The sequence below is a fragment of the Lynx rufus genome, unplaced genomic scaffold, assembly GCF_022079265.1.
Source record: "Lynx rufus isolate CCGP_SWC_20201006 ecotype Redwood Valley unplaced genomic scaffold, mLynRuf1.p SCAF_7, whole genome shotgun sequence".
NCBI lineage: Eukaryota > Metazoa > Chordata > Mammalia > Carnivora > Felidae > Lynx > Lynx rufus.
The window spans coordinates 90,806,990-90,951,168 of record NW_025814889.1 but is presented as its reverse complement, the minus strand read 5'-3'; positions in this window follow the sequence as shown (position 1 = coordinate 90,951,168).

Below are 144,179 nucleotides of genomic sequence, written 5' to 3'. Positions count from 1 at the left end.
CACTCCCACCACCGGAACGCAACTGGTGACGTACAGGTGACAAGGTCGCCTCATAAGTGGGTTCTCTTTTTTGTGAGCAGATTTTGTATAGCGCTTATATCCCAGCCACCCTAAATGTGGTTTAGCCTTTGTTTGGGACAACCACTTCTGCTTCAGCTCATGCTACCAATCTAATAGTAAGTCAACAAATATTTATTGAGAACTTGGTTTAGTCAGAACAGCGAACATGACTGAACATTCATTTACTGCGTTCCAGGCACTGTTTGAAGAGCCCTACACATATTTTTGCATCCAATGCTCACTACATCCCTGTGATACAGTTTTATTATCCATTGACAAGTGAAGAAATAGAAAACCCCCAAAGCGTAAGTAACTTGCCCCGGCAGCTGGCTAATAAGTGAGGAAGAAGGGATTTGAATCCAGACGGTCTGACTTCAGAGCCTCTCAACATTTAATCCCTATCCTCTGCTACCTGCAGCCCCATACAGGTAACCGAAAAAGGTAGGGACGAAAATAAGGCTTGATGACCCCCGGCCTTTGTGCTCCCTCCTCGCTACCCTCTTCTGTCCAAGTCGGATTTCTGAGGGTATCATGCCCACTCCTCCACCGCTACAGGTGCCCATCTCCTGATGGGCTGGATGCCTTTCTATCCCAATCTGACTATTCTCCAGGCATATTTACCTTCTCCCCAGCCTACTCCTCCTAGATTTCCTCAGCCACTCTAGCTTACCTGCATCTCTTCTTTCTTAGGTTTCTTTTCTACAGCGAATACAGTCGATTAGCCTCTTAAGGGGAAGACTTCCTTCTTGCCACTTCCTTTATATTCTCCAGACTAAGTAGAGCAATCAAACAGCTTCGATGGGGAATTCTCAAATCCACTGAGAGCATGCAGAAGTTTGCTGTCTGTCTGGCTGCCCCGCAGTTATGCGTTTCTTCCTTTTCCTCATCTGTTTCCTCCCACTTCAACATTATAAACGTTATATATACTCATTTATGTCTCTGCTGTTTCTGAGGAGCAATAAGCCATCCTTTGTTTGATCATTCCCTGTATAATCTTTGGTTTCTTTTTTCCTCTGACTGCTTGTAAGATTTTTCTTTGTCTTTGGTTTTCAGCAGTTTGACAATGATGTGCTGAAATGTGGTTTTCCTTGTATTTATCTCATTTGGTGTTTGCAGGGCGTCCTGGGTTTGTAGGTCAAGTTTTGTTTGTTTTTATGGCTTCTCAACCAAGTGTGGAAAATGTTGGCTATTATTTCTTCAAGTACTTTTTCTACTGCATTCTTTCTCTCTTTTCTTTCTGAAACTCCAACATATATATTAGGCTGCTTGATATTTTGCTACCACTCACTGAAGCTCTGTTCATTTTTTTATTTTATTTTTTTTTAATTTATTTTAATTTTTTAACATTTATTTATTTTGGAGAGATAGAGAGAGAGCATGAGCAGGGGAAGGGCAGAGAGAGAGGGAGACACAGAATCCAAAGCAGGCTCCAGGCTCTGAGCAGTCAGCACAGAGCCCACCGCGGGGCTCAAACCCACTGACCGTGAGATCGTGACCCAAGCCAAAATTGGATGCCCAACTGACTGAGCCACCCAGGTGCCTCTATTTTAATTTTTTAAATGTTTTATTTTATTTTTTGAGAGACAGAGAGAGACAGAGCACGAGCAGGGGAGGGACAGAGAGAGAAGGAGACACAGAATCCAAAGCAGGCTCCAGGCTCTGAACTGTCAGCACAGTGCCCGATGCAGGGCTTGAACCCATGGACGTAGGATCATGACCTGAGCCGAAATCAGACACTCAATCAACCGAGCCATCCAGGTGCTCCGCTCTGTTCATTTTTAAAAAATAGTTTCTCTTATAATGTCCACTATAATTCAATTTAAAATAAAGAATTAATAAATTTTTAGATTTTTAAAAATTTTGTGGGTTTTGTGTTGTTGTTCTGTGGATTAAAAAATTTCTACTGATCTGTACTCAGATTTACCGGCCCTTTGTTCTCTAGATGCCAATGTGCTGTTAAGCCCACTTAACGGTTTTTTCATTGCAGATATTACAGTTTCAGTTCTAAAGTTTCCGTTTTTTGTTACCAATTCTCTGCTGATACTTCCCATCTATTCACTCATGTTTGTCCTTTCCTAAATCCTCGAACGTATTTTCAATGGTGCTTTAAGGTTCTTTTTTTTTTAATTTTTTAAAAACTTTTTTTTTATTTATTTATTTTTGAGAGAGACAGAGACAGAGTGTGAGTGGGGGAGGGACAGAGAGAGAGGGAGTCACAGAATCCGAAGCAGGCTCCAGGCTCCCAGCTGTCAGCACAGAGCCAGATGCGGGGCTCGAACTCACGAACCGTGAGATCATGACCTGAGCCGAAGTTGGACGCTTAACTGACAGAGCCACCCGGGTGCCCCAAGGTTCTTGGCACCTAATTCCATCATCTGAGTAATCTCACTGTCTAGTTCTATTGACTGCTTTCTTTCCTTGACTATGAGTCAGTTTCCTACTCCTTTGCATCCTTTGAGTGCTTCGTAATGTTTAATTACAAGCTGGACAATTTTGATGATCAGTCGTAGGGAGACTGGAATAGGTTGTCTACACTTATTTTAAAGTACATTTGAAAGTAAAGGGAAAAAAGAAATGATCAATGTGTTCATAGGCCCATGTGCCCATTTTGAAAATCACTATTCACCTGGCAGTGTCCTCCATCATTCTCCAAATTCACTCTCAAGAGTTGGTTTCCTTGTGGTGCTGGAAACTTACTAAAAGAGGAACTTACTCCAAGTTACTTGTTAAAAAGATAAATGAACAAACAAGTTGTACTGGTAAGTTCTGGAGACAGAGACTTAAAGACAAGTTCGAATTTGGACAGTCAGGAAGGTGGGAAGTTCATGCTAGGCATATGGGGCCTTATATGTAACAACAGGTGGTCCATATCTTTTTGAAACCGTCCAGAAATGGTGTTCTTATTTCATCCCTTCCCATTATCCTGTTGACAACCTGCAGAAAGGCTATAGTATGGCAGAGTGCAGTGGAGTGCAGTATGGTCTAGTCTAGTCTAGTCTAGTCTAGTCATCTGGTATGTCCATACATTCCCTCTCATGGATTTCTTGCCACCTTGTTTAGTCCTAAATGCTGGGATCATAGGTTATGGAAGATGCTTAGTTGAGTATCCAGTAACCCTTTCTTCCTTGCTAACAGAATGCTACTTGCCAGGTATTGGCTGTGTGTCCAGTGCCATAATTGGAAAGGTCATCCTCACTTCCTTTGCAGCCCGGAATGGTCATCGACCCAATTTTGGCCAATGAAAATTAGAGGAGGTCTGCTGCGGTGGGGTGTTGCGGGAAAATGTTTGCGCTTCTCGTAAAAGGACAGTCAGGGTGGCATTGTCCCTTCCTTCTTATTTCCTGCATTGAATATGAATGTGCCAGGAGCAGCAGCCACTTTGTGACGCTGAGGAAAAGTCAGAGTTTAGCAGAGATGTCCCAGAATCTGCCCTAATGGCCATCTCTCTCATGATTCTTATAATTTGGGAGTGGGGGGTGGGGATTGTTTGAGATACTTGGTCACTAGGTTTTATTTGTTTTATTTTGGTTTCTTGCAGATAAGTGATTCCAAACTGATAGGTTTGGAGGCTTTTTTTTTTTTTCCTTTGTTACACTAATAGGAATCAAACTGATCTACAACGGAAATGAAAAGATCAGTGGAAGAGAATACACATCAACGTTAAGTAGTGCCTACTTCAAAATGTGTATAGCCTATGGTTGATAGAAGAGGGCTATGGTCTGAATGTGTTCCCCTAAAATTCAGATGTTTACAAGGTGTGATTCAGTGTGACGGTAGAAGGTGGACCTTCGGGAGGTGATTAGTTGATGAAGGTGGGGCCCTCAAGAATTAGATTAGTGACTTTATATAGAAAGGCTCTAGACAGTTCCTTGCCACTTCTACCTTGTGTGGACATGGAAAATACGCACACCTGTGAGGAAGTGAGTTCTCACCAGACACTGACACTTCTAGTTCCTTGATCTTGGACTCCCCAGGCTCCAAAACTGTGAGAGATAAACGTCAATAGCCTGTTTACTCTATGATATTTTGCTATAGCGTCCCCATGGAACTAAGACAAGAATACTGTTTTAAAGTTATGACTCTGGGGTGCCTGGGTGACTCAGCTGGTTAAGCATCTGACTCTTGATTTGAACCCCATGGTTAAAATCTCATGGTTGGTGAGACTGAGCCCCGCGTGGGGCTCTGCACTGATAGCACGGAGCCTGCTTGGGATTCTCTCTCTCTCCTCTCTCTCTGCCCCTCCCCTTGCTCCATGCTCTCTGTCTCTCTCTCAAAATAAATAAACTTTAAAAATAAATAAATAAAGCTATGACACTGTATTTTAGATTTTTCTGCTTTGGGCCAATTTTTTTCCTGGCACACTTTATTCATTCATTAGTTCATGCATGCATTCAACAAACATTCATTGACTCCTAGCTGTGTGGCTGGTACTAGGATAGTACTAAGGATACGAAAATGAAAAGGACAAAAAAACCTCTTTTGCTCTCCTGAAGCTCAGTCTGGTAGGAGAGATACACAGGTAAAGAAGCATGACTGGTGGGGAGGGAAGAAAAGGAGTAACAATTCAAAAGAGCCATGGGTACAAAGGCTCAGAGATGAGTTAGCATATGGTGTGTATAGAGATGAGTGAAATGTTCAGCATAGATCTGCTAGGACTGAGGGACTGTAAATACAAGTGAAATACAGAACAGGGAGAGGTGTAATACCCTTGATCGCCAAGCTGTATAATTTGGTGTGGTCTGCAGTTGTTAGTAATCTAAACTTTTGTCATATTTTAAAGCTGTGAGGTTGACCTGAACACATTTCCTTTGTGGGAAAACTGAGGATTGTTTAGAGGAGTAACTAAAATGGAGAGAAACCCATGAAAGGGAACACATTTCCAGCATTACAGAAAAAGTTCTTTTGGACAATGTGGCCAATGCTGGCTTGGATAATTTTGAAAGGCTTGAATGAGTATTTAGGGAACTGTAAATTAGAATGACATTCCATTTCCTATCCATGAGATTGGGGGCGGGGAAATGGAAAAGTCTGATGATAGCAAGTGTTGGATATGAGGAAAAAGTGGGTGTCTGACACACCAATAAGAGAGCAGACCATTATAACCACTTTGAAAAACAATCTGGTGCTATCGAGGAAAGATTAAGAGATGTAATCCTGCAGCCTAGCAATTTAATTTCTAGTGACAAAAGTAAGAGAAACAGTGTCATCGGCAAACAAGGAGACCATACGTACAAGGACATTTCTACAACATTATCTTTTAATAGAAAAGAAAGGTCCTGTAAATGTCCATATGGGAAGATGAATAAATAAATTCTGAACTATTCATTCAGTGGAATCCTCCAGAGCAGTTAAAATAAAGATTGACATATGTCAAAAGGGCTATCTCTCAAAAAATCATTGTTGAATGACAAATTATATCTATCTTGTGAATAATAACAGAAGAGTATACGGTGTTCATTAAAGCCCATCATAGGTTTCCTCTGCACTTAGGTGCATATTGGCTCCACACTGCCATCAATTTTTGTAAAAAGCTAATCTGGTTATGTTAACTGTTGCCTTTCCTTTAAATGGGATAAAAGATCTGTAACGGAAAAAAAAAACACATAAGTTGCCATTTTCTAGATTTGCACAATCTGTGTCTAGTTTAGCCTTGTGTTCACAGCTCAGCACTTCCATGTAAAGTTTGAAGGTGGGTCAGAAAGGTAATAAACACAATGCAAAGTCAGAGAATGTTACATATTAAGGACGGCTGGCATTGTTAGCTTGCAAAGCAAAATTAACGCGAGGTACTTGATGAGGGTTGTAGGGCTTCTGTGTTCTCAGATAGGCAGGATCTGTCTGGGTTAGCTTTGAGGATTTAAATCTAATTTGTTTCTTTCAAAGGACCTGAAATCATTCTGGGATTCCCTCTCCCATCCTTTTTTTTTTTCCCTCCCCTTCTTTTTTCTCTTCTTCTTGGAAAGCCTTACGTAACAGTTGAAGCGCATGTGATAAAGTGTTTGTAAAGCTTCGTGCAAAAAGCTGGTTCCGTTGAATGTAACAAAACTGAATGCACAGCTACTATTTCTTTGTCAGGCCCCGTGTTAGGATCTAGAGCCCTGGAAATGAGTGACACATCCCTGCTCTCAAAAATCTCATAAATAAATATAAACTAGTCATTATATCCTTGCACGATCAATGCCAAAATAAACTACTTAAGCTTCCTTAACTATTCTATGCAAAATGCCCTTTATAAAGTTGGGGAGAATAATAGCTGTAAAGAATCACGGTAGGCGACCACCCAGGTGGTGCCAGAAGTTGTTAGTAGCCCTCCTCCCCCAGCCCCCGCCATCAATGCAGCTCAGAACGAATTGGCTTTTCAGGAATGCTGAGAGAAAAGGAAAAGCCGGCCAAATCTTCCAGGCAGAAGTAGTTCCGATCCGAGGATTAGAGCCTGTCAATGAGGGGTGTCCGACCTGGAGGAAGGAAAGAAGGAAGGAAATATGGCTTAAGCTCCAGGGGAGACTCATTTGCTCAAGCAGAGAGGGTCAGGCATCAGGAACACGCGTTCATCGGAAAGGTTTCCCTGGCGGGGGTGAAGCGAGGCGCCTCCGCCGGCCTGCGCTCGCCGCGCTGCGGGGGCCCCGGCGCCCCGGGCTCCGGCCTGGTTGGGCCCGCGCTCCGCCCCGCAGTCCGCCACCCAGCCGGGCGCCTGGAGCCCGCCCGCCGCCCCGCTCCCGGCCCGCGCGGCCCGGGCCTCCTAGTCTGCAGCGCGGCCGGGCGGGGCCGGGGGCGGACCTCCGGCAGCCAGGCCGCCTTTGAAGTCCAGGCGGGCAGCCTGGGAGGGAGATGGATGACCAGAGGGGACAGCGACGAAGGGGCCCCGCCTGGTTCCCACGATCGCTGGCGCGAGGGGCCAACGCCGCACGCGGGCTGGTGCCTAATGCAGCAGGCGGAATGAGTGTGCACAAGTGTTCAGGAGGACGGGATGCGGTGCGAGGGAGAGGAGCGGGAGTGAGGGGGTGAGGAGGAACTGGGGTGTGCGTGCGACGGAGCAGGTAGTGTGAGTGGATACGTGTGCGGGAGGAGGCAGGGATGAGTGTGTGAGTGAGGAGGCGGGTGAGTGTATGAAGGAGCGGCAGGGGTGAGCGCGTAAGGAAGGGCAGTGGTGAGAGTGAGCGGGAGGAGGCTGGAGTGTGGCAGTGCTCCAGCTAGGTGCGTGGAGAAACGGTCGCTGGCTGTGGGTGGGCTGGGGAACCGACGGTGCCCGTCGACCCGTGAAGAGGCGCTCAGGACCCCGCGTCCCGGGTGTGGAGAGGTGGGGGGCTGTGGACACCAGCTCGGGGTGCTGGGGTCCGGAACCGAGCGTGGGCAGGGGCGAGCACCATGCCCCTAGGCCCCGTGGCCGGCGCAGTCTCTGCCGTGGAAGGGGCCTAGAGGTAGGGATGAAGTTCATTTTAACCTAGGAGCTCAGCGAGAAATATCAACTTGTCACTAGCATCCGCTCCTTCTTAAAAAAGGCTCCGCGAGCCGAGGGACCTGCACCAAGGGAGCTCCCGGGGAGCCGCCGCCGCCGCCACCCGGCTCTACAGACTAACGTGTGCCTAAGACTCAAGCCTGCGCCCCCGCCCGGCCGGGCCGGCCCCGCCCCGCCGGGCCGGCCCCGCCCCGCCGGGCCGGCCCCGCCCCGCCAGGCCGGCCCCGCCCCGCCAGGCCGGCCCCGCCCCGCCCCTGCGTTCGGCCCCGCCCCCCCAGACTGCGCGGCGTCGGCCCCCGAGCCAATGGGAAGCTCGCAACCTCCAGCCCGGACTGCAAATCACCGCAGGAAGTGTTAGGCGCGCCGCAACCCCAGACAGAATCGATTACCTTTCCCCCGCCGCAACCCAGCTTGGGAATCGGAGAAGAGCCCGGCTGGGTTCTGCTGGCTCTGCCCACGGGCGGGGAGAAAGCTTAGTCCTGGTGGCTCCGGGGGCCTAGGAGGTTTGCTCCTTACGTCTCTGGCTCCAGCCTTGCCGACACGGATGATAACGCGCTCAGTTTGAGGCTCAGAGAGAGGCTCATTAACTAGAGAGTACACAATAAAGGCTCTCCTGGAGAGGAAGGCAGTCTTCTCGCCCAACCCCAAATTATTTCTGATGGGGTCACCGCATAAATCTACAGGTCACGTCTGTTCAAAGGGACTTATTAAAACATTTGTTGACCTAGGAGTGGGAGTTACATCTGAGAGGGTGTGTGTGTGTGTGTGTGTGTGTGTGTGTGTGTGTGTGTGTGTATGTAATGTTGGAGCAGGCACCACACCCCACTCAGCATAATGCAATGAGAGGATATGAAAGGGTCTTAAAGGACACCCAGTTGAATGTTACGTTTGAAATTTCTTCGTGTTCAAGGTGGAACTTGGGCTGCAAGGTAGTTTGGAATTCCTAAGATTTAGTGGCTAAGAACAACTTCGAAATGGAGGAAAAACTGCACAGAAAAGATTTGAGCACCAAAAACAAAAAGATGGACACACTGAACGGAGGGAACAGGTAATAGAAGACACTTAGAAAACTAGCTTTAGGTTTGCTTCAAGCTTCTAGAAACCTCTGCTGTCTATTGCTAAATCAGAGCTCAAATTTTTGTCCTCAGCTGCATGTTAGCGGTGTTTGTTTTTTTGTATTACAGTGAGAAAGCCCAATAAGGTGCTATTGGTTACAAGGCTTGTGGTGGAGAGGCGCCTCCTTTTAGGTCTTTCTTTGAATTCTAAATTTGAGCGAAATTGACCCTTCCCTCTCGTCTGTCCGTCTATACCTTATTTCTGGGAGATGGGAACACTGACTGCCCAACAAAAATTGCTTTGCCCCTTTTGGTTGGGAGCAGTATGTATTCGTCACTATTTTATTTCACAGAGAACTTAAAGCTGATTCCCTTTGCTCCTGAAGGCAGTCGCTCATCCTGGTGTTTGTTGCAGAACGTCTTTTTTTTAAAGAAAAATGGTTGACTTGCAGCAGTAAGGATACCTTAACAAAGTTGTCAGATTCATTGTACTGTAGCAAATGGGCATTGAAATTAAAAAGGAAATATGTTAACCATTTATATGAAATGATAAGTATTTGAATATTTGAAATTAAACTGCATACTCATTTCTTTAATTGGTCGGATGCCTTCTACTTTTTTTTTTTTTTTTTACGTTTCTCTCTTACCATTTGGCAAGTTTAGGGACAGATCACTTGAAGGTAGGGAGAGCTGCTACTTTCTTTTATTCAGTGGACAATTGGATTATTAATGAATATCCCTATACCTTGTATGGGACATATGAGTTGAAATAAAAATATGCTAGTGCAAAGCAGAAAGGGTATACAGGAAAATACTCCCATGGTATCATAATATATTCTTTACCCTAACCAGCTATCTCAAGAATTCATATTATTAGTTAAATACAACCAACCTTGGTTGCCATTCCCTCCTCTTTCTCTCAGCCCTGAGGCTAAAATTTCCCAAGGTTTCTCTCTTCTGTCACAAGGTGATTTCGTGCATTCCTATGAATCTTAATTCCATCTATATGTTGGTGGTTCCAAACTTACTATCCCCAGAGCAGATATCTATCTCCCTGAGCTCAGTCCTACATTTCTCTCTGCTTGACAGTCTCTCAGAGATGCATTTCAAATTTAGCGGATCCCAAACTGAACTCCGAATCTCACATCGCCAAAGTGTTTCTCTCCAGTCTTTCCATCGAAAAGAAATAATTAATTCCATCGAAATAAATAATCCCACTAAGCACCGAACTGATAAGGCGGAAACCTGCCACTCATTTCAAAAATTCCGTCTTTACTCCCGGCACCTAATCCATCGGCAAATCCTGATCATTCCTTCCCTTTCCTCACTGCCCTACCCAACTGGTCATAAAACCCTGTACAAATGGCAAGCTCTATCCATCTCTTCTTCTCCTCCCCACTTCCTCTCCAGTGGGTTAGGGCCTCCCAGTCTCCCACCAGCTTTACCACGCTGGGCTCCTACAACTCTATTCTGGGCGAAAGGACCTCCTTGCTGCCCCTCAAACATGCCAAGCGCGCCCCTCTCTTAGGATGGTGTATTTGTCCCTTCCCTTCTTTCATTTCTTGACTCGAATGTCTCCTTTCAGAGATGCCTTTTTTCATCAGCCTACATAAAAGAGCAGTCAAACCCTTCACTTTCCACTCATGTTTTAGCACTTTTATTATATAGTTATGTGCTTTTTTATTGTCTGTTTTCCCAGTAAAATAAACTCCACAGAGGTAGGGATTTTGCTTTTGCTTATTGCTGACTCCTCAGTGTCTCGGTCTGTGGACATAGTAGGCACTCGGTAAATGTTTCTTGTATCCTAACTTGTCTCTCCGACCTCACTGGCGCCCTCCTTCACTCCTCCGAGCTGCCATCAGAGTGGGTTTTCAGAAACCCGCATCTGCTTTTCTCCTTTCGGGGGCAATCCTCAGTCTGTGTCATGAGGTCCAATTTCCTCAGCATATGTTGAATAGCTGCTGCCCGAGGCCACCCAGCTATGTCGCAGGGCTGGGATTCAAATCTGGCTTTGACCGACTTCAAGGATCCAAGCTCTTCAAAACTGTATTTTCCAGAAACGCCAGACGATTCAGGCTTACAACACACTGGCCTATTTCACACCTCCATGCTTTGGCATATGCTATTTCATCTGCCAGGAATGTTCTTCCACTTCTTTCTTACTCACCTTATAAACTCCTACTCGTCTTTCAAGACCCAGCCCACATGTCACTACCTCTGAAACTTCCCTATTCCATCAGCCTGAATGAATTGCTCCATGAGCCATCCAACCACAGCAATTGACACATATTTCTATTTTTGCATCATTGCGCGGTGTTGTAGTTATTTATTTGCTCGTCTTTCATCCACACCGTGGGTACTCAATCAGTAACCATTGGATGCTATTTTTAGATACTTAAGAGTCCATTTTGCTGCAAATTACCATTTCTTGACCATCCTAATCTTCAGCCTAGCTCCTCCCAAGTCTCTCTAGACTCATAACTAAAGTGGTCAGTTAGAGAATTTGAAAGGTGTAGCATTTAGGAATTGCTTTCAGCTGCTAGGAACAGAGACCAGAAATGACTGGCTAACGCAAGACAGAACTTTTTTTCTCTTGCAGAGGCCGTCCAGGTCTGGTACGGTGGCCCCGCAGCCATCAGTGACTCCTTTTAAGTTTTATTCCGCCATTCATAGTGGGTGGCTTCCATCCCCAAGGTGGTCTCATGGTACATTTTTTTTAAAGACAGGAGGAAGGAGAAAGAGCAGCTATATAAAATTTGGTAGATTCTTGATGCCTCTTGGGTTTGGTCCGACAAGTTCCTCCTGCCACAGCACGTTTGATTAACGCTGGTTATAACTGGGTTAAGTATTTTGCTACATGTAGTGGTTATTTTAAAAATTGCCACCCATCGTTTGCTACTCTTCCCATTGCAAGGTAGAGTGTGTATCTGCCCCAGGCAAATCTCGACAACCTGATTTTGTCCAATACAACAGTAGGGCAGAAGTGACGCTCTGTCACTTCCAAAGCTAAATCATAAAAAATCACGAAGATTCTCCCTGGCTTTCCCAGAACGGGTGCTCTAGGTTAAGCGTGTTGCTCTGCAAACATCTGAGACTTTGACGCTGGGAGAAGCCACGTGCAGTCATTCTACTGACAGTCCCGCTGAGCTCCCAACCAAAAGCCATTCATGTTGGACATCCCACCTGACGTCTCAGTGCAACCACATGAGAAGCCCTAGGAGAGAACTGTTCAGCTGACCCGTCCCCAAATTCCTGACCCGCAAAATTGTGAGCAAAGTAAAATGGTTGTTTCAACCAGTTGGGTTTAGGAGATGTTTGTTCACAACAATAGATAATTGAAACAATATCAGAACCGGCTTACGGTCTGTTCCGATTGATGCGTGCCAGTCTTTACCAAATTATTTCTGTTCAACACCGCCTCCGGTGGGATCCTGTCTGTTTATACTCCTAATGATCTATCAGCAAATCTCTGTATCCCACAAATGATAACAATATTTTTGCATAATTTCTCTAAAAGTTTTTCCAGTTTTCTGTATTTCTGAGGCTCTCTGTCTGACATTTTACCTAAGGAGCAAATAGGTTACAGATTAGCTACTTTCTCTTAATGTTCAATGATACATTGTCTATCATTCTTTGGGGAGAAACCTGCCTAGAACAATTAAGATGGTTTGCAGATTTCACCAACTCTCCATTATGTGGATAGGAACTGGTTATGAGTCACAATACGTGATGTCAACATAGATTATTAGTTAATGTTCTTTTAAAAAACATTCTCCTTGAAAACATTATGGTAGGTGAAAAAAGTCAGTCACGACAGGACCAAAGACCGTACGATTACACTTACACGAACTGCCTAGAATAGTCAAATTCATTGGACAGAAAGTAGCATGGCTAGAGTCTGGGGGAAGAAGAATGGGAAGTGAGCATTTCATGAAACAAAATTTCGGGTGAGGACGATGAAAAACTCTGGAGACGGATGTTGGAGATGGTTGCACAACAATGTGAATGTACTCGATGCCACTGAACTGTATGCTTAAAAATGGTTAACGGTAAATTTTACGTTCTATGTATTTTGCCACGATAAAAAAAAATTTCTCCATGCCAACACCCCCTGTAGGAATCAAGACAAGTAGAAACAGTCTCCTAAGAGATCAGATAACAATCCTTGGAGGGGTATAAAACAGGATGATCTCCCTTCTTATTTAAAAGCACCCCCTCCCCACCCCCACCCGCCATAGTGAATAGAATGACGAGTGTCCTCCTCTGGTCTGGTGACATTGTTTTATTGCCATGAACCAAAAGTGACCTCCAAAAAAGTAGTTGCGGTATCTAACAACAGTCAAAAAGAATAGCCTAACTTTAATAAAACCGAAGTCATTGCTTGCAGGAGGCTTTGTCAATTCGCTCAGTGTCATTTTGCAAGGATTTCGTCCTGGAGTTCCATCAGAAATCCCGTCCGCCGGTCAAAGGTGCTGGGGCGAGTCCCACCGATGTTTTCCTCCAGCCACTGCGGGTGATTAGGAAACACCAGCTTTGAAATATTTTCCATGCCAAAACAGTGTGGAGCTCTAGGGACTCAATTAAACATTTGTTCAAGTGCTGGAGCACATTCAAAGCAACTTCCTAAGGAAAATTTTGGCTCACCCTCGAGATGCCCCGCAGCCTACTCCGAGGAAAACTCGGGTGGTCTTCATTGGTGTGAATGCACTGATTTGCTTCTGCCTCTTTAGTAGAAGGATGACAAACTTAGCATTTGCGCAGTTGTTACCCAGACCCTGTAAATCTGTAGTCTATGATCCAAAGCGATACCAACACTCTGGGCTCCTGCCAAAGAGAATAATCTTAATTTTAAATTATTTGGCTGAGCTGAGAGGAGTGTTATACAGAGAAGACTTCCAGTGGATGCGTTAGTGTTCAAGGTGGACCACCAAATGCTGAATAGTATTAGCTTAGTCTGCAAAGACTCATCTGTACTCAAGCCTTCATTTTAATGGGAGGTTATTACGAAAAACAGGGCTGTGATATCCCCCTGTTCTTCTTCTCTCAAAGCTCTCTTAGGACACTACCTGTTACATCCCTCAGTGCCCTTTTGGATATTCCACAAGGTAAATTGCTTTCATAATTTCGTTCCATTTGAAAACAGGCATTCTTTGCATTTTTCAAGAGCGAATTGATGTCAGTTAGGGTTTTTCTGTCTTTCCCTGGGCTGCTAAGAAGCTCAGAGCTAAATCTGAAGCTCGAGCGCACTAATCACGTTAACTCTTAGGGTTGCCTTATTTCGAGTTTCCGCTTTTTTCTCTTCTGGTTTTCTAGTTTGATTTTACCAATTTATTTGAAATGGGGTGTTTTTAGTCATGGACCACCCAGATCCTTTTGGGAAAGAGTAAGTAAAACATACTTAGCTCATAACTTTTAACTCCCTTTGATTGTGTCACCTCAGCTCAGCCTCAATTTATAGGAACTGACCCCAAAAATGAGCACTTAAGCAACTTAGAAACAAAGAAAGTGATGAGTTAAAGGTTATGGAAGGAAACATACGGAAGGTTCTAGAAGAGCAGTATGCTAAATCCATATCAAGGACCCTGTCCTAGGGAAACACCTCTAGTGAATTCCTTCACTCAACTTGGAGTCAAAGACGGAGCTGAAGTTTGGCCAGACTCAGTTCGATAAAGGACGATATTTCAGCTGGGAAGGATCCCACCTCCCTGGACTTCGTAGGACTTTGTCTTGAGGCTTTTATACTCTCTACCTTTTGCATTGTTTCAACTTTCTTCCTGTCACTAGACAGATGATCTGCGAGGGAAGGAGCCCTGAATTTATTCGAGTCCATCCCCGATTCTTTGCTACCCTTCCTGCCAGAGGAAGTTTGTTCAAATATTCATTGAATGAAAAATAACTCAACTCATTCACTTACTCGCTGACTGAATGATGTTCTTTCAAAGGTTTCTTTGCATGTGTTATTTACTCTTGGGAATCTGCTGTCCCTTTCTCTGTAGTGTCAAACTCTGGATATTTGCCCAGACAGGATACCAAGATCTAAGGAGCCTGTGACATTCCTCGAATTGCTTTGTTCTCCAATTATGATCAGCCATAACGTTTCTGATAAGTGACCGGTTGTGTCTCAGTAGGTCCTTTCTGTTCCTTTCCACAATTCTCTTGATCCTTAAGTTCACTTTCCAAAATTTGCTAGGCGCATTTGTCTGGGATGATGGGAACTGACAGATTTTGGAACGCACGTTCCTGGAAGATTCGGTTTAAGTGCCAATTTGTATGAGTGCGCCATTTGTGATTTTTTCCTGCCAGGGATCATTAAAAAACAAAACAAAACAAAACAAACTGCTCTAAAGTTGTGGTGGTGGTGGTGGTCAATCTATTGGCTGAATCCTTGCCGTTGGGGGTGGGGTGGGGTGGGGTGGGAGGGAAGGAACGGGAGGGGGTGGGCGTGTGGGGGTTGGGGGGGGACGGAATTTATAAAGGAAAGTTGGCCAAACTAATCTGCCAGCACATGTACATAATGCTACGTTGGTGGGTGGGTGGGGGCTGCAGCTCGTTAATATTCCTTAGGTGTCTCGAACGACCCACTGCTCTGCCCCTCTGTTTAAAATGGCTTTCGTGTTTCTTTTTCGCCCCTCGGGCCGCGTGGCCGTGCGCAGCTTGCCGCCGCCCGCGCGCTGTCCCCGGGACCGGCGGGTCTGCGCGGCCGGCCCCCCGCGTGCCCGCAGCCGCCGGGAATCGGGGCGCGCCTCCGGAACGGCCCTGCGCCCCCCGCGGCCTCGGCCCGGGCGGGCCCCCTGCTGCCGGCGGCGGGCCCACCGCCCGGGACCCCCGCCGGCGGGGGCGCGAAAACTGCGCCGGGGGTGGAACCCACGTTTCCGTCCCCGGGGCGGCGCGGGGGGCCTGCGGACGCCTCCCCGGGCAGGAGGGGGGGCCCGGCGGCGAGGACAGGGGTGGCTGCTCCCTAGAGGCGACTTCCGCGAGCCCACCGAGGGTGGCCCCCAGATGGCGTCGGCTCCCGGCTCCGCGGCGCGCGAGCGCTCGCTCCTGGGGCGGAGCGAAGGCTGTTTAAATTTCTGCCTCCTGGCGAACGTCCCCTGTCCCCGCCGGGAAAGGGTGCAGCTCAGCCACTTGTCGGTGCCGGGCGATTTGACTTTCACCAATTAGAGGCAAGTTTGGAGCTGACATTCGCATTTAAAATTAATATTTAAAAAAAACAAAAAACAAAAACAAAAAAAGGCTTTGGACGAGGGAGGGGCTGGCGGACAACCGGAGGGCCGGAGAGGAGGGTTCAAGTGTCTCCCGAACCACGAGAAATCTAACCTGTTAGGAGTTTGTGACAGTTTATTGGCTTTCCTCAAAGGTCCTCAGATTAGCCTGACAGCTCCTTTCCTAAAAATGTAAAAGCCCCCGAGTCGGGAGCAGTTAAATGGTGTCACTGAATCCAATCTCAGAGCGATTACGGAGCTAATTCACATAATAAGCAAATCATAGAGTTGACAGATTATTATATGAACACAGACAAATTGCTACATAAAATATTTTGGTACTGATTGTTTTATTAGTAATGTTAAGCCTCTTCGTGGCTGTTTCTGTTTCTCGGGACTGACATGTTAAACAATGCTCACTGCTAAATAAATAAACTAAAATGGTGTGAACGAATTGTCTCCGTCATTTAACTGTTCGGTTTCATTAACATTATTAACACGATTATTGGTAATTCTACTGGATATATACACGGGCAGGATTTTTCAGTAGCAAATGTTACCCACAGAGAAAAATATGCTAACTTAAAGTGGACTTGACTAATACCTTTTGATGTTTAAAGGGTTGATGATAAGGGTTGCTTGTATCCTTAGACCATCAGAGAAGTTAAACTGCACGTGTCCCACCTATTAAAAGCAATTTCACCTATTATTAATGATTTAACCAAAAAACCACAAGGAATATAATCTCATAAGTCAAAACTTAGAAAAATGTTTCACCTAACAAAGAAAAGGAAATTTATGTTTCATTGCTTCGAAGAACGTTCTGTGCAGTTCGCTTAATGCTGTATAATTATGGTTTCTAGTTTTAATAGAGCCATGTGCATATAAGATCGAAATGATTAATAAGCATTTTGCTGATAAAAAGAAACGTAGCATTTGAATCCTTTATGTTTCAAGTAAAGCATCACTGACAAGGAAAGTTTTTAACTAATGAAAAGTCTTTAATAACTTGAGTGGTGTTGTATATCACAGAAGTAGGTGAAAAGTCAAATTTTAAATTTAGCTGGCATTATCACTTTCTCTCAGAAACTGGAATTTTACCTGTAAGTTGAGTTGGACTTGGGGAAGGGGGGAAGCACTGGAACAGAGGAAGAAAGGAACTGAAGTAATCTTAGTTTATGAAGAACAACATAAATATAATAATACATTGGAGACCTATTTTTCTTATAACGAATAAAGCGCCATAGTAAAACTTGTTAAAATTTCCTGCAACCAGAGGAAATGTTCAAGCAACATCATCCATACCCTCTTGGCATTCTTTTTCTGGGCACTCATTTACCTAAAAATATGTTTCCTAATAAGAGAAGTAAGAAAATTCGGGGACCTCACCAAAACAGTGTTGTTTTGGGAAGGATGGCTTTGTACCTGTGGTATGAATGGCCTTGAAGATACTGTGTCATGAAGATGTTAGCATTAGACCAGAAGTCAAATTTGCCTCCATGTTTTCAAGAACAATATGAGAATTTGAAGTATTTCAGAGGAGAGCACCACCACGATTAGAAATTCAAGTTACATTCATTGAAAAATATTAAAAAAACTAACTTTCTGACCCTGGTAAGGGAAGTTCAGGATTGCTAAATAGTCATATTCAGTTATTTAAGTGTTATCCTTAGAGCCGTGGAGTTGGGACATATTGAAAGATTTAGAAGGAAGAGATGAGACTTCAGGGGCAATGAGAAGGATGGATGTTACTATCTAAGACTTTCTTGAACATGATGTTGTTAAATAGTAACAAGTCACTAAGCAATGCATTATTCCTTCAAGACTATGTTTCAAATACCTACTTAATGTTTAGAATTTTCTAGACTAGCTGGGGAAGAAAGCAAGACTCGAGGGTCCTTCTAGTTGTTCGTTGTGAAGTTCTACATAGAAATAAAACATGTGCCAAGTGTATTCCATTAAGATATTGTTTTTTGAGGATCGATTCTTCCTTTGTCATGTTTTCCTGTATTCCTATACTTTATTTGAATTTTTGTAAGACTGGTCACCTACTGCTTTGGACTAACTCCATAAAGTCTCTGAATCTCATTTTCTTCAACTGTTATAATAGTTCCTATGTCATAAGTTGTCACGATCAACTGATACAATAAGGAAAGTAAAGCTTGTTTTAAAAGGGTAATTATTAAAAGAAACTCCCTACACATTTATATTCTGGGTGATGACTTTCTATATTTATTTATTGCCATATTTGATTGCCTTTTTCCAAAGTAGCTAAAACATCAAGAACATCCTTGCCTTTGCTTGCTAGGTGTTCAAATTGTAATTAATTTTTTTTTCTTTTGAGAAGTTAAATGAATACACTAGTAGAGACCTGCCTCTATTGAGCATGACTTAAAGAATGAATTCACTATTAAGAGGGGGACATCAGAATTCCAAGTGGTGGGTCCCAGTGATCCACCACTAACCCAAGGAGTAAGAATCCAAAGGGGAGATCCAGAGATCCCTGTTTTGAAAAGTTCCACAAATCAAGATGCATGCCCACAAATCTGAGAACCCTGCCCCCAGAGTGAAATGCATTGCCGTCCTTCTATAGCTGGATATGGTAATTGTGTTTGTAGTTTGAGACCACAGAATTAATCTAGCTTATGAACATCACCTTCACTTCCCCACCTTCAGGGAAATTGCAGACAGCTAATGCCTTCTGTTACTTGTGAGCTATTTTGGCTTGTACTCTTTCACACTCAGAAAGGCTGACAGATCATTGGGTCTCCTAGAGATCTCAGAGCCCAAACTTTAAGATGACTATGGGAAATTTCATCCATCTCTTTTGAGAGTCATAGATGTGCTCTTGCTAACGAAGCTGGGATAACAGGTAGAAATTGTATCAGCCCTAAGCGCACAATATATGATCAGCCTACCAAATTCAGACCAGGCTTTCTGGAAATCACCCTGGAAGCATCAGAAAGATCTCCGAAGAACCTCCATAACCAAGGGCCATTCAGTCTCCTTGGGACCCTCAGATCCTGACTCATGGCTGAAATGAAACTTAGGGTGCTTTGGGGGATCCAGAGTGGTGCTGGAATCCAGACTGTTAGTCCTAGGAAGAAGAGGAATATGTTCCCCGAGGACTCTCATTTCACCATTCCTTTAAGCTCTATATGTTTTTTTTTTTTTTTTATGTTTATTTATTTATGAGGGAGACAGCACAAGCAGAGAGAGAGAGGGAGACACAGAATCCAAAGCAGGCTCTAGGCTCTGAGCTCAGTGCAGAGCCCAACTCGGGGCTCGAACCCACCAACCATGAAATCATGACCTGAGCCGACTTCACACACTTAACCCACTGAGCCACCCAGGAGCCCCAAGCTCCAAGCTTTTAGACAACCAAAAAATGCCACGAGGTTAAGTGCGTCCTGGGGTGCCCAAGCGTCTCAAACCCATGGCTGGCTGGTCCTTAGGCAGAGCTCCCAAGTCCTAGCCCAGCTTACCCTGTCTCTGAGGGTGAACTGTAAATTCTCCCTCCATTTTCTGACTGGTTTCTCATTTCCCAGCCTTGTCTGGAAAGCTCAAATGTTTTACAAGCCTAATACAATTAACCTTCCCAGATTCTGCCTCTTTTTCTATGCCTTTGTAGTACGGAATTGCCTTAATCTTTCGTTTCCATTCCTTCCTATCTGTTGACATTTTCATCTCTTTACTTTCCTCCTTTCCATATTATTCTTTCTATCTGGATGCCATGACAGGAAGCCTGACTCGAGGAAGGCCAAAATTAACATATGAGGACCAGATTGAAAGGCTAAGAGACAAGAAAGAGATGGTTGAAAAACTTTACAGAGTTTAACAGATCTTTTGGGAATAAGCGTAATCCGCAGTTAGGGATAAAAAACAAAACAAAACAAAACAAAAACAGAGGAAGGACATTTGAATCTCAGTGGTACTTCGGAAAATATAAGGATTAGAGGCATGTGAGTGTGTTTGCCACCACAAATTTATCTTTCCTAAATTCTGAGAGCAGCCAAGAGATTATGAATAAGGAACACGAATCCAAGCGCTTAGTTTCGATCTCTCAGTGTCAGCAGCAGAGACAAGTACAAAATACAAAGTCTATGACAATGGTGTTCAGTAATTTTATTTAAGGACCAACCAACAAAAAGCGAATGTTCATTTAATCTTCATGAAGTTTGTTGTAGAAGCTGTCTTCTTACAACTGTCTTAACATTTTCATGTGTAGGTATTTTCAATTCCCTCTGCGCTCCACTATGTCTTATACGGTAAGCACCTTATTGCTTCTTTCCTTCCTAGACCATGAACTTCCTCTCCATTTCTACAGATGAGAAAAATGAACTGCTTCTATTTGTAATCCTTTTCTGAACTCCCACAAAAGTATTATCACAACACCAACCTCCTTGCCATTCACTTCTCTTCTGTTGCCTGAAAAAATAAATGAAAAGAGTCTTAGAAACATAAGGTCAACATTTCCAGAAGAGTGGCATGAACATTTCATATAATAGAACCTGAAGGCAAGAAAGGTCACGCCGCTCTGGACATCACTGCATACACAAAACATTCACCATTTTTATCAAGCTTTTCCATAAATTTAGCTTAGTTGGGGGCAAATTCTTGCCCTTTTCTAGGTGAAAGAGAGCGATCAAGTTAAAACCATAAAAAAAATTCCATAGTTTCAGCTTTCATTTTTAGGATTATTGGAGTTTGAAATAATGAGTTCCAAAATCAAGGGTGCAAATTCTTAGAAAACCAAAACCAAGCTAAGAATGGAAACAAAGAAGAGGTTCATGGCATATTACAGCAAGTCAATTCTCCACTTTTGCCATCTACCCGCCGCCCCCCCCCCCCCCGGAACTTTCAGAGTTTACACAATCACACACACAGTAAAAGTAAAATCATTCATCTGAGAAAGAATTGTATAACATTAAGGAATGTGTAACAGGACAGTTGACTATCTTACTAAACTCAAGTGTGAATGTTCAAAGTTTGTTCAGATCTGTCACTAAATTCGTTCATGATCTCTGAAAGCTTTTCTAGGAAAGAAGTTTATATAGTAAAAAAATTTTTTTTTAAAAAAAGACACAACTCTGATCTTGGGAATTACTATGAAAAATAAATCCAGATATTGACATAAGGTGAGAAACATACCTGAAAAAAAATTCTTTAATTGTAATTGATATACAATATTAGATTAGTTTCAGGTGTACAACAGAGTGATTCAGAATTTATGTACAATACCAAATGATCACCACAATAAATCCACCACAATATCGGTCACCATACAAAATTGTTACAATGTTATTAACCGTATTCCCTGTGCTTTACCTCACATCTATACCTGAGAATTCAATAATGTTTTACCTCTTTGCTTATCAGCTCCACAAATTAACAATGAATGTAACACACCCTTCCCTTTTCCTCAATTAACTTTCCATTCATTCACAAATACCGTGGGCCTTGCCGTGGAATTAGATCTTCCATTCTTTAAAAAGCCTGCTGGACCTATAAACGTTTTCAACTAATCAAGGAAACAAAACAAAATGTGAAATAAGCTCCAAAGAATTAAGGCTATCCCCTTAGGATAAACATGGTCTCTCATCACGTACAGTTCTACGAACCCTTGGGATTGTCCAAAAAGGAAAGATTTCCACATTTAATTTCCCTCTTAACTGACAGTTAACGAATCCCATAAAAAAGTTAACCGGTTACCATATGAGAAAGGGGCGGGGGGGAGAGAAACATCAGATTTGGAAGGAGTTACCCCTCCACTCTGCATTCCTATCTATTTCTTCTGTTTATAAAGAAGGAACAGTTGTTAATGAATATCAGACCAAGTTAGAACCCCAAATCCCTGTTTGTAGGGTCAAACAACTCATGGGCCTTTAAATATTTAAAAAAAACAAAACAAGTTGCACAATCATTCTTATGCTTTAAATAATCTACTTAAATAATCTCAGAGTTGTTTCAGATTTCATTCCTCGAAGTAAAATGAAATCCAGAAACCTAAGTTTTCGTCAAACAACTTGATATGTTTGTAACATATATATACACTAACAAACAATAAGCACATATACAGATGTCTGACTCCCAATGTTTTAATATTGTATGCACCTGAATCATTAAATTAGAGGAAGGGCTGCAGGTCTACTTTAAGAGAACATGAAATGAAATCTTTCCATACTTCAAGCGGTTGGGATTACCCGCATAGAAATTGATAAATAAAAGCTTAAATCTTCTCAAATCACACTATGTCATCATTTTAAAGGCTCTACATGTTTTCCTTGGAGAGTTAGTAGAGCGGAGGATAAGCCCCTCTAGGAACCATGGGCGTCCCGGTATAATAAAGACAGAGCAACCTGAGTGGGAACTGTGCTTGGCTATTTTAACCACGCTATTTATCACAATAATGAAACTCTGTCAAAAGCAGTGGTCAGGACGATGCATTACATAGCTGAGTCATAAAGCATGGTTACCACCAGTACCCAAAGACCTCAAGACTTTGGCCACCTCGCAGATGGGCTTGACATTTGTCCTTCGTTGTTATGAATGCCTCTGCACTCTATCAACTCTGTTTACAATATTGCAGTGCTCCCTTGGTGAGCCTGTGGGAAACAGCTGGGCTGGATCCGACTAGATGGTCCCAAGCGGAAAGAGAGTCAAACCAGGAGGGACCAGAATATGCCATTCAAAGTCCTAGGAAAGGAAAGACAACAAAGGAGGCCAGGAGACCATGTGTGGGGCATCGTTTGTGGCCACGTGGGGGGCAGGCAACACAGGGAAGGAGGTTGGACTCAGAGGTGGGTTTGATCACAAACGGGAAAGCATCTCCAGGATTAAGTTAAATGAAGACATGCAGCATGTGGGAGAGACTAAACGGTTCTTTTTAAACGCGGGCTAAATCAACGAGACAACACGGGGCTGTAGCATTAGCCCTTCGTTATATATGGTTTGCATTACCAAATTCTCTGGACACACAAAAGTCATACAAACTCATTGTAAAATATGTTTTACAGTATATACAAAACGGTACAGAATTATATAAACTCAGGATACAAACTGTAATATAAAAGTCTGACTGACTCTTTCCCAGGGCCATGACTTTTCCCAGAGGCAATCAGTGTTAATGGTTCTATGAGCACCGCACACACCCATACGCACGTGCGTGCTGGTATTTTTCATCTCTATATACGTGAGCGTTCTGTGATTTGCTGAACAGCGTATCACAGTCTTCTCACCGTCTAAAATCGAACGGATCTGCCTCACCCTACTAGTGGTTGCAGATTATTTCGAAGCGTCAAATACCGTAACTGATTTCACCACGTCTCCTCCCGCATCCTGTCTGTAACAGCCATCTCTCGGACGGCCTTTCACTCCTCTAGGTATTCATTCCCTGGGTTCCGACCATCCACAATCAGCGATGGCCCCGCGTCAAACACGGGGTTCGTACAAAGATGTACAATACGTACTTTGTGTGCTCCAGGCTCGAAATCGAGGAGAGGAGAGGAGACCTAGCGGTTGTACTAATCTTGTTGGAAAATGTAACACAGCGTGAAGCCACCTTAAATCCTTTCTGCTCTCAAGCGGAGTGTTCATCGGGGAGGGAGAAAATCAACAAACAAATAACCAGTTTGCAGCACTGGCTACATGCTGCATAGGGAGGGTAAACAAAGAGCCGCAGGGGTTCCGAAGAGCGAGAGATGGTTTCCAGCGGGGCCTTCCTGCTTGCGTCCCCTTCATGGGGCACCACTAGATCAATCTTCCTGCAGGAGTGCTTTGATCACACGCCACTGCTCTTCTCGAGGCCGCCCGTGACCCTCGGGGCCTTGCCTCTTTCCCCATATGCTACAGAAATCACCTCATCTGCGTCACTGTCCCATCAGAATGGAGGTCCCTGTGATAGGGCTGAGAATCCCCTGGAGTCGCTGTTACAAGGTCTGAGTGCGAAACCTGCTTCTGTCGCTTTCGGGGCGGGGTGACCTCGGGTTATCCGTGCAACTTCCCCTCACTTAGCTTCTCCCTTTGTCCACGGTTGATACAGCCCATCCCGTGAGTTTGGCGCAAGAATTAAATACTATGGATGAACGTGCTTTACTGTCAGGTGTTTTGTGAGGACGAGATACGGAGGCATACGGGGTGCACACATTTACAAGGGCACCCAATGATCACGTGCTCGTAAATACGGCGAGTGCTTCCCTGTACCACGTGCCTACCAGGAAACTTCAGTGTTTGTTTTTGATTCTGAAGGATTGATAGGCTTTTGAGAGGAAAATGGGGGAAGGGCGAGAGAAGATGTGGAGGGGCCGGAAGGCTGACAGTGTGGTCGGGAACAGCAAGTCATCTGATTGGCCGAAGTGTGAGGTTTACCGAGAAAGAGCAGGAGCTCACGTTGGGGAGGGCTGGAGTCAGCTCTCGTGGAGGCGGCCAAAGGCTGGGCCAGGGGGTGGCCTAGGGGCCACGGGCGGTTTGGGGGCAGAGGGCTGGTGTGATCAGAGATAGCTAACTCCCCCATGTTGGGAGGGACAGATTGATAGAGGAGAGTGGTTAGAGGTGAAGAGGGTCCCTGGGAGACCAGGGCTAGGCCAGGTGGCAAAAGCCAAGTTCCCGAGCCAGCATTCTGCGAGAGGAAACAGAGGGATGGAGGTAAGTTCGTGAGATTGTTGGGAGATCATTGGCTGGATTCTTCTTGGTCACTGCTTGAGCCCTGGGGAGGAGGGAAAGAAAGACAGATGAGAAGGTTTTAAGCTGGATGGTGATCTGGGGCTGGGAGAACGAGGCCACCGGGGACCAGAGAACACGGGGGTTGAGGGAAAGTGTGTTCCCTTGTCTGGGATATGAGGGCAACGGAAGAGAACACAGAAAACGTGACCAGCCGGGATAACTGAACTGGCGGGGAGGAGCAGCCTAAGGGGTACGTAGTGCCCCCAGTTTCTCACAAGGCTCACTGATTCAGAAGCTGGTTTGGAACATACGTTTGCATTCCCCGTGAGCATCAAGTGTACCCGGAAAATTAATAGTGAAAAGTGGACTCGAGGAGAATCTCAAGTCATGAAGGAACAATCAGTTTTCAGGAGCCCACTTATTAGAAACAATTGACTTGCTGATTATAATTTATTCTCAACTGTCTCTTCTGTTCATGAAAGAGGTTCCTTCAAAGGATTTGGCTTAGAAACTTTATTAGCTATGTTCCAATGACCGTATATCCTTAAAAGGAATCCAGATGCATTTCTTTACAAATAATCTTCAATTCAGACATTTTACCAGTTCAAACTCACTTTGATTTCTGATATGTTTGAATAAATAAAGCTAGGCTGCAAAGCTAATCTGTTTCCTGAGGATTTGAGAAATAACTTGGAAATCAATTGTAAAGCACTACTCTCTGGAAAAACTCAATATTTTGCAGCCAGATGTCTCCCAAAGCACTATCACTGAGAAAAATCCTTCATTTCCATCATTCACCAAAAGACACGGGAATTTCCCCCCATTGTCAAAACGAATAGAAATTTCTCTATTTTATGTGGGTTTGCTCCATTTCGTCTTATGATCTACTCTTACCTATACCGAAAGCAGCAAAATATAGTTTGCCATAAAAATAAAAGTCATTTAAGTATAAATGAGAACTCGCAAAGGAAATGGATTCTCACATTGGGGCAATAACTAGCACAGGGAAAATCAGTAGTGGAAGTCCCAGACTTTAGAATATACAACTTTATGTGGTTCTCATTTCTTTCAAATACCTACACTTTTCAACGAAGGTGTTTTCAAGAACTCCCTAGAATTTTTGTGACTTTTATCATGGGTGTGCCATAAAGAACCTTCCAGAAAAGTTACCAACATAATTAGAAATAATAGCTTCAGATCTTAATACATTATACAGTGGGGGGCGGTTATTGGAGTTAAAAGCAGCAAACATGTCTGTTGAGGGTAGTAAAAGCAAACACTTTGGAAATAATCCTTCAACGTATGTACTGGAGTGTCAAGAAATTGATAGTTTTCTCGACCAGTTCGTTTCTAGCAGCCACTAATATCTCGACTAATATCTAATGTCTTCTTTTCACTTTTCCTGTTTAAGAAAAAGAAGGAAAGTGTTCCCAGTAGAAATCTAGGGAGATCTGCTGAGGATATAGAAACATTGGGATGAATGGTGAGTGAGTGAGAGCCATGGAGGTCTCTGTCTTCACTCCATATGGTCTGAAGTGAGTCTGATGGGATTTCAGATTGCGGCCGAGATAGCCGAGGATCATGTAAAGCTCCTGAATGAAAACTCTCAACTGCTGAATCGAAAACCTCAAATTCAGGCTTAGTTCACCGAGAGGTGTGCGGGAGTCCACAAAACTCTGAGTGAACCTGCCTCAAGTCCTAAACTAGAAAGGGGCAAATTTCAAATGGACTTGAGACGAATTATGGTTTCCGATGGAAATCGAGTGAAACTCGGTTTCAGCTGTGTTTCGGTATAAACTAAGAGTGAGACTCAACATGAACCAGTGATGTATGTCCCCTCCCAACTTCTCTTGGGCCCCACACCAACAGAACACGTGAAAGCGCCAGTCGTGACGTTTTTGTAACAGACAAAGTATGCACGAGCAGCCACGCTCCTTCAATGGCACCAGGACTACAGGGTCCTTGACCCGAAGAATGAAGGCATTAATGTTCTGAACCTGTTTCACATGTATCTGGCAAAGCACCTCCTCCTAGCCTGAAATAACACACTCTGTGCTGGTAGCTTTGAACAAAATCTCAGCGTGCTGGGTAGATCTTAGACATGGTTCGTAATCCTTACCTACTTGCCCTGCCTGGGCTGTGTCTTTAGAAGATGAAGATAATATGATTTTACAACCTCTAACACTGTTGTGAGTGCCCCAGAGGAGGAGAAACAGAATTTGGGGAGGTCATTGGGGAACTGGATGTTGGAAACAGAATTGCCCCGGGGGGAGGCAAGAGGAATCTTGGCCCAGAGGGAAGGCAGGGCGCTGGGCAAGGGAAGTTTCTTAACTTGAAGTTCCAAAACTTCATCGACAGCATTCTGGACTTGGGCTCACGGTGGCTCACTGAACATCAGCCACTGCGTGTGTGGGTGTGCGTGTATCCATGTGCATGTATGCAGGTAAGTTGAAGAAAGGAAAGCAATCACGCCGCCGTGATAGACACAGGGAGAGACTAAACTGTCAACAGCTACAACAATTTCCCTAAGGATGATTCAGGAGTCCCCTGAGATCTTGTTGGGGCAGGAGAGTGGGTTGGAGGAAGCTGGGACTCCACCAGATACAAGCGCTGGTCCTTCCAATCAACAAGAGACCTTTAGTTTGTTGCCATTATGACTGCTATCCTTTGGTTTTTACCCCCGTGGCCTAAGCGGCCAGGCCCACACCAGCAGCGCGGTTACATCTACCCTTTTCCCCTACCCATCCCACCAATGTGGTTTTCATTAAGATAGGGTTTGTGAGAATTTGAACGAAGGCAGGGCTAAGGATTAGCTGTATCATTTTTAAAAAAAAATTTTTTTTTAACGTTTTATTCATTTTTGAGACAGGGAGAGACAGAGCATGAACGGGGGAGGGTCAGAGAGAGGGAGACACAGAATCTGAAACAGGCTCCAGGCTCTGAGCTGTCAGCACAGAGCCCAACGCGGGGCTCAGACTCACAGACCGCGAGATCATGACATGAGCCCAAGTCGGCCGGCCGCTTAACCGATTGAGCCACCCAGGTGCCCCCTAGCTGTATCATTTAAGAACTGTTGTATAATAAGACTGTAGAGACAATGCCTAAACATGAGGGAACTTTAAAATATTCCAGAGACGCAGATAAATAGCTGATAATTCCATTACATCCTTTTCTATTTGTAATTGTCCAAAGGGTCTTTTTTAAAAAAACACCAATTAAGCAGATGGGGCGCCTGGGTGGCTCCGTCGGTAAAGCGTCCGACTTTGGCTCAGATCATGATCTCATGGTTCGTGGGTTCAAGCCCCGTGTAGGGCTGTGTGCTGACAGGTCAGAGCTGCGTCGGTTTCTGTGTCACCCTCTCTCTCTGCCCCTCCCCCACTCACACTCTGTCTGTTTCTCTCCCTCAAAAATAAATAAGCCTTAAAAAAAATTTAAGATAAAAACGATTAAGCAGAAAAATGAAAGCTGGCCTGGAGACCACTACTACCAAGAACAAGATAGTATGAAATGGTTCATATTCTCTTAGGAAAAGATAATATGAAATATGAAAATATCATTTTGTGTTTATTTATTTATTTTAAATGTTCATTTAGTTTTGAGAGACAGAGACAGAGCGTGAGCAGGGGACGGGCAGAGAGAAAGGGAGACACAGAATCAGAAGCAGGTTCCAGGCTCGGAGCTGTCAGCAGAGAGCCCGACGCGGGGTCAAACCCACAGACTGTGAGATCATGACCTGAGTCAAAGTCGGACGCTTAACCGACTGAGCCACCCAGGTGCCCTCATTTGGTGTTTAAAGCAGACAGGTTCTTAGAACAAAAAAATGGAAAGAAGAAACAGCCTGTTTCCAGATGGAAGAAAGAAGAAACATCTCCAGAGGTTTTGGAATTGAAAAATTTTGTTAAATGCAGAACTGAAAATACTTCGGCTGCATTTAAAAAATGTCCAATTCTGGGGTGCCCGAGTAGCTCATTTGGGTGAAGCTTCTGACTTCAGCTCAGGTCATGAGCTCACCGTTCATGAGTTTGAGCCCCGCATCGGGCTCTGTGCTGCCAGCTCAGAGCCTGGAGCCTGCTTCGGATTCTGTGTCTCCCTCTCTCTGCCCCTTTCCCGCTCATGCTCTGTCTCTCTCTGTCTCTCAAAGATGAATAAACGTTAAAAAAACATAAAACAGACTTAAACCAATTCCAAATACAGTAAAACCTTGTTTTGTGAGCAACATTCATTCCAGAAACAGGCTTGTAATCCAAAGCACTCCTGTATCGGAGAGGATTTCAAGAACCATTGGCTCAGTTGTGATCATGTGACATTCAGCATCGTGTACGACTCACATTGCATGACACTGCTTGTTTATCAAGTTAAAATTGTTAGAAATGTGAGAACACCCGTAGAACAAGTTACTCGCAATCCAAAGTTTTACTGTATAATGTGTGCTTGAAAGTCACGAAAATACCCATTGTTCAAATATTTCCTCTCTTTGGAGATAAGTTTTTACTTTCTCATCTCCTTTCTGTCTCCTTCCTCTTCTTCTGTCCTTCCCTTACCTCCATCTCACACAAATCTACCCAATTTGGGGAGTGTTTTTTTTTTTTTTCTTTAAACTATAAAACACTTTGCCATACTGCCACTTATTGACTTTCAGCTTTCATTTCATGCTCCTGTACAAATAACCAACTAAATGACGCCTCCCGTGTAACTTCAGTGAAGTCAACGTACGAAATGGCCTCACATCAATTTCAAGGTGGAGACAGGTTCCCACCTACCTGTTTTCAGGTAACTGGCTCAGATTCCCCGTGAGGGTTCACACAAGCTTAATGTTGTCTGATGTGTTTAAATGTTAGAGGGGGAAAGAAAAACCAAGAAGCTTGATTCCTTTTAAGGGGAATCTATTTCTTTTTTTTTTTAATTTTTTTTTTAACGTTTATTTATTTTTGAGACAGAGAGAAACAGAGCATGAAGGGGGGAGGGGCAGAGAGAGAGGGAGACACAGAATCGGAAACAGGCTTCAGGCTCCGAGCCATCAGCCCAGAGCCCGACGCGGGGCTCGAACTCACGGACCGCGAGATTGTGACCTGAGCTGAAGTCGGACGCCCAACCGACTGCGCCACCCAGGTGCCCCGGAATCTATTTCTTTAAGAATGAATTGTAATAAATTGAAAATGTTAGAAATAAAATGAAACCTGGATGCTGATGCAAGGCTGGGCTCTTGTGACATGAGACAGCTCCAGGAGACTGTAAATTGTTTAGTAGTTCCCTTAAAGACATCGGCCTACAAACACTGTCTGAGTCCTTCGCAGGACACGGCGAGAGCACTATGAGAGGACACCAAAATTCAGAGTTGGGGTCAATAATGATCAGAAGACAACTCCCCAAGCCTAGCCCCTAGCTGATAACCGTGGACTCTGTGGGTATGCAGTGGAAGCTGCAAACTTTATATAAATTCTGGGGTATATTCCTCCCTGCCCCCGTTTACCCGCTTACATTTTACACCTTTGAAATCACACAACAACGGCGTCATATCATCATCGGAGGCCTGGTGGAAGTCCCAACATAATTGTTTTTGCTTTTGCTCCCATAGCCTGGAATTTGGTTGACATCCTGGAAGCATGACTGGATAATTGCAACTCTTCAATATTTTAGTCAACCAACTGTTACAAGAAAATCTGAAGACCAAATATGAATTCTGGCTTTTGTCTGAAAACCTTCTTTTGATCTCGTGAGATCAAGCAATTACCAGTATTTGCAGAAACGGGTATCTGTGACTTGAAAGAAACTCCAGAGATAAGAGTGGAGCACTCTCGTGTTGCCAAAGCAACATTTTTGATAGCACAGAGCACAATATTTCGTGTGGAGACAAATTCTGAACTGAAAAATGAGTAAAGAATCAACAGCGAATGAAGCAGCTTTAGGATTGCCTTCACCTTACCAGTCATTTCAGGTGTATTTTCCTTCTTATGTTCGCAAGAGAGAAATACATGATAAAGAAACATCTTTGTCTAAATAAGCTTAAACGAGCTCTTTCAATAAGAACAAAATGGAAATTCTATTTTAAAAAAGTTTTGTGTCACTTAATCGACAGTACGTTTTCCCCTTAATTATACCTGAAGTGTTGGTTGGTCTTATAATCGGCGTTAACTTGGATTTAATGAAACATAACACAGGTCTCTTCTTCGTGGAAAGAAAGGAAAAGAGGGGGAGTGGATAAAGAAGAAGGCGGGAAAAGAGGTATTTCTCTGTGACTTTCTGATGGGGTCTTTTCTATCGCTTCGTGCTATTTAGACGTCCAAAGCAGAAGCTAGCCGATAGTTGTATCTAAAGACAGCAGATTAGCATATCACTTGGTAATAATAATTAAAACAAGCATGCCGAATACTTTGCTGGCTATCCATTAGAGAGGTAGCCCTATAAATAACCGTAAACACTAAGTGCAAAGGGACCAGTCAATATTTACTATGGGTCCTATCTGGGAGGTCCTCAGTGTCTTAAGTGCTCATCTCTCCTGGATTTGCTCCAAGAGTAAGAGACAGAAGATTCTCAGGAGGAACATCGCATTCTTATGGCTCAGTATTTTTTTCTTGGGGAGTGAATGATCTCAATGGCAGATGAATGCATTGACTCTTCAGACTGTAGGCACTAGCCCTCCCCTCCCCCAACTCAGGACTCCAAAAGGCAGAACTCTCTGGTTTTATGGAAGTTTGGAAAAACAGAAAGAGATACGAAGCTACTTATGGATATATTTTAAGAAAGCCATACCTGTTTGTAAATCACAGTTGTGAGATGTAATGGAAAGAATATGACTTTGATGTCAGCCCTGGGCGAGCACCAAAATTATATGATCTTGGGCAGGTTATCAAATCTCTCGGAGCCCCAGTTTCCTAATGTGTAGCATGGGAAGGTTACAAGAGATAAATTAATCACTGGTTTGTAGTGGCAGCTCAGTAAATATTTACTTTTGGGGCAGAGAGTGACTATTGGTATCCCTGATATTATAAATGACCTCTCCTTAGAATGTGTGATGTTATAAATAATGCTGCAATGAACATTTTTGTACGTAAATCTTTGTCTAATTCTCCAGTTGTTTTCTTAAAATATATTCCTATCAGTGAAACCATAAGATCAAGGGTATAAATATTTTTGAAACAGATTTTAAAACATACAAACCTTTCCAGAATAGTTATATCTTTCACTGAGTAAGAGACTGTCTTTCTTACCTGTACCTCATGGGCATTACATTGACTCTTCATGTCTAATAGTATATTTTATTTTATTTTTGTTTTAATTAGCCTTTTTTGATTACTTGTGAGGTTGAGCTTTCTTTGTTATTCATGAATCATTTGTATTAACCACACTTTTTCATGAAAGATGTATGATGATTCATTTCTCAGCTACCAAGATTTTATGCATACTAGAGTCTGATTCTGGATCGACTGTGTTTCGCATTGATACATCTTTCCAATCCTGCGCCGATTCCATCTTGTTTTAATTATCCTGGGTTTCCTCTGGGTTTGAATATGTTTTGGAAAGCCTTGAGATCACTGAGCTCACATAGCAAGGCATCATAGGATGCTGAGGAAAAGCAGCAAGAGAACACAGAACTTGTGAGGCCTAAACACCTAGACAAAATCGAGTAGATTACTTGTAGATGGCATTCAATTTTCCAAAGTGATTTTTTTATTCACCTGCAGCACTGACTGCATCATTATTGTGTTTGGAGCTTTTCAATCACCTACCAGTATGCAACAAGTGGAATCTAAACTCCAAGGCACCGAATGACCTGGTCCTTGCGATTCTATGAGGCCCCATCTCCCTCCAAGCCCTCCTCCTTTCTGTGATGGCAAGAGAGGATGTGGATTTCCCTGGGTAACCATACCTGCTCCCGTTCAGCACCTCTGAAGATCTGACTGCAGCAGCAGCCAACCCCCACCCCCACCCCCAATCTCCCGATTTCCTCATCTGACAAATCCCCACAGTCCTTTAAGTTTCAGTTCAAATACAGTCTCTTTAATCAAGTCTCCCCAGCGTCTGCTACATCCTCTCCTGGGTGCTTTCTACCTCCTTCCATCATAGCAATGACTTTATTTCAAGTGCGTGCGCTGTTTGGGGGCAAGGGCCATGTGGTTTCATCTTTGAATCCCTGGTTTCCAGCACGGTTCCTGGCACAGAAGGAGTGATTCATAAAATGTTCTCGAGTAAATCATGAGATAAGAATTGGATCTTGGAGGCAATGAAACAGACACAGCCACTCATTTCCCTCCTGAGGAATGCACCAGGGTTAGAAAGCAAACACAACTCTGTGCAACACTTTCTAACAGAATCTTTTGAGTTTTTTAGGTTGTTTTTTGCTATTGCCAGAAGGGCGTACTTGAAGATTTTTCTACACATATCTTTTTTTCCCCTTACATACATCTTATTAAAGGATGTGCAATCATCATAAAGCTCTCTTAGTAGAAAGGAAGCATGTGGCTAGGATCACTGCGGCTAATCCAAAGAAGTCTAGAGATATCTCTGAAAAGGCACCGCAGTCACCCAAAGAAGGGAGCTCTACATATCCACCCACTCACTCATCAAAAACGCAAGCAGGACAAAAACTATCAGCACCTTCTAACCACAAAACTAAATTATAAACTTCCAGCTGCCAGGCATCACTTCAGATAATGCTCTTATTCCCGGCTTTTCTGAAGCTTTCACACACATCTCAATTTTGGTGCTAAAAAAATAAGGCACGTCTTGAGTCTATAGCCGTCCCCTCCCCCCCCCAGCCCTCCCCCCACCCTGAGGGCCTCAAAGCGCAGCACTTCTGGGGACAATCCCTGGGAAGTGGGCTAGACAGGAAGCAGAGCTACCTCTCGCTCGCACAAGTTGTAATAGCCTTCCAGATCGTGTCTGTGGTCAATGACTGGCCAGAACTGGCCAGCCTCCAGCAGGCTTGTTTAGACTACTTGATGAGTTGACACAAGCAACGACTCTTTCCAGTGCTATTAGTGTCTGAACATTAACAAGCAACAGTGTTCAGTGAGACTATTAAAGAGAAAAGGCATTTTAATCTTTGTTTTGGAAGTGAGCCCTCCAAACAAACCCGTGGCGAGGGAAACCTTGTGAGCCGGGCTGGATGGCAAGAGCGGTCAGCAGGGGATGGACTGAGCCATCCCAGGGATCCCCAGCTCAAGGTCAGAAGAACGGGCCCCCAGGACAGAAGGGAGGGGACCCCAGCCCACCACCCTTAGAGAAAGAAAATGCTAAATACACCATGGGATGAATTTTCAGCACTCTGTCAGCAATCCTATACGTTGAAATTCCAAGCAAATGATTCACAAAGGGGTCCCTTACCTTTGCTAACTGCAAAATAAACAAACCTCCAGGAGAGAGGGTTTCTCACCTTACAAGGGAACCCTTGCAATTTGGCGAGTGCTAGGATGGTATTTCGAAATACGGTTCTGGGAACTGGTGTGCTTCCCAGGTGTGTCACCCTATCAGTGACAATCTCAACTAAAAGCGTAGAGATGGTGGCAAGAATGTGCCACGCGCGGTTACGTCTGTCTCCAAGAGTGGGCATTCCAAGCCAAAACAAAGGCAAGGGGTTCACAGGTGAAGGAGAAAAGCGTGCTTTTTTTTTTCTTTTCCTTGTTCTTCTGTCAACAAACATAAAAGCAGAGAATCATAAAATTTAGAATTCGAAGCGTACATAGAAGTCTTCCACTCTAAGATGAATCTGTTTTGCATATTATTAACCCATAAAATTCAGATAATGAGAGCACCTATCCTGGCTTTCATCATATGGTAATAACCAGTGAATTGTTTCCCTTGGAGATTTATAAAATGAAAATGACAGCAGTTGAATCCATGAGTGTGAATCAAGAATGGTTGGTAGGATCTATGACATTTATCCCGAGTTGAGAGAGTGGGCATCAATGTTTATTTTTGATCATCCTTAGGCAGAGTTTGCAAACAGCAAGAAATTACTGGCTTTTCCACAAAATCTGTTTTCTTGCAATCATTCAGTTTCACTGAATCCATCCTCAATTTGATCAATTTGAAAGAATTTTGCATTTCAATTTAGATACAAGATGATTTTATATTTAAAATAACATAGACTATTATCCACATTTAATAAAAAGGTTTTAAAATGCGAGTGAGTGAGAAATAAATGAAACCATCATATGATATTCAAGTTGAAGAGGGGGAGAACTCAGACCTCCCATTTCTTTCACCCTTTCCCTCCATCACCAAGGAAGCTATAAACACTAGATTATGAAAGCCCACTCAGATGGCCATTTGTTGAAATTCCTGATCTTGGAGAACGGAAAGAGGAAGAAATGGTTGCATCCTCAATTTACATTCGTGAATACAGCCTGCAAGCCTGTCACAAATATTTCTTCTTCTGCATTAAGAAGAAGAGTCTCATCAAGATGAGGAAGTATATATGCGGATAGTGACCTAAGGTTATCGTAGAAAGTAATGACAGCTGCCTTTTGCTTCACTTACCTGTTTTTTTTTCCATGTATACATATTTTAGAAAGTTGGTGGTCTCAGTTATGAGTATAAGTAATTCTGTCTCATTCCAGTTTGGAAGTGCAACTTTAAACCACCAGCCTCCTATTCAGGTCACATGTTTGTCACCAGGGTAAGCTGAATGATGGCGTCCCCAAGTACCGAGGTCTTGATTCTTAGATACCGTGAGTTACCCTGTGTGCAAAAGGGGCTCTGCAGATCTGACCGAGTTAAGGTTCTTGAGATGGAGAGGCAATCTTGTAGTGTCCTGGAGGGCTCTAAATGCAATCACGGGTATACTTAGAGAGACTTGACGACAGAGACAGAAGAAAAAGGCAGTGTGACCACTGAAATAAGAGGCCATGCTGTTGGCTATGAAGATGGAGAAAGTGGTCATGAGCCAAGGAAAGCAAAGTGTGCAATGCTAGAAGCTGGAAAAAGCAAGGAAGCAGATTCTTCGTTAGAGCCTCCAAAGGGAACGTAGTCCTGCTGACACCTTGGTTTCTACCCAGTAAAACCATTTTGGACTTCTGGCCTCCAGAACCGTAGGAGAATAAATTTCTGTTTTTTTACGTCACCAAGTTGTTGGTAATTTGTTACAGCAGCCACAGAAAACTAATACAATCACCTTTCCTTTAAATGGCTTTGTAAATTACTGTAGAATTGACTTTCTCCCCCCCCCCCCCCTTGGAAGTATAACTGATATATATGGAGAGTCTGGGCTACATAAGAAGTTGTGTCATAAAGCAGCACATTAAATTGAGACACTCCTTTCCTTTTAAATCAGTCATATTTGGAAGGACACCTTTGCTTAACTCTCTCTCTCTCTTTTTTTGCTTCCAATTTGTAACTTATATAACACAAATCAAATAGTATGTATTTCTAAAATTAGTATATTTTTTACATGATTTTTGTTTAACCCTTTATTTTTTAGTACCTGATAGTTAAAATTTCAACAGTTTAAACTCATTATTCCTTTTACGACAAGTTTTTCTTTCCAAAATAGGGTTTTCTTTTCTTCTGAGAAATTAAAGTAATGGTAGCAGTCGATGCTGAAATGTTGGTCCTTTAAACTATTTTTTTACATGTCTGGGATGGTCACCTTCTAAACACATGAAATCACATAGAACCATTAAGGGAATGATTCTAGAGCATAGAAAGACAATACCAATGATCTATACACTATGACCGAGTCTGTTGTGGAATATAGACCCTCTCCTTTCTGGCACACTAAATTTAGCTATGACATCTTTATGAAAATATTTTCTCCCTTCCCCTATCCCTACTCACTTGCCACATTATGAAACACAGACGCAAAGATGTCAGAAGCAAAAGGGCACATCCTATCCACTCACTGACTTAAGGGAAAAGGAGTCTGATTTTCCAGACGGGCAATATGCTGGTTGTCTGACCTTAGTGGCAGAAGAGACACCAAAACCTATGCCTCCTGACCCCTGTCCTACCATCTTTCCCACCTGGAGATGGGTACTTTCTTCCTTCCTAACCTTTGGCAGAACTTAGTTACCTTCAGAGAGGCTCCTGGTTGTGAGTACCTTTTAGAACCATGGCCTTTAAAAAAAGAAACTTAGAGATAACCTACTGAAGTCTCCCAATTTCCAGATAAGAACAATGAGCCAGGTGAATCACTCAACTTCACATGAGTAATCCACGGTAGGAGTAAGCACGGGTCACGGGTCTTCCGTTTTCCTCCATCTGACAACCTCTCATATTCCTTTTTTGTCTCTCTCTTTTCTTTAATTTTTAAAAAAGATTTTGTTTTTAAGTAATCTCTACACCCAACGTGGAGCTCAAACTCACAACTCTGAGATCAAGAGTCACATGCCCCACTGGCTGAGCCAACCAGGAACCTCTCAGTTTCCTTTCTTTTTTAAATTTTTTTATTAAATAAATAAATAAATTTTTTATTAAAAAATTTTTTTAATGTTTATTTATTTTTGAGAGAGAGAGAGAGAGAGAGAGCAGTGGAGGGGCAGAGAGGGAAGGAGATACAGAATTGGAAACAGGCTCCAGGCTCCGAGCTGTCAGCACAGAGCCTGATGCAGGGCTTGAACTCATGAATCAGGTTCCTTTCTTTTACTCATTGCATTTCCTACCTATCATCTAAGGCAGCCTTCAATGCCTGTAATTAAGTCTCTTATCCTACAATCTTCTGCTTGGCTCTCTCTGCTTCCTGGTAGGAGATCCTGATCTTCCTGACCTGCATCCTGTCCAGAGTGAATCAGTGGAGTGGATGGTTTATTTTCCTAGAAGTGTCTTCCCTCTGAGTAGAAATAATGTCTTGAGTACATTGATGGGTTCTCTACCAGGGATTCAAGAGTGGAGATAAAGTCTTGCCGCCCTTCGTGAGAACTGTTACATGAATGAGTTGTTTAGAACTCTTAAAATCAAGTTCCCAAGAGCTCTCCAACTGTCTATGGGCCCTCTGTGCTCTGTGACGGAAAAGACCATCACAGTAACCTCATTCTCTCGTGACTACTCCCTCTGAGCTACGGTTGACCCTTGAACGACTTGGGTTTGAACTACATGGGTCCACTTATACACAAATTAAAAAAAACCACAAAACTCTCTAATGCTATAGATGTATTCTCTCGCTCTTATGATTTTCTTGATAACATTTTCTTTCCTCTGCCTTACTTTATTGCAAAAATACAATGCATAATACATATATGAAATGTGTGTTAATCCAGTGTTTATGTTATTGGCAAGTCTTCGGTCAACAGTAAACTATCAGTAGTTAAGTTCCGGGGGAGTTGAAAGTTAAATGCAGATTTTTAACTGTGTCGGGGGTTGGTGCTCCTAACGTCTGTGTTGTTCAAGAGTCAACCGTACTTCTCTGTGGCGTCCACTCTTCAAGAGTGAATATCATTAAAGGCCCTGAAGTATACCATCACTACTTATCAGCCTTTCATCTTATATGATCTCATTAATTCATCTAATACATACTAACTAGTGCCAGACAATGTACTAGACAACGGAGATGGTGTTAAAAATGAAGTCAACGTGGTCCCTGCCCTCATGGAGCTTATATTCTTACCTCATTATCTTGAATCAAACTTAAATTCCTCATCCTCAATCTTTAGCAACTCTCCAATGTTATGGGTGTATTTTTTCTTTCTATCCAAGGACATACCAACTTCTAAAAAAATCGGTAGAGTACGTCATGTTCTTTCCAGATGAAGAGTTACAGAATTTGTAGAGCTTGGAATCTCACATAGAGAGAATACTATTTTTTTTTCTTTCCTACTGGACTTGCAGTTATTCTCTTGGCCTCTTTACCCCACAACTGTCTTGCTACTAAATCATCCTTATACTATATTAAATAATCCTTCAGCTGAGTGCACTTCGTGCCCAAGCAGTCAATTCTTGGGAATGTGAGTGAGTGCATGGGTACTTTCTTGGTCCTTCCGACCTGGTCAGGAGTTTATGAAGATAAGCCCGTGCAATTTTAAGGCAAGGATTTCAAAGACAGGAAATGAGAGAGTTGCCTCCCCTTTCTCAGATGGTTTGCTGCAGAACGCTTTTTCAACAGTTGATGATAGCGATAGACATTGATTGAACACCTACTTTGTAGGAGGCACTGTGCTCAGCATTGGAGTTGAGAAGACAAGACTTCCTGTCTTCAAGAGGCTCACAGACCATGAATTTAAGGATAGTATTCTTTCCCCTTAATTACCATTACTAGAGTGGATGATAAATTAGGAGATTACGTGAATGTGTGAAATTATAAGCAATTGTCTTTTTATGCTTGGTAGATTGCAATAAGGTCCACACTGACGAGGTCTAAATGTTTTCAGACGGTTATTAATCCTGTTATTATGTCCTTTGTTGTTTCTTGGTGAAAAGTGCTGCTCAGAATCAAACACTATCTGTGCTTTTCTGCTGTTCATTGCACAGTAGTTGTACTAAAGAACTTGAAATGCTATGTGCGAGTTGGGCTAGCGGGGAGAGTATGGGTTTTAGGAATCAGAGTCTAGGTGTTACAATCCCACCTCTGCTACTTGCTGGCTGTGTGGCTTTACACAAATTGCTTAATTTCTCATTCTCCTCATTGATAAAACTGGAGATAATATATATTCATAAAGCCTTTTGTATAGGAATCGAATGAGATAACACATAAAGAATATCTCACACAAAATCCACGCACCATTGCACTAGGTAGAGAGAGAAATGGTGCCAGGTTGGCTTTGGGTCACAACCCTGAACGAAGATTCTTTAGAGAAAGCTGATATTTAGCTGCTGGGCACTAGTTCTGTGACACTTGTTTATGACCGGGTCCGTTTTGATTTGCTGATGCTTGCGATATTCTGAATTTCACTCTTGAATAGGATACTATTCCTAGAATAAAACCACTCTCTGTGTTTTGTTTGAAAAGTAGTTGGAACAACACTATTGAATCCAATGTTCCCTTTTTGTAACAATCCCCTTGCTTACTCTAAACTAAAATTCATGAATAACACAACCTACCTCCCTACAATACAACGTCAAGCTCTTATATAAAGGAGAATTAAAGGAAAGTGCTTTATAATAAAAATCACATGTGTCTCAGTATATAAATGTATGGGCATCAATACACTAAGAGACATAATAAAGTGGTTATATGTTTGCACTTATTTGTAATGAGTAAGCCTCATATTAAGAAGACCAGAAGCCATGCTGTATGAGAAGTATGGAAAAATTAAGGAGGAAAAGTACAAATAGATACACGAATAAACAGTGTTAGGATAGGCAACAATAGGCTCTCTATATTTTTATATCATAATAAAAAGAGAAAAGGAATCCTAATTGATGTATGGGAAAATGTCCAAAAGAAATACAGAGTCAAAGTGTAGAAAACGAGGTCCACTATTCTTACAAATGAGCTGAGCTCTGTTTATAAATGGAATATCAAGGGGCCCCTGGGTAGCTTGGTCGGTTGAGCGTCCGACTTCGGCTCAGGTCACGATCTCAAGGTCTGTGAGTTCGAGCCCCGCGTCGGGCTCTGTGCTGACAGCTCACAGCCTGCAGCCTGTTTCGGATTCTGTGTCTCCCTTTCTCTCTCTGCTCCTCCCCCGCTTGTGCTCCCTCTCTCTCTCAAAAATAAATAAACATTACAAAAAAAATTACAAGTGGAATTATCAAAAGAATTCCCAGGGTGCTGACACGGGTTAGGATAATGACAAGATGTCAAAGAATATTTTATCTCTTATCTTGAAAGACTAGTACTCAGTCTCTAGGAGGTTAAAAGTCCTTGGAGTCTGGGGGCGCCTGGGTGGGTAAGGTTGGCGGCCTACTTCCTCTCAGGCCATGATCTCATGGTCTGTGAGTTCCAGCCCTGCCTTAGGCACTGCACTGACAGGGCAGAGCCTGTCTGGGATTCTGTCTCTCTCCCTCTCTCTGTCCCTCCCCTGCTTGTACTCTGTCCTGCCCACCTCCACAACCCCCACCCCCAAATAAATAAATAAACTTACAAAAAAAAAAAGTCCTTGGAGTCTGGATTTTTTCATAGAGAATAAGGAATATAATGTGGGTTAGGAAAAAGAACGGTAGTTCAACAGGTTGTAGAGAAGTTGTGTGGCGTATCTCTGCGGAGATAGCAGAGCTGGACCGAAAAGCAGCAAACCACCTCCCAAATCAGCGGCCGCTTCCCAAACGTAATTTTCACAACATGGGCTTCTTATTATTCGGCCTCAAAATTTTTGAGTGTGAAATCTTGTAAGCCAGCCACGTTGTCATAAGCCTCAGTCCGACCTCTGTGTGTTTTATGCAACTCTGCTAATATAAGACGTGCTGTTGAATTCACTGAGAGACATCTCAGATCTGTTGCATGAGGACTTTCGGCGACAGCTATTGATGCAAATGCAGCCGGGTTCGTTGTACGGGTTGCTGAAGACCATGAAGAACATGGCAGTTGTGTGCAATTTCTCCCAATGGCGAACAACCCTTGCTAACGTGCTCCACCAAAGTACGTTCTTTCTTGGATTTATGTGGTCAATCGCTTCCCTGGAAATTTAGTGTCTATTAAAACTGTTCAAAAATGCTTTGGGTCTATCTCTAAAATAGGACTGGGGGGGCGCCTTGGGTGGCTCAGTCGGTTGAGCGTCGACTTCAGCTCAGGTCACGATCTCGCGGTCTGTGAGTTCGAGCCCCGCGTCGGGCTCTGGGCTGACAGCTCAGAGCCTGGAGCCTGTTTAGTATTCTGTGTCTCCCTCTCTCTGCCCCTCCCCCGTTCATGCTCTGTGTCTCTCTGTCGCAAAAATTAAAAAATGTTAAAAAAATTAAAAAAAAATAGGACTGGATTTCAAGCTCAGGTAATGAGGAACACATTTCTCATGGACGTGACCATTTGGCGGGAAATTGAAAAGCAGTGTGAGACTCAGCTCCTTCCTTGGGCAGACTATCCCTGCGCTGCAGGACGTCTAGCATGCCTGCTCCATCGAGCGCTAGGAGTATCCCCCATCATGGTGAAAACAAAACAAAACAAAAATACCCCCAGAAATTTCCATAGTGTCCTCTAGGGGGAGGTGCCACCTCTGCTGAGAATCAACGATCCAGATTTATAGACTTGTAGGTTATTAGGATGGCGATTCTCACCTAGCCTCCGAACCCGTACTTTCTCCTTTGTCCGTGTGCTGCGTTGCACAGGTGATCCTCTGTGACACTTCCCGTTTTCGTGACAAACTGCTTCTTAAGGTGACGCTCTGTTAGAATTCCAGTTCGGTAAGACCTTGCTGTTACTCTCTCTGCCTAACACATCGGCTGTAACCTCATGAAAGTGATGTTTCACAAGCTGGTCTCTCTGAACGCTGGCGTCGCTAAAGAGAGGTGAGGGCTGTGGACTTGCCTTTACTTGCCTCTTTGTCAACTAGGACAATGCCTAGCACGTAACTGCTGCCGCCGCTCACTTCCGTTGGAGAAATGTTGCACGAGGCACGCTGGCACACAATTGCTAGGCAGGGTAGGGGAGAGGAGAAGAAGGGGAAAGGAAGTAGAGGGAGAGGAAAGCCAGAGCTTGGCTGCACACTCAGGCACTAAGAAGAAGAGTCATTTGTGGAGACTCGTGTCTGGGGGGGCGGGGGGGACACCAGGCTCCATCATCATCCTGGAAGCTGTTAGCTTAAGATGTGTGTGAGGCGAGTAGGAAGGGAGAAAAACTAGGTAGCACAGTTCAAGGTGAGGTTCTAAAGGCTGGGGGGAGCAGAGGGACCGGGAGCCTTGGGGGAATACACAGGCAAGCAGGAAAACTTTCGGAACCAGAGGCGAGACTGCGGGTCCCCCCAAGAGAGGGCCTGGAAAAATGGCACAGTGCGAGGGCTCTGGAACCAGGGTGGAGTTGGGATCATGCCCCGGGGGGGGAGGGGGGCGGGAGGAGATCTGAGGAAGTCAGCAGAGCAACAGGCTGGAAATTTTGGAATAGAGTCAAAGGAGGGGGTCTCCGTGCAACGGCCTAAATTAGAGCTAGGGATGGAATGGGTCGTTCTGGGGAACATTCTGGACAACCAGGGCCACAGTCCCAAGTCCCAGATACACTTGAAAGCAAACAGTAGTTTTAGAGGAATATAGTGGGGCAGAGTCTGCCACTGAGCCCCTTGAGGGGGAGGAGAACCTGTGAAGGAGAGTCCCAGCGAAGGAGAACCTGTTTAATCGGAGGCTGCAAATGTAACTCTTGGGTTGATCTGGAACCGAAGGTCAGGCGGGCCTCAGCTTTGAAGGACTGGATAAGGCAGAAGGAAAGGAAACCAGCTGGGTAGGCGATAGGAGTGAGATAGGCCGGGCAGCATCATTTTTAGGTAGAAAGTCGAACCGGGTGATATATTTTGACCTATAACATACTATGAGGGGCTTGAATTATGGTTAGTTTTTGCTACGAAAGTAAATCACAGGAACATACTAAGAAAGGCCTAATTCTAAGGGCCTCAGCCAGAGGGCAAGCAGACCAAAATTTCCAGGTTTATTTTCAGTAACTAAAATTTTAGGGAAGGGTCTAAAGTATTCCAGATGGAATGTAACTTGAAGTGGGAAGCAGGAAGGAGGGAGAAGTGTGCACCATTTCTCACCTTGACTTTACATCTGTTATTACTTTCTTATTTCCCTGAAATACTAGGCTTGTCTCCACAAAAAACAATCCCTTCTTCATACACACTAGCTCCTCCAGCCTTCCCTCCCATAACAAAAAGAAGGCAGTAATGTCAATGTGAGGCTCTTTGTTTCTAAACCTATCAATAGGATTGATTCTATTTGGGCATTAGTTACCTTAAATTTCAATAGTGTCTTATCCTCAACAAAGTAATGACTGCCTGTGTAGAAACAAATATCACATTGCCGCTGAATGAAAAGGGTGTGATGACAGGACGTTTCACTATAAACAAAAGCCTCAGAGTAACGTTTTTAGTGCTGGTGAAGTCTTGCAATGTTCTAGCTACACCGCCTTGCATAGGGACTCTTTGCCCACATCACTCCCGCGCAGGGTGTAGTGGGACGAGCAAATTGTCTGTAAAATCAGGCAGAGGTCGTTATTCCAATCTGACATTTTGTGTAGATTAAAACAAAGAAAGAGAGTTGTTTAAAAAAATAGGGAGTCAGGGCACCTGGGTGGCTCAGTGGGTTACGCGTCTGACTCTTGATTTCGGCTCAGGTCATGATCTCAGGGTTGTGAAATGGAGCCCCGCTTAGCCCATGCCTATTGTGGAGCTGCTTAAGATTCGTTCTCTCCCCTTCTCTCTCCCCCTCTGTCCCTCTCCCATGCTCTCTCTTTCTAAATCAATCAATCAATCAATCAATAAAAGGGGCCAAATGGCGTAGATGAGATTTAAGCCAAAATACCTGTCCCAAGGTCTAGTAAGCCATGCTGCGAGAAGAATATTCTAACACCTTTGTCAGTCCGTTTGTGGACTGGATTTAGAAGCAGGGAAATTTAGGGGTGCCTGGCTGGCTCAGTTGGTAGACCCTGATCTCAGGGTCTTGAGTTCAAGTCCCACACTGGGCATGGAGACTACTTAAAATAAACTAAAATGTAATAATAATAATAATAATAATAATAAACAAAAGACGCAGGAAATTTAAATGCTGGGATGTTTCCAAAGCAAAAAGGAGTCTTACTTCACAGTCTTACTTCATGGCAGTTACATAGTTGCCGACAAGGACAAGCTGCTATGAGACTAATACGATAGCTGCTAAGGGCAAGATCCATGCACCTGGCTGGTAACCAGCGAGACCCCGTTGCCTTAGGGTAAGTACCAGTAAGCTACAGGAGCAAGAAAGCCTTCCACCCTTAATAAGAACCTGTGGTGGGAAAGATGGTAAAAAGATCCTAACCAGGTTGGATAATATAGGTCTATCATCGCTGTTTTGCAAACGGACTGCATTCTCCTCGCCTCACTGGGAGCACCTTCTGCCCACCCTCTCCAGATCTAAATGCCCGGCCTCAAGGCTCGTCTACTGTCATTCATCATCCCAGATCCTGGCCCTCCCTGAACCCCCCTACAGTCCTGACAGTCTCAAACGCATCATTCAACTTGCATTTCTTTGGGTTTGGGTGTTTTTGTGTGTGTCTGTTTGCTTGTTTTTGTGTTTAGCCGCTTGCTATTGTTTTCATCTTTGATCTCACCTTCTCCACCAAAGCAAATATTCCGTATGTGTTCATCTTTGTGTGAGAGTTTTCACATTTTTTTGTATTTCCTTGAAACTTGCTTTTTTTCCTATGGATGTTAAGTGTTTCAGATTCATCCGTGTTGATACATGTAGCTCTGCTTTATTAATTTTCACTGGTGCGGAATATTCCTTTGGATGACTCATCCAAAGTTTTCGGATCTGCCCTACTAAATTTCTGTGAGTGACCATTTAGGCTGTTTCTAATCTTCTACAATGATAAACAGTGTTTCTCTGGGCAGTCTTATGTACATCTACTGGGTTCCTGGGATAAGACTTCTTTCTGTAGGGTCTGTATCCAGAAATAGAATTACTGGGTCACTAGACATTATTATTCAACCAGGATAAGAGTTTCCATGGTTTCACATCCTCACTGACACTTGGTATGGTCAAACTTTGAGTTTTTTCCAAAATAGTGGGTATGGCACAGTGTTTCCATGTGGTTTAAATTTATAATTTTCTAATTACTAATGAAGTTGAGCATCTTACAGATGTTTGTTGCCTGTTCTGATTTCATCTTCTCTGAATAATATGTTTATATCTTTAGCTCATTTTTTTTGGTTAGTTTGTTCGAGTTTTCCTTACTGATTTGGGGCATTTACCATGTATTCTGTGTATTAGTTCTTTGTCAGCTTTATACATTGCTAATATCCTCTCTCACTCTGTACTATCCGTTTACTTTTGCGATTGTTTTTGATCACATAAGTTTTAATTTTAACACATTCTTATTAATCTTTATTTTTTATGATTTGAGTTTATACCTTAAGATATTCTTCAAAAGTTAGGTCATAAGGATATTCTACATTTTTCTCCTAAATGTTTACTGTATTTTTTTCACGTTCTGTTCTTACTCCACCTCAAATTTCTTTTATAGGTATGATGTGAGGCAGGGATTCATTTAATCTTTCCGTTGGTAAAACAAATTGTCCCAGCGCTTAACTGAATAATCCATCACTTTCCATTGATCTTTAGTGTCATTTCTACCTTCATCAAGTTTTCACGTCAGCCTGTTTTTGTTTCTAGACTTCATATTCTGTCCCATTAGTTTACTTGTCCATCCCTGTGCTATTAACTTGGTAACTCCTTAATATCTTAGACAAAGTTCCTTACTCTTCAAAATCACCATGACTCCCCTTGGCTCTTTGTTCTTCTAAGTTAAATTTGGGGTCAGTTTGTTCAGTTTCACAAAAAAATCCTTTTGGATGCTGATTATAATCACACTGCATTTATAAATGTCCTATCACCATATTAGAGAAAATTCAAAAACAGGGAGAAGAAAACTCTCACAATATGAACATCCTAACACAATCTCTCGTACGTACATATGTGTGCACGTTGGAAGAGGTCATGGAGAAGACACAACTGCCTTTTGACGTGTAAGCTGGACCCCAGCAATGGAGGGGCTCCTCGTCCCCATCCTTGGAATGTGGATTCCACTTGTCTCCCGCATTCCCAGAGTCTGCCTGGGGGACATAGCCTTGAGAGAGCGATAGGGTGCTGAGATCATCTGGGCGGTATATGTGACTGAACGGTCGAGGCCTCTATATAAACTTTTAAGATTTGGCGGGTGGGAGTGGAGATCTACTCGTCTTTTAGCTCCTCAAGACACGTCTGGTATGTAAGCTCCCTGCTTGTTAAACCTGCCACCTACCAATTTGGAGTGACCTGCCTCTTTCTTCCGTCTGTCTGTGCCCTCTGTGTGAGGGCTGGTTTCAGATTACGTCTGTGAAGCTCCTGACGAGCTGTGCATGTGTGTGCTTATTGTTTAGTTCCCTGAGAATAGGGACTTTGTATGTTTTGTTCACTGCTCTAATGCCAATGTCCAGGAAGAGTGCCTGGCACGCAGTAGATCCTAAAACGATAGTTGTAGGATAAAGGAACAAATAAATGTAAGTGCATTTTCTTATCATCTTTTTCTCCATAAGTTTCAATCGTTTTAAAACCATTAGCAGAGAGGCTTGATATTTTTTCCATGTAGGTTTGTGAAGACCAAGACACTATTCTTTTTTTTTTTTTCAACGTTTATTTTTTTATTTTTGGGACAGAGAGAGACAGAGCATGAACGGGGGAGGGGCAGAGAGAGAGGGAGACACAGAATCGGAAACAGGCTCCAGGCTCTGAGCCATCAGCCCAGAGCCTGACGCGGGGCTCGAACTCACGGACCGCGAGATCGTGACCTGGCTGAAGTCGGACGCTTAACCGACTGCGCCACCCAGGCGCCCCCCAAGACACTATTCTAAGGAGACATTCCCTACGGTGCGTTAAACAGACATTAGACCAGCAGGATGCTGTTTGAAAGGAGAGCTCAGTGAGCAAACGTGTTTGAAAAATGCCTCATGCAATAGTTGTCTCTTGCAGTCCCTGTGTGAGTTAGAATAGTAAAGGTTCCAGGAGCCCGGGTGGCGCAGTCAGTTGAGCGCCTGACTTCGGCTGGGGTCATGATCTCATGGTTCGTGGGTTCGAGCCCCACATTGGGCTCTGCATTGCCGTTGTAGAGCCTGCTTCTGATTCTCTCTCCCTCCCCTACTTGCACTCTCTTTCTCAAAGTAAATAAATAAACTTAAAAAAGAAGTAGCAAAGGTCCCCAGAAGTTCTGCTGTAAGGAAACTAGTTCAATTTTCTCCAAAAATGTCGTGGCCCCCCTACTTTGAAAAGATGCTAACCCCCTTTTTTATACCAAACACAAATGCTAATCTGAAGAACAAGTCTACATTTCTGGAGAAGTATAGAACTGGAAAATGTTAGGAAATGTAAAATTATTGAAATATATTCTCCCATACAATTGAAGATTTCCTGAGGTAATGCTTGTGTGCCATAGAGAAGACTAATTCATGGGACCGACACATCCCTGGAGACGTTCCTCTTTAAAAACCTTCTTTTCCTGCTAGCAATGCGTATGGTAGAAATGATTAGTTGTTGCAAATTTTCAAATTTCTACTAGTTCAAAAATGTAAAACTTAGCGAGAGAAATACATTGACAAGTATCAAATGTGCCCGGGTGGCTTCGTTGGTTAAGCGACTGATGCTATTTTATTTTATTTTATTTTATTTTATTTTATTTTATTTTTATTTTTTATTATATGAAATTTATTGTCAAATTAGTTTCCGTACAAGCGACTGACTCTTGATGTCAGCTCAGGTCATGACCCCTGGGTCGTGGGATCGAGCCCTGTGCCAGGCTCCTCACTCAGAATAGAGCCTGCTTGGGATTCTTTCTCTCTCTCTCTCTCTCTCTCTCTCTCTCTCTCCCTGCCCCTCCCCCCTGCACGTGTGCGTGCACACTTGCTCTCTCTAAAAAAAAAAAAAAAAAAAGGTTACAAAAATCAATGTAATTTACTTTATTCCTAAAAGAGAGTAAACTTGTAAAAACTGTCTTGCATCTGTGTGTCTGTGCGATTATGTCGGTGCTGGCATGGCCGTTAAGCTACCTCTGTGCTCCAGCTCTTTTCTCTTACTCTGGTTCTTTGGTTCCCAAAGGAAGAAAGTTATTTAAATAATCGAATATTATATACTGTGACAAGCATATTTTCCAGATTTTAGTGACAGGTGGTATTTCCTGTTCCAGACTGAACACTAAGTTTATAAAAATTTCCTCACTGTAACCATTCTGCAATTGATTTTACGTAGAATAACGATAGTTCCCCAAGACTTTCTTGAGAGTCCGTGCAGGCGCTATTATCCCAGAACAATAAGACATAAACCAGAAGTGTCCCAGGCAAATCAGGCCTGAGGTCATCCTAATTATATAAGACTCATTGCAAATGACTCCTTTAATGTAGGATGATGGATTGTAACTATCTTGCTTTTGAAGGCTTTAAAGTATATACTTTATTACAATTGATGCAATCGCTTTAAAAATTACCCATCATTTTATGATTCCAATATAGAATCCAGAGTGTGAGGGAGTTAAGTGATAAATATCAGGGTTACCAGACATGGCTAAGTATCATAACACTGTACTTTTAAAAAACTGTGGGACGCTGAATATACACAAAGCTAAGTGTGTTTCTTTTTGCTTGCAACTCTTTTAAAGTAGAATTTGCATATCATAGCTTTTTGAGAAGGCTGTGGATATGCCAGTGACCCTGGAGGTGACTCCATTGACATCAGTACCCTGTCTTCGACTTCTGCTTGGGGAGAGAGGGGGAGTGGCCCTTTTTAAGAGGAAACCTTCAAGACAAAGCCGTGGTAACCTTTTTCCAAATAATAAAGTAAGATGTTGTGTGCTATTGAGAATTAATAATTCATGTTTGGGGAGCGCTTTTGGACATTTCTTTACAAGATGGCGACAAAAGTAGTCTCCCACTTGTGTTTTATGAGTAGAATCATTTTCTTGCTGAAGATGTTTGGTCCAGTTGGTTTGTAAAGGTGTAACCTGGGGGTGCCTTCCCTAAAATCTATGTAGACATAATACAGTCATAAGCATAGCCAGATACAGATATAGGTACACATGTTATATATACAGAGTGATCTATTCTACTTTCAAGGAATTTCCCAGGAGGACAGTTGGCCTCTTTTAGAAATAGGTTAATCGGGTTCAGGCCCTTAGCAGCAAAATTGTGTGTCACACGTCCAGATCTACATTGACAGGTAGGTAGATAGACTGCTGTAGGTATGGAAATATCCAGAGTATGTGTCATATCCAGATGTAAATATGGATATAGATGATGCCAATAAAAATATATGCAAATATAGACATAGACACAAATATAAATTATATAGCGGCTTCTTCACGGTTTTAATGAATGTATTTAGGACATCTTAATAACAGCAAATTGTTACTTTCATCTTGGCTTACTTTTCCAAAATGTACATTTGGCTGAATCCTAACCAGGGAATGGTTAGGATTCACATTAAGATTATAGATTTCTTCCCTCCCATGCTAATTTGAGTTATGAGTTTAGAGGAAAACTGATTTGGAGGACTACTCAAAGCCTTGTATCCTGCTGGCTCTCCAGCCCGTTGTGTTCTTTTCCCAGATCCGCGAGGCACATTCGGAAGGTCATGGAGATCTCTGTGTTAACTTCACCCACTCGGAGAGGCCTTCCTGAAGCTCCAACCTCATACTCTGCTTTGTTTTATTCCCTTACATTTGTTATTCCTGATTCCTTTCTTCTTCTGCTCCCCTCCCCCATCCCTCTCCCTCCCCTTCCTTCCCCCATCTCTCTCCCCTCTCTTCCCTTCCCTTCCCTCCCTTCCTCTTTCCCTTCCCTTCCCTCCCCTCCTCTCCCCTCTCTGCTCCTCTTTTCTCCTCCCTTTCTTTCTTTCTTTCTTTCTTTCTTTCTTTCTTTCTCAGCTGTCTCTCTGTCTAAAAGAGAGAGTTAGTTACTTGTTATTGCATTTTCCGTGCCTAGAATATTGCCTGGCACAGACTAATTGTTCCAAATATCTATGCTACATGAGTAGATGAATGCAGAAATTAAAATTCATCTAATTTAACTCACCAGAGTAAGCTACATGAGAGGTTGGTGATCATTAATAGTGAACAGGAAACCATTGTTTTCTGAACTCCAACCATTTTCCAGGCACTGTGCTAGAAATGCCTGGGAATATCATTCAACAGAGTCACATGTGTGAAATGGAATTGTCATGTTTCTTAAATTGAATTTAATTTCTATTTAGAGCCCCTATTCTACCGGGCAGTGGAAACTTTATCTTAATCTATTAGGGATTCCATGCTCTGTTCTTGGGTGGTGGGGGGTGAGGGGTGGGGGGGTCTGCCTTTCCAGGGTTGATGTGCAAGCAGAGAGGCAGGCCCGTGTTGCCAGCTCTCCATGCTGGCCTCTGAGGAAGCATTCTTTTTCCTGCCTGACCCTTGTCATTGGTCCACACAGGTCTCTTGAGGTTGTGTCTCTCAGCGAATTCTTGACAATGTAGGCACACGGCCAGCTGCCTCGCAGGCCAGGTGGAGACATGGGAAATTGCTTCCTTGTCTTCTTCAGATGCACAAGACCATTTTGTTGCATCTGAGAGGAGAAGGGAGCTGCAGGTGGCCCTTAGGGAACAACTTAGGAAACAAGCAGAGGAAAAGGTGCTTTATTTAGATGTGTAGAAGTGAGGCGAGAAGACAGAGAGGCATCATGGGAACCAACGAAAGAGGTGGTTTTATAGAAGAGAGAGTGGTTAACAGTGTCAAACACCAAGAGAAATCCGTGAAACAGTGAAATCAGTGGAACCATCAAAAAGAGGTCTGAGGATCATGTCTATGGGATGCCCCAAACAACGATGATTTGGAGGGGGGGGGGGAGTAAAAAGAAAGGTTAGCTAACATACGGTAAGACATAGACAAAGAATCTATCTGGGCTTTTTTTCTTATTGGAAAGTTTTGCAATTTTTCTGTAGAAACCCAATGCACGAATGCTGGTCAAATGTGATTTTTTTTTCACTTTTCGATTGTGAGATTGGTCACTGTAGCGACGGTCAATTAGGGGCTCTGTCTCCTCAGCCCCTAATTGAACTAATTTGGCACCCTTCACAAAATTTCGTATTCCATCCTCAGATTTGTGCTCTTTCTTAAATGGCAATAACCTTTTGTGATGGTCACTTGCTCGTTTTCTTTCTGCTCAACCCCCCCCAAGAGAAAGATTTGTAGAGGCGTTACACAGAACAGCTGCTTGGAACATGCATAGGCCAGTTTACATTAGGCTGTTTTTTCTTGAGAAAGTCATAGTTTAAACAAATGGTTGTGTCTATTTTAATCATTTTTGCCCTCTTTTGAAGTGTTTTTTCAAACATAAGTTTTGTGTGTGTGTGTGTGGAGTAGAGTTTTGCATTATAAATTAGTCTCCTCTGTCATGTCCCTTTTAAACACAGCTGTTACTACAATGTAAACAGAGTTTTAAAAATGTAGATAAACAGTTACAAGAGGAAGAGTTTCAAGTGTTTTTAACACATGGTCAGTTTTTGCTTACTCGAATTCTGTGGTTTGAAAGCTAAATTCGAAATACACTCTTGATTTCACAGATGTCAGGCTATTCAATACAGCTGTTCGTGGATGCCCTAGAAGGCATTGCGATTTGACAGTCAGCATGATTTTGACAATGGCATCTTTTTTAAGTCATATCTGTAGCAAACAGAAGATGAGTATGGAAAGTCTATCATGGCCCACTATGCAGTACCCTTTCGGGGCATAAATATGGGACAGAAAGAGTATCTAGTTGGCCAAAGTGCACATGTGAAAAGATTTTGCGGGTCCAACCCAACACCATGGAAGACATGGTGAATTCTAGTATCTTGAAAGAAGCTGTGGTCTCAATCTCAGAAGGAGAAATAACACAGTCCTAATTCTTCACTGGAATAATCTTGTGCCTATATTCTAAGAACTTGTGCCTAATCCTACACTCTAAAAAGTGAAAACCTAGGCATTGTTTGAACATAAAGCTGTTGACTGCTCTAAGTTGATTGTTTTAACACAATTCAACAAACCAACCTAGATACAGCACGAGTCTACTATTTCCTGAACATCCCAAACTAGATCTTTTCAGGTAAACAAGAAATACAGGTATTTGGAATTGAGGGAGTATTGGAACTAGAATATTTCAATGATTTTTTGGAGGGTAATATGACCGTACATGTGAAATCAATACTTCCATAAACTATCTGGAAATACACTATCAAAATATTGCAGTGGATGTTTAAGGGTATCATTGTTCAAATTATTATCCAGAACTCCCCACCTCATGGTTTATCTAAAATAACACGACTTCTTTACCCGAGTGATACATTTGGAGACCACATAATTTTCCATGATTATTTGGAAAATGTTCTCCCAGGCAATGTCACGTAAAGTAAAAGCGAAAGTAACATTAAATTCTACCCATAATACAGTCTCGTTAGAAAATGCCACTCGTAGCAGTGTCCAAGAAAAACATACACAATTTCTACCCATATTGTTCCCAAACCACCATGTCTGAGTTATGGATCTTAGGGAGGAAGCCATGTTACTAAACCTAATTACTCTGTGTTTGGCTTGGAAAAATAGTTAACTGATTATTTAGCTATATCACGCAACCCAACATGACCTCATTTTCAATAAAAACATATGATTTGATCCAAAGCCTTCTGCAGTGCTCCATAATTAGACACCTTATCCATCAAGCTGCAAGGAAACCTTGGTAAAGAGTAAAACAAGAATTTTCATGTGTTAAGTTATACAGCAGAGGGAGTCCCTTGAATATAATACAAACATACTGATATTGCCAAAGAAAAGTCAATTAAAAATTATATGCACTCTAAGAGTTTCAAAGCTCAAAACGTGTTGTGCAATTCAGGTCAAACAGCCCTTGAGTAAAGGTATTCATGAAAATTAGGCTGTATTTATTAGAGTTTTCTTCCCTAAGATCTTCTAAGATTTTTCCTAAGTGAATTTTGGAACTGATCTAAAAAGTATAAACAACATATTTTCTTCATCAGCATGTTCACGATATGTTTGTATGTATGAAGACACATATTGTATATTTACAAGTAATGCCATGTTTGGAATCTTAAAATTTCTCCTGATATTCGATCACATACCTGCTGATCCTTTAATATTGCTACCTCTAATGTACATAAATCTTGTTTCAAGGTAAATTGAATTGACTCCCTTAAATGAAAGAGAACCTGGATTTCTTCCAAAAAGTCACCTCTTATTTTCATTCACTCATTTGGCTGTCCCTCATACCTCCCTCCCTAAGTCATGTAAGTAAAGGCTGAGACGAAGATGATTTGCTCCCGCTGTGGCCAATTTCCACCACCGCCCTTTCCTTCTCTTTCGTGTTCAGCCTCACACACTGTGCAATTGACGTGCAGAATCTTTAAAAAAATTTTTTTTAACATTTATTTTTATTTTTGATACAGAGACAGAGCATGAACGGGGGAGGGTCAGAGAGAGAGGGAGACACAGAATCTGAAACAGGCTCCAGGCTCCGAGCTGTCAGCACAGAGCCCCATGCGGGGCCCGAACTCATGGACCTCGAGATCACGACCTGAGCAGAAGTCGGATGCTTAACTGACTGAGCCACCCAGGTGCCCCGACATGGAGAATCTTGCCAGATGCAAGTAACAGTAACTCTACAGAATTCTGTGATTATGGTCCCCAAAGAGCTTTGAATAATACTCAAAAATTCAAGATCAAGGACAACTGTTAATAGACTCTTCATTTACTTATTTATATTTTAAAAAACAAGTTCCACTGGGTTTTATTTGGCCTACTAGTTCAGCTCATTGATATAAATAATATAAATGTTATCTTATTAACATAATAAAAAAAACCCCACCTAACATATAAACTACTTCTTTACTAGTTAAGAAGAAAGAACAAGTGAGATGCATGAAAAATTTAGGCAAGATGTTAAATTGCTGCTGAAAATGTAGAATGTCCTGGGCAGGGGGCTGCTATTCCTGTGAAGCTATCTTGCTGGTGGACTTTCCTGTGTGTGTGTGTGTGTGTGTGTGTGTGCATGTGTGTGTGTTTAAGTTTATTTATTTATTTTGAGAGAGAAAGAGCATGAGCAGAAGAGGGGCAGAGAGAGAGAGAGAGGGAGAGAGAGAATCTCAAGCAGGCTCCACACTGTCCGCGTAGAGCCTGACACAGGGCTCGAGTTCAGAACTCATGAACCTTGAGATCACGATCTGAGCTGAAATTGAGACGGACGCTTAACTGACTGAGCCACCCAGGTGCCACGTGTTTTTGTTTTTTGAAATCATTTTTAAATGCGACACTGGAAAAGGCTCTTTTGGGGCCAGACATCAAAATGTCAAGTTGTGAGGAGTTGATAAAGGTAGGAATATTATGAAATCTTCATTCTTTCTTATTTTAGCATACCACAGCCTTACACTGATGTAATTATCTCTGCTAGATCCTAAGGGTACTTATGGGAATGATGAAGAGGAAGTGATTTGTTTACTATCTTAATTACATTTGCTTTTTTTGACTTCTTTATTCTTAATTTCCTTTATTCCAACCACAAATATGTATAATACAAAGTAGACAGAGCAGGGGCGCCCGGGTGGCTTAATCAGTTAAGCGTCTGACTTTGGCTCAGGTCATAATCTCGTGGTTCATGAGTTCGAGTCCCGTGTCAGGCTCTGTGCTGACAGCTCGGAGCCTGGAGCCTGCTTCAGAGTCTCCTTCTCTCTCTCTCTCTCTCTCTCTCCCTCCCCTGCTCGTTCTCTTTATCTCTCAAAAAAATAATAATAAATATTAAAAAAAACCCACAAATAGACAGAGTAAATGATAAGCACTGTGGTAGTCATTGTTATTTGCATAAAGAAATCCCCTAATGACTCAAGGAAGGAGCGATTGTAGAGAATGCAATCTGTTTTTGTTTTTTTGGGTTTTTTTTTTTACCTTATCACTTTCCTGCATTCTTGACCAGTTTCGCTTGCCCTTGTCCTTGTCCTGAATGCCCCATGGCTTTTGCTTACTCAAGTTAGCTACCTCCAGCAGCTTTGTTCAAGATCACATAGTGACTTTTCTATTCCTTTCCTCGAATTCCCTGTTGCCCTCAATGAATGCATTTCCTGAAGATCAGTCAGGTTGTCCTATCTCCTCAAGGGGAAACACTGAGTTCCCATTGCAGGGCTTTGTGGCACTGAACAAATTCCATGACAGTGGTGACATTCCTGGTCAAAGCATGAAATGATTTACACTCTCATCAAATAAACCACAATTGTCCCTTGAATTCAACCTCAGTTCAAAATGTTTTCTTGTTCCATGTACCACACCATTTCCGTTGGGCAGCCAAATATTTAAAATGAAAAATGTTTTTTAATGTTTATTTATTTTTGAGAGAGACAGAGCACGAGTGGGGGAGGAGCAGAGAGAGAGAGAGAGACACAGCATCCGAAGCAGGCTCCAGGCTCCGAGCTGTCAGCACAGAGCCCGACGTGGGGCTCGAACTCACAAACCGTGAGATCATGACCTGAGTCGAAGCCGGACGCTCAACCAACTGAGCCACGCAGGCGCCCCCAAATATTTAAAATTATACACACACACACATACACATACAACTATCAGTTATGGTTTTAAGTAACAGAAAAAAATTTTAATTCAATCTTTCTTAAGCAACAAGAGAAATTTATTGGCTCAGGTAATTGAAAAGCCTAGGGGTAGGTCTGGCTTCAAAGTGTGACTTGATTTAGGGACTTAAATGACGTCTTTGGGATCTTTGAGTTTGGGTTTTGCCTTCCCTCTGTTAGTTTCAGGCCCCAGGGACCCGTATTCCCTGATACGAGTTGAGAGGGAAACTGAGTGCTCTGTCTTGGTGGTTCCCACCAAAATTCCAGAATTCATTTTTATTGCATCAGTTTGAGGCAGGTGCACATTTGTGAAATGTGCGGTCACTAAACAGAAGCAGCTCCATTGACGGACCAGGCCTAGGTCATAGGTTCCAATCCTAGAGTTGGAAATTGAGACCAGTCTCATCATGTGGTCTGAGAGTAGATGAAAGGTGGTTCTCCAAAGCAATTCTGGTACTGTTTCCAAGAAGGGAAGATGACTGTTGGGGCAGTATTATCTTCTCACCTCTGGGTGAAGATACAAACTATCCCATCCTGTTGTCAAAGTGGGCTTTCATTTGGCTCCAGGAAAAGGAGGACATGTTCAAGGAATTTAAAAATCAGATCTTATACTCCAATCGCACACTAGAATATCTAATGCAGTAGTTAGGTGCGTTTAAAATATTTAAGCAATATTTGCGTTCCTAATCAGTTCCTTCTCTTGTAATTCTCATTTCTGTAAGTAGAATCAGCTTTCTTTCAATGGTCTAGGCCCAGATGATTCAGGGCCAGGACCAAGGTGAGGACAATAAGGGGAGTCACTTGCCTTAGATGCAAAATCTAAATAGATGTGAAAACGAGAAAAAAGAAACTGGCGTGGTAGGCTAACAGTTAGCCTCCTCCCTCCGGCCCACATTCTGATCCCTGGAGCCTATGAATGTTACCTTATATGGCAGAGACTTCCTCCACGTGCTGAGGTTAAAGATCATGAGATGTGAATATTATCTAGGATTACGAGAGAGTCCTAAACGCGACCGCCAATCCCCTTACAAGAGAGAGACAGAATGAGATGTTACACAGGCAGAGGAAGAGAGGATGGTGTGACCACGAGGCAGCGGTGGAAAGGATGCAGAAAGAACGGAGAGCCCCCAGAAGCTGAAGGGGCAAAGGAGGGATTCACCCCTCAGCCTCTGGAAGGGGTGTTGGCCCTACAGACGCTCCGGTTTCGGACCTCTGTCATCCAGAACTATGGAAGAATAAATCTCCGCTGTTTTAAGCAGCTACACTTGTAATAATTGGTCATAGTATCAACAGGAAACTAAGACACTCCGTGATCAAGACGGATGTTTAAATGCAATATTCACAGGGCGCCTGGGTGGCTCCGTGGGTTAAGCATCTGACTCTTGATATCGGTTCAGGTCATGATCTCAGGGTTCGTGAAACCAAAACCCTGAGTTGGGTTCTCGGCTGGCAGAACGGATCCTGCTTGGGATTCTCTCTCTCCCTCTTTCTCTGGCCCTGCCCTGCTCGCATCCTCTCTCTCAACGTAAATAAATAAACTTCAAAAAAAATGCAATGTTTACTTTTAAAAATCAAAATTAAGGCAAAAAATTTTTAAATCAAAATTAATGCAAAAAATCGACGATAAAACAGCGAAACTTTAAATAAAGACAGGCTCTCTCAGAGTAATTCTTACCTTCTCTTGTTCCCTTAGTCCCCAGAGCCCATCATTTGATTTGCTCCTGCGGTCTGTGCTACTATAATTTCTTTTGACTCTCTCTTTCGCTCTGTTTTCCAATGGGGCCACTTCTCCAGTTCAAATGCTCAAGACTTCTTCCTGTCTGGATTTCAACAAACAGTAATCCCTTTTGCCTGGTTCTACTCTCTCCTCCCATCACGGATGGGTTTTTCCTAAACATGTATTGGGTCCTGTTCTTCTATTGTTCAAAATCTTTAATGGGTTCTCAGGGTCATTGGAAATCGGATTACCAGCTTTCCAGTCCCATCTAAAACTTTTCCTTTTCACATACCCTTAGTCATCCAGATACACACTACTATTTTCTAGCCAGAAATCATTGTTCATGAGCTTTCCTTACATGTCTCATCTGTTTGTGTTTTATGGACAGACTATGGTATAATCCTCAAAACTAAGGCCCAATATTATGTGCTGTCTTGACATTGGTAAAATTAGAAGGGCCTCGGGGCGCCTGGGTTGCTTCATTTGTTGAGCGGCCCACTCTTGATTTCAGCTCAGGTCATGATCCCAGGGTCGTGGGACTGAGCCCCGAGTCAGGCTCCATGCTGAGTGTGGAGACTGTTTGAGATTCTTTCTCTCTCTCCCTCTGCCCCCCTCCCCACTCACGTTGTCTCTCTCTCTCTCAAAAAAAAAAAAAAAAAAAAATTAGAAGGTCCTTTTCTGATCCCATCTGTAAGGTCCCCTAGTCCAACAAGGCTCCTTATCAGGAGGTCACAGTAGTTCCTCTTCGCCCCTGAGTAGCAGGTGTTAGACCCCTGCCAACCTGTGGAATTATTCGATTTAGTTTATGTAGTTTCAAGCCAATCATATTCTCCTGTCAGAAGGAGTATCAAAAGGGTGAAACTACAAAGCCTGCCTCTCACAACCCCTGTTTGTTTACTCTGTTCCCAAATGCAAGCCCTGTATGCCTCTGAGTGTCCTGCAGTGAGTGTGTGTGACTAATATACCGCTGTTGGTTTCATCTGTCCAGTATTGGACTTCAGCCATACCCAGAACCCTAGGGCAGGGATCCCTCCCTTAATGAATGGGGTGAACAGAAGGCAATTAAAACAGATTCATGTACAGGTCCCAATATGTCACATCCTATCATTGTGACTTCAGGCAACTCAAAAGGACAGAAGACTCATCCTAAAATTTAACAAATTCCGAGCACTACTCCTGCATTTTTCGTTAAAAAAAAAAAAAAAAAAAAGAAGTCTGCCAAGGACCTGCTTCAAAGTTCAGAACACTGGGACTCTATGCAGGTGACATTATCATGTAATGGCCAAAAGTTCAGGCTCTGGCTTTGAACTGTAGCTCTACCACCTACTAGCTGTGTGACCTTGGTCCGTTTTCTTAATCATCTTAAGTTTTGGTTTCCTCAAGAATTGGTACAATGATAATATCTACTCATAGTGTCGTTGTACCAACATTTAATGCAAACGAGATAACCCATACACTTATACAGTTCCTAGCATGGTTACTCAGTAAATATTAACTTTTATTATTATTCACATAACGGCGTGAGCCAGGGAGATAGATGTATCTGGCTCAGCTACTGAGATCATATTTTGTTTCAAACAACAAAGCCTCTAAAGGCTCCTGGAGTCCTTGATCCCACAGTTTCATGCCCACCATTTCACATGTGTTGTCTTAATGGCAATAAAAGTCACTTTTCTAAGAATCCTACCACATAGCTTTCAGAGTTCAGGTGGCCCAGTGTAAAGCAACACCTTGTCTATTGAGAACTTTCCTTTCATACTTTTTTGGTGAGGAAGGAAGAGGTTATTTTCAGGTTAACCCAAATAAGCACTAGATGACCATTCCAGTCCTTTAATGAGGGCTCCTTCTCGACACCTTGCAATGCATCTGGGCCAGGATGTTGGGGGGGGTGCTGTTGGTAAGAAGAAGAACAGTTTACACCCACACAGCATGTCTTTCTCCCACACGATATTCTCCCATATGGGGAGCAGAATGGAGATTTATTGTGCTTTGGATTTTTTCAAGTGCCGGATAATTCAGGTAAATGAGATTATACTCTGTTATATCATTTCCATTTCTGACTTTTCAGATTGAATCCCAGAATGCTGTCTGGTTATGCACGCTTTTGCTTCCTTTTGGTCTCTGGGTATAGTTGCATAAATCTTGATTTTTAATTGATCTTTCTACAGGATTCCATTACTGCCCCCAGAAGCACTGGGGTTAAGACAGCCTGGGAGTTAACCTCACTTCATAGCCCAGGGTAAATAAAACTCCAAAGACAAGTAGCAAAATGGCTGTCATCTTCCTTTCATAATGGGGGAGGTTAGATTGAGATTCAATTTCAGATCCTAGTGTGGCTAGTGATTTGTTCAGTGAAAGAAGAAGACATTTGGGGTTTTTTTTTTTGAACTTTTTATTTCTACTTTATAAAGCCCCCCATGGCATTTCTGTCTTCCTCACTTTCCCTTTCCTTCGTAAAAAGTCCCAAGGAAGCAGACTTGGATGGTGAGTGACCCAGGTTATTTCATTGGTGGTTGTTATTATGGTGGGGGTAGGATGGGGCAGAAAGGGAAGAATGTTGGTGTCAGGAATAAGGAAGATATAACGGGGGCAAGGGTTCCAGTCCTATCTCTCTTCAGTGTAATCTAGATCCCTGGCTGGGCTTTAGTATGTATTTGGTGAGTTGATGTTTGTACGTATCGAGGTCTCTTTAACTTAGTTGCAGAACATCTTTAACAAGCAGAAAATGTGCATAATGTACATACCTTTTCCTCAACAGCTGACATTAGAGTTCTCAGGCCCACCTCATCTGAAGAGAAAGAGAGAGAGAGAGAGGGAACAAAATTCCACCCTCATAGCAACCTGACCCCTGGGCAAACGGGAACACACACAACGAAATATGCAGCGAATGAGAGCTACGGTGCCGACTGGCAGTGTTCACACCACAGAAGGCCCTACTGTCTGCCTCCCGGGCCCTTGTGAGAGAATTCTCACACGGGAATATTTGCACGACCCACCGGAAGGAGAGCCATCCCCGAATAACTTCAAGAGACGTAGAATACCAACCTGGGGGGGCTAGGCTTGTCATGAAGCCAACGTTTTGGCATCAAGCACAGCTTCTACCAGCTGTGCGTGGTGACGTCCCATGGACATCTGTTGTTTTTGTCTGCCCAGCATCCAGCAACTCTTCTGTTAAAAGCACCTCCATTTCCATTTGGGAAACCACCCAGCCATCATCACCTACGGCATTGGCAGGACCAATACTCGATTAGCTAAGGAGTGGGAGCAAGACCCAAACGGGGGCTCTCTTGTTGTTCCTCTTGGGAACGTGACCGTCAAGTGGATTGACACAATGAAACGAAAGGCCCAGAGTTCATTCGTCCTGACTTCAGCATCCTGACAGATGGTCTATCAATGTCTGATACCTAAGTATTGACAACCCTAATGCCTGTCCTTCCTAAAGCCTGCGGTAGCCGATGTCCTCTTAATTCCAGGAACAATCTCAAATGCTTCTAATAATTGCCTTTTCCCTTAAATTAGCCAGAGTCCGTTTTCCTTAGCTTGGAACTGGAGAATCCTAACTTGCAACTGGTGTCATCACCAGGGCAAAAGGAGGAGGAATTGACTTGGGGGGGGGGTCTAAAACCTGGATTCTAGACTCAGCTCTGTCCTAGGATAGTCTATGACTCAAAGGGGTCCCTTATCCTTTCCGAGACTCAATTTCTTCATCAGTAGATTAAATAATTGGGTTACATAATTCTAAGGTCCATTTATCTATAACGTTCTGGAATTTTAGGTTCTTTTTAAAATACTTGTCGTTGTCGGGTTGCATTCATTTCTAAACATAATCCCTTGAGCTCCCATTGTGGCAGTCACTGGGAACACAGAAGTGAACCTGGGATACAGAGGTTACATTCTGATGTGGGAGATAAACTGTAAATAAGTAAGCAAATAAAAGAATTATGGACAGTGAGAAGTCACTGTCCTTTGCAAACGACAACAAAGTTGATAAGATTAGGAATCTGTGGGGAAGGCCAGTTATACAGCATAGCCAGGGAGCCTCTCTGAGGTGGTGAGCTGGAATGGCAACTAAATGATAAGAATTGGCCAGCTGTGTAAAGAGATGGGGAAAGCACATTCTAGGAAGAGAGAACAACAACATGTGCAGGCCTGGGCTTGGGAAGGGAACCCGGTTTCTAAAGGACAGGGAGGAGTGAGCACAATGGGAAGAAAGAGACTGCAGAGGGAGGGAGACCAAGGGAGACCAAGACCTGCCAGGATCTTGTGGGTCCCAGCCAAAAGATCCAATGTTTAGATTAAGAGAATGACACTGTATGCTCTGTGGGTTTAGAGTGGGGTGGGAGAGGGAGGAAGAGGCGTCGGAATGTTATGGCAGTTGTCAAGAGGTGGGAGGATCCCGGCTTAGACTGAAAAGGCGTCACTGAAGATGGAGAGACATGGTGGCTTTGACATAATTTTGGAAGTGGCACCTGGAGAACTTGGTGGTTTGGGGGTCGAGGAAAAGGGAGAGCTCTAAAGTGACCCCTAACTAGTTGGTTTGACCATGTGAGTGGAGATGGAACCCTTTATCGGAGAGGAGGCAGGGGAGTGGAAGGTATGGTATAGGGAGTGGTGGGAGGGGGTAATCAGAGATTCATTTGCACGTATTAAGAGTCTGATATCCTTATTAGCTATTCAAGTGGAGTGGAGCTGTCACAGAGGAAATTGACTATAAATATCAGGAGCTCAAGGGAGGGGTCATGGTTGGAGATAAATATTTGAGAATTGGCAACGTACAGATGGCATTCAAAGCCACAAGCATAGATGTGAGTCCTTAGGGGAGGAGTCTAAGTCGAAACAAGGGCTGAAGACCAAAACCTGAAGCTCTCCAACATTAGAAGTCAGGTAACCAGTGAGATTCCAGTTGTGGAGACTGAGAAGTGACCAGTGAGGGGGTAAAAAACCCAGGAGAGTGTGGTGTGATCAAAGTCAGGAATGGAGAGTGTTTCATGAAGGAGGCAATGATCAACTGTGTTTAGTGCTCTCAACATCCCTGGAGCATGCATTTAGCAACGCGCAAGCTTGTGGTGGCCGTGATCAGAGTATTTGCATACAGAGTGGTAGAGATACATTAAGGACGGGTGAACAGAGGTGACTAAAGACCTGACGGATGGCATGTGTAGAGGTCCTCTGAGAAATTCTGTCTGAAAGGACGCAGAGAAATGGGGCAATGGTTGACTAATTGAATGGAAGCTGATGTTAACATGGAAATGATTCAGTAGAGAGAAAGAGATTGGTGACTCATAGAAGCTGAAATGGCAAAGAAATGGCCATGTGAAGGAGAGAAGACGTGGTATCTGAGCAGAAATGAGGGGACTTCTTGCCTTCTTTAGGTGTAGAGATGATTCTTCTACTGTAAAAGCAGGGAATATGCTTACAGGGGCAGATAATGTAACGATATAGATAAGCCACTGTAATGCTAGGGTGTTCGTTTCCTCCATAAGGTGAGACATCAACACCTGAGGCAGGATGGTAGGAACAAGGAGGAGGTTTGAGGCTAAAGGAGAAAGTTTTAAGTGATAACTTAAAGAGCAAGAAAGCAAGTTCAGAGGGAATAAGTTAAAACCATTGGACAGTGATTTGGGGATCTGGGATCATGATCTCAAAGTCGGTCTTATTGATGGGATCTTCTGCAGCAATATGGAGCACGGGTTCCTGCACAGAGACGGAGGGGAGCTGGGTTTGTCAGGTTGTTTTGTTTTGTTTTGTTTTGCTTTTGCTTTGTTTTGCTTGAACCGGAAGAGTATGCTGAGGGAGAGAGAACAAAGGGAGTTGAGGGCATTCACAATGACACAGAGTGGAATCTAAACTGAATGAAAGTGGGAAGTGAAGATATGAAGGTTCATGAATAGAGCAACAACTGTAGGATAAACGAGCAGAGAAAAGGAGGTGGGATCCCCGGAGTGGAGAAAGGCTGCCACGGGAGGTATTGGAGTGAGTGAGCTGGAAGGGTAGGAGGTGGGCTTCAGGAAACAGGCTATTTAAAATCAAGAGTTTAGGGACTCCTGGGTGGCTCAGTCAGTTAGGGTTAGGCATCCAACTTCGGCTCACGTCATGATCTCCTGGTTCCGTTCGTGAGTTAGGGCTCATGTTGGGCTCTGTGCTGACAGCTCAGAGCCTGGAGCCTGCTTTGGATTCTGTGTCTTCCTCTCTCTCTGCCCCTCACCCCTCTCACTCTGTCTCTCTCTCAAAAATAAATAAACATTAAAAATAAATCAAGAAGGCATGTTGGATCACTGGATTTGTGTTGGGGGTTGGAGGAACACATGAGCAATAGGAAAAGGGCTGCAGAGAGACAGGAAGGCCGACCATTCCCTCTTTTATTCCTTCTAGGTCTAGTGCTGCTTGAGTGCTTGAGTTTCAGTTACATCTATCTGATGGGATTTAGGCCTACTTTCTAAAACTAAAGAGGTCAGTCCAAATCTAAGGTGGTTTGAGAGTGCCAGATTAAGGTGAGGCTGGGTGAGCTCAGATAGGAAGGTGTTTTGCCGACAAGAGTTGAAAACTCAACAGCCAGTGGCTGAAAGAATGGGACGGTCATTTTTCTAATACAATTCGAAGTTTGGAGAGAGGTGACCCTTGGCCTTGACTTAGTGCCTCGACAATGCAAAGGTCAGGGTCTGTGATTCTCATGGCCCTTTTCTCCTGGCTGCAAAGTGGCTGCTTCGTCTTCCCATATCATAGCTCCTGTGTCAGTTCTCTGCTAAGACCGGGTGGAACCATTTCAGACTCTAGAAAGAGGATGGGAGAGAAGAGTCACGTTGGGCCACCACCAGGGTCTACAACTATTATTACTATCTGGACCTAGGTAAAAATGAGTATAAAACTAAAACTCTTTTCAATCTGTCATCAACACCCCTCTCTCTCACCAAAAGAGTTGTACATAAATGTATTCACTGGATTCATCAGAAACCTGTAATTTTGGCTATGTTTGAGCAAAGAAACTGCTATACGCTGATTGTTGAGATTCTAGATATAAATGTAGAACTACAGGCAGTCAAAGAAATATGGGTTTCACCTACAGGGATTTTCCGGCCGTTTCTAAAACCTCACTTTAGGCAACCCCCTCCCACCACCCATAAATCCTAAAGAATATCAAGTTTCTTATTGAAAGCAGATGGGATGTGTTCAGGAGTTGCCACCTCTATGTCAATGACTTAAAGTTTAAGTGCCTGGGCATCTGTGGAATTCTAAAATGGATGAATGGGCTGATGAGTGGAAAGTCAGTAAAATGCCATATATATAAAATAGTAACCATCCACTTCAGAAAGATTATTTAGCCATTTTCAATTCTTCTAATCTTGCTTATCTAAGTAAAATCATACCTAGATATCCTTTCTCTATTTTAAGATATTTAATCTACCAGATTTATTATTTTAGAAATATTTGACTTCATTAAATTGTTTAGAAATATTTTGTCATATTTCTTTTTTTTTTTTTTTAATTTTTTTTCAACGTTTTTATTTATTTTTGGGACAGAGAGAGACAGAGCATGAACGGGCGAGGGGCAGAGAGAGAGGGAGACACAGAATCGGAAACAGGCTCCAGGCTCCGAGCCATCAGCCCAGAGCCCGACGCGGGGCTCGAACTCACAGACCGCGAGATCGTGACCTGGCTGAAGTCGGACGCTTAACTGACTGCGCCACCCAGGCGCCCCTATTTTGTCATATTTCTTAATTCTTTTCTGCTTTATGACTTTATTAAAGCCCATTATAAATATTTTTTATTGCTGAATTTAACACTCCCATTCATAAACTGTGTGCCTTCAGCTGAAAGGGTGGCATCCATATACCTACATGTTATACATTGCTATGTATAAAATCTATTCTGCACAGAATTTTTTTTTTTTTTAAAGCACAGATGACCCAGGAAATCAAATCCTTGGGAAGGGTCAGGATAGCAAGAGTTTATTTCAGTACTGAGGTTTAAACAACTGTTAATTTTCAATTTCACTAAAGTGAATTTCAGTGGCTCTACACTTTTGTGGTTGATGCTGTTCTGAACTGGCCATCTTATCGTTACTCTAGAATGTGCTGTTAATGTCAGTTGCCTTCCTAACTTAACTATGTCTCCAGTTTCTATTTCAGAAAAAGAAAAGAAAGAAAAGAAAAGAAAAGAAAAGAAGGCAAGAGAGCCATAAAAACAATGGACAAGTTAAATATACATTCACTTTTGACCTTAATGTTGACCAATGAAGATCCTAATTATTTTCTTATATCTGAAGGGGAAGGGAGACTCCTCTGATTTATAGTGTCCTTAACTTAGTAACACTGCTATCTCAAAGTACTATAGATCAGGGCACAATCAGTATTGTCATCGTCGTAAATAATGACAAAATCTTCTGAAACTGCTGAAATATATGCCCGTAATTTCACTTTGATCTCATTTTCTTTAAGACTTGAATGACAGCATCTACCTTTTGCACTATCATTCAAAAGGAAAACAAGACTTCTAGGAGCTTATAATGGAACGACCCACCATGTGGGCAGGGTTTATAAGCTAACATGGAAATTCTCCATGAGCATCCAGAAAGATTCCCATTCCCATTCATTGGTCTGTGTCCAGTTTTATGACATTGGAATAAGTTTCAATTTCCCTTACATCCAAAGTTGCAAGGGACAAATGTTCACACTGGTTGGGAGGCTGAATTCTTCCTGTCTTATCGTTAGCTTTTCTTTTAACTACGAGGATGGATTGAGAGGCTCAGGACTTTGGTTGAGAGACGGGGGATTGAGCTTTTGGGGTAGAACAAAGATGTGAATGCTGGTTCAGAAATCAGGAAAGTGGATATGAATGTACAGCTGAATAAGGTTTCCTGAGCGTCTATTTTAGGGTACACACTGTCTAAACACCGGTCATTCCACCCAAGACAAACGCTTCTTGCATTCTTATAGTGCGTCATCTCTTGGAGACTCTCTCAAGGCTTCGAAAAATGAAGAAGGGGCAGCAAGGAAGAGAGAAGATTAGTACCTACCGGAGGAAAGGGTTGCGGTGTTGCTTTTCTTAACCTTTTACTAAAGGAATCGTAAAGGTTACCGTACCAGTAGATCATCAGCAAAACCACACTCTTTAAGTACTAATTGCTCTATGTCGGACGCAGGTGTCTTGAACCAAGTCTTGAGACTCCTAGAAACAGTTATCACCCTAGAAGACTAACAGGTCCAGCTTTGTTGACAAACCATAAGAACCATTACCAGGTGTTTAGTGCTGTCTTTGAGTCAAGCAGTTCAAAGCCTAGCAGACTCAGGAAAGTGTTAATAGCTCTCTTCCCACGCTTGGTTAGCATGCCAGATGGGGAGGTGAAAGACTCTTAGCTTTTCCATTCATATTAATTCAATTCAGTAATGTTCAATTCACTTAAAATGAACTTAGACATGACTTTGCTTTAGGTGTTTGGAAACTACTTCAGAGCCAGCCTATCCGCTAAAGCTAGGTCTAGCTGACTTCCTTCTGGGTTTTTCCACGCGGCAATCTCAAGGGCACCTCAAACTCTGTAAGTTCAGCGTTTGTTGCCAAAAACGCCCCTCTGTGTTCACTATTCTGTGTTCCCCTGTGTTCCAGGGAGTAGATCGCTGTGATCTCGGACAGCCACACCCGAGAAACAGGCATCTCCCTCTGCTTCATCCAAGCCATGCATCCACTCAGTCAGTAAAGATTTACTGAGGAGCTACATTCCCGCCACTGGGATGCAGCAGCACAGAAGACAAAGAAAATTCCCACCCTCAAGGAGCTTATATTCCAGTTGGGGGCAGACCATAAACACAGTACATAACATAAAAAAAGTGGTAAGATGGGTGGAGAAAATTAAGTACAGTAGGGTGGATTTGACTTTAAAAATGATTTAACTATCTGGTCAGGTGGCTTTGAGAAAAGATTTGAAGACGGTGAGGAATAAAACCAAGCCTGTATCTAGGGGAGGAACCTCCCACAAAGAGGTACTGGCGTGCCCAAAGACCTGAGCATGCTTGGAGCTTTTGAAAAATAGTCAAGGGACCGGATGGTTGGAGCTGTAGGCTCAATGAGAGGAGGCCAGAGAGGAACTGGGGACAGATCGTGCAGCACCTCCTAGGCCACCACAGAAACTTTGACTTTTATAGTGAGCGAGGGGGAAGTCATGGCTGAGGTTTGAGTCGAGGAATAGAACATGCTGATACACGATTTACATATACCATTTTGTGGTAATTGATTATAACACACCGAATTAAAAGGAATAGGAATCTATTGTGAAAGTCAGAAGCAAAAAGAAGAAGAAGAAGAAGAGGAGAGGGGGAGGACAAGAAAGAGAAAGAGGAGGAATAGAGGAAGGGAGAAGGGAGGGAGAAGAGCCAAGAGCTGGTGGGTGGGAGGAAGGAGGATAAAACGAAAAATAAGGAAGGCTTTTTTTTTTTTTTTTTTTACAAAAAAATAGAAGAAGTGGGAGTATTTTTTAAATCACCCTTTTACAGGGGCGCCTGGGTGGCTCAGTCGGTTGAACGTCCACTTCAGCTCAGGTCATGATCTCGCGGTTCGTGGGTTCGAGCCCCGTGTCGAGCTCTGTGCTGACAGCTGGGAGCCTGGAGCCTGCTTCAGATTCTGTGTCTCCCTCTCTCTCTGCTCTTCCCCTGCTCGCCCTCTGTCTCTTTCTCTCTCTCTCAAAAGTAAATAAACATTAAAAAAATATTTAAAGGAAAAAAAGCTGCAACTCTTCTGTATGCTGGAAAAGTTTCAGATGAAACGTCGACAGAACGGAGTTCAATCATGCTGGCTGCTCTGTAGAGAATAGACTACAGGGAGCATGGGAGGAAGCAAGGAGACCAGTTAGGACTTTTATAATTCTTGTTTTAATAATCCAGGAATAAAATTATGGTAGCTTCGATCAGGGTGGTGGCAGTGGGGGTGCCGGGTGGTAGTCAGCCTCTTTGTAAATTTTGAAGTTAAAGCCAGAGGGATGCACTCACGGGCTGAATGTGAAGTAGCTAAAAAAACATGGAGTCAACAATTTCATCAAAGGTATGGATCTGAGCACCTGGAAGTGGAATTGCTATTAACAAAAGTGGAGAAGATTGCAAGTAGGAGAGGTTTCTGGGCGAGGTCTCCCATTGGGACTGGAGCATGGGAAGTTCGATATCTCTGTTAGACATCCAAATAGATGTATCACATAGGCCATTGAATATTCAAGTCTAGAGTTCAGGGTAGCGTGAGCTGGAGATGTACATTTGGGTATCATCAGGGATTGGTTGAGATGGCCAAGGGAGTGAGTCTATCTAGAAAAAAAGCAGAGGACCGAGAATTGTGCCCTGGGGTTAGAACAGGGGGTTGGGTTCCAGTGTCAAGAGTATGATCACTAGGAGTCTAACCCAGAGCGCAGAGTCAATAACCTAGTTGTTTCAACTCACTCCCTTCCCCTGCTCTCCATTCCCACTGATCTTGCTTTCATTCAGGCTCTATACCACCTTCCCCTTGGATTATCGTGATAGGCTCCTACCCGGTCTGCCCACCTGTAAATTGCTCTGTGTTCACCTAATCTTTCCTTAACACTTTGCAAATTGTCTCAGTGAACCTCTCTGCCAACACCTTTTAGGGCTCCTGCTGGATCTCTGCAGAAAGATCTAGCTCCAGGCTTCCCTTTCCAGTCTGGTCCCTCGTTTTCCCGAGTAATGCCCATACTCTGTGCTTCAGCTCTACTGAACCGATCTTTTAACAAGGGTCTTCTCTCCTGACTTTCCGCCTTTGTACATGCCTTCTTTCAGGTCTACCTCTTACTCATTTTGTGCACTTTGTGAGCACCTCCGTCATGGCACTTGCAACACTTAATTGCATGTTTTCCCTACCGCACTCTAAGATGCTTGGGTCCCGGGGCCTCCCCTTAATTCATCTCTGCCCATCTCAATAAGTGGGGCGCACTTATTCATCCAATGAATACTTGTTGAATAAATGAATAAAAAAATATTTCCGTCAGGAAGGCTGAAGTCGAGGTGGCTATGCCTCAATCTGGACAAACCACAAACGTTTGTGGTATACCTACTGTTACAGTCTGAATGTTTTGTCTCCCCAAATTCATATGTTGCAACCCGATTGTGAATGTGATGATATTCGGAGGTAGGACCTTCAGGAGACGATTAGGTCATGAGGGTGGAGCCCTTATGAATGATATTAGTGCCTTTATAAGAGAGGCCAAGAGAACTCGCTCACCCCTTCCACCACATGAGGATACAGCGGGAGATTGGCCGTCTATGAATAGGAAAGTCAGCTCTCACTGGACACCCAATCGGCTGGTGCCTTGAGCTTGGGCCTGCCAGCCTCCAGAACTGTTAGAAAGAAATCGTTGTTGGTAAGCCACCCAGTCTGTGATATTTTGTTCTAGTAGCTCGAACAGACTAGGACACCTACTTTACTTAGACCAAAAGGGGGGGCATTGTAGGTCTTTCAAAATAAGAATTACAAACCAGCCTAGACCAGTTTGATTGCAATCCTGCCAAAGGCTACGAAGAGGTGACCTCGGAAAAGTCCACTTCAAAGCAAGGACTTTTCAAAAAAGTCCATGTTCCAAGCAACATGATTACATGTTTCTGGTGTTTCTCCCTCCGTATGAAAACTGAGAGCAGCAGGGTGCCACATTACTGAATTTTAAACGCTACACTTTGGTGATCCATAGCAAGAGTCTATGAGTCAGGTGATGATCCATTCATCAGTCATAGGAAACATGAGGCACTGAAAATTTAGTACAAAACCCCAAACCCACAAAAACTGGCCACAGTTTCCTATCACAGGGGATGTGACTCATATCTCAGCAGGGGTACACATACCTTATTACAGTCACAAAAGAAAATGTTTCTCAAACAAACTTTTTCCCCCCAACATCATTTGCACAGAGCAGTAATTTGGTGAAAATCTTTTGAAACTTACAAAGTAATTTATTTCTTTGTGGTTTGCCCATATTGCTACGCTTGGTTCTTACCACAATGACTCTTAATTTAGGGAACAAAATGATGGGCAATTAATCCTTTAACTATATTCAGCTGAATCCAGAGTCAAATTGAGGATGGATGGAAACAAAAAGCCCTTGGCTGACCTAACCTCTGGACCTCCCAGAAATTGCTCCCACACTCTAGGGATGCCCCCACCAACACCCACGAGGCGCTCCTAAACTGGCCATTTCAGTCCTGAGTGGATTCCTATAAACGCACTACTTTTCTGGCTTGTGGATAAGGAAGAGGTGCAAAGGTGTTGTTGAGAAAGAGAGAAATACCACAAAATGCATGTTTAGTACTGATTTGAATGTAGTTCTTACAGCAAAGCACTTTTTCTTAAATACATCTTTAACGTTGCAGTGCAGATTTGATTATTTTGTTCATAAATAAAGAGTAAGCGGGATGAATGAGTGGGTAACATGGAGACCTCACTTAAACATCCACTCAGTCATTCAACATGAATTCATTACATGTCTATTCTGTGCCAGGGATTTCATGGCAAAGGGACTAAAATATGAACCATACCTTACAGAGATCCAGGATATTGTGCTTAAGATAGCCACGTAAACAAGAAATTATAACCACATGATAGAATATTCATAAAAGGTCCCTTAGGGAACGTAAAGGGTAAACGTAATCTAATTCTGTCTGGAGGTCCGGAAAGACCAATCTGGAAGTGATGTTTGTAAGGTGAGGCTGGCAGAAGAGGTCTTGAGTTCTAGAATATGAAAACAGAGTAGAGATTTCCAGACAGAGGGAACAATACATACAAAAGCTGGAAGGTGAATAGCATCACCTGACTTCCACAAAACAAATTGAGGTGTCACAGAATGTGTTTGATTCTCACTGCTTAGACCCTGAGGAAGTATTGAGGCTGAGATTGTGAAAATCAGCCTTTAAATGGGAATGGTAGCAGCATGAATGTGTTTTTGTCAAAAAAGGAGTTTTCTGCAGTTTTCCTTCAATCTTGATTAATTCCTTGCTCAGTTAAAGCGCTTAGTGGGGTTTTTTTTCCATTTTAAATTTTATTTAAATTTTCATAGGGATCAATTCTTTCTTCTCTTGGCAAATATTTACAAAATTTGATTCCTTCAGTCTTTTGATCCTAATGATGCTATGCTCTCCAGTTTTCACTAGTGTGAGAGAAGGAGAGAGAGAGAGAGACCAAGAGAGACGGAGAGAGGCAATTACTTTAATTACTTCACTATCTCTGGGACAAACTTAGCAAATCTAAATTTTACTGAGTATCATCTTACTTGTCGATTTTTATTTGCGTCGACTATGTCTTTTAACAGTATTCGTTAGAAATTGAATCAAAGACTGATATCCATTGCTCAGCTAATCAACCAGGAAAACAGAGACAAGTTCCTTTAAATAGTCTGGAATTGTTCTGTGATACTGGTCTTCTAAGTTTTTGACAAACCTATGCTCGCTAACAATCTGCGCTACTTGAGATCCAACAACAAATGACAAATGCTGAATGACAAATGACAACAAATGACAAAATGCCTGCTTCCGACCGAACCCATCCAGGGCATGTCATATACCTGCTTCTTCACACCCGATTTGCACACAGACAGGCTCTGGAATGCCAGATTCCCTTTTGGAAATGTTGTAATCCTCCAGACCATAATCACTCAGTTAAACAGATTCTGTGTAATTAAAGGGCTTCTTTCGGGGGCGCCTGGGTGGCGCAGTCGGTTAAGCGTCCGACTTCAGCCAGGTCACGATCTCGCGGTCCGTGAGTTCGAGCCCCGCGTCGGGCTCTGTGCTGACTGCTCAGAGCCTGGAGCCTGTTTCCGATTCTGTGTCTCCCTCTCTCTCTGCCCCTCCCCCGTTCATGCTCTGTCTCTCTCTGTCCCAAAAATAAATAAAAACGTTGAAAAAAAATTTAAAAAAAAGGCTTCTTTCGGACCATACCCGTCACAGTTCAGTCTGAAATGAGATATTCCATTCCTCCTTGGTTCTCTGGATTCCACCCGGAAGCTCCAGGTACCATTGAAATCAGTACCTCCTTGCGTTAAACCTACCTGTGTCAAGTTCAACCCTTTATCATCAGCTCTATTCAGCCTCTTTTAGTTCATTCATTTCTTGGGCCTCTACAGTGGTTACTCTCTATGGTGGTTACTATCTTTTTTTATAGAACTGACGTTCTTCAGAAGTTATGTCGAATTTATGATTCTTAACCACTGAGACAGATCTTTTTTTTACTTTTATCTTTTCAAAAAGTATCGCCTTCATATACGATTTAGTCTTCATAGCTAGGATCTCCTAACATTTACTTTTATTAATATTTCAGTCACTAAGAAACGCATTCGGTATCCTCCCCTGAAATGAATTAGAAGTTCTTAAAAGGGCAGCTCCATATGTCAGGAGTTTACAGATATATTTGTATTTGTTTTTCTTAGAGAATCAAGTCTAGTGTCGAGAGCCAAATTAATTATATTTTCACTTAGAATTCTTGACCCAAAGATATTCTAAGGCCGGCATGTTGGTGCCAGATGAGGAGGGAAACACCATCAGAATTCATGAGAATTTTTTGCCTCATTGCATTTAAATTTCAGGCATCTCTTTTTCTCTGATATGCTGCTTTCCTACCCACCCCATACAATGTCTTGCCAAATGTCTTACGATTGGTGGCCCCTGATGCAGAAAGGGCTCTGGGCTTACGGTTAATTAGTCTGACAAAAATACCTCAAACAACTTCTTTTCCCTAATAGTCTCCATTTAAACAACAACAACAACAATAACAAATCAAACTTTCACCTTCAAAGCGTTGTTAAATTTGATCTAAATGGTCCCCAAATCCTTAGAAAGAAACAAGGAGAAAAGAAATGAGTTGATAATTCTCCAAACAACACAGCACAGCTATCTCTACATTCTTTGTAAGGCATTTCCTAATTAAAAAGCCAGAAGATATCTTGTCTCTGTATATTAATTATAAATTTAAACATTGGGATCATTCAAAATATCTTATCTTACAGTTTGAACTGACACCAGAATTTTCAATGTTGTGCATTTCCTTTTGGCTGCAGGGGCGATTCTCACCAATCGTTCTCCTGCGAGCACAGCTAGGAGAGTTTCTGCAATGGTGAACTTGGCATCATATAGACATTCACACACACACACGGGGGGGAGCCTCTCCTTTTGTCTTATGACCGGTCCAGCCAGGAACGCAGCTGTCTACAACTCATCTTTTATCTGCAAGGCCCTGTAGGGCAGTATGAGCTACTATTCTGATGATAACTCAATTTCACTGATTGCTGCAAAGATGCAGTGAGTACGTGGCTCGAGAGAAACGGGGAACGCTTCAGTCAAAACTCAGTTTGGTCAAGCTGCCTGCGTGGGCACAGGTTCCCCCACATTTAACAGCAAAACTTCCGAACAAGGATATTTTTCAAAGGGGAAACAGAACAAGCTTGGCTTACTTCAGGCTCAGGCAAAGATCAATTTGAAAGATGGTTTAACTTGAAAATAATTTTAGATTTATGGAAACATTGCAAAGAGGGCACAGAGTTCACGTGCACCTCATGCCCAATTCCCTCTCTTACTTTTGTCTGTATTACTGAACTAATGTGCATGCACTAGAATTGATGATGGCCTACATTTTATTCAGGATTCCTTAGCTTTTGCCTGATGTCCTTTTTTCTGTTTCAGGATCTCATCCAGTATACTACATTATATGTAGTGATCATGTCTCCTTACGCTTCTCCTGTGACAGTCTCCCAGACTTCCCTTATTTTTGATGACCCTAACAACTTCGAGGGATACTTGTCGTGTATTATACAGAACATCCTCGGTTGCATTTAGATGGCTAATGTTTTTCTTATGATTAGCCTGGAGGTCTGGGGTCTGGGGAGGAAAACCATAGAGACAGAGTGTCGCTCTCATATTCTACCAAAGGTACGTACTATCGACATGCATCTTATCCTTATTGATGTTGACCTTGGTCACCTGGGTAAGGTAGTGTTTGTCTGTGTCCCCGCTGCAAAGTTTCCCTTGCTCCTCCCTTTTCCAACTCTACTCTTTGGAAGGAGTTTACTGTGGGCCCGCATTTTGGGAGAGAGGAGTTACGCTTCAGAAAGGCCAGTTTTTACATGGGCAGATTATAGAAGTTGATCCTTATCTCCTCAGCTTGTTCTACACAAGTGTATACCTTGTATCCTGTAGTTCAGTTATCTTATAGGTATTGACACCCCTTGTCTTGTTCACAGAACCCTGATTTGGTTCAGGTATTCGACGGCCAAGGACAGAGACGGCCATGTGTTACCTTTTCCTCTTAGGCACTTGGCAAAACTACATGTCCCAGACTCCCCTATTTCTGACCAGTAGAATGTGGACAAAAGAGATGTGTGCAAGCAGAAACCTCCCATGCAGGCCAGCTTCTTTTCTGGGTCTCCTAAGGTGAGAAAATCATGATACCATATGGCAGTAACTGTAACCTGTATGCGTTTTGAAGAATCGCAACTTCTCTGACATCAATAGCATCTTATATTTGTCAAAATGCAGCTGCTCAAGTCAAAGTGGCAATTCCATTTTCCCCTCCAGTGATTGGTTCTGGCCAATCGGATGGGAGGGAAAGCTTTCCGGGGCCCTTCCTGAATGTTTTCTCAGTCTTAAAAAGGAGCACAAGAAAGAGATTTTTCCCCCTTATGACTTGAAAACTTTTGTGAATTGCTATTACTATCTTGGGACATGATGGGGACCAAAGTTGAATGCTGAAAATGGCGAAGTGGAAATATGGAAAGAATCTGAGGGTTTTTTTTTTTCTTAAGTTTATTTCTTTATTTTGAGAGACAGAGAGAGAATGAGTCGGGGAGGGCCAGAGAAAGGGAGAAAGAGACAATCCCAAGCAGTCTCCGTAGTCTCCGTGCCATCAGCACAGAGCCCATCACAGCGCTTGGTCTGCAAAATTGTGAGATCATGACCTGAGCTGAAATCAAGAGTCGGATGCTTAACTGACTGAGCTGCCCAGGCGCCCCAAGAATCTGAGTTTTTATGGATGCTGTTGATCTCTGACTCACCAGCGGTGGAATCAGCCTTTGTTTGGACTTCTTGATATAGGAACAATAAATCTCTTAAGGAAACTCTTCATTTGAATTACCTGCAACCAAAACCATCCTGATAGATACAGTGTATGAAGATAATGATGAGACAAATGCATCTCCAGGAAGTCTATCAAATGGTGTTATGGAAAGGGCGCTGAAATAGGAGTCAGGAGGGTCAAGTGTGAGCCTGAACAGCTGCCAACAGGCTGTATGATATTGATCAAGTGAACACCCCGCTCCCTGGGCCAGCGGTCTTCTCATTTCTAAAATAAAGGATCTCCAAGGTCTCTACTAGTTCTTTTTCCTTTAGGGGATCTCCATCAAGCCCTTCTGTTACATTTCAGTAAGGGGAAGCTCAGAACTTAAATACCCAGCCTAAGTTTTCTTTAACAGATAGGGCCAACATTCTATCTCTGATGTCTTCACCAACAATCCACTGTGCTCTCTTACTTATGGCTCCCGGTGGAGGCATTTATTAGGACATATGTGATTGACACAAGGTGTGAATTATTTAGAGACTGTACCCGTCAGGGTCCTTTGGTCATAATAGGCAGAAACTCAACGCAAACGAACAAGGAAACTTATTAGTTTATTTTTTTTTTTTTCAACGTTTATTTATTTTTTTGGGACAGAGAGAGACAGAGCATGAACGGGGGAGGGGCAGAGAGAGAGGGAGACACAGAATCGGAAACAGGCTCCAGGCTCCGAGCCATCAGCCCAGAGCCTGACGCGGGGCTCGAACTCACGGACCGCGAGATCGTGACCTGGCTGAAGTCGGACGCTTAACCGACTGCGCCACCCAGGCGCCCCATGGAAACTTATTAGTTTATATGACTGAGAAGTCCTGGGATTAATTTGGCTTCGCAGCTAGCTGGTTCTGGGAGCTCAGACAACGCTTTCGGGGGTCTTTCTCTCTCTCGCTCTCTTTTTCCTTGGGGCCAGTTTCACTCTTAGTCAAGATCTCTCCACATAGTGGAAAGATGGACATTCATGTCTATAGGCTTACATTGTCTTCACAGGTCACAATGTTAGGAGAATCACCTCCTTGTAGGGCATAAATGTTTGCTCAACAAATTTTGGAAGAAGAATCACACGTCTCTTAATTTGTATTATGAAAATGGGGAGTGACTCCCCCTTCTACCTGGGAAGGGTGGGGTGCATTAACAAGTTGGCCAATCATACTGTTCCATCCCCCTAGCCATAATAATTGGGTTGAGGGGCCCATCTCAGGGGCCTTCACAAAAAAAGGTAGTGATCAGAAATGAAATGACCTATCGATTTCTTTGAAAAAGGGCCAGTAGTAATAAAAGCACCAATTTACCTCCCTCTAGATCAACAATGTAAGTCAATCCGTTAGAAGGTACCATGAGAGGGCCGCCTGGGTGGCTCAGTCGGTTAAAGCGTCCGACTTTGGCTCAGGTCATGATCTTGCAGTCCGTGGGTTCGAGCCCTGCATCGGGCTCTGTGCTGACAGCTCAGGGCCTGGAGCCTGTTTCAGATTCTGTGTCTCCCTCTCTCTCTGACCCTCCTCCATTCATGCTCTGTCTCTCTCTGTCTCAAAAATAAATAAACGTTAAAAAAAAAAAAAAAAAAGAAGGTACCACGAGATAGGCTTTGGCATCTCTGTGTTGATAATTTTCAAAGCTACCAGAATAATTTTCAATTTGATTGAAATTTTTTCTGTACTTCAGACCTCACATCACAACCAATGATCACAATGCTTTTGAAGTCCTCCTAAGGTGCTTTAAAAGCAAAAACTCCCAAACTTGGGCCTGCATCAGAATTACCTGGAGGGCTTTTTATTTTTTTTAAGCTTATTTATTTATTTAGAGAGAGAGAAAGAGAGAGAGAGCGCACGGGCACACGCCTGTGAGCACGAGTCAGGGAAGGGCAGAGGGAGAGGGAGAGGGAGAATCCCGAGCAGGCTCCATGCTGTCAGCACCAAGCCCAACTCAAGGCTCGAACTCACGAACCGTGAGATCGTGACCTGAGCTGAAACCAAGAGTTGGCCACTTAACCAAGTGAGCTGCCAGACACCCTAGAAGACTTGTTAAAACACAGGGGCGCCTGGGTGGCGCAGTCGGTTAAGCGTCCGACTTCAGCCAGGTCACGATCTCACAGTCCGTGAGTTCGAGCCCCGCGTCGGGCTCTGGGCTGATGGCTCAGAGCCTGGAGCCTGTTTCCGATTCTGTGTCTCCCTCTCTCTCTGCCCCTCCCCCGTTCATGCTCTGTTTCTCTCTGTCCCAAAAATAAATAAACGTTGAAAAAAAAAATTAAAAAAAAAAAAAAAAATAAATAAAAAAAAACACAGACTGCTTGGGGCGCCTGGGTGGCGCAGTCGGTTAAGCATCCGACTTCAGCCAGGTCACGATCTCGCGGTCCGTGAGTTCGAGCCCCGCGTCGAGCCCCGCGTCGGGCTCTGGGCTGATGGCTCGGAGCCTGGAGCCTGTTTCCGATTCTGTGTCTCCCTCTCTCTCTGCCCCTCGCCCGTTCATGCTCTGTCTCTCTCTGTCCCAAAAATAAATAAACGTTGAAAAAAAAATTTTTAATAAAAAAAAAATAAATAAATAAATAAAAAAACACAGACTGCTGGACCCCTTCTCCAAGGGTTCTGAGTCAGGAGGTCTGGGGTGGAGCTTGATACTCCGCATTCTAGCAAGTTCCCAAGAAACTTGATGTGGTCCTGGGACCACACTTTGAGGCCTGCGCTCGAGCATTCATGGAGGCTGTTGACATCTGTATCACTTAGACATAAACATCATCATGACAGGAGAAGAGTCTTCTAAATATAAGATATTATATTTATTGTTACAAAAAAAAATTCTCTTATTTCTTATTCGAGGCAAAGAATAAAAGAGTAAATCAGGTATCATCCTGGAATTGGGGTTTTGAGAGAGGTTTTCCATTTGAACATATCAAGACACATACTGAAAATCTTTCAGTGTGCCAGGAATCACCTGGGAATCTTATTAAAATAGAGATTTTTGGGGCGCCTGGGTGGCGCAGTCGGTTAAGCGTCCGACTTCAGCCAGGTCACGATCTCGCAGTCCGGGAGTTCGAGCCCCGCGTCAGGCTCTGGGCTGATGGCTCAGAGCCTGGAGCCTGCTTCCGATTCTGTGTCTCCCTCTGTCTCTGCCCCTCCCCCGTTCATGCTCTGTCTCTCTCTGTCCCAAAAATAAATAAACGTTGGAAAAAAAATTTTTTTTAAAAATAGAGATTTTTATTAGGGTTTCTGGGATGGGGCCTGGGATTTTATATTTCTGGCGAGCTGCTGATAGCAAAGCGAGCCCACATAAACAAAACTGGCCCATATGAATTCTTGGGAAACAAAAGGTTTTCTGCACCTCCGGTCCCAGCCTTTAAACATCCGATGTCCGGGGGTAGAGAGGTGGCTTTCGCAGAGAGGGTTAATGGGTAGTTTGGAAACGACCCTCCACTTTTTTGCACTGTGCTCCCTTTAATGGCTGGCCTCAAGATTCACATTTCAGCCTTTCTTCTTGGCAATTTACTTCGGATTCTCCAACTTTAAGTTTAGGGTAGACCTTGCTGTGACACTTTCATAATACAGGTGGAAATTCTCATCATCCAAACACTTTGTGATTAGAGAACCAAACACCTTGTTGTGGAGAATAAATTCAGGTTGTCTGGTGACTGTTTGTTTTTTACACATATCCAAATGACCTTATTTTTTCACTGGCTTAGTTCAAGCTTGTACATCAAGCCCTCTTTGCCCTGTAGTGGCCATGCCCACAATAGCTCCTGAAACCCCTGCTTCCCTCCCCATCCTCATTCCTATTCATATCATTTGATCCCCGTGGTCCAAGAACGTCTGCTTTTGTTACTGTCTCCAAAGGATTAAGTAGCCAGATTTCTCAAGCAGTCGTGTTTATACAATTTAGGAGTGCACTTGGTTTTCAATCAAATTCTTACTTCCTCACTCAATGACCCACTGTGGCTCCCTACTGCCACCACATCAAATCTTTACTCTTCTGTCTGCATTGAAAAGCCATACTTTCTGATGGCCTGACATCTAGCATATGATGGATTTTTATACGTGTCTGTTCTAATAGAGACCAGGATCTACGTTATCAAACTAGTGATAATGTAGCCAGTGGCCAGCAGAGCTCAATGTTCCTCTTGAGCTAAAAGCTACATAATTTAAGAGAAGGGATCCGTGGGGGTTCTCTATCATAGAATCGCAGCTAGCTACTTTTTCCTGAAAAATCCTTGACTATTTTGGATTAATAAGAAACAGGCCAAATTCTTTCGTAAGTTTTCTTGAGTGAAAATGTTCCGCATCAGCCCAACAAGGATGCATCTCTGAACTTGTAACAAATGCGTGGGAGTTGCACAAAGGCAAATAAAACTCTAGTACATCCGATCTTGTGATTGGTAACATCTATGGGTATTCATTTCAGTGTTGAATTCAATTTAATGCTGAATCACTTCAGGAAATCCAAAGCATTCCCATTACACATGGGTGAGTGTGTTTCCTCCCGGAAGTACACTGTCGGCATCTCCTAGATGAGTGTGAATCACCACTTTGTCTGGCTGCTATACAAGTACGTATTGTTTTATTGAAGAAGAGGGTAAAAAGTCACAGAAAACATTGCCTGCTACAAATGGCTGGGGAGTAATTTGACTTGCTTTGGTGCAGCTTCATTTACACATTGAACTTCTAGAAGAAAACAAAAAAAGCAACTCTTCCAAAATTACAGCTTGGTCTGAGCACATGAACCGTGAATGGCTTTGATTATTATTTTTTTAGTTGCAATCCTGTTGCCACTTGTTTTTTTTTTTTTTGGATTATATTATTTTAAAGATAAAACTACTTGAAGGCAAGGAAAAAAATTAAATAGAATGAAAATAAGATCAGAGGGGCTGGCAGTGGGACAAAATAGAAGAGAAAGACAAAGAGCATAGATTTTTCTCAGATTTCCACAACACTGCCATTTATTCCCAACCCTAGTGAATGAAATATACTTCCTACGTTTCAGGGCTGTCATTTCCCACCTCCACCCTCAAACTTCTGATGTGTACCCATTTTTAATGTTTGACATATTGTCTTCAGAAAGAAACTATAGTGAACTTGTTTTCCAAGCTCAGACCACATCTAGGGAATATTGCTTTAAATAGAAGGGTCATACCGATTTTGCAAATCATGCTTGTTCTATACAATGTCCACATCTCTGGGGATTCGCATACATGAGGTCGTTTAGGTAAATACCGTACCCAGAGATACGGATTTAAGCATTTGTAATAGTGGGGGGGGGGGGGAAACTAGACCAAAACTAGACTATTCTCTAGATATTTCCAGACATGAACATGGTGTGCATTTGTCATGAAATATTCCGTTAAGTAATGCTAGAATGTTTTCTGAGGGGGGGGGGTGGAGTCAGAGTCACTTGAAACATTTATAACAATGGATATGGATAGACATAGACCTGGTCTGAGTTTGGTTTTAGACTAGGTGAGAATTAAGGAAAATGACAGTCACAAAACATGTCCTGTTGCTGTTCTTGACCGCCACCCCCTGAAGCTATGGAGCCTTGATACACAGAGTTCCATTGTCGAGCAGAGTTGTTGATATGGATTTTTTTAAATTTTTAAAAAAAATTTTTTAAGTTTTTTAAATTTCTCATACATTTTAAACTTGGTTTCCAGTATTTCAATGCACTTTTTAATTTCTACACATCAATTAATTGTAACCTCTAGGTTATAATTGCTGTCCTTTCTGGAAGGCCATTTAACAGCAAACTGGGATTTTGTTGTGGTTTCATATAGTGCTAAGTTTTCTGAGATATTCTCTGGGTTGTAGATTATTCCAGCTCATATTCAACCATCAGGTTGGTCTTCCTGCGCCATGCTGAAGGTAGAGCAATCTTTGGTGAGCACCAGGCCTTGGGTCCACAACACCCCCCCTTCCTCCGCCCCTCCTCCCCAGTCACATCACGGTCATTTCCCCTCATCTCTAACCATGTCCTCAGGTGCTGCCAGGAGAGAATGCAGACCCATTTTCCTTCCCCAAGTCTAAAAATGTCTTCTTAGTCTGCCTGAAGTCTCTCCTTCAAACTCTCTCCTCTTGCATGTGCTATGACAGTCAGAAATAAAATCTGAGAAGTTCTATCTCAGACCTCCCACGGAAGCCTGGCCCAGAGGCTTCTACCTGCTTGAATTCAGGGACGGAAAATGAAAAGTATCTCAAAATATTATCCTGCAACAAATACTTCCTTGCTTTTGGATTCTTCCGTTCCTGGACTTGGACCACAGTATCTGACTTTTACAATACACCTTGGTTATGAAGGGTTTGTGGGAGTTTGAAGGCCAGCTTGCCATAATGTTGGTTAAGAAAGATGCGTCTCATGTGCATGGGCTTAGAGTTACAGGTTGGGGCCTGAATCCTGCCCCTTCCTACTCAATAGTGTGCTACATAACTGTCTCCACCCTTTTCCTTCCTCTTCCCCCTTTTCCCCCACCCCTACTACTTAGTTCAGCCCTCCATTATTTTTACCTGGACAATCATAATCATCTAACTGGTCCCTCTATGTCCACTCTCACTCTCTCCAGTCTATCATCTATCTTAACGATATATACAAATATGGGCATTTGAAGTTCCTATCAAAAGCTTTTAGTGACTCCCCATTGACCAGAGGGCAAAGTTCAAATGTTATAGTAATGGTTCCAGACATTTCATGATTGTTTTCCTCATGCCACTCAGGGACAGATACTCCCAGTTGTCTTCCAAATTCCATTTCCTCTCTTTTCCTATATTATTTATATTATATCACCCCGTATTTTAACTGAGTACATTGGCCACCATAACAGAATCTATTAGAAGTCCTCAGCAGTAGATGTGGCCATGCGGCTCAGTCCTGAACAATAAGTAGCAAGAAGTATCCCATGGCAACTTGTATGAATCTACCTTAAAAGACAAATGGCTATTGTTCTGTGCCTTTTTGCTTTTCCTTTACTCTTTTCTGTTGCTTTGAATGTGGATGCAATGACTGAATCTGGAGTAGCCATTTTGGACCACAAAGAGATATTGCAAATGGAGGCCATGTGTGGTGAAAAAGGTTCACATGAACCTGAGTTCCTGAAGACTTCATTTCACTGGCCCAACACACAGACCCAGGACCTCCTTATTCCTTATTGGTAACACATTCCTAAATAAGTCATTCTCCAATCTCATTTTCCTTTCTTCTGTACTCACAATCATGTTGAACTATTTGCTATTCTTAAACTGGTCACACAGTTTCTTGCTTCTGTGCTCACAAACTTCTTATTAAGATCCCCCTTTAAGAAGACTACTCATTCACAATGAGGCAAAGTTGATAACTTTTTCCTTTTGTAATCATTGAAGGTCTGCCTAACATGCTACTCCTCACGTATCATGATCAATGTCCTATTTACCCATTTGTTCCACATAATAGAGAGTGAACTCCTTCAGGTCATGACTTTTTCTAAAATTTTTTTTTTAACGTTTATTTATTTTTGAGACAGAGAGAGAGCATGAACAGGGGAGGGTCAGAGAGAGGGAGACACAGAATCTGAAACAGGCTCCAGGCTCTGAGCTGTCAGCACAGAGCCCGACATGGGGCTCAAACTCACGGACCGCGAGATCATGACCTGAGCCGAAGTCGGCCGCTTAACCGACTGAGCCACCCAGGCGCCCCTAGGTCATGACTTTTTCATCTTTGTATCTCCAGTACCTACATATAATTGGTTCCAAAGCGTAATTATTGAATGAATGAAAAATGGAGTCAAATTCTCTGAGCTTCCATTTCCTCATCTGTAAAATGATAACAATTGCCATTCTGTAGGGTTTTTTTTTTTTTTGAGAATTACATGAAATGAGAAATGAGAAGGTTCTTTGTAACCTATAACACATCATCAAGAAAATGAAGATATTGTGGATTTATCAAAATTTCTATTACCTGGTCAGTCATCTTGCACAAATATAATTTCTATAGAATCCAGGGCTATCGATCTACTTTAAATCTACAGGAAATCTACAAAAGATGACTTGGAAAGAGGGCACACTTCTGATCTTAGCAATGTAAAATTGGGAATATAATCAAGGTTAAGGTCCATTTAATACGCTTAACTATATTAAGTGTATCTGAGTACAGCTATCTTACAAACTCTTAGCTCCAAGTAACCTCTTCACCACTGGACAAACACAGCTCAATGCAAAATAGTTGTACATAAGTTAAAACAAAAATAATACATGTCAGACAACTTTCTCTTGCTGAATTCCCTTCTAGATCATAGAGTAAGTACAAGAGCCGGGAGCTCTGGACATTCATCATTCCCCCATGTTAGCTGATTTAAGAGAACATGGGATGGTCAGAGCTTGAGCCAGAGCAGATGCAGGATACATTCTCGCTTCTTCCATGTGAACCTAAGCATCCAGGGGACTCTGGAGAGCCTCTGGAGAAAATGGAGCCTACGGGGTGATGGGTCTGTTCAGCTCATACTCCCTTCTCTCTTGAGACTTGTATTCTAAGCTTTGCATTATCACGAGGTCATTCCCCAGAGCCGCTGTGTGATTCTGATTCTGCTATTGTTCTTTAACCATCTGCTGACCTGAGAACCTTGCTTCGGTTCTCCATGACTTCCCAGCACCAACATCTCCTGCCCAGGAGTCTAAGAGCCCCCTTTTATAGCAATCAGTGTGCTCCCACCAATCCCATGGAATCCAGTCCTGCTTTTGCCTTTATTTTCTTGTCTGGGAGGGTGAGAAGAGTAAGGAGGGGTGAGTTTAATGTCACCTCTTATATTATGAATCAATGACATAGGCTTTTAAAGCCAAAAGTATTTGTAAAGATCTCCTTTTAAAAATACAGAAGATTTAACTACCTTCACTCTTCTGTTTAAACTGATTTCAGAAGGAAATGTATAGTTCAAAGTGAACTTGGGGCTCTTCCTCTCTGTATATTTGCAAATGCACAAAGCTGGGTCTGTTATGTCCTGTCTGAAAGGCTATCTATTTGTACAGCTTTATGCATCTCTTCACAGAACACCCATGAAGTCACAGCTCATATTTCTGCTTTAAATATTCGATCTTTTGGCTTTAAACACCCATAAGGGTTATTTGTCAAAACGGATCTTAAACCTCTCCCCACGGCTCTGCAGCAGATCCTTAAAGTTATGCTGTAGGGGTGGGAAGGAAAGGGTGGGGGAGACGGGAAAAGTCAGCCATTCAGCAAGCATTTATTGAGTGCCAAGTACGTGCAGAGCATATGGTATCTAGTAATAGGTACTGTGAGGGGAATAAAAAAGAAATGGGATACATGTTGTTACCTTCGAGACGAAGGAGACAGAAACAAAGCACTGTCCGTTTGTTCAATCCTCGCTCCTGACATTTTAACTTGTTTTCCAAAGATGTTTGTATGAACAGCAGAAGCCAACAACCTGGGCCTTGTGTACACATTCTAGCAGCATCAGTGTGTGTATGCATGTGCGAATGTGCATGGGAGAGAGACAGAGAGAGAGAGAGAGGGGGGAAAGGGTATGTGGGTATTGGGGTGGAACTGGGGTGAACAAAGAGTCATGTCTTTTCTGGAAGGTCTTTTCTGGATGGGTCTTCCTCAATCATTTTCTTTTTTTTTTAAAATTTTTTAATGTTTATTTATTTTTGAAAGAGAGAGAGACAGAGAGCGAGTGGGAGAGGAACAGAGAGAGAGGGAGACACAGAATCTGAAGCAGGCTCCAGGCTTCGAGCTGTCAGCACAGAGCCCGATGTGGGGCTCGAACTCACCAACTGAGAGATCATGACCTGAGCCAAAGTCAGACCCTTAACCAACTAAGCCACCCAGGCGCCCCTCCTCAATCATCTTCTGACCCAACACATTTTTATTTAGTTTTCTGAGATCCCAACAGCAAACTCCCAAGCTCTCTTTTTTTTTTTATTATTTTTTTTATTTATTTATTTTTTTTCAACGTTTATTTATTTTTGGGACAGAGAGAGACAGAGCATGAACGGGGGAGGGGCAGAGAGAGAGGGAGACACAGAATCGGAAACAGGCTCCAGGCTCTGAGCCATCAGCCCAGAGCCCGACGCGGGGCTCGAACTCACAGACCGCGAGATCGTGACCTGGCTGAAGTCGGACGCTTAACCGACTGCGCCACCCAGGCGCCCCCACATCCTTGGGGTCCAGGCTCTTTGGTTTTCTAGATTTGTGTTTGTTTTGGTCTTTTATGAGGACCAAGTTTCCTTGCTTCTCTTGATCATTCATTTCTAACCCAAGTCTCTCTGGTTCTACTGTTGTGCCCTTGGAAGAACACCTGTCGTGTGTGGGCTACGTGAACCTGAGAGGCTGTCTCCATGCATTCAAGCAGTTGTGGCCTCTCTTAGCCTGCCCACAGGAGACCTGGCCACCCTGGCCCTCATGCTATGGGTGGAGACTTAGGTACGACTGCAAGGTACTCCATAGGCCTTAGGGAGATGCACAGAGTTATGAAGGGGCAGGCAGGCTTGGATTTGAATCCGATTTCCACTATTAACTACCTTATATATTAATGAAACCACACAGAGCCTCACTTCTCCATCTGTCAAATGGAAATTCTTCCATAGCATTATTACAATAGTTAAACGAATTAATGCATGCAGAGTGGTTAGCACATAGTAGGCACTCAATAAAGCTTTATCTAGAATAATAATAATAATAATAAATAATAATACAGTTTTCATTAATAATCATGCATTTGCCTTGAGACTTTTCTTGGAGGACTAAGATAAATTTGTTCTGTCCTATAAAGTATGACTAAGAAAAACAGGAAATGTGACTTACTCCATTCATTAAACAAGCTTTTTTAAAGTGCTGACTGCATTGCCAAGTACTGTCGCAGATCCCTCCCTCCTGCTTCCCTTCCTTCATCCTTCCACAAACATTTATTGTGTTTCTATGAGGTGCCAGGCATTGCATTAGATTTTAGGAAAATAGCGATGAGATAGACATATGTGTCCTTCCATCACAGATTTATGATCCAGAGGGAAAGACATATATTGCACAAGTACACCCAGGTGGAGAACCAGAGATAAGTTCTAGGTGTTACAATAGCACTCATGGAATAAGGGAGGGGTCTTACCAGATCTGCCATGTCAGCAATACCATCGTGTTATGCATTTCCATTTATGAGGAAAGAGTAAGTGACTTGATTGCCATTAGGTCAGTGGTGTTTTCATTATGTTTCCCTAGACAAGGCTGGCATTTTCTAATGGGATATCGATCAAATTCATGAATTTCCAGCTCCATATTTTAAGTGACATAACGGCTCTTCATCGGAAGATTTCAGTGTAATGCTTATTGGAAAAGGGACATATAAAGCATCAAGATTTAAAATAATAAATTCATAGGTACAGCCTGCAGTGTGCCTTACTAATACTGAACGTAATGCGTTTTTATTAACACTTCTATTCTGAACTTGCTCATCTGGTCCGAACTTTACAGGAATTTTTTTTCATTGATTAAGACAAAAGCCAAATGGTGGATATGGCTTTAAACTTTCTTCTGTAGCCAATGGCTTCAATGCCATTATAAGGAGGGCAAAGGGATTGGAAACTCATGTTTATTGATTACTTATTATGTATGAATGCTAAATGCCATCTCATTTTATTCTCACAGGAACTCTGTAAAATAGATCTTATTTCTACCTCTTTTTAGATATTAGGAAATTGAGGCTCAGAGAAGTTAAGAAATGTATCCAAATCTGCACCACAGGGCTGGTATTCAAACCCGACACCACTTGGTTCCGAATGGTACTCTCAGTTCACACATGAATGGTCTAACCATTCATGGAAAGCCCCACAAAATAGTTTATTTCCACCCATGTACACTACATTTTAGTTTATATAACCATTGCAAGGCCAAATACACAATAATCACAGTTTAACTTACAAAAATTCGGTTTATGGTCTTTGTATAACAAATTGCATACAATTTATTCTTGGCTTTGGGACACCCTTCACTTTTTTGCTCTAAATCTCTATTTCTTTGACATTCTTTCCATACGTTATAGTTTAAATTAAGAGGACAATAAAGGCCATTCAAGATGACACAAACAGGAAAATGATAATGTATGTATCACTCTCTCTATGATTATGAGTTCACTTTCCTATACTCGTTAAAAGCTCTCCTTGCAGCATAGCAAACTTGCAGGATTTGCCCTCACTCAATGTGCCTAAAGGGCAACCAATCATCTTCCTGGGGGGCCAGATTAATCTTCCCTCTTTCCTATTGCTTCCTACTGAGCCATGCGTTTTCCCCAGCATCGGGGGTCAAAGCCTCATAAACATCTTTGGCTCCCCAACCGTCTCACTCCCCCACACCCAAACAAGCATCATTCATGATGAGAACAGTTTCTGCACCAAGTGGTACAAACATGCACTCCCTCAGTTGACCCGTCTTCATAGCAACCCCTACCGGAATTGTTATTGATTCCATCTTACCAACGAGGAGACGAGCTTCAGAGAAGTTGGAAGCTAATAACTAGTGAAGCGAAGATTTGAACCCGGGTCTTTTTGGACTGCAAAAGACCATTCATTCTTCAGCACTGATCTGCTCATCGATTCCGTTTCATTTTCCATGAACTCACCTTGCACAAGTCCTGTATTTCTTTATGCTCCAATTAGTGCTACAATTCCCTAGCCACTCTCTTGCCTCAACTTCAGTCTGAATTTTGTGCCCCACACCAAGTACATCTTCCCTGAGACTCATCTTTTTTCATTGTCTAATGCAGGAATTCTGAATCTATTAGAGCTACTAAAAATCAAATGATAGTGATGTTTCACTCACCTACAGGAAAAGGAAATGTTTGTTTCTTAACATCAACGTTCACAATTTAACATTTAAAATGTCTCTCCTTTAAGTTTTCTTCTTAAACTTTCATCCTGATCATCAGTTAACAGAGTATATATAGTTATCTTATATGCCTACAAATGGTTTCTAGGGACTCTGTCATATGTCCATTTGAGAATCGTAGCCCTAGATAGTAAGTGCTAAGATGATGGTCAAGAGCTTCGAAACTCTGTCCTCAGGTCATATTTCTACCACTCTTCAACTTGCTCTCCTTCCCTATATGTGGTGGGTTGAAGTTCATAGCCCAATGCCAGATACACAGGAGTATACAATGAATGTCATCCGTCCACTCAGAACCCATAGAATGCACTCTGCTATGGTTCATTCCTGTGCTTTGCTCATGCAGGGACTCTTGGTCCCAACCTCTTCCTCTCCTGTTCTTTTCATTATGTTTTAAAAGATAATAGTATTTCTTGAATGCTTCTGATGCTCCAGACACTTCCCAAGGGGACTACATGTGTTAACTCATCTAGACTTCCCCCAACCTTATGTGGTAGCTATTAGTAAGACCTCCTTCTGGGCCTCAGTTTCTGAATCTGTAACATGAACATTAAAATAATACCTACCTAATAGTATTGTTGTGAGGGTTGAGTTAATACATGAAGTGCATAAGACATGGTAAGCATTTAATAAATATTAGCCATTATTATTATTATTATGCCACCTTCTAATTGTGGAAATTAAAATTCATAATGATTAATAACTTGCCGGTAGCCGGTACAGCCAAGATTTGGACTTGGCCACGTCTCCAAGGTTTGAACTCTCAAACACTGGGCTCCCCTCCCTTCCTTACTCTTTTTCCCTATTTAAACATCCCACTCCCTCCGGAAAGCCTTGGTCACTCGTTTGTCTCCCTAATATCTTCTTGGACCACATCATGATAGGTAACACCGTGCTGCACTCGTACAAACCTTAAATATATGAAATGGTTTCCACCTTTGTGTCAATTGTATTGACAATTCGGGACAGATCTTAAACCATTTCTTACTTGTGCTGGGGGATCCTCCAAACCTCCCTCGGGTTCCGTGATTTGCTAGAAGGACTCACAGAACTCGGCACATAATCCCAGACATCGCTAAGATTTATTACCGTAAAAGGATACAAAGGAAAAGCAGCAAAGGGAAAAGGTGCGTGGGGCAAAATCTGGAAGAAACCAGGCACAAGCATCCAGGAGCCCTCGTGCACCGGACTCACCCAGGAGGTGCTAAATTCCTCCAGTGAGGAGTTCTGGCAGCACATGTGTCTACGAGGGAAGCTCATTAGAGACTTGGTGCCCAGGGTTTTACTGGAGACCAATCACACGGGCACTCTCTGCCTAGCGCGTAGTAAAATTCCAGACTGGGAAATTCCTTTCTTTACTCTTTCTGTTGAGAATAACGGAAGTAGCTGTTTAGCAGGAACCACGTGGCTTGGACCAACAGTGTAGGCACAGTGGGTTCCTCTTATCAGTTCCGGGAAGGGTGGGAGCTTTCCTATGATGGTTAATTTCATGTGTCACCCCTGGAGGGTGTTTTCAGATGAGAATAACGTTGAAATCAGCGAACTCTGAATGAGCAAATCGCCTTCTATTTTATGGGTGGGCCTCATCCAAGCAGTTGAAGAACTGAACAGAACAAAAAGACTGGCCTCCCCAGAAGGGAGGAATTCTCAAGCAGACCGTCTTTGGACTTCACATCATTTCTCCCAGGTCTCTATCCTTCTGGCCTTCCAGCTGGAACTGCACCATTGGCTCTCCTGGCTCTCAAGCCTAACAGCCCATGTTACAGAGCTTTAGGCTTGCCGGCCTCCACGATCATGAGAAACCTGACTAGCACACCTCCCCATATCCAACCCTCAAACCGGATGCCAGTCAAAGTCAACCTTGCAAGCAGGTGTTCCTCAAGGTAGCAGTCTCAGACCTGCCGCGCTAACCTTTTCTGTGCATTACTGGCTTTGATAGCTGCAGAAGTTACAAGGCAGTCGTACCATGGAGCAGCAGAGCCCATGAATAACGAAACACTAGGAGTGGGGAGAAAGTGAGCAAAGAGAAGCTGGTTGGCAGTAAGAGAGGAGTGGAAGCAGCAGACAGAGTCCCAGAGTAGGGGCTTCCCTATTTTCCGAATAAGAAGCGAGAGGTGTCTGTCACAGGGAGAGCAAAACGGAAAGGTGTTCTTTTACTCGGCAAGACCTGACTACCTCGCTGTGCTTGTGGTGGAGTAGAGATGGCCAAAAATGCTTCGCCACGCCTTCCCTGAAGATGTGGAATGTTTCACCTCTCGTTGAATCGGGGTTGGCCTGCAACATGCTCTACCCAAGAGAACACCACAGAATGACCTTGAGGCTGTTCCAGGCACAAGCCTTGAGAAGGCCTGGCTGCTTCTGCTTTCGTGCTCTTGGGATCCATGAGTCACCCTGTCATGAAGTTTGGCTTTTCTGCTGGGGAAACCGCTTAAAGAGAAAACGAGAGAGAGAGAGAGAGAGAGAGAGAGAGAGAGAGAGATGGCCGGCCAGGCCCCAGCGATTCCAGCTATCCTAGCTGAGGCCCATGCATGTGAAGGAAGTTATTCCAGATGTTCTAGCCCATTTGAGACTCCTGCGTGAGTGCCCCCAGGCAAGACCAGCAAAAGAATCACCCTGGTGAGCCCCACTCAAATGACAGAATTATGAGCGAATAGCAAAATGTTACAACCTTGAACCGTTCACTTATTTAGAAGGGATCATTTCAGAGCCACACAGATACTTGACTGGGGGCAGCAGCTGAAAGGGTCTGCGAGCAGTGACTTCCCCGAAGCAGTGGGACACCAGAGAAGAAAGTGGGAGCCGTCCGTGGTGGGGGCAGCAGGATGACTCCATGAGACTTGACACAAGGTACTCTTTTCCAGTTTCCGCTGTTTCACAACACTGACATGTGTCACCTCGCAGAGGAAACAATCTGTACCCTTCCGAATTAAGCTTTACCCCAGAATCTTTTCCAGACCTTCCCAACCCTCAAACCGAAGTTTGTGAACAGTTGATTGAGATCCCATGCACCATGAGTCATGTTTGTCTTCTGGATGCCTGTTGCCTTAGTGGAAACCTTAGCTCATCAGAAGTCCCATGACCCGAAGCTCATTTCTTCACTCGGGGAGCCAAAATCCAACGCGTAACCTCATCCCCGGCAAAGATTCTCCACACGTGTGTGAGGATGTGGGTGCAGGAGGCCGAGGCCGTGAGTCCAAAAATGTGATAGTGACCCTCCCCCTCGCCTCCAGCCAGTCTGACCGGTTTTATTGACAGGGCTGATGGGTCGTTCGGTTGTAGCAGACACTGGACCCAGGACCGGTTGTTGCGAATATTTTCAACTCTCTTTTATGGATGAAGAAACCAAGAGGGAGAGACAGAGAGGGAAGAGATCCCTGAATTGCCAGAGCCACTCAACAAGTGGGAATTGAAGGCAGGGACATAATCCAAGGCCCCCAAGTCTTTCTTTGGGGCTTTCTCCACCATTCCCAGCACAGCCTTAGTTTTCGTTCATATGTTCATATACTCCTCTGCTGGAGAGGGCACGGGTACAGCTCAGCATTTTTTTTTTATTATTATTATTACCTCAAACAAAACGTGCTCCCTCTTTGTGATATCGCTGTTTTACCCTGCACGCTTTCTTAGTTTTTTAGTGGGCGGTCTCAACCATCTCTTGGCGGGGGGGGGGGGGGGGGGGAGTTCTGATAAGAAATAAATTCCCGAAGGACCACGTGTTGAGAAAGAATGTATAAGCCCAGCCAGTGGGGGGAGTATGGAGAGGCTCTCCCTGCTGATAATTTGGGGAGGAATAATTGCCTGACTTAGAAATATGACATTTTTCTAGGCCACCTCATTTCATCTGATAAAAAAGGACCCCTTTCCCATATGTTTGTATTAAGGAAAATGAATGAAAATATAGCCAGGAGGTGATGCAGACCGGTAAATCAGAGTGAGCAAAATCTACTTGTGCATATGCAGTCAGGAGGCAGTCTGTGTTATTTACAGCACACGGAGATTTCCTCCATGCATCCATCCATCCCTTCCAGAAACCTTGACTGAACACCTACCACGTGCAAAGCCACATTAGCTGGAGGCCATCCTTCCCGCTCTCCAGAGACTGCTTTTACAGTCTCATAAAGGAGATAAGACAAGATGCTAACACAAAGAACTACGATCAAGGTAATAAGTGAGGAAGTACCACAGGAGAGAAAAATAAGGTGGGATGAGGGTTCAGAAAAGGGAGACATCACTTCTGGCCAAAGGAAATAGCGAGTAGAACGATTTCTTAAAAGTATAATCTATCACCTTCCAACTCCTGGTTTAAAGTCTCACAGTTATTAGCTGGGTGACCCTGGGCAAATCATAAATTTCCTGCGTCTTACTTCTCTTATCTTTTAAAAGGAAGGGTTGGACTAAATGATCTTGAAGGTCCTTTCCGTTCTAAAGTACTGGGATACATAATTTTTCATGAGAAGCCCCGGCTAAGTATGTGACAATCTATTCTTTATACAACCAGAGTAACTCTTTAAACCTAAATAAGATCATGTTACCCATGGCTTAAAACCCTTTTATGGCTGCATTTCAAAGAAAACCTACACTCCTTCTGATGGGCGCACCAGGTCCTGCAGCATCTGGCCAGCCCTCCTCTGCCCCATCTCCCAGGCTCCTCCTCTCCCTCCTTCTCTCCTCCAGTCACTGGAACCTCTTTTCCATCCCAAGTGCACAAGTCAGCACCGTCACCGGCGCTGTTCCTTCTATCCGGAATGCCTTTCCTCTTAGAAAAAAAAAAAAAAAGAAAGAAAAAGAAAAAGAATATGTGTATGTGCGCATATTGTTTTTATGAAAGAAATCAAAGCACACAATTTAAAAGAGTCAGATGATACCACGGGATTATAGCGCAAACCCAGGGGGCTGGGAGGCTGGGAGGACTAGAAAGCAGGTTCCAGTATATAGACTTGGGCTTAAACCCTTGTTTCCACGAACCTCCCACACTTCCTCCTGGCCTGGCATCCTGGGTATGGAGACACTCAACTTTTCCATGCAGTCTAAATCCCCTGGGGTCCTGGCAGGAGGAGGGAAGGGCTTGCCTGGATGCGCGGGATGGAGGACAGAATCAGGGGGTCTAAGTGAGCTTTAAATTTTTTTTTTCAACGTTTATTTATTTTTGGGACAGAGAGAGACAGAGCATGAACGGGGGAGGGGCAGAGAGAGAGGGAGACACAGAATCGGAAACAGGCTCCAGGCTCTGAGCCATCAGCCCAGAGCCTGACGCGGGGCTCGAACTCACGGACCGCGAGATCGTGACCTGGCTGAAGTCGGACGCTTAACCGACTGCGCCACCCAGGCGCCCCTAAGTGAGCTTTATACTCACTTTGAAATCGTTTTCCGGATTTCCTTCCCATACCTCCACCCATGCCTGCCACAAGTCAGGTGCCCTCAATTCCTGAGACTTTTCTGGGGAGCTCAGTGCTCCTTTTACATCGGCATTCTGTCTGCACGCATTTGCTATTTGGCATTCTTAGTTTTGCTAAGTCCTCCTTCTACTCGTCCATCCCCCCCCAAATATTTTCACTCTTTATGACTACAGTGCTCTCTCTTCTCTTCACCCATTTGCTTTGTCTTCCGAGTTTCTTTCTCATTCATTCTTTTTATGTTCAATTTTAGTAGGGCTGTAGAAGAGGGAAGGATGAAAAATGTCTCATATCTGCCATTTTAACCAGAGTGCCTCTCTTATCTCATTTTTAGGCTTTTCATCCTTTAGGTATCAGGTTCACAGTCAGAGGTAGACGTCCCTGACCGCAGGTTTGAGTAGATCCTGCCGGGATCATCGAGGACAGTGGAAACCCCCTATTTGCTTCCGCTGTAACATTTACTGTTCTTTAAAGCTGTATCCTTACTTATTAACTCACTAACCTCAAATACATCTGTTGGCTGTTTTGTTCAAGGTCTCTGATCCCATTGGAATGCAAGCTCAGGGAAGGCAGGGACAGGCTAAGAAAAAAAAAAAAAAGACAAAGATGTAGCAAATTGTAGCAAGAGCCAAACTTCCTGTGTTCAAATCCCAGAACAACCACTCCTTTTGCTGTGCAACCTTGTGGATACATTGCATTAAGATGGAGATATTAACAGCATTCCTATCTCATGAGACTATTGTAAAGATTAAAACAAAGCTAGAGGTCTTAGAACAATGTCTAGCACACGGCGAGTACTACACTAATGTTGGCTTGGGAAGGCCTTGGCTGAGTGAGGATTAAAGTTGTGCTCTGGGGGTGCCTGGGTGGCTCAGTAGGTTAAGCATCCAACTCTCGGTTTCAACTCAGGTCACGATCACGCGGTTTTGTGGGCTGAAGCCCCACGTCAGGCTCCACACTGTCAGCTTGGGATTCTGTCTCCCTCTTGCTCTGCCGCTCACGCTGTCCCTGTCTCTCTCAAAATAAATAAATACACTTAAAAAAAAAAAGTTATACTATGAAAATTTAAGGCTCAACGTCCTGAGAGTATAAACAGGCTGGCGTTGCATTTCTGGACTGTTGAGACTCTAATTTTGAATTCTGAGTTTTACTTCTTAAGTTTCCATGGTGTCCCCAGTTATGTCCGGTAATTGGTAAAGCAAGGTCCCTTGGGGTATCCCCAAACAGAAGACTCCTCCTTTGGGACAAGCTGGGGTAGGGAGGATGGGGTGAAGGATTACAGAAAGGGAGTAATGTGACAGACCTCGAAGAATAGAAAGCTTGGAAAGAGCCGGGTATGAAGGTGAAGAGAGTGGGGGTTAGACATCAGACAAACTTTGGCTGGAATGCCAACTCTACCTCCAGGAACTCTATGCCCTTGAGCAATTTGCTACACTTCCTGGTGCCTCGGTTCCCTTAACTATGGCAAATATGATAGGAGATGATATATATAGGAAACGTAGGCCAGTACCTGATGGAGAGGAAAGTGCTTTAGCATTTAAACTATTATCACTATTATTAGGATTAGTCAGCAGACCTGCGCTCTCACCCCACCTCTGAATCTGACTGGCAATGTGGCCTGGGAGAATTCGTTTCCTTTTCTGTGTCCAAGAGGCTCACCCATGAAACCAAGTCATGCTTTTTATTTCTTTGCAGCTTGTGAATCAGAATTCTGCCAGTGGTTGCCTCTGGAGACCAACTCCCATCTCGCCACTCCCTTTTGGCACACACACACACACACACACACACACTCCTGAGATCTTAGGCCTTTTCTCACTTTTTTCAGGACAGTATTTCCAAATTTTGCTCTGCTGCTGTACAAAATTAACCTATATTACAGTGAGAAGGGTCAGCAGAAGCCAGCTCCCAAGAAGGCTCTCTTGATCCCTTGATCCCCACCTCCTGGTATTCACACTCTTGTGTGGTCCCCTCCCACAGTGGATACAGCTTAGTAATAAGCTTTTGGTATAACCAATGGAATCATTCAGAAATGTCAGTGTGCAATTTTTTTTTTAATTTTAATTCCAGTGTAGACAACGTACTGTGTTATATTAGTTTCAGGTGTACAATATAGCGATTCAACACTTCCATATACTACTCAGTGCTCATCAACCTGAGGGTATTCTTAATCCTCTTTCCCTATTTCACCCATCCCCCGACCCCCTCTGGTGACCCTCAGTTTATTCTCTATAGCTAAGAGTCTGCTTTTTGGTTTGTCTCTCTCGCTTTTTTTCCCCCCTTTGTTCATTTGTTTTGTTTCTTAAATTCCACATAGGAGTGAAATCATATGGTGTCTGTCTTTCTCTGACTTTCTTATTTTACTTAGCATTATACCCTCTAGACCTCTAGATCCATCCATGTTGGTGCAAATGGCAAGATTTCATTCTTTTTTATGACTGAATAATATTCCATTGTGTATATATACCACATCTTCTTTATCTATTCATCTATCGATGGACACTTGGGCTGCTTCCATAGCTTGGCTATTGTAAAGAATGCTGCACTAAACATAGGGGTGCATATATCTCTTCAGATTAGTGTTCTTGTATTCTTTGGGTAAGTACTCAGTAGTGTAATCGTTGGATCACAAAGTAGTTCTAGCTTTAACTTTTTGAGGAACTTCCCTACTGTTTTCCACAGTGGCCGCACCGGTTTGCATTCCCACCAACAGCGCATGAGGCTACCTTTTTCTCCACTTCCTCAACAACACTTGTTGTTTCTTGTTTTTTATTTTAGCCGTGATAACAGGTGTGAGGTGGCGTCCCATTGTGGGTTTTGCCTGATTTTCCCTGATGAGGGATACTGAGCATCTTTTCATGTGTCTGTTGGCCATCTGGATGTCTTCTTTGGAGAGATGTCTGTTCATCAGAGTGTCACTTCTGAGATTAGGTCATGAAAGGCATCGAGGCTTTCCCTTTACTTCTGGATTACTCACTCTTGAGAAACCCGGCTGCCATGTCATAAAGATAAACAACCAATGGGGAGGTCCAGGTGGTAAGGAACTCAGGCTTGTCAACAACCAGTCTCAATTTGCCAGGCATGAGAGTGACAGGATCCTCCAGCCTCAGCCAAACCTTCAAGTGATTCATCCCAGTCAACATCATGACTGCAACCTGACAGGAGACCCTGAGCCAGAACCACACGGTTAAGCATTTCCAAATACTTCACCCCCAGAAACTGTGTGAGGATACATGTTTATTGTTGTTTCACATCTCTAAGTTTTGGAGTAATTTGTTATGCAGCAATAGATAACTAATACAGGGTCCCCAGGGACACGCTATGTACAGATGAATGGGTTTATAAGTGCAGACCCTGGAGTGCATCTGGGGACTGGCTGAAACCCTATGAACCTTTCCAAAAATCTTGCTTATTTCTCTTCCCCTTTAGGTAGCAGACTGTTTCCTAGAATTTAACACTTTGGATCATAGTTCCTTTTGTTTTTCTGAGTGGTGTTATTTTGGGTTTGTTGGTTTTTTTGGGTTTTTTTTTTTTTTGCATATTAGGGCCCTACTCTGAGGCAGGCCCTCCTCAGGCCTACTCCAGGGTCTGCCAAGTTTCAAAGTCCTCCTGGTGCACAGTTATCTTTTCATGTCCTGACTGGGCCCATGCCACGTGCCACACGGTCCTACAGATAATAAAATTTGTGAAAGAACAATAGTTAACTACAATAGGTTAACACCACTGTTTGTTTCTACATCAGATTCCACCCGGTCATTCTTGCCCTCACCTTCAGTGGTGTTAGAGCGGCCGCAGGCATTTTTCGCATCCAGCTAAGGGAAAACTGAATGTATTTTGGATTTCGTAGGACATGTTTTTGTGGCTCGCAGACACTTGTGTGTAGAGGTGAATAATTTCTTGTCTTCTCAGGGTTGGAGTGGTTTCCCACGATACTCCTGGAAGTATTGCTTTGCTGACACAATAGCATATCATGGTAAGAAGATGCCCTAACCCAGGTCATATGGGCGCCAGGGGCATGTGGGGATCTGGAGGAGGAACGAAGGGTGAAACACACAGAGCTGGATGCTAACCCATGAATAGGTCTTCCAATCTTTATTTTTTTTTAATTTTTTTTTAACGTTTATTTATTTTTGAGACAGAGAGAGACAGAGCGTGAACAGGGGAGGGGCAGAGAGAGAGGGAGACACAGAATCTGAAACGGGCTCCAGGCTCTGAGCTGTCGGCACAGAGCCCGACGCGGGCTCAAACTCACGGACCGTGAGATCATGACCTGAGCTGAAGTCAGACGCCCAACCGACTGAGCCACCCAGGCGCCCCTCTTCCAATCTTTAGATGGATAAGACTGTAATCCAAAGGTTGACTAGGTTGGCATCTAGTCAAAACTATGCCCTCCCCACCAAAAAAAAAAAAAAAACAAAAAACAAAAAACAACACAACTACTCATCCATTATAGCAGAAAGACTGAATTATTTTTCTGCTCACTCTTTAGAGTATTACCCCACAACGTAATTTACGTATAAAGAAATGAATAACCAAAAATAAAACGGCAACCAGAGACTAAAAATGTGGAAAACAAATATAAAAGCGCATCAGAAACCCTATTATATTTTCTGGGGTGTGGTGAAGCCTGAGGTATTTGTCAACTTGGCAAAACGTGTCACGCATGGTGATAGCCGAAATTCGCTTTCAAACCTTTTTTTCTATTTACAGATTTTTCGTTCTTCTTCGGGAGAGTCCTCAAAATTGTCTCTGCTTTGGGTTCCACAAAAGCCGGCTTCGCTTGTGTGCCTTCCCACTGAGCTCCAGAGTCCAGCAGAAAGATTTCCTTCCTGTCCGCGACCGGCCTTGGCTTTGGTTTTGATCTGAGCTCCTCTCCACTCTCCTCACATGTTCTCAGCGGCATTCATGTGGACCCGCTAGCTCCCCTGGCTCTTGGCTGAGAGCCTTTCATATTCTGAGGTCAAGTTCTATCTCCGCCAGCAAGTTTGGAATCCCCTCACCTGAAGCCCGGTTTCTTTCTGAAGACCTCGTGTTCTTTTTCCCTGACAGGAGCCCATGACAGCCTCGACACTCTCTCCCCCTCACCACCACCTCAAGGAATAACACTTCCAAGTCTCCGGCATTTCCACCTGCTTCTTGACCACCGTTGTTATTACCCTGGCGGCATCATGAGAGCAGGAAAACACATCTAAACCATTCACTTTTGCCTAGTTGCAAGTGAGGGCACAGCAAAGTTTGGTGAAGAAATAAGTACACGAATCATTATATTATCTACCTGTTGGCATAAAGTTTGAATATTTATGTGGCCAACCTTCACGTACGATTCAAAATCTCCTAGCTCTAACTAGGCAAAATTCCATGAACTTTGGGGGTGGGGCGGAATAAAATGTTTCACGACAGGGACATCTTCTTTGCTTTTCCCTTGTTGAGACTTCATCCCTCAGTTTTCTTCTCCTTCCTTTTTTCTTCCTTTTCCCCATCCTCTTTCTTTCTCTCCCCTAACACACGCATCTGCGCGTGCACTCACAAGCATACCTGCATTTATACTTGTAGGAACCAGAAGAATCCATTGGGAATTAGCCAAAGCTATGGTTCGAGTTATTTATTTAAGACTTTCATTTGTTGCCCAAGTTGCTTTGAAATGTGGACAGGGGGAGAACAGAGTAAACCCTGTGGTCAGGAAGCTGCGATGCCCTGGTGGAGATCGGAGAGGCTCTGTTCCAGCTCACAGATGAGAGACACTGATCTTCAAATGGGCCTCGGGAGAGACGACGCATGTCCAGGAATACATCTCTGCTCGTTTCTTGTAGGTCAACAGGAAGGATTCCTTATTTTCCAAGCAATAATACGTTTCCTTCATTGAGATAAGTGACCTCCAGTTTTATTTCCTTGCAAACTAGATTATAACCCTCTAAAATGAAACACCTCACCCTATGGTATTTTCACAGAATGGAGTGGACAGCTGTTGTATTTGCCTGTCCGGTATCCATCCCTGTTATTCTGAAAACAGTCCACGGGGTTCAGGGTGGCGGGGCTCACCCCTCGTCTGCACCCAGCAGTGCGCCTAGACTCAAGCTCGCTCAGACACTCTTACCTTAGAAAGTAAAACCTGAACAAAGTGCCAAAAAATGAAAAGCGTTGCAATCCGTTTGTCTCAACCTCGGTGTCCTGAAGAAACGTCCAATTATTCCTGGCCTCAGATCCTCAAAGCTGTTCCTACGCTAAGACCTGGTTTTGCTATTTTCGCCTCTAGTTTAGGAGCCGCTCCTTCATCTTCCAATTAGTTACTTACTTTCTTTTTTTTCCCCTCTTTTTCTTTATTCCAGGGTGGTTGCTCTTAACTTGCAAAGAACCTGGCAGCTACAGACAGGTGAAGCACATCTGAGATGTGAAGAAGACCAAAATCTGGGGCCAGACCCAGTTATAACTGAAGAGCAGGAAAAACCAGTTTTCCTAACGTCCGTTTCACCTCACCGCTGGCCAGCCAAGCCACAGATCTCTGTTCCCGCACCGTCACTTCCACAACGCTCTGTGCTCTGGTGCCTTCTCCAATTTCTTCCTAGCAACACTCATCTCTGAAAAGGCACGGAATCAGGCATGGTTTATGTGGTCAATACTTTTCAAACACCTGCTGTATGTTGGACACCGTTCTAGGTGCTTGGGGCGAATCAGCAAAATCTCTGCCGCAGTGCGGCTTTCGTTCTAGTGGCGGAAAGCAATCAAGTCAACAAATAAATGAGCAATAGAATTGGGCAGAGTGATAAGTATAACGAAGGCCAAGGCGATAGAGAATGACTGGGTGGTTTGGGAGGGTTTCCCTGAAGGGCACACATTTGAGCTAGGAGGAGGATCCTTTGTGGGACATGAAAATATTGGGGGGGCGGGTGGGGAGGCAAAGCTATCCGGGCACATAAAACAGCAGGTGCAAAAGCCCTGACGTGGGGATGAGCATGTATGTATGGAAGAAAGAAGTACAAAAGGTCAGGGACACATGCAGGGGACAGATCCTACTGGGGTTTGTAGACTATGGTGCAAAGTTTGTGTTTTATCCTCATTGCCATGCAAAACATCAGAGGGGGGTGGCACGATACGACTTACTGATTTGAAAAAGATAACTGACTACAGTGTGGATAATCAGTTGTAGAGCAGGGATATCAGCTGGGAGGCCATAACCATAATTGTTACAGGAGCTAATGGGACTCGGGCACGAGCACAGATGGGGACAAGTGGGAGGATACAAGACATACGTGGGCGCAGAGCTGCCGGTGCCAGAAACAGAGGAGTGATGGTACATTTGCCGAGATGAGGACAAGAGAAGAGGCAGCCCCACGTTCAAGCGGCGGGAGGTGGACGTCAAGGGTGTCGTTTTGGTCCTGTTCAGTGTGGCACCGTCCATCAGAGGTGCCCAAGTGGAACTGTCCAGAGCCCAGTGAAGGAGTCAGAGCTGATCTAAAGTTGAGTCATTCGGATATGGCTGGTATTTAAAGCCATGGGGCTGGATGAAATATCCAAGGGGAAAATACAGTAAGAGACGAGAAAGGGCCCTTGACTATTACAAAGTTTGACGATCATTAATATTTTTCAGTCACAAACTTCTCAAGGTTCTTATTCACTTCATCCAGATACGTGACCTTGATGAGTTTACAATCTAACACAGTGTTTTAAAACATTTATTATTATTGTTTTCAATGGCAAGCTAGCCCTCAAAAGTAATCCGATGTTAAATCTGATTTTAAAATTGGGAGAGCTCTGGTTGTTGCCGGGTGGAGGTGGGGGCTTATCCAAAGCCCTCCACTCATAGTGTCCCCTCAAACGCCACCACCCCCCAACACTCACACTCAGAATCATCTCTGAGGACCCACTATGGGATTCTGGCTGTAGGGAGAACAGAGTGAGAAGCTCTTTACCTCCTTCAAGTCGAATGTCACCCTTGTCGTAAGACTTACCCCTAGAAAAATTATGGACTGTACTCTCTACCCTTAGTCCTGATGCTTTTAGCATGGTCTTTGATGAAAGCACCTATCAGATGCTAACTTATTACAAGCTTTACTCATTATTTGTATTTTATTTTAAATTGTTATCTAGGGACACCTGGGTGGTTCAGTCAGTTAAGTGTCCGCCTTTGGCTCAGGTCACGGTCTTGAGGTTCATGAGTTGGATCCCCGCATTGGGCTCTATGCTGTCAGCTCAGAGCGCGGAGCCTAATTCGGATTCTATGTCTCCCTCCCTCTCTCTTTCTCTCTGCCTCTCCCCCACTTACGCGCTGTCTCTCTCTCTCTCTCAAAAATAAATGTTAAAAAAAAAAAGAAAAATAAATAAACTGTCTCTCCTTGCTTGAACACAAGCTCCATAAGGAATATGTATATTCTTATTCATAAGAACACTCATATATCCTACCCACTTACAAATAGTAGCTGGCTCATGGTGGCACTAAATAAATATTCCTTAACTGGATGAATACATGAATGAACTAAAGAAGCAATTCCGTAGGTGGACGCAGCATTTTTTTTTAACTCCCCAGATAGGTATTGAGTATCTAGATCATCAATCTGCGCTCAAAAATATAGGAAAAATAAAGGCATCTAGAAAACTACTTTTTTTGTAGAAAATCACATTTTATTTATTTTTAAAAGTTTTTAATTAATTAATTAATTAGTTAATTATTGTGCATGAGTGGGAGAGAGGCAGAGAGAGAGAGGGGAGACACGGAATGCCAAGCAGGCTCCACGCTGACAGCGCAGAGCCTGATGTGGGACTGAAACTCACAAACCGTGAGGTCATGACCGGAGCCAAAATGAAGAGTCCAACACTTAACCGCCTGGGCCACCCAGGCGCCCCTAGAAAGTTACATGTTTTAAAAAATTTTTTTTTACGTTTATTTATTTTTGAGACAGGGAGAGACAGAACATGAACAGGGGAGGGGCAGAGAGAGAGGGAGACACAGAATCTGAAACAGGCTCCAGGCTCCGATCTGTCAGCACAGAGCCCGACGCGGGGCTAGAACTCACGGACCGCAAGATCATGACCTGAGCCGAAGTCGGCCACCTAACCGACTGAGCCACCCAGGCGCCCCAGAAAATTACATTTTAAATAAGGTTTGATCTTACTCCAGAAATCCTGGAGAACTCAGTAATTTCTGATTCTAGAGAAAAATACTTCCTTCCTCATTTAAATTGTCCCACTGCTAGATTGGAACGCTCATCTGAGCCTTCCACTCCCACCCCAGAAGAGCTCTCTGCATCCACACCTCTCCCCATGTGACTCTGCCGCGCCCCCTAGGGCAGCCAGCCCGACTTGCATCTCCGACTTGGGGCTTTGCCATGTGACTTGCTTTGGCCAATGCAAAGGAGATGTGCTGAGCAGAGACTTTCTCTGTGCTTGCGTGGTCCGGCGTGTCCTGGGCTTTCACCATCTGCCACGAGATGAACAAGTCCCAGGATTAAAGAAAGTAGAGCAAACCTGAACTCAACCCACAACCTGTAGTTGAGCCTCCTGCCAGTCCACAGACCCATGAGCAAGAAGTTCATGTTTGTTGCTATAAGCCGCTGACATTGAGGGAGTGTTTGTTACCCAGGACTAGTGCATTAAAAACAAACGTAATGAACCTAAAAATAGTGGCTCTCAGGGGCACCTTGATGGCTCAGCCAGTTAACCTTCCAACTCTTGATCTCAGCTCAGGTCTTGGTCTCTGGGTGGTGAGTTCAAGCCCCGCGTTTGTTATTATTATTACTTAATAAATTTACAAAAATTTTTAAGTAAAAAAATAGTGGTTTTCCTCACTGTAATTTAAAATGGAATGGGGCGCCTGGGTGGCTCAGTCGGTTGAGTGTCCGACTTCGGCTCAGGTCATGATCTCGCGGTCTGTGAGTTCGAGCCCCGCGTTGGGCTCTGTGCTGACCGCTAAGAGCCTGGAGCCTGTTTCAGATTCTGTGTCTCCCTCTCTCTCTGCCCCTCCCTTGCTTGTGCTCTGTCTCTGTCTCAAAAGTAAATAAACATTTTTAAAAAACGATAAAAAAATAAATAAAAAGGAAAGAAAATTCCACTTTTCATTAAAATCAGAATTAGAAGGCATTTTGTGAGGTTTTAAAAAATGTTTATTTATTTTTGAGAGAGGGTCCAAAGCGGGCTCTGTGCTGATAGCGGTGAGCCCGATTTGGGGCTTGAACTCATGAACTGTGAGATCATGACCTGGGCCAAAGTGGGATGTTTAACCCACTGAGCTACCCAGGCTCCCCCGTTTTGTGGTTTTTCTGAAACTCCTTTGAAGGTGGGCACGCTGAAAAAAACCAAAGGGAGGCATATTTCCTACGGGAAATATGATTTAAGGGGCTGCTCTAATGAAGGCAAAATGACTTGCAGTAAAGAGCACAAGAGCAGAAACAAAGACGAGTCCCAGCCAGACTTTGTCCGCTCCTTCCCTGAGTGAGCCTTGGGCAGTCCAGTGATCCCTGGGGACTCCTGCATCCAGACCAGCAGGGCAATGAAGTAGATGGTTGCTAAGATAGCTTTCCATTCCAACATCAGATTAACCATTTTATGGAGAAGCAGGAAAAAGTTATTACGTAGCAGTAGAAGTAAAGTACTAATGGATGGAAACAATGAAGCATTTTTTTTTTAATTTTTTTTTTCAACGTTTATCCATTTTTGGGACAGAGAGAGACAGAGCATGAACGGGGGAGGGGCAGAGAGAGAGGGAGACACAGAATCGGAAACAGGCTCCAGGCTCTGAGCCATCAGCCCAGAGCCCGACGCGGGGCTCGAACCCACGGACCGCGAGATCGTGACCTGGCTGAAGTCGGACGCTTAACCGACTGCGCCACCCAGGCGCCCCAATGAAGCATTTTTTTTACAGAATAAAAAAGATACTCCATGTAATTGAATTAGTCTGCCATTATTAACGGAATTTAAAAAGCAAATGGAAAGAAAAAGGACAGCCTCAAACCAAACCACATCAAAAGGACAAAACTCTCTCAGGTAAGGCAGAGTATCCTGCAGAAAGGCTTGTGGGCATCTTTTTCCGATAAGAAAATCAGTGGAGAAGCAGAGTATCATTTTTGTATATAAGAATAAACTTTTTAAAAAACGTTTATTCATCTTTGAGAGACAGAGAGAGAGAGAGGAGAACACGAGCAGGGGAGGGGCAGAGAGAGAGGGAGACACAGCATCCAAAGCAGGCTCCAGGCTCTGAGCTGTCAGCACAGCCCGACGTGGGGCTCGAACCCACGAACCGTGAGATCATGACCTGAGCCACCCAGGTGCCCCTAAGAATAAACTTTTTTAAAAATGACAAGTGGCTAGAAAGTAAACACATTGAATATTGTTCTTGTCTAACTTTGATAGAGCCAACAAGTCAAGTGTGGGGGTGCTTCTGAAGTATGCTCCGCCCCTGTTTTTAGAACTGCTTTTAGCTTTGCCAAGCTTCACCCCAGCTTAAGTCCAACATGCTGGGGGCAGAGGCAGAGCTGTAGAAATGGTTGCTCTTTGAAAGGCAGACTTTAAGGGGGAATTCCTTTTTAGTTGTCTTTCCACCCCCCCACCCCCAACTCCTCTTCAAGAAGGATTATCTGTCTCGGTAAAATGTCTTGTCTTTTCCTGATCACTTTTCGCAGTCTGCCTTCACCCAGCAATCTGCTTTGTTCCGTCAGGGAGCCCTGTCATCTCTCAAGGCAGGGAGAATCATCAATGGCATCTCACTTCAACAAATTAGCCACAGTGTTTACACTGCAAGTCCTGGGGGCTGAGCTTTCTTGCATCTCAAGAAATTCCCAGGATTCGAATGTTTTTGCAAGTGGGAGGATTTTGAACCAATGCATTTTACTTATTTAGCTTAGCATACATTATTTTATATGATGGGGCTGAATGCTCTGAGCTGAGCTCTTGGAAATATTCACGTACGCACATGCACACACACACACACACACACACACTCTCTCTCTCTCTCTCTCTTCTGTCTCATCCATTGCTGCACATAAGGAAGCCAGTCTGGTGCAAGAGAAAGAAACTGATCTGAAGATTAGGGCACTGAGAGCCTTGTGTTCTAGTTCTGACTCAGGTAAACCAATCGTTCATTGTGGGACCTTAGGCAATTCACTTCTCCCCAAGATTCTCTTTCTTCCACTGTAATCCACGGTAAAATGAAGAAGGAAGGGGCTAGATGATTCCTAATGGCTCCTCCAGACCAAACATTCCATAACTTTAGGCTTCTAATTAGTAGCTAGATAGGGATGAACTTTCTTAAGGCAAGATGGTAGGAAACCAGTATGAATCCCTTCAAGGGTCAGCTTTCACCTCAAGCGGGAAACATCACACGATGGGGACAGACTGGAAAGACAGTGCTGAAAGAGCCACAAATCCCTGCCTCTATTTGCTCACTGTGTCACTGATATACCCACAAAACAGTCCTGTCACACCAGGCTTTTTTCTACAGATGCCACCGCTGTATTGTATTGTACTGGTCCTCATGCAGAACTCGAAGGATGCGGTCTCAGCTTTTGAAGAGCTCATATTATGGGGCCAAGGGTAAAAGAACCGCATAGGAAAACATCACAGTCAAGGGCGACCTAAGTAACTTCCTGAGGTTCCTTTTAGGCCCATGAGTCAATGCATAGGAAGAACGAACTTATTAATCAAAAAGCTGTGGACCTGCTCAATGTCTAATTATACCTGTCACTTCTGTAGCCCACACTGCAGCCTGACATGGCTTCACTCTCTGAAGTCACAAAGCCGTATTTGCAGACCAGTTCTTAGTTGCTCTGTGTATTTTCTGTGTCACACGCCTTTTCCACATGACAGTTCAAAATTGTCCAGAGAAACACTGAGACCTCTCTATAGAACAACCCAGCAACCCAGACCACACAAACCCTTTCTGTCCTCTTCTCCTTCTGAGCCTCTTGTTAAATTCCCAGCCATCTCTCAAGGCCAAGCTCAAATCCTTCCTCCTCCAAGAAGCCTTTCTTGATCCCCTCCCCATCAGACTTAATCCCCCCCATTTCTTCTACTCCCCAAGCACTTTGTACCTTTATTATTTTAGCACTTACTTACCTGAGTCTGTCTTATATTAAGGCTATTTTATGCATATGTCTTTCCTATGACATTTTGAGCTTCTAGAGGGCAGAAATAAGTCTTATTTTTCTTTCTATTGTCTGCAGCATCCAGTTAAATGCTTTGCACATAGTAGGCACTTAAAACTGTCCCGTGAAGTATGGAGGTGGAAAATGAGTGAAGCAGAAAGCATGTCTTATCCATTCTTTTATTTTCAACAGCAATGTGGGTTTTTTTTTTTGAACATAGCAAATTCTTAAAATTTTTGGATCACTTATAAATGCATAAAATAATGCAAAAGCACTAAGGTAGAAAACCAATTAGCCTTGTAATTTGTTCATATTGCACATTAAAATAAATTCAGTCTATTTAATCAATGTCAAGAATGAAATTTGCCAGTAATGTTCATTTAGAAGTAAATGCTCCTTTCATTCACCCAATGAATTTATTTATAACAAGTCTCTACACACTTTAATTTGGAAGGAATGCATACTTTTAATGAAACACTCAGAGTATTTAATTAATCATTTACAACAAGCCATAAAAGACATGAAAAACCATCTTTCCACTTAAATGACTATTTCCTAGGATAAGAAACTTTTCCACTCCTACTCAAGGCAACATAATTTCTGTTACAGTATTTTATATTTGTCAATTTTACCATCTCCTCATTCTTTTTCTTCCTTCTGTGTGTACATGTCTGATCAATTAAACTAAATCGAAGGCTGTTAAAAGCAACCTTGGTCTATCTCAGCCTCTCTCTGCTCCTCCCTCCACTTTGCCTGATGTCATAACATCCTTCACGTGCACTTCTTAAATTTTCAAAAGTATTCTCTTAACTTGTAGAAAATTTCAATATCTTGCTTAATTGCCATTCTTTCACACCTCTTTTCTACATTGGGCTCTGTGCAGTTCGCTAAAATCCAAATCTTTTTTGAATGACCTGTGTTCCTTGAGCACAGGTAAGCAAGAAAATGTTCTCATTGTCTATGGCAAGTGGTTCCTCCCCACAGCAGGGCTATTATAAAATGGTAACATTAGTTTGATATCACTGAATGCTTAAACACCAAGTGTAGAACAGCTCCGTTGGAAGAGGGTTACGTTTTGCTTTTAACACAAGACAGAGAAATTAGATGACCTTTCCATCAACAAACAGTTGTTTACTGTTTATTGAGCCTCTGTTTTGAGATACGTGCTATTCTGAAAGGGTTAGTAATCTTGTTGGGGAAGGGATTATTATCAAATGTTTTCAATACATTGGAGTCAATGCTGTAATAAAAGCACATGCTAGAGGCTCCCATAGGGAAACAGAGACGAAAGTGAAAATAATCTCTGGAATGTGCGCAAGGAACTGTGCAAGGTTGTGTGAAGAATCCATGCGAAGATAAATCAGACCTTAAAGACTTGAGAGTGAATTGGGAAAGTGAGGGCTCGTGCTTACATAGCGATGACATAGTAGAGAACCGATTAAGTATCGAAAGAAAGACACAGCATGTTATGGAGATTGCTTTCAGATGGAGAGATGAGAGCAGTCTTCAAGGAGGAGGTGGCCTTGGAGCTTAGCCTTGAAAGGAGAGTGGAATACAGGTGCACACGGATAGGGAGGGAAAGAGGAAATGGGAATGTGAGCGTTGACGGTAGGAGAGCACATGACATCGTTCTGCTCTGTACCTTTCTGAACAGGCACCACATACTATAATGTTGCCTTTTGCTTCTGAAAATGCTGCTTCGCTACCAAATATGCATGACCTAACCAGCCTCCACTCTCTCCTCTTTGACCTTCTCATCTGCTACAAATTGTGAGAACTTTTCGATGGAAATAGAGCTTTATTGTAGTCCTCCTTAACAGCCGGGGAATAAATGGGGGATGACACCAGCTGAGTCATTAGCTCATTCTTCTCCCATAAACTCACATCTCACATTGTTTATCATAATTAGACAGCAAAGGCACCAGGCAGGAGTTCTGTTTTGCAGAAGAATCCCCCTAGGTTCTTAGTTTTCTGTTTAAAAAAGAGAGAGAAAGAAAAGAACCATAGCACAGAAGTACAGAGAATGGACTTCAGCTGCTGGGCCAATGACAGGAGGCACTAGGTAGACATATGTGGCTACTTCTGATTCGACCAATTAAAATTAAATAAATTAAAACTTAAAATAAAAAAAATTTGGTTCCTCAGTCTCACGAGCCACATTTCAAGTGCTCAGTAGCCACAGGGCGTCAGTGGCTATCCTGTTGGACAACGCAGATGTACAACGCAGATGAGAGAAAGTTCTGTTGGACGGTATTGCTCTGGAACCTTACCACTTGGAGACCTCGGATGAATTCCTCTATGCCTCAGTTTCCTTATCTGTAAATGGGATGATAAAGAGGGCCTATTTCCAAGGACTCCTATGAGGAATAAATGAGCTAATGTTTGTAAAGAGCTTGGAACAATGCATCACATGTGGCAAGCCCTGTATAAGCACAGGTCAAGCAAATGAAAACACACGTAATTTACATATCTGCAATATGGCAGTCGAGTCCAAAGAGTGTCCAACAGGAATAAAAGGGAGTGGGGTGGAGAGTCGACTCCTATTGTTTCCCACCAGCTGATGTTCTGTTTCCACCGCTTCTCTTGGCCTCTACTCCTGTTTATTTTGTTCATCTGGGAAGACCACCAAGCAGGAGCTGTTCTCTATTGCACAGTGAGTGCTTGATAAATATTTATACTAGAAATAATAATGATGTATATGGAAAAGAATCGCTCCATCATCTCGGAATTGTGGCCACTGCCAAAAAGTAGATGACTTCGAGCAACTCGGCTGTGCTCCATGGCAGATTAGGGGAGGAAGTGAAAAATTCAACTTGTTGGGGGATTTATGATGAGAAATAGTTCTGGTAACCAAAGTCTCTTGGATCCAACCCAGACTGGTAATCCCACTTGGATATATATTTGGGTGTTTTATCATAAATATAAAAAGGGGGAAAAAAGTCCCCTTGCCTGAGATACTCAAACTGTGTGTTGTTGAATGGGACACTCTCTCGCTCCCCATCCCATGCAGATGATGGACAGACTATGAAGAGAGACACTGATGTCATTAGGGTATGTACCCCGACTACAGACATCAGTCTCTCCTTGCCTCGGAAGTTTCTGTGCCTGTGTAGAACATAATTATGTGTCAATGACAGGCATAGCCCTCGTTATCAAACAACGATGTGCCTTCTCTCATGCCATTCGCATACCAATTTGTCCTCTATCCCACCTCTTACTACCCAACTTCTCTCTATTCCTCTAGGTCCTTGTAAAATATCCTTACCTCCAGAAGGCCTTCTCTGATCACCCCAGCTGGGCATATTCATGTCCTCTTCTAAAATTGTCTTAGCATTGACAAATCGCCGCCCTATATAATGTCTGTGTGCTTACGTGTTTATTTCCACTATTGATCTAATGTCCTTGTATCCTTTGTATCCGGCACTGTATTTTAAACATAGCAACTGTTGCTCAATGTGTCAGACTGCCAGCTGTCTACCTTAATATTCTCCCCTCTTTTTATGTAGAAACAGAGCCCTGATTTTTAGCTAGCTCTTCTCTTTCTATTTTTTAAAATTTAATATAAATCGAATAGCTAAGTTTGCCAGATTCCTCGATAGGTAGGTGTGGCTATTTGTCGAAGTCCTGACCAACGAGATAGAAACGGAAGTATAATATGGAGCTTCCAATATGTCTCTATGAAAGTGAGGACGAGTGCCATTATTCTCCCTTTCCTCAGTCTCTGCTTCTTGGAACACAGATGTAATGGCTGGCGCTCTGGAAATCATACCAGACCATGGGGCAGTAGTTAAGTGCTAAAGTGACAGCCTCAGATCTACAAAGTCTCTATGGTGGTATCACCATTCTAGCCAAGGACCGATGACTTATATACTTATTTACATGACAGAGAAATAGTGTATTTTTTCTAAGTGACCATTTTATTGTTGCTCTTGTTCTTGTTACACATAGCTAAACCTAGTCCTAAAGCATTCAGGTAACAATTATTTCTATTAATTTATATACGATTATGTGATTATACTTACTTTCTGCCTGGTTGTGATTTGTTTAGATTTTTGATTTATTTATTTTAAATCAATAGGCTATATTTTAGGGCAATTTTCAGTTCACAGCAAAACTGAGTAGAAACTACACAGTTTCACCATAACTCTTCTCCCCTCCCTCACCCTTCCGCACATACAGCCTCCCCCACCATCAGCATCCCACACTCCCAACCAAAGTCCATAGTTAACATCATGGATCACTCTTGGGATGTACATTGGTTACATTCTATGAGTTTTGACAAATGTATAACAACATATCCATCATTATAGCATCATGCAGAATAGTTTCATTTCTTTAAAAACCCCCTGTGTTCTGCCTATGAATCTCTCCTCTCCTCCCCCAGACCCCTGGCAACCACTGATCATTTTACTCTCTCCATAACATTGCTTCCCTCTGAATGTCATGTAGTTGGAATCATACAATGTGTAGCCTTTTCGGATTGGCTTCGTTCACTTATCAGTATGCCTTTAATGCTCCTCCGTGTGTTTTTGTGACTTAATAGTTCATTTCTTTTTAATGTTGACTAATATTCCATTGTGTGGATAATACCACGGTTTCTGTATCCATTCACCTACCAAAGGACATCTTGATTGTATCGAAGTTTTGGCGGTCCTAAATAAAGTTGCTATAAACATCCATGTGCAGGTTGTGTGCGCACGTAAGTTTTCAACTCCTCTGGGTAAATGCCCAGGAGCACGGTTGCTGGATGGTATAGGAAGAGTATGTTTAGTTCGTTTAGTAAGAAACCATCAAACTGTCTTCCCAAGTGATTGTATTGTTTTGTATTTCCCCCTGCAATGAGTAAGAAAGTTCCTGGTATCTCATAATTGTTTCAATTTGCAATTCCTTAATCACAATTGGGACAAATTGGCAAATTATATATATATATATATATATATATATATATATATAGTATATATATAGTATATAAATAAATTTACATATATAAATTTATATTTTAATATTTATATATACATAAATTTAAATTTATATTATATATATATATACACACACACACAGAGAGAGAGAGAAGGGAAGAGGGGCAGAGAGAGAGAGAGAGTGAGAGAGAGAGAGAGAACCTTAAGCAATCTGCACACTTAGTGTGGACTCAGTCCCACGACCCTGGGATCATGACCTGAGCCAAAATCAAGAGTCAGATGCTGAACCGAATGAGCCATCCAGGCGTCCCCAGCATGTTTTTAGAATTACTTTTAATAATCAGTCCTTCGTGCAACATTGTGAGGAAAGGTTGCATTGTTACCACTGCTACTCAGCAGCAGAGGAAACAGATGAGAAAGCTTCCTGACTTGTAATCTTTATAGGTAAGGTATGGTAAGTCATAATTAGACTTCTCAGCCAACCAGCTAATGGCAGCTTCACAGTTGAACTTCCAAGGATTGTTCCTCTTGTTCGACGGGAGCCAAGAAGATTTCTCAACACTTTGATGGCGGGCTATGTCTGGCCATGCCTGTATAATATGGAAGAAAGGTGATGTTTGGTAAATCAACACTTGCAAGGTGTGAGCACTAAATTTTTTGTCCTCTAGGAAACTGAATTTCCTATGCATTACTCTCAGTACTGACCTTGGTTGTTAATCAGCTCTGATTCCATGCTTTGAGCTCAGGATGGTATTACTGTTAGTAAAAAATCTGACAGATAAAAGAAAAAAGTGCATATCTTCAAATTAACTACATTACAAAACACGGCACACGTCATAATTCCCTGCTCGTGTATAATGAAAATCAAACTCATAAGAAGGGAAATCAGGACAGGACCATCTGAAATAAATAAATTTTAAAAGTGTAAAACTGAGAACAAACTGAGGGTTGATGGGGGGTGGGAGGGAGGGGAGGGTGGGTGATGGGTATTGAGGAGGGCACCTTTGGGGATGAGCACTGGGTATTGTATGGAAACCAATTTGACAATAATTTTCATAAATTGAAAATAAGATAAGATAAAATAAAATAAAATAAAATAAAATAAAATAAAATAAAAATAAAACTGAATATGCCCCCGAGAGCGAAATTTCTCCCAGGCCTTTGAGCTGTACCATTTTCAATAACAGTAGTTTGGGATTTTTAGTTTAGGATATGAAGAATGGAAGATAGGCCAATCTGGGAAGTCACTTATTTAGTAGGACTAGAGGGTGAGAAATTTGGGCAGTGACGGTGGTGGGGAGAGGAGAGGGTTGGATTCCTTTGAAGATTAACTAAATTTCTGCTTATTCAATAGAGCATGTCCTAACATTCCATACATAAGTTTTTGGCATTGTTCTAAGCCAGTTAGCCAGCTTCTTTTTATTGCTTTGCCATATTGAAAAAGTAAGTAACATCCGAATTAACAAAATAGAAACAAATAAAAGAGGTTCTCTGAGGCCAAAGTAAGAAACAAAGAAGAGGTAAGTTTGCGGGAAATAAGAAAGGAAGGTAAAGAAACATCGCGCAAAGTGTGGTGTAGAGTTCCTCTTTTTCTTTCTCATGTTGAATGGTAACATTGACGATTGCTGCTTTCTCGGTGATGGTGAGGATGAGAGTGTTCATGGCCTTGGGCTGTGCCGGCATCAGCCGATGGATTCTCACACCACAATCAAACAGATGCTGGTTGTCTCCTTTTTCCAGGAGGAATATGCCTAAGTACATCTATGAATGTCAGAGACTCAAGATGACCAGAGGCCACAGGCCATGTGTTTCTTCAGGGTTCTGTGCCCTACTGAAACACATGGCCACTCTTCCACTGTTTGTATTTAATTAGAAGGCTTTGGCCTACAATGGAATATCTGTCTGAAAGTGGCTTCCACAGCAAACCAAGAGGTCCCAGGGTTGTGACAGTGGCTCGATGACAAAATCACAGCATCAAGATGTTTCTGCCCTGTCATCTAGTCAATGCTCTGATGGTGACTTTGATCCTCAGACTTGTCATTTCATGGTCACGATTTTTTTTTTAATTTTTGGTTTAACATTTATTCATTTTTGAGACACACAGAGAGAGAGAGACAGAGCATGGGGGGGGGGAGGGGCAGAGAGAGAAGGAGACACAAAACCCAAAGCAGCTCCAGACTCTGAGCTGACAGCACAGAGCCCGACCCAAGGCTCACAGACAGCAAGATCATGACCTGAGCTGAAGTCGGATGCTTAACTGACTGAACCACCCAGGTGCCCTTCATGGCCACAATTTAAAGCATCATATTCTTTCACAACTACATCAAAGAAAAGAAGTAGGGGTAGCAGGGGAAAAAAATGTTCCTCCCATACCTCTCTCCTTTTATCAAAAAGAAAAATATTTTCCAGAATCCCCCAAGCTAGAAGTGGTCAGAACTGAATCGCGCAGCCAGTCGAAGGTGCGAGATACGGCTAGAAAACTGGATGCCTATCTAAATTTTCCAAGTATTCTTTTACTTTTTATTTATTTATTTATTTTGAGAGAGAGAGAGAGAGAGGAGAGAGAGGGTGCACGTGCACATGAGGGGAAGAGGGGCAGAGAGAGGAAGAGGGAGAGAATCCCAAGCAGGCTCTGCACTGTCAGCCAGGAGCCGTTCCACCTCACAAACCGTGAGATCACGGCCTGAGCCAAAATCAAGAGTTAGCCACTTAACCAACTGAGCCACCCAGGCGCCCCCTCAAGTTGTTATCATGGCAAGTGGGGTCTACTAGAAAAGAAGGGGTAGGAAGATGGCGTTGAATAGATGACAGTGTCTGTCATTGCTGTAAGTTCAGAAAGATTGCCGTGTTGCAAGAGGCATAATCCTTCCTGACACGAATGATACTTAGGGTTTTTGTGGGAATGCAGGATCGTCACACATCCAAATCATTCAGGCCAGAGGAAAAGGTCAACTAAGATTCTGCAATGAAAAAACCCCATCACCCCTGATGTAATTGATTCTTTACCCTAGTCTTTTTTTTTTTTTTTCAACGTTTATTTATTTTTGGGACAGAGAGAGACAGAGCATGAACGGGGGAGGGGCAGAGAGAGAGGGAGACACAGAATCGGAAACAGGCTCCAGGCTCCGAGCCATCAGCCCAGAGCCCGACGCGGGGCTCGAACTCACGGACCGTGAGATCGTGACCTGGCTGAAGTCGGACGCTTAACTGACTGCACCACCCAGGCGCCCCTTTACCCTAGTCTTGATAGAGAAAATCATAAGGCAGAGAAATCGACTTGTTATAAGCTAACAGACGAACCTTTTGTACCGTGAGGCTGGTTTTGCTATTCTTGTGGCCTGTCTCCCATAGTTCTGTTTCTTAATTCTTCTGGCCCCAGATAAGATTCACTTTATAAAACTTAGCTCTCATTGATTCCCTGGGGCCCAAATGTTTTTCACTGAACCACTGGAGTTGAATATTTTCACAAAATTTCCCAGAGAGAGATAGAGGGTGAGAACCCACCCAGCGCAATAAAACCTGCCATCTCCTCCTGCAAGGCCTTCAATCATCACCAAGCTCAGAATACTGCAGCTCAAAAACACACCGTATTTTTCTGCTTAAGATGAATGGAGTATTTCGAAATAGCCAGCACTTGAAGATTGGGTTTATCCCTGCTCGAGAGTCTCGGCTAATTAAGATGATCTTACCTTACTTCGCACAAACTCTCCAGTTCTTTTTAATTGCTTACACAATGTGTTGGTTGGGAATTCCAAATTTTTCCCATGCTAGGAATAAAAATATTCTTAGGGCTCATAAAATGATCTTCCCTTAATAAAAGAACAAAAAGATCGCCCACTAAACAAAATACTTAGCCTGGGTTCAACTTGAAGAATTGAAAATATTTGTGTTATCTTGGTTTTCAATAGGAGTTGCCCTGTGGGATCAAATCGCTATTTGTCAGGGCTAATATCCCCACCTCCTGTTTAGCCAGAATCAGATGTACCGGAGAAAAGGAAAAGGAAAATAAAGAGGGAAAGTCAAGCCTATTGCACCTGGCCCATTGTGTAATATCCCACGCTGGACTGCGAGGTGGGAATTTCTTCTTGCCCCTCCCTCCACATGTGATCAATTTACATCCTGGAACATGAGACTTCATTTCCTTGTATCTTTTTTGTTCTAGCTCACACAGCTTTAAATGTTAGTCACGCTCATAAAATTATCTAATCCTTCCTCAAATCCTACTCTCCCCTGCCTCAGCAGCCCCCTGCGGTAGTAAAGGCTGCAGGTTGACTCTGCTGGTTGGGTTGAATACGAGTTGGTTGATTTACATCTCCTTTTCCCCTGTTTATTTATATTTTCTTTCTTCCAGTGGCAATGATGTGCCCTGCTCCTATTTGGAATAAGCTTTAAAATAAATAAATAAATAAACAAACAAATAAACAAATACATTTAATTTTTAAAATCCCCTGGAAGTCCCCTTTGATCTTGGCTAAACGGGCGTGTTTGAGAATTTTGTGGTCCCCAACACTAACTGAGAAATATACTCTGAAAGGAAGTGAACAAACGAAAGTGGCAGTGGGGGGCGATAGAGAGCTGAGAAACTTACCTAGAGCAACCTTTCCCAAAGTATGTTCCCACATCCACTACTCCTGATGACTTACTGTAAAAGAGCTCCATAGTCAGAGAAGAGACTCGCGCCACATCCCTTTGAGTTTCCAGCTCGTAAGTTAAAGGCTCTGAGAGCTCGGCAACAAATATAAAACTGCTGGTCACGTTTGTTTAATCCAGTGTTTCCCAAACTCATTTGTCCTTGGAGCTCCATCTTTTGGGTCGTATATTAACTTCTTGCCGAACAAATGCTTCAGCAATACTGCCTAGACCATTGAGGCAACATACCTTCTTCTATATAAGCATTTCAATCACCAGTCGCTGCTCTGAACTCTGTAGTTCTAGAGGCTGAGAGTCAATGTGCCATAGGGGAAGGGCACAGAATTTGGAGTCAGAAAATTTTGGTGTTCGCCTAGGCCGCAAGATGAAGTCGTTTCTTAAATTGCGACACAGCTCACCAAGATTCATAACAGATTGGGTCAAGCAATGAAGCAAATGGTCTTGGGGAAAAGCAAAGCATTATTATAGTCTACTCTTCATACGACGCTTAGACTATGTTATCTTGGATTCTTTACTACTTGTATAATTTTATGTTATTAGTTAGGGGAGAGTTATCATGGGCGCAAATAATTCGCGAATCTCAATGCCTTTATATAATAAAAGTCTTGGCTTTATAACACTGTTCATTTCAGATGTTTCTGTTTAGGTAAGTCTCTTGTGTGGTTCTTCTCAGAGACCAAGGTCGTTTCTATCTTGTGACTCTATCGTACTGTGGCTTCAAGGTCACCCTGGTACTGTCCAGCCAGTAGCCATCAGGGGAAACAGGAGATCATGGAGGAAAATACAAAATGACTTAGGGCCTGGAAGTGACATACACCACTTCTTCTCCCATTCTACTGGTCAGCACTGGTCGTGTGACCCTCCTCAATGTAAGGGGCCTTGGCAATGTGACATTTCTGTGCCCTGGGAGGAAATGAAATAGCCGCATAAATACATAGCATTGTCTCAGGCGCAAGGCTGGATTCCCAACTGGTTTATGAGCCTCTCCATTCCTAACATCTGAGCCCTAGCCCCCAGTAAATGTTAATACTAATAATGAGCCAATTTAAGCAAGTTTGCTTTTCTCCCTGAATTATTTACAATGACCTCAGTCCGTTAAAGTTTGGGACAAAGATCTTCCAAGTCACTATGCACAATTCTAGACAAATCATAAGGCAAATACTCTGGTGGAAATGCGGTCTGATGAGGGAGAGAGAACCCACATAAGTAGATCTAAACACCAACTACAGACTCTGCCAAATGTTCAGAACCAACTGCTGCTGTGCAGAGGAAATATAAATCTGTAGAATGAGAAAGGCAGGAAAGGAAGGGGGGTAGGCTGGATGTCTGAATGAACTGGAGCCAGGAGGAGATCATCAGAGAAGGCTAACCTCTATATAGTATTTTTCAATAGCATATAATTTTCCTACTTATAAAAGGGACACAATTTGGAAACAGGGAAAAGTACAAAATATTTTTAAAAAACCATCTGTAATCCCAATACCTATCCACACTCCCTACACATGATCTCCATGGAGATGATTATAATTAACTTTTTGGTATAGGTTTTTCCCATTTTTTTTTCTAAGCAACATTTCTGCCTATTTGACTCTCCCCCCCCCCCCGCCCCCCCCCGCCTCCGACCCCATATCACACTCTAGAGATTCTGTGGTTCCTTTTTCAAAATCTCACCAATACAGTCTAAACAGCTCCCAGTATTCAGAACATGGCTTTGAACGGGCTGTATACTCAACTATGGTTGGGCATACATTGCTTTTCATTTTTCCTTCTCATAGAGGATGGTGTGAACATCTCTTTGTACACATCTCCTACTATTTGGCCCTCTAAAAGGATTGTAAGAAATGGGGACCAACATCTGTTGAAGTCTATGACGTGCGGACCCTGAATTAAGTTCCTTCCATGCAAGATCTCATTCATTCAATCCTTAGAACAGCTGTGTTGCCATTGCTATCAGTGACTTAGGTCCAATAGCTTGCCCCACAGGGCACAGCTGGCATCACGCAGAACTGGAATTTGAACCTGGACTGGCGGACTTCGGAGTCTCTGCCCAATCCACTGTGAGAATACTCTGCCCCAGGAGCCCATGTACATTCTCACTAGCAGATTAACCTCCATGGAAAGTTGACAGGGTAATGGATATGGCTTGAGAAGAGGCATGTATAATCAGGAGGAATGGTTTATGTGATGGCTTAGAGAGGAGAGAGGGTAAAGTTTTATGAGGGATAATAACTTTTGCCAGGTTGAAGTAAAAAAAAAATATATGAGCTAGTACGTTCAGGGAGGAAAATTGGTTTCAAAGGAGGGTCTCCAAGCCAAATTTCAGGAGTGTTTAAAAATTATTTAAGGAGACAATGGGAGTGCCTGTCCAGTCATACAAAGGGGAGTGATGTCAAAACAATACTTGATAAAGATGTACTTTGTTTCATTCTTTGATTTAGGAAACTGGCTTTGGCTTGTGCAATGAGATAAGATCCAAGTTTCAGAGGTCCTCTTGGAGACCTTTTGTCATAATTTTCTTGCAGTCTGACATGTTCTCTGTGGGAATGCAACTTTCTTCACAGTAGCTGTAGAATTTGAAGGAAGACTGAAAGGCATGACCTTGGATGCCCCTTCCAGTTCCAGGCTCCATACACGGCCACTTCTCTGAATGCATTCCAAATCCCAGATGGAATCAGGACAGGAGCAATTGCTGACAAGAGACAAGAATGTTGACCGGGGAGATATCAGGGCAGAGGGTAGCATCATGGTTGTGATCACAAGCTCTGTCCTCAGACTACCTGGGTACAAATAGTGACCTCACCATTTACTAGCCATATGACTTCATGCCACGTATCTATCTTCTCTGTGCCTCAGTTTCCTCAACTGTAAAATGGGGTAATAATAACAATATCTGTCGTGAAGGTTAAGTGAGTAAAAACAAGTAATGCATGTTGGCTATTATTATCTCCACAAGGTGACGCATGATCACCTGCTAATTTCTGCAGTTGGTCCTCTATCCCCAGCTCTTGGAACACTAGGTCCTTGGTAGATATGTGTGGATTCAAACTGGGAGTCCAGGTTTTCCTAGGTCGGGCAACTCTTGCCCCTGTGGAACAAACATCTCTTACTGCACCTTCTAAACATCAGTGCATACGATCACAAGACTACCCCAAGGAAAACTTTGGCTTTCCTTTTCCTTTCTCAACTCTCTGGACAGTTACAAGGAGTCCCAAGGCCAGCACTGGCTCTTTATGAACCACACAGGTCAATGTCCCTTCCCTTCCTCTCTTGTCATTCACTGCTCGGATCCTCTCTGCTCACACGCAGGGGCACATGATTTAACCTCTCTGCTCCTTTCCTTCTCTTTCATTTCTTGTCATGTCATCTTGGTGGCGGTGGAGGTTGAAGTGGGGACCCAGGGCCCTTCTCTCTTTGTTTCCTCCTTTAGTCATAGTGATCAGATCGAATTGGACAACTTGAGACCCAGCATCGTCTATGTGTAGAGTCTTGAAAGTGCCCCCCAAAGCCTGCTATAGAAATTACTCAAAAGTAGCCGTCTATCATCGTGAAAACCTAAAACTGAAGTTGATCTTTCTAGAAGTTAGCATTTGAGATAATGTATAAATTGATCAATGACTTTTGAACCAATTAATAAAGAATATTAAACTTAAAATGATAATTCTAAAATGCACAATAGTCTGCTACACTATGGGTTAAATAGAGCTTTAAGGGTAGTCTGGGAACCAAGTCCTATGGGTGACATTGTTTCTATGGGAAAATGTACTCTGAATTCCAGACAACCCATTTACCCACTAACTTTCGGGAAAGGACCCTTTGGTAAGTTGGAGACTGACTAAAAATACCAAATATTTTCATGTATTTTTTATCGATGTATTAAAAACACATTTTTAGGTTTTATCTTAATAGACTGAAACAAATTCTAGACTCTTCCATGAGTTGATTTCCTGACCTCTGAAGCATAATTAGAAGTAGGTTTGTGGATTTTCTGCAAAGAAAGGGCCTGGCTCTTTTAATTAGCTTAATGTACGTAAAATCAATTATTTTGAGACGGTAGACAAACAAAATCATTCATATTGTTGGCAGGTTTGCACAAATGATTTCACAAGGGTAAATCATTTTCAGGTTACATAGGACAGATGCATGCGGCCTATGTGAGAACGTTTGGAAGTATTCTGGACTCTTTTTTTCAAAGGCACACACTGCACGTGCAATCAATTGGAATCTGTTTCTTCAGTTATTTCTTTATTACCCATCCAGTAATGATGGCTGCCTCCTCGCAGGGCAATGTGACATTTTTATGTTATCAAGTGGTCTTTCTTTTGACCATTTTAGAAAAGACACAATATCTTCCCTTCACCATCGGAAGTCAGCTTCCCTGTGAGGTTTTACACAGGAGGATGAGTTGAGGAAATACATTTATAGTATTTCAAACTCATGTTAACAGAACTCATTTTAACAGAAACAGAAAAGCTGTAGGTCACAGGGTAGAAGGGACCCAGATCTGGCCACAAGACCTGAGTTTTGGCCCTGACTCTTGAACTGAGTCACCTCATACCCTTTGTCTGCACGACTAAGGCTTTGGCATCTTGCCTTGAAGTTCCTTTCCAGTCTTATGTTTTGTGTCAGGGGTAGCTAATAATGTAAGGATTGGGGTGATGCTTTCTTCCAAAATCTTGTCTTTCCACTCACATCAGTTTAGTGGGGAGCAGACAGAGGCTGCCAATATCACAATAACTTTTTCTCCACTCACATTAACTTTAAAATGTATTTTAACAAATAGCAGGTTAGGTGTCTGTGAATAATAATCAATATTCTCCAAACTTTCAGTTTTCTTTCTTTCCCTTTCTTTCTTTCTTTCTTTCTTTCTTTCTTCTTTCTTTCTTTCTTTCTTTCTTTCTTTCTTTCTTTCCCTTTTATGTTACCCTTCCTCCCTCCCTTCCTTCCTCTCTTCCTTCCATCTTTCCTTCTTTCCTTCCCTTGCCTTTAAAAGGCAGACCAATGGATTTGGCTCGGGATCAGCTCTGCAGGTCAGGATCTAACAAAGGGAAATCCCCTATGTGTTGGAACTTCGCAACTCCAGAGATGGGCCGTTTATGAAAGCTGAAGTACTGCTGGGGTGAGCCAAGAAGCCACTTGTGATTCCTGCCAGTTGTCCCCAGTCCAGACCATTTCACAGTGAAGGGCTCCGCCGTCCTCCCGCCTCCAGCTGTCCAAACCCAGGAGACGCAGCACCTGCCGCCGAAAGCCGTAACAGCCTGTGGACATGGCTGCCTGGGAGGTCACGCTTTCTCTTTTGCGTGGGCAAAACTGCCCTTTCCTTAACTGCTAGTATTTTTTCCCCGGGCTTTGGAGGTCTGACTATCGGAAGATTGCTTTCGGACATTTAGTTTCCCCCATGTTAGTGTTTGTTAACTTTTAAAGCCCGAGATGAATGGGAGGAGGGATGGGGCAGCGGGGGAGGATTGGGAGGGGAGTGGGGGGGGGGGAGGGGATGGCAGCTAAGCCAGCGTAGGCTGGAGTGGGATGGGAAAGGGTGGAGATAAAGCAACGAAGAAATGGCCAAATGAAAGAACAGCACAAAGCAGCAGGCAGATCAGCAAGCCAGACAAAATCTTTACGGAGTGCCTACCGCTTGTAGGTGTTGTGTTAGGCGCAGGCACGTTCCGGTGGACAGCGCAGCCGTGTCCCCACCTTACGGAAACTTACAGTCCGGGGGGGGGGGGGGGAAGACATTAGACAAATAATTCAGCGTGTTAATGATTAATAATTGAATTAAAAACTTGAACAGTTACAACTGTGATACAGCTGCAAGGAAGAAATTTAAGGGACGGCAACCGAATCCAGGAGGCGACCAGGGTGGTGTTCGACGCAAGTTGGGTATTTTCACAGCATTTTTTTCAAATAGAAATCTGAAAGTAAACTGTATTGCAATATGATGTATGTTTTTTTTCCAAACGAAACCCAAGCACACATCCTGCTCTGCCCCACCCTACACCCCCACACGGGAAGCTCCCGCCCTCATCTCAGAATCAGCCTGGGTGTTCTGTGGTTTTACTACATCCTGAGAGCTCTGCTGTCCGGCTCCTTCCTCCACCCACCACGGGTTTTTGTGGGGCGCCACCTAGAGTTTGACTGTCGCATTGCCAAAACCTAGGATATTTGCTTTTTTTTTTTTTTTTGAAAATAAGTAAATAATCAATTAAAAAAAAAAACAAATGAAAGAATGAGTGAGCAAAGAGGCAAGCAAATACACAAACAAGACAAAAACTTCCATTCACTGTCCTTGGCATCCAGAGTGAATTTAAAAGACTCCAAGTTTTCTAGGAAGAATGGCTTTCTCTAGGCTCCTTCCAAGATTTGTTTTGCAAAGCTGCCAAAGGGAATTATAGACAATGAATTGGAAGTAACAAGTCTCATGGTGACACCCAAAGTGTTTTAGATCCAAACCTCAGAGCTTGAAGGTTCCAAGAAGATGCCTACGGTTAAATCAAATGTGTCCTGTTTTTACTAATAACTGCCTGATAATTTATTGAACAGTCTGTATTACAGAAATACCTGTGGCATTAAGACAAAACCGACTGTTGTGATTTATGGGGTGGGCTAATATTATGGCTTTTAAGGAAATGAAAAAAAATGCATGAGGTTTGTCATTTTTAAATCACCTTAAGGCAAGACACCTAGCACTCTCGGTTACCACATTCCAAAGAGCCCGGTAAGAACAGCCACGCTCATTTCAAAGGTGTTCTCACATATATAAAGATAGAGATGGAACTGTGCCTTCCTCCTCGTGCTAGACATATCCTTTCTCTCCCAAAAATTGCCCCAAAGGAAAAAAATTCGGATAAGGAAAACTCACATTCATCCCTCCATTCACTCGTTTTATTGAGGCATTTGTTTACCACGTACAGTGGTGATGTAGAGAAGGTAGGAGGATTCTGCCCCAGGGTGCTTATTGTCTAGTCACATTAGGTTGACAGGAGATGCCAAGAAAGTAGATATGACAAGAGTGAGCTATTTCTCAATACTGTCTAGAAATGAGAAGCTTGGGGTGGTGACACATTACTAAGGGGGCCCGTGTCCAGTTTGGAGGGGACAGAGAAGGCTTCTCCTAGGTTAGCGTGCTATGTCTTCAGGTACCAACTTCTTGGAAGGCGAAGTTAAACACAGACATATTTATAAACACAGAAAGATGAAGGTATCACTTTCCCGGAAAACTTTTCCGCCTAAGATACAGAGCCAAGAGAGAAAAACATAATGAAAATGAATATTACTGGGATATAAATTCCAGGAGTATAGAGACCATTTTGATCGTCGTTTTGATCTTGTTCGCTCCTATACAGCTCTGTCACTTTCGTAATGTCTAGTAGACAATAGTACTCAATAAAAATAGTACTCAAGGGGCGCCTGGGTGGCGCAGTCGGTTAAGCGTCCGACTTCAGCCAGGTCACGATCTCGCGGTCCATGAGTTCGAGCCCCGCGTCGGGCTCTGGGCTGATGGCTCAGAGCCTGGAGCCTGTTTCCCATTCTGTGTCTCCCTCTCTCTCTGCCCCTCCCCCGTTCATCCTCTGTCTCTCTCTGTCCCAAAAATAAATAAACGTTGAAAAAAATTTTTTTTAAATAGTACTCAATAAAATTTGTCGAAAGCTGGTGGGATGCAGAAATCCTGTTGCACGTAGTAAAAAATTACCACGTGTGTATTTCAGTGATCTATAGTTTAGCGCAAGTTGGTTTATTGGCATGCTTTCTTAAAAGCCTTCATTGGCTTTCTGTTTTCTGCTTGACCAAATTTCAATGCTTCTACCTATTTTTTCAATCTAATTGATCAGATTTCAATGCTCTTTGCTATTTTTTTTTGTTCCCACCTATTTTTAATTTGCCCACTTCAATTAAATGGTTTCCTGCGTTTCCAAATTTGTTTTCTTCTGTTCTCCAGTAGAATTGCCATTTGCCATTCACGTTGGTTTGTTTACAGCTGCACTACCATCTTGTTCATTCCCACCTGCAAACATTCACTGGATTCCTTCTTCTTTTCTCTTCCCCTCCACCCACCCCTCCTTCTGATCTGTTGAAATTCTCAACATTCTTCAAGAACCATTTTGAATTTACCTTGCTTTCTCTGACTAATCCATTCTCTCTCTCTCTCTCTCTCTCTCTCTCTCTCTCTGGGTGTTTCGATTTCAAACTCACGTAAACTCTACAGTCTATGTCACATTAATGAGTCTTCCTTATATAACCCCCTTACATCTTTCACTTTTATGGGTGTTAGCCTTACCTTCTCAACTAGATTCTAAACTCCTAACAGTTATGCTTTATGCCTTGTTATTCATGTATACAAAATACCCACATGGTTGGCACAGCGATCCTAAATAAGGCAGTGGGGGGAGATAATAATGCTTGGAAAGCTGGGTCCAAATTATGGAAAATCTGGAATTCTAGGTTAAAAGACTGACGTTAGCCTTTAGGCATAAATAAGAGCATGTTCTACCATATCAGTCAAAGGAAAGGCAAGCTTTTCTGAAAAGGATCTTTGTCTCCATAGATACTTCACCATTATCAACCAGTCATTATGAAGTAGTTACCAATCATTCATTATGAAGAAAAATCATGGAGAGGAAAAAAATTAGGAAATATCTTCTCTGGTTTTTAGCATCTTGATTTCCATGTTCCATAGAACAGTTTCCTGTTTCTGTTATTGAAGAAGATTGAGTCTGGTGGTCTCCATGAGGTTTCAAATAAGCTGTGTTCTACCCAGGGTTTGGACAGCACTGAAGTGGCTGATAATAGCTACTCTTTTTTTTTTTTTTTAATGTTTATTTATTCTTGAGAGAGACAGAGCATGAGCCGGGGAGGGGCAGAGTGAGAGAGGGACACAGAATCCCAAGCAGACTCCAGGCGCCGAGCTGTCAGCACAGAGCCTGATGTGGGGCTCAAACTCACAAGCGGTGGGATCATGACCTGAGCCAAAGTCAGCCACTTAACCTATTGAGCCACCCAGGTGCCCCTGATAATAACTACTCTTGACTCCAGCAGCTTTGGGAAGAAATGATAAAAGAATGAAAAATAAAATAGTATTGCACTTATGGAATCTCTTGTTTGATGAACTCTTCTCTCGAGAGGCAAAAATTTCATTAAGAAATTTCTTTTATACAAATCAAAACCACACTCGGATGCCACCTCACGCCAGTCAGAGTGGCTAAAATGAACAAATCAGGAGACTATAGATGCTGGAGAGGATGTGGGGAAACGGGAACCCTCTTGCACTGTTGGTGGGAATGCAAACTGGTGCAGCCACTCTGGAAAACAGTGTGGAGGTTCCTCAAAAAATTAAAAATAGACCTACCCTATGACCCAGCAGTAGCACTGCTAGGAATTTACCCAAGGGATACAGGAGGACTGATGCAGAGGGGCACTTGTACCCCAATGTTCATAGCAGCACTCTCAACAATAGCCAAATTATGGAAAGAGCCTAAATGTCCATCAACTGATGAATGGATAAAGAAATTGTGGTTTATGTACACAATGGAATACTACGTGGCAATGAGAAAGAATGAAATATGGCCCTTTTTAGCAACGTGGATGGAACTGGAGAGTGTTATCTTAAGTGAAATAAGTCATACAGAGAAAGACAGATATCATATGTTTTCACTCTTATGTGGATCCTGAGAAACTTAACAGAAGCCTATGGCGGGGGGGGGGAGAAAAAACAAAAGAGGTTAGAGAGGGAGGGAGCCAAAACATAAGAGACTCTTAAAAACTGAGAACAAACTGAGGGTTGATGGGGGGTGGGAGGGAGGGGAGGGTGGGTGATGGGCATTGAGGAGGGCACCTGTTGGGATGAGCACTGGGTGTTGTATGGAAACCAATTTGACAATAAATTTCATATTTAAAAAAAAAGAAATTTCTTTTAGAAATTTTAGTAACTTCAAAGGTAAGTGCTTTTATAAACCCAACTTCCATGTGGGGCAATGCAATAAACCAAGAGTGGCATCCTTAGACTCAGAGAACTTAAACAAGCAGAAACTAAAGGAATGTATTTAGCAATTAACTGGTTTTTGCATTCAAACACTTAGGCAATGTTTCATTTGCCTAATGAAACAGCAGTATTTCATTTTCCCCCTGAAATGTGGGATTTCTTTGTCTGGCCTAGCTTAATAGCTATGTCAGAAAGTAGTCAAGCCACATTATTCATGGATTCTGTAATTGCAAATTTTCCTACTCACTATAATTTGCTTGTAACCCTAATATCAATAGTCACAGCCCTTTTACAGTTATTCACCAACATGGACAGATTGACGAAAATGTTGAGCTGCCCAACACATACGTTCCTAGCTGAGGTTGAATAGGATGATGCTCTGCCCTTTTGTTTCAGCTCCCATGGCAAGAGCAAAAATAATGTCCTTTATGTGATCTATTGAGTGCCATGTGTTTGCATTCCTGCTGAGGGGCTCCCAGAGTCCTATTTACCTAGAACTGCGTGTTAAGAGCCAGACAGGAAGCTGGAAGACCAACTTACAAATGATCTGCTTTTAGTTTTAGCCTATTCCCAGGCTTTTTTTTTTTTTTTTGGGTCAAAAATCTGGCCCTAGAGTTATCACGTGGCAGGCACTGTCCTAAGCTCTACACACATTCAGCTCATTTAAGTATAAACGGCAGCAAAACAGTCCTACTTTCAACACCCAATCCCAAGCACGGAGTCCTGAAAATTGTCCAACCTGTCCTTAGGTTTAAATGTAAACACCATATCCCAATTCATACAGAGTTCACAGTGCTGGATACGGAAGAGTAACTTATCCAAACTATTGAACTTGCCCCACGCTCTCTCCTCAAGTGGGAAGCATTAGTCTTGGCCTCCAAGGAAACCCACCTGGCTGTGCCCTTGGCTATCAGAAAGCACTCCTCTCTGAAACCTTGTCTCTCAGATGGCCTCTGGCATGGCTATGGACAGTCATTCACAGACCCAGCCCAATCCACTCCTGTGTGGAGAGCTGAAAATGGACTTCAGATTCTGCTGACATAGGGGCAGAGGTTTTTGGTTTGGCATGGAAGGGAAGCATCTAAAAATTAATGATAGCCTTTTCACTGAGAAAATTAGACCCCAGTTAGCATCTCTCCTTTGCCTCCTTATTCTCAAAGAATGAATGACCCCTCCCTGGCCTTGCGTCCTGTCTCCAAAATGTCTCTGCCCTCGTCTTACCTCCATAGCACATACTTGTCAGGAGCAGGAAGAAAACTCACCCCACTTTGCTTGCTTTTCAGAAAGTTGTCATGTCTTCATTTTCAAAAACCTTGCTTTCTTCTCCGTTAGTGGATACAATGAAGCCTCATCTCTTATTTGAAGGGAAAAACGAGAGGTTAGGTAGACCCCGAAAATAAGGAGAAATCGCACTTTCAATCTCAGAATCTCTGTTTACTGAGCACTGCTGGGGATATTAATCATGAGGGCTTATTTTCCAAAGAACATCAGAGCACATCTGGAAATTTAAAATAACAGGAGGGTTCAAATCAACTGACGTTTTCCAGAGAATTCCTTGAGATAATTAACAAGATGCTGCCCACAGAGGCACAGAGAAATCCTGACTCTGTTCTGCCTAAACAAGCCTTAAAAAAAAAAAAAAGTATCAAAATTCACCTCAAATAGTTGGGTTTTTATTAACTGCCCTTTCTCGAGTAGATCCACACATACAACTGAAATCTGCCTTCTTTAGATTTGTTTCATTTGATTTGCTTTTATCGAAATGGAATTGACAAGTGGCTATTTCTAAGTGATCTTTTTGACACTACATAATTCTCACTGCCCAAGTTACCGTGAGCCCTAAGAAAGGAGGCTCTTTGCTGTGGGAGACAAAGATGTGGAGACCGCATCTCTCTTGAGAAATACTCCGATTAGGTGGCTCTCACCGAAGAGCCAAGGTCAAAATCAACTCTGGATTAGGCTCTCCCATGACAAGAGGGAGGCATTCTTCTGGAGAAGATCTTCTTTGTTAGCAAGATGGCTGTTAGAGGGTGCAAAGGAAGAGAAAGGAAGTGACTTCAACCTTTTCCTTATCTCTGAGAAGCCATGATTACTCCTTGTGGTTTGGTACAGACAGCTTGTCAAGAATCGTGGATTTAGGCCAAATGGAGGCAAAAGTAGGGAAAGAGCCAACTTTGGTCTTTGCAGCTCCCTCTCTTCTCTTCCCCTTTCTTGCTCTCTCTCCCCGTCGTCCTGCTCCACGAGGTACCCGGAAACCTCTAGAAAGTTGGCAACATGCTCTGGGTCCTGGAACACTCTTTGAGTCATTTGACTTGAGTATTACAAGTTGAATTGTTAAAGTTCATATGATGACATCCTAACACCCAGTGCCTGAGAATGTGACTATTTTGGAGATGGGGTCTTTGTAGAGGCACTCAACTTAAAATGAGATTCTTCAGAGTAGTCCCTAGAATAATATGACTGGTGTCCTTATGAAAAGCAGAAATGTGGAGGCAGATACGTATACAGGAAGAACATCGGGTGCACACAAAGATAGCCATCAATAAGCCAAGGAGAGAGACCTAAAACAGATCTTTCCCTCATGGCCCTCAGAGGGAATCAGCCCTGCTGCCATTTTGATTCAGACAGCCAGCCGCCATAGCTGTGAGACAATACATTTCCGCTGTTTAAGCCAGTCAATCTGCGGGACTTTGTTATGGCGGCCCTGGCAAACTGATGCACTGGGCTTCACACTTCCACTTGCTGTACATTTGATTCCCAAAGTGTGAACCTCCAATCTGAGGGACACTTGGAATTCTTGTCAAGGTCTCAAGATTTGTAGAGCCATTTTGTTGTTAATTTAAAGCCCAGTAAATATGCTCTGTGAATAATACACACAGATTGCTCCGTGATGGTCCTTTGCATTCCTTTCTAGATTAAACCCCATGTCTGTCTACCTCTCCTCACTTCGTTCTAGCTGTACTCATCCGTTCATTTCCTGGAAGGAAACCTGTTTTCTCACCTCAGAACCTTTGTACATGCTGTTCTCCTCTCCTTGAAATACACTACATATGCCAAGTGTTGGCCAACTGCCACAGATACTTTAGTCTTGGCTGAGTTGCCACATCTTCGGGGAGGTCTTCCCTGAGCTCTGCCAAAATCGAGTTAGATACCCTTCCTATGTGACCCCACAGCACCACACCACGTGCTCGCTTCTCTTCTATCAGTAAACAGATTCTTTGGCGATCATCCCTCTACTTGGTCACCTCACTCACTAGACTGGGCAAGGGCGTGTTTTGTGTTGGATCTCATATTCACAGCACCAGGCTCAGTGCCTATCACAAAATTCGTTTTTACACGTTACAATAATGCATCAAAACATTGTACTTTGGTGAATTTTCATGGCCAATAAATATGAAACTACTATATTAGGAATCCTTACCTTTTTTACGCTGAGAAGTGGTCCTCAGCCTCAAAAGTTTGGAAACCATTTCTCTAATCTAGAGGTCCCACAATGGTGGCCCAAAGGCTTTGTCCAGCCGGCAGATGCTTTGGTTTGGCTGGTGCTCCAGATATCTCTGGATGTGGACAGCTCTCCCCCGGGTGTATGTGCTTACAGTCACCGTAGGCTCCCCATTCCCACTGCGGGCCATTCACTCTTTCCTCATTAGTGTTACCTGTGTGGCCTCTGAGGCAGTGGTTCCTCGAAAAAGTTCCCCTAGATTCTTCATCAAAATGTATTTTCCTGATTGTCCCCTCCTCAAGTGTACTAATTTAATTGAAAATAAAATTTAAGAGGTTGTCTCCTTCAGAAAAAAAAACCCATATCCTATCCAGAACCTACGAGGAGAATTATTTGGGGTATAGATGAGCAGGGGATTTTTCCTATAATCGTCTAAAATGAAACACTCAAAGGAAGGTTAGTGGTTACTCCCCTAGAATTTTACCTTGTCTCGTAGAAAGGATGCAAGACTTGAAAACAAATTAATTTTTTAGGGGCGCCTGGGTGGCTCAGTCGGTTAAGCGTCCGACTTCAGCTCAGGTCACGATCTCGCGGTCCGCGAGTTCGAGCCCCGCGTCGAGCTCTGGGCTGATGGCTCGGAGCCTGGAGCCTGCTTCCGATTCTGTGTCTCCCTCTTTCTCTGCCCCTCCCCGGTTCATGCTGTGTCTCTCTCTGTCTCAAAAATAAATAAACGTTAAAAAAAAAAATTAAAAAAAAAAAAGAAAACAAATTAATTTTTTAAAAAAACTTTCCTTTTTGGACACTGCCGGAGACACTAACAAGTACAGGAACAGCCAAATCAGGAGGAAATTGCGGAAGTGGACTGGGTAGAAGGCTCCACATAACCCCTAGTTAAAATTGTCAATCTCTAGGCAACAGAACATTAAATCACTGAAATTTTTTCATGATTATGAACCCTCTTTCTGATCTCTTTAAACAACTTCAGAAAAGGAAAAAGCTAATTTCATCCTAGAATATATCCAGATTGCTCTGGGTTCATGCTGTGATAGGGTTTAAATCCAATAGAACTGCTTTGTGTATTTATTTTGGAGACTCTCAAAAGAAAAAAAAAAAGTGCTACGTAGCTCAGGCTGACAACCAGGACACGATAATGCAGGGCCCTTCGAAGTGGAAGAAAAGTCCCCACTCAAAAAGAATGTCTGCCTTCTGCACAATTCTCTCTAGAGTTCCCCCATCCCCCACTCCCGCCCCCTTCCGTATAAACTTCTCAGAGGGACACCTTCGGTGACCCCGGAAAGTGCCGGTTCATATGTCAAATGCAGCTTCTCTTCTGACCCCACTTCTGATCCTGCTTTCAAGGCTGACACATTTCTGTTCATAGTTACCCTTTCTTTCCTCTCCTTTTGCCAGTTTTTAGTCCAATATGCCAATTGTCCTACACTTCCATGACTTCAGACCTTAAACATTTTAACCAGCAGTAGAGAATTCTGTAGAGCGCTTTCTGAAAAACCCAGTCTATAATCTCCTCCCTTCCCCCCAGCCAGTTCACTGGGGCAGTGATTTCCTCAAAGAATTCCAACAAATTAGTTAGGCACGACTCCCCTTCCTGAAATGATGTTAGCTGTCTTTAATCAAGCTTGCTTTTCCAACTGTTCTCGATCTGATACCTTGAAGTAGTTACAGAGTCCTTCCCCCTAAATGAAGCTAGACTGACTGGCTTATCTTCTTATTCCTGGCATTCCCCACAAATACTGATACTGTTTCAGGGAGGGGGTGTGGGTGATGAAGAGGGAAAGGATTCATTAAATCTTTTAACTTCTCCTCGTCTTTTCAGAGACAGAGACTTTTTCCTTAAGCCCAAAGATAAACATGTAAAATCAGCATCCCGGAGAGAGGCCTCTCAAAATCAGTCTTGGTCCTTTAAAAATGTTAGTACATATTCTTGTAGCTATGTATATTTTAAGATACATATGTATCTCCACAACACCTCATGTGTGGTCATGATATCCATCACATAAACTTCTGCATTCTCCAAACCCTGGGATACAATTTCAAACCATATATAAACTGACTTTATACTGCACATATGCACCGCGCTGGGCCCTACCACGCGGATGCCATCATTATTTCCACACGGTCTGATTCACAGTCCAAACCCAGGAAAGGGTCTCAAGGAAAAGACGTTTAGGACCAGGTTTCCAACTTGAAACTCTCCATGGGAATTTCCAGGAAAAAAAACTCTGACACTTCAAGGGAAAAAGAGTGAAGAAGGACCACAAACCAGAACCAAAACCAAACAAAAGGAGAAGCATTAAAAAGTTATGTGATGAAGCGGGATACTATAAAGTTTTTATTATGACTTGTTTGGAAAGAGCTTGTTTAACAAATGCAGTCACCCTCTATTCAAGCACAAAGCAATAAAAAATTTTATAGTCCACTATCACATGCCATAATGCGTATGGAATGGTTAAGCCCAATCAGATCTTGGAAAAGAACGTTTTGTTTGCTCTTCTAGGAAAGTTCGCCCTTTAAAAGAAAAAAAAAAAAAGTGAAGGGAGAAAGAAACCTCCACAAACTATGGGGATGGGGAATTGTCTGGAAAGTGTATCAACTGGGGAATGGATAAAGAAAGGGGAACTCTGTCTTTACCTGGAAGGAGAAAGCTAGTGAGGGAAATGAGGATTGTCTTCACCTATTTTGAGGGAAGTTTTGCAGAAGAGTTACTAACTTTCGAGTTCTGATGTGAAATAATGACGGAAGAACCAGATCCGACTGGTACGTGTTAGGGCGAAGGGAGGTAGGCAGATTTGACTCAGGAAAGAACCTTCTGAATGATAGCTTCTCACAAAGGCACGATCTGCCTTGGGAATTATTGAATTCCCTGTGTCTAGAAGCTCAATCAGAAGCAGTTAGCATCTAATATGGGTAGCATGCACGTAAGGGGATTCCTACAGCAGGTGAAGCTTGGATGAGTTGACCTCGATGGTACCTTCCATCCATATCTAGGTACCTGTGATTCCGAGATTTGCTTAAAATCCCAAATGGGTGATTGGAGACATTTCATATTCCCTGTAAATCTGAGCATGCATCAGAATAGGATGTTCATTAGAAAAAAAAAAATGAAAAAGTATAAATTGGTTCTCATTGTTTAGTGTTCCCTATGGAAAAAAAAGGAAGTGTCAGAATAAAGTCTTTTTTGATCTCGGGTTTGGAGCACAGAGTTGTTTATTCATCACCCTTTTGTCAAATGTTTTCAAGTTGGAGATCACAACATGTTGAAAGGCTGTGGGGAATTCCAAACGGCTTAAAGAAATCAGAGCCCTCCCATTCTGAACAGAAATTTGATGTAAAGTGTATTAGTAGATTCTTTTCCTTCCACATTATCACCCCCGAATCTCAGTTTCTCCCAATCACACATCTGCCAAAGCCCCCCTTTCCTTTTGATGCTCCCTCCTTTGTTTTCACCTCCTGTGTCCTTCTGGGTTTGGTGCCTGCCTCCCATGGCATATTTTCCTTCTGAGATGAAACAAAGGAAAGCTATTCCGCAGCTCTCTCCTTAATAAGAGAGACCAAACAAGCTCACTGAAGGGATAAAGGATAAGAACGTTGGAGAATTGCTGAGCTAGTCTCATTATCTCACTCCCTGTTTATCCTCAAACTTGCCAACAATTGCCCAGGAACAGACTTCCTGCTCCATCGTTTAAAATGATCTCTCTTTCTTCTACTTTCTTGCCAAACTTATTTCATGATACAAGAGACTCTGAGACGGAAGAGGGCAGAGTAATAAGCCCAGGATGAATTTTATCCTTATTAAGTACCTTTCATTCCTCAGAATCCCCAAAGGCCTGACAATCTATATTTCATGCCCTCCTACCTCACCGCAGAAAGCTGGACTCCATGCCGTAAAGGGAAAACACAGTAAGAGCAGAGGTAAACTCTCTTCGAGTCTGATCGCCACTTCCATTATGCATTAGCATTTCTATGACACACTGTATTGGTCGATGTTATATTACTCAGTCTAGACAGGAGGGAGAGGAGGTCTTCCTGTAAATGGCATTTCCACACATTTTCCTGTCTCTACTGACTTTCCTTCTTGGGTCCCCTTTTTGGGTACTAAATTTTCGCTCTCGCATAGAATTCTTCTTATTTAAAAAAATTTTTTTTTGTTTAATGTTTTTATTTATTTTGAGACAGAGAGAGACAGAGCATGAACGGGGGAGGGGCAGAGAGAGAGGGAGACACAGAATCCGAAGCAGGCTCCAGGCTCTGAGCCATCAGCACAGAGCCCGATGCGGGGCTCGAACCCACAGACCGTGAGATCGTGACCTGAGCCGAAGTCGGATGCTCAACCGACTGAGCCACCCGGGCACCCCGAATTCTTCTTATTTTTAAACCCATCAGAATCCATTTCAGGGAGAAGCTCTACGAGGAAGGCATCTTCTTCACAGAGACAGAGCAAGAGCCACAGAGCGGAAGTGTCCTTTTGGAGTTTGTCATTACGTAGAAACATGCTATGATGTCAAATATTAAATGTAAATAGCGCATGACCCCTACCTTATAGGAGAAGATATCTCACCCGCCAAGCGAAGGAAAGAGAGACGCAGTGACTATACCAGTCTACCACTATCCATGGAAACATTCAAAGAGCTGATACATAAAGTGTGTGCTTAGCAGGTATCACCTGTTTTGCGTTTAATATCTCCTTTATTCCCCATAACAATCTTATGAGGCGACACTATATGATTCTCACCATGAAAGAAAAATGGCACTCAGTGAGATTAAGCAAGACACGCACATGCGAGGTCATGCCAATTCTTTAAGGAAGTGGAACCCACATTATTCTGGCTCCAGAGTCCATTTTCTGAACCACCAGTTTCTCTCCTACCTCAGGCGTCTCTTCAAGGATGAACATGAGGACAGACACCCTTCTATTTGAGTGGCTCCTTCTAACTGCTTCCACCTCTACACAGAGTTAATGCAGCCTTTCCCCCGTCTCTATACGGGGTCAATGCAGTGACGGTGGGGGTGAGCCCCCACGCACTTGGGCTTCTCCGTTCCTGGCTGACTCCTGGCCAGTGGAATCTTCCTTCAGGGTTCACGCTTTTTTCACCGCTCTTTCCAGTTCAAGTTCATCCTTCTCTATAGAGTCTGTGCTTGAACTTGGGTGGGGTGGGGGCGGGGGGGGGAAAGCAGAGTGCAGCGCAGGCATTCGTTTCTCGCTGAAAGGGCAGCTGTCCACTGAGTTCACAGAGTAACTTGAGTAGGTGTGTTACTTAATACGCCGCAAGAAAATGCCCACCCCGAGAGTCTAAAATTGTGGATTTCGTAGGCCTCCTGCTGCTGCTCGGCTGTCTTCCAAAGCCCCGCTGAATTGCTTCCTCTGCAAGCAGGACCTTCTGCCGGAGACGTTGGGGGAAATGTGGTTGTTGATCTGTGGCAAGAGGTGACGGGTGGCCGCTCTGCGACGGTGGGACGTTAAAATTGATCTGAAAATATTTTTTTCCAAAGGGTGAGTAGAGACTAGGTAAAGAAAGCAAGCCCTGGTGTTCCTGCGCCTCTAGAGAAGGTGTGTTGGCTACCAACCAGCTTTCCACACTCAGAGACCTAAATCCTCTAAAGACTCCTTCTGGGAAGATCTTGGCATGGGGATACTGGCCATGCCTGAGCTGGGCCTTCGCTGAGGTTTGGTTCCCCGGGACCCTTCACCCCGTCATACCTCGTCACCAGAATCAAGGAGGGGGCTCCGCCGAGAGCGTAACGGCTGCTTCTACGGAGGCGATTGCCTTTTCTCTCTTTTCTCGACGATAGCAAGCAAGTACCTCAAACGGTCTAAAATGTGACAACTTGGGGCCAAATTACCTTTGACCCAAGGCGCAGCAAACTTCGCCGAGTGACTTCTACAGCTCACCAAATGAAAATTCGTCACCATGGTGCAAGGTGGAAGGCAGCCCGCCAGCAGTGTGTTGCTTCCTGAGCTGGAAGAGCCCGAACAGTCATCTCCTCCTAGAGACAGCAGGGGGGGCATTTGTAGAAACGTTTTTCTGGAGAAGCGTGGGATGTTTTGATGGTACCTGATGGCAGGTATCCCCATCTCCGAGTTACAGATGAGGAAACCAAGGCCCAGGGTAACCCAGTGGATTAATTGCTGAGCCGAGACCAGATGGCTATGCTTTTGTTCTTTATTCAGGTGTCTGTTGTTTAGACCTTCACGGAAATAGCTCTTCCTCGGGCCTAAGCTGTGTTGCGTTCTTACTGTTGCCATATATTCCTGGGAGGCTGGGCAGCTGCTCCTGAGACCAGGCATTCATTGTGTAGGCTTCCTTTCTCAAGGATTTTTCTAGAGGACGGAGCCAGGCTCCACCTTCTGTCTTCGGAGTTGGCATCTGTTCGAACTACTAGGTCGCCGGGGAGGTTTGTCATTCTTTGGGGTTGCCCACCTTAGGATTTTTGGTGGAAGGCCATTGCGATGAACTCGCACAGAAGCCAAAACTGCTGTATCCTTGTTGTTTTCCAAGTTTCCGTACAGCTAGGACCCAAACGTCCACCCAGGCTCCTGCGATCGGATGCACCGAGTGCAGACTTCGAAACTGGGATCCCTGCTGCCGTGAGTGTGGATGGCAAAGAAGATTGTGGCCGTGGTGGCAGCTCAGGCTAATCAAGACCCCTCGCCAGCAGGGGCGGCAATGGCAGAAGCAGCATCTAGGGCTCGGAGCTGGCAGCCCAAGGATGTGGGTTGCAGAGTGCAGCAGTCATAGGCCGCCACGATGCCCTCACCAGAGCAGTCCGGCGGTTTGATTCGCGGCATTCCTCCTGGTTGGAGGATTCAGCCTCCTGTGCTCTACGTTACTTTGCCATTCCCTGAGCTACTGAGCAGCCTTTAGTAAATTCTTCCCATAGAGTGGCTCTCTACCCGCTGCTTACAAGGAAAACCGCTGCCTTGAAACAATCGAAACAAATTCAGAATAGATAAGCGTCTCGATTTCTTAAAGTAACAGAAATCACCTTAGAGTATAAAACTGTACCCTAGTATAGCCCACAGCCCGTGGCACTCGATAAGGGTGCATCACGAATAAAACCACACGTATTTACAGCTTCATGCAAACATATCTGCATAGACACATAAGCCTGTACATGTGTGAAAGTGTGTATGTGTGCCTATCTGAGTCCCCCAATGCAATATGTCACAGTTAGGACTGTGCAATATGCAATATTGCAAGTGCAATTGCAATATTGCAAATGCAATTGCAATACTGCAATGCAATTTGCAATATTGCAATGCAATATGTCACAGTTAGGACTTTTAGCCCCAAAGCCAAACTTCAAATTCCCTTCTGTAGTTGTCAGACCACCCTCCTTCTCCCTATTCCATTGCTTTCTGTTCACTGCCTTTCTTTCCCAAAAGAATGTATTTGCTTTTTATCGGGCAGAACAGTATTCTCCTTCATTCGCATCCAATTTCAGCTGTGTTAATCACTGACACAAAATGAACTAAGACCAACGTGGGATACTCAGCCAACACCGGCCGCGGGGTGGCATTCATTTTGCAGCAGAAACGCGGAGCATGAAGCGAAATGTGAAATTGTTCAAAGGGGTGCGTGCACCGTGTACCCTCGGGGACATGTGCCGTAACTGTTAGGAAGCCTACGGTTCTGAAATCCTGGTTCACAAAGCACACACACTTTTGTGCAACAAGAAATCCAATCAGGCAGAGGAAACTGAAGCAAACTTCCCTGGGGTCGCCCCTTAACCAGTGCTTTCCAAAGCTCTTAGCCAAAGCACGGAAATGTTTTCAAAGTTTGCTCCCCCTGCGGATAACATAATTGAATCACAATGACTGGGGGCTACACCGAGGCAGGTATTGCCATGTCTGATTTACAGATGAAGAAACCAAGGCCCAGGGTAACCCAGTGACTTAATTGCCGAGCTGCGACTAGAATCATGGGCTCCTGGTTCATTGTTCTTCCCCCCGTTTCTTAACACTTCGTGGCTCTTCTTGCTTTTAGATGGTGATGTGTGGATCTCTCTCTATATATATCTATGTTTGTATAGGCATATATTTACTTATATTATGCATGTATGTATATTGTGTATTTTTATATATTTGTTAAAATATTTAACATACACGATATATAAAATACTGTCATTAAAAGATTTACAGTCGAGGGAGAAGATGGAGAAATTGTCTGCACGTTCTTCTGAAAATAGTGAGTGACCAGCCTTCAGAAGAAACCAGCCATGAGGGGACCGGGAGGTGGAGGGGGGAGTTCGTCTTCGACATCTGCTTCCCTTTATAACTATTCTTGTGCCTCTTTCTTGAGGTAACTCCCATCCATCCTCTGTGGTTCAGTGTAAACATCCCTTCTTCTGGGAAGCCTCCTTTGATCCCCCTGTCTAGGTCAAGGTCTTTTTATTATGTGTACTCTTTTCTCACTTTGTCATTCATTATACATGAGTTGGTGTGACTGCTTTTATCTTTTTTTTTTGTTTTTTTTTTTTAATTTTTATTTTTTGAGAAAGAGAGAGAGCACAAGGGGGGAAGGTGCAGAGGGAGAGAATCTTAAGCAGGCTCCACACACAGCGCAGAGTCCCTCGTGGGGCTCCATCTCATGACCGTGAGATCGTGATCTGAGCCGAAATCAAGATTTTTGCGGGGCTCCTGGGCGGCTCAGTCGGTTAAGCGTCCGACTTCAGCTCAGGTCATGATCTCGCGGTTTGTGAGTTCGAGGCCCGCGTCGGGCTCTGTGTTGACCGCTCTTAGCCTGGAGCCTGCTTGGGATTCTGCGTCTCCTCCTCTCTCTATCCCAACCCTGCTCATGCTCTGTCTCTCTCTGTCTCTCAGTAATAAATAAACGTTAAAAAAAAAAAAAAAAAGAGTCCAATGCTTAACTAACTGAGCCACCCAGGTGCCCCATTGTGACTACTTTTAATACCTGTTTTTTGCACATCAGCACATCCCTAGAACCTAGCCGGTGCCTGGCACAGAGAAGGTGCTTACTAATCTTTGCAGAAGGAGGGCATAAAAACACAAGGAGAGGCATTAATCAACAGGAGGTGGGGCTCCTCATCAGGGACAGGGTGGTAGATAAGATGGGCTCTGCAGTCAGAATACCTGTGTTTGAATTCCGGCTCTGAGATTTCCCGGCCAGGTGACTAAACACGTTGCTCGGGCGCTCTGTTCTTCGGTGGCCTCATCACTAAAATGTTGATAATGCAGTTACCTGTGTCACCGAGCTATTTGAGAATTAGTTGAGTTTATATATGTAAAGTCCTCAAGATACTGCCTGTTACATAACAAACGCTTAATAAATATTAACAGTGATTTTTTTTTTTTTTAACTAGGTGGAAAGAACGAGTGTGGGTGAAAACAGGTGTGCTGGTTCAACGGTGGGAAATTGAAGAAGATCCAATGCGATGATTTCTCTCTTCTGGGCAAGTTACAAGTTGAGAATGAGAGGCAGGTCGCGTGGCAGGGATCAGAAGTGGTACAGGCTGATTCGCTGCATAGAAACCCTGCCTACAGCAGTCCCATCGCGCAGGCCGCCTCTCCCCACTTTCCCGGGACCTGGCAGAGCCAGCTTTGCCTCCCCACAGGGTGAGCAGAGTCATTTTGCTAATGCTACTTCAAGAACGGAAGGGTCAAAAGCCTCGTGCATGGAGCACCTCAGAGCACTAATCTAATCGGTAATACCAAGGCCTGAGAATTGAATGAGAATACGGAGCACTCCAGATCTGCAAGTAAGAAATAGTTTTTGTGTTCTGGAAGAATCTGGCCCCTTCGCAGTAGTTCTTCGTTTCTTGAAGGGTTTAGGTTTTCTTGTATCCTTAGGGTGATCGCTCTGTTTCCTTAATGTGTGCAACTGCGGACATCCGCCCGTTGGGGCAGGCGAGCTAACCTGTCAGTGGGTAATGGATGTTTTCCTATTGCTCTGCTGAAGAGCATTAACTTAAGCCTTCACTTCAGCTCCGCAGATAGTTGAGACAACAGATGGCCTTTCTTGCAATTCTCAGGGAATTGCTGCATTAGGAGGTTCAGAAGAGTGGCTTCTATTTGTTGGTGGCTTAAAATAGACAAGGAGAATAAAGAACCATTATTGTTATGTATGCAGGGAGTGCAGTGGCTGGTGAGGGCTGGAGCTGGAGGGAAGGAGAGAAATCTTGGTCCAGTCGCCTTCTTGACCTTGCAGGATGCAGTAAATTTCAGCTACAGAGTAGAAGAGGGAAGCCAAGAGTCGTTCTGAAGAGGTCGAGTTCTATCTATAATATTTGCAGATGTTGAATATCCTTTTTGGGGACAGGACTGCCATCTTTTTTTTATGTTTATTTATTATTGAGAGACAGAGAGACACAGAACGGGAGCCCGGGAGGGGTCGAGAGAGGGGGAGACACAGAATCCGAAGCAGGCTCCAGGCTCTGAGCTGTCAGCACAGAGCCTGACGCGGGGCTCGAACTCACGAACTGCGAGATCATGACCTGAGCCGAAGTCGGTCGCCCAACCGACTGAGTCACCCAGGTGCCCCAAGAACTGCCATCTTAAACAAGCATAACTAGAAGATGGACAATGCAAATCTGTTTTCCAGACTTACGCATTTGCAATGCGTAGTGATTCCATCAATTAAAAAAATACTTACAATCAAACTCTGGAACTTGTGCACTTTTTTCAGTGACAGTTTGGAGGCACATGGACAGGCTTGACATCACTTATCCTGCTTTCTGAGATTTGTATGACAAAGGGCCTTCCATCTTGAAGCAAACAAAATCATACCACCTTCAATATACATGTACTTTGCTCCTGTTCACCCATGGCATTCTGACATTCACCATAATAAGAAGTATTCGGCTTCACATAAGACTAGATTATTTGATGAACTCATGGGATTTTTAGCAGTGAATCTGACTAACTGAAAATAGTCATTGTTCAGAGCTATGAGGCCCACAAAAAAAGAATCAACAGCCTGGTTGGAAGCTTCCTATTTATATCTCATAGTAAAAACCTTGTTGCCATCTTGAGATTATAATTTAGGGGCTTCTCAGATGGCATGTTGCAGGATGGCCTCGAGCAAAATGCACCCATTGACTGAATGGGATTTGATATTTGTAATGCTCTCAGAAAAGACAGTGTTCCATGTATGAGACATTAAAGAGACAGATTCTAACATAAATGAGCTCTACTGCATGTGGGTAGAGCATTTTCTAATTCCAAGGGCAAGAAATGCAGACTCTATAATATCTGCATTTCATCCAGGCACACCACCCCTACTCAGGTGGCAGAGAATTATTCTACAATGTGCTTGAGGATCAAGGATGCAAAGTGTAAATGCTTTCAGCAGATGCTTTGAATCTTGAAGGCATATGTTGTTCATACTTCTTTAAAAGAAATCTCCAAAACTTCTGTAGGAGTTCAAATCATCTGAAATTTGGGGACTTCGGTTACTTTTTTCAGATGAAAGCAAAACCGAGACTTGGGTCATAAAAAGACAGTCCAGAGCAAGGTGGTCAGCAGTTTATTCAATAGAAGGTTAATTCATTTAACATGAATGCAAGGTGAGCATAATGGGCTGTAGATGCTAAGAAGGAACATCAACTCCATGTGCAGTATCTTGGCAATTGGCAAAGTGACATTCCATGGTATTCTCCAACAAAGAATGTAGTCTTCTTCATGTGATAGCACCCCCAGCCATGCTGCTAGAAGGTTAAGGTGTATGTGCTCTTTGACTTTGTACCCAGACTGTGGTAGGCACCCTGATAAGCACTCGGGGATAAAAAAGCAAAACAAAACAAAACACAACAAACCAAAAAACCTCATGGGGTCAGAGCCTCCCCAAATTATTCCCATTATAACAGCCTGGACATGAGGAATTACAATGCATTCCTTCACCCAGTCTCCGAAGACTTAAAGTTTCATAAGGGGAAGCCCGTGGTCATTTCCTTTAGATTTCGTTCTTGTATTCATTCTCCTGAAATCTTGAGATACACCTTTTGCTCTAACAGGGGAAATGGAAAGATTTGAATATCTTTATTAAACAAGGTATATCAGTTAAAGGGTTTTTGTTTGTTTTGTTTTGTTTTGTTTTTTGGTTACAATCAACAGGAAGACATTCTGGCTAACTGAGCTGAGAAGGGAACTTAATGGAAAGATTTGGGGAGAAGCTCAATGAATTGCAGACAAATGTAAACCAAGACTCAGAAAGGACCAGAACTGAGAAGTTTCAGGGACCTCAACAGCAGGAGTGAACACAGCACATGAGCAGGGCACCTTCAGTAGGATGGATTGTGTTGTCCAACACTTGAACACTTACTTGCAAAAATGAAAAGGGAGATGTTCCCTGAACATTGCAGTCCAAATTATAGAAGTTTTGTTGCTGTTTGCTGTTTTTTTGTTCTGTTTTGTTTTCTAGAAGTTGTGGTGTGAGATCACCTTGATTCAGTCCTTCAGGTTCACACTTCATTAACGATGGCTGGCAGCCTGAAGCTTGGTGTGAAGGGGAGAGCTAGGAGAGAGTATTGTCTTCCATTATCATTCAAATGGACTGAACAGGAAACCGAGGTCTTGGCCCCAATCTCTGTTTAAACATGAAATCAAGGCTAGAACGTTTAAAAACATCTACGACTGGAACTGTTTCTTTGTATCTTGGAGCTCCCTTCTGGGAAATCTGCCTGCCTCTTCATAACCTGCTTCCATGTAGGAGGACCCTTGGGCACACTCCTTAGTTCTGCGTGACTCCTGGACGTCTAGGCCTATTGGGTCTTTGAGAGAGCCCAACACAGGGTAATCCTCTTCCCCAGCAAGTTGTGAGCCAATTTAGAAATAAAAGTAGACAGCAAATGAAAGCAAAGGCGCCTTCCTGTTTAATGATAAAATTGATCTAAGAGACTGTGGCTTAAATCTAGGGGAGAGAGGCTGAGGTCTTCTTAATAGTGAGCACCAGAATCACAGATTTACCAGTCTCAGTTTCATGCAGCATCTAATCACATCAGGCTTCTTCTCCAAATAAGTCCCTCTTTATTTGGGGGAAAGGCCAATTGCACCTGTTAAAAAAAAAAAAAACCACCTCAAGAAGGAACAGAGGAGAATGTATGCTGCCTAAAGGCATCTTGTTCCAAAGAGGAAGGTTAAGGATGGAAACACATCCATCGGAGAAGTCACTGCACTTCTCCTGGGGAGGAGTTATTAAAAGGGTAGGGAATGACCTATTGATGGGCATCGCCAAGTGGAGGCTAAATTTCATCCCCCTCCAACAAGACCCTAGAACAGTCTAGAGAGAGAGAGAATCCTCTCTTGTCTCCCGAAAGCCTAACTTCACCAGTTTCCTTCTTGAGGGTACACCTTATGTTGTGATGATCAACATGAGGAATGTCTTTCAAGACTGTGGCTACTTAGAACAGCGTGCCCTTAATGTACAACTTCCATCCTAGAGACATATAACCTAGAGTAGGAATGGTGTCTTGTTTTGATTTGCTGTTTTTATCATTTTTCGAGTTGCAAGGGTATCCAGTGGACATGTTTCTTACTTCACCCATTTTTCTGTTCTTCATCTGCCTACCTGCATCCACTTCCCAAGCAACCAACACCATTATCTGCCTACAAAGGATTCTTTAATATGTTTCTAATGTATTACTTTTTTGCTTTTTTTTTTTTTTTAATTTTTTTTTCAACATTTATTTATTTTTGGGACAGAGAGAGACAGAGCATGAATGGGGGAGGGGGCAGAGAGAGAGGGAGACACAGAATCGGAAACAGGCTCCAGGCTCTGAGCCATCAGCCCAGAGCCCGACGCGGGGCTCGAACCCCCGGACCGCGAGATCGTGACCTGGCTGAAGTCGGACGCTTAACCGGCTGCGCCACCCAGGCGCCCCACTTTTTTGCTTTTTAAAAACAGCCTAATGAGATACAATTGACATCATGACCTAATGTTCATCATGACATAATGTATAAAGTGAACAATCAGATCAGTTCTGACAATGTATATACCTATGAAACCGTCACCACGATCATGATAGTGTGCATCAGCTGAAGGATGCAAAACCAATATTCCTCATACATCTTTGTAATCCCTCCCTCCTACCCTTTCTATCCCCTGCTCCAGGCAATCACTGATCTGCTTTCCGTTGCTATAGATGTGTTGCAGACTGTTTTGTTAGCTTCTTTCACTCTGCAAAATTATTTTGAGGCTCATCTATGTTGTTGCGTATACCAACATCTTTTACGTTGCTGACTAGTATTCCGTGGGATGGATATGTAAGCATCTCCTACTTTTCAAAGGTTCCCATTCTGTCCCTTCACTTTTATGAAAGACCTACTTTTCTACCCGTTTTTGCTAACCGAAAGAAACCTGAAGAGAACTTTTGCTTTTACGAAAAAAGGAGAAAAGCAAAAATCGCATTCTGTGTTTGTTTTGCAATGAGCTGTTACAGAGGCAATGCACACCCTGATCAGCTAGAGGGGCCCAGCAACTACACTCAGTGTCTCAGCATCAAGCCACCAGAGCTTTGAACTGTGCCTGTGAGCACTTGTGCTTTATCTTGATTATTGTGTGCATCCGTTAGCAAGATGCGTCCTAA